This window comes from Lolium perenne, chromosome 3, assembly GCF_019359855.2.
Source record: "Lolium perenne isolate Kyuss_39 chromosome 3, Kyuss_2.0, whole genome shotgun sequence".
Classification (NCBI taxonomy): domain Eukaryota; kingdom Viridiplantae; phylum Streptophyta; class Magnoliopsida; order Poales; family Poaceae; genus Lolium; species Lolium perenne.
This window is the reverse complement of record NC_067246.2, coordinates 15,916,644-16,060,822: the sequence shown is the minus strand read 5'-3', so window position 1 is coordinate 16,060,822 and position 144,179 is coordinate 15,916,644. Positions and strand designations below refer to the sequence as shown.

General features: G+C 44.4%; 1 protein-coding gene, 2 long non-coding RNA genes and 1 pseudogene across 3 annotated transcripts; 2 read left to right on the top strand and 2 right to left on the bottom strand.

Annotated features, from left to right (window-relative positions):
* The first annotated feature begins 59,495 nt into the window (after nucleotides 1-59,495).
* Nucleotides 59,496-113,772, top strand: LOC127341118 (LEAF RUST 10 DISEASE-RESISTANCE LOCUS RECEPTOR-LIKE PROTEIN KINASE-like 2.1; annotated as a pseudogene).
* Nucleotides 61,457-63,045, top strand: LOC139838678 (uncharacterized). The gene has a single exon (XM_071828793.1). The coding sequence runs from the start codon at nucleotides 61,457-61,459 to the stop codon at nucleotides 62,951-62,953; it is 1,497 nt and encodes a 498-aa protein (XP_071684894.1). The 3' UTR covers nucleotides 62,954-63,045.
* Nucleotides 69,381-71,497, bottom strand: LOC127341121 (uncharacterized). The gene is made up of 3 exons (XR_007875300.2): nucleotides 71,210-71,497; nucleotides 70,008-71,108; nucleotides 69,381-69,902 (listed from the first exon to the last, which is right to left on the bottom strand). It is a non-coding gene; the product is annotated as an uncharacterized lncRNA (long non-coding RNA).
* Nucleotides 109,404-111,301, bottom strand: LOC127341122 (uncharacterized). The gene is made up of 3 exons (XR_007875301.2): nucleotides 111,014-111,301; nucleotides 109,813-110,912; nucleotides 109,404-109,707 (listed from the first exon to the last, which is right to left on the bottom strand). It is a non-coding gene; the product is annotated as an uncharacterized lncRNA (long non-coding RNA).
* Nucleotides 113,773-144,179: the final 30,407 nt, after the last annotated feature.

Genomic DNA, 144,179 nt, shown 5'->3' with positions numbered 1-144,179 from the left:
AACGAAGTGAAAGCAAAACATGTATAAATTGGTGGAGCATCAAAAATTATAGATACGTTTGCAACGTATGAGCCGCCTGCCCAGCTAGTACTCTATGTTGGGCCGCAATGGTCACACGATACCTGCACCTCCGCCTCGGAGCCTGAGCCGGAGCCCGAGCCTGCAATGGCTTTTGTGTAGCCTGCAGTGATCAGCACATAGGCCATGCATTAATTAGATAGTGTAGTCTGCAGTGACCAGCACATAGGCTATACAGTAACTAGATAGGAGAGAGATCAGTAGGCCACAAGGACATGTAGACTGCGTCTACATAGATGCAAACCTAACCCATATTTGGTCTGCCGTTTGCATTCCCACAGACAGCTCAATTATTTTGTATCGGACCGTTAGGCTGGATCCATTTTTCGATCGGACGCAGAAAATCGCTTTGCGTTCAATTATATCAGGCCGTTGGACATGTGCTTAATCTCTGCTGCGTGGCCAGCCAGGTTTCCTCTGGTACGCTATTTGTTCATCGGCAGCCATTCGCGTTGGGTGGTTTTGGTTCCAGGTGGTTTGGTTTCCTTTTAAATTCTTCTTGTTTCTTATTTTTCTATTCCTTTTCACTTTTCTTTCATTTCCTTTTTTTAATAGTAAAAGTTGTTCACACGGCTTTGAAAGTACAATAGGTATAAATATATTCATGTATTCTCGAAATAGGTTCACGTATTTAAAAAATCATGAGGTTCAAACAATTGTTCACGGGATGAAAAAAAACACATTCAAGGAGTCAAAATGTTTCTTCCATATTTAATTATTTCCATGTTGAAAAATCTTAACGAGGTTCACAAGATTGTTCATAGGTTGAAAAGAATAGGATCACGGAATTAAAAATGATAATGATTTCCAAAAAAAAAATGTTCACTAAGTTCACAAGTTGTTCATGGGTTCAAAATCATACAATCGGAGAATTAAAAATAAATGTTTAGGGATTCCAAAAAATTATTCACTGATTAGAAAAATATTCATGAGGGGCAAAAATATATAGTGAGTTCAAAAAATGTTCATGGGGTTCGCAAAGATTGTTCACTGAGTTGTTTGGAAAAAAATATTTATATGGTTTAAAAAAATATTCACAATTTTAGAAAATGTTTGTGTATATTCTTAGGATGCAAAAAAATACCTCGTGGATTCAAATAAATGTTCACGTGGTCCAAAGAATTGTTCATGGGAGAAAAAAATTACAGATTCAAAAATCTTTCTTTCAATTTTTTCATGTAGTTTCAGAAAATATTTATGGATTCCACAAAGGTTTGTGGATTAAAAAAATGTCCACGAGGTTCAAAACATTTTTCAGTGATATATTCAAAAAGAAATATGCTCACTTTTTCGATAAATATTCACGTTTTTTAGAAAATATGTTCATGTATGCGGAAAAATATTCACAGTTCAAAACATATGTCCATATTCACGTGTCTATTTATTTTTACACTTTTATGTTTCTTTTCATATGAAAAATCTCATCCTTTTTGAAAATATATTCATGGCTTCCAATAATAGGCCATCGATTCCAAAAGAAATGTTGACACTTTTTAAAATTTTGTTCACGGATTCAAAAATATGTTAACAGATTAAAAAAGGTTTACGAGGTTCAAAAAATATGTCATGGATTAAAAAATTGTTAATTGATACTTTGGAAGTTGTTTGTGTTGTTTGAAAAAATGTTCATCCGTGCAAATAAATAAGTTCACCGATTCATAAAATATTTACGAGTTCATAAAAATGTTGTTGAAAATTTTATTCATGTGTTGAAAGAAATACTCCCTCCATACAAAAATGGGTGTCTCAACTTTTTCAAAATATGCATGTATCTAGCCGTGTTTAGGCGTGTAGATACATGCAAATTTAGAAAAAGCTGAGACATTCTTTTGTGGGCGGAAGTAGTATGTTATGTATTTTAAAAATGTTTCTTTCATATTTAAAAGTTGTTCACATAATTTTTATTTCTTTCATAATGTTTAAATAAATGTTCATGGCTTCAAAAAAGCACGTTGATGGATTTTAAAAAAATATCACGTGTTTCAAAGACAATATTCATGGTTCTAAAAAAAAATATGTTCGTATATTCAGAAAAAATTGTAGGTTAAAATAATGTTTTAAAAAACACTAAAAGTAAATATGTTCAATGTGGTTTAAAATAATCGGGTTTGAAAAAAGTATTTACGTATTGAAAAAAATGTTGGAGAAATGTTCACTGGATTCAAAATAATGTTAACCGGTTTTACAAAAAATGTTTCCACGGATAGAGAAATATGCCGATTCGAAAAAAAAGAGATAACAATGGCTCAAAAAATATATTCTGGTTGTTAAAAAATTAATTTCACTCGATTGAAAAAAAATCTTTACCGATTCAAAAAAAAAGTTTGTTGATGTTTCTTTAGCTGGTGAGCGTGGGATATTGGGTAGAGCTTGCGCCATCCTTGGCGACACGCTCTCACACGACCAGCTCTCCGCCGCCACGACACGACTGGCTGCGACCACGACGCCACAAGATGGAGAAGGGTGCAGAATTGGTCATCAAATTGGTCCACAATTGGTCATAAAAGCCTCACACATGTTTAGACTGAAACTGTTTTAGAAAACAAATTAATTGAATGTCCACTATTGGTGAGGCTAGTTTCCGGGAATATGGCCTCAGGCGAGAGTGGTTTGATTCTGAATTTAGATTATGATAAAAGCATACGATAGAGTTAACTGCAACTTCTTAGAGTAATGTGCTAAGTTTGAGGGGTTTTGGACAAATATAGATTAGCTGAGATTGATCTGCTATGTACAATGGATCTATTTGTGACAGGCTGAATGATGAGTGTCGCCGTTCTTCCTTTACTGCTGAAAAATGGTTGGAACTACTATTTGTGTCCCTTTACTTGGGAGTAATTTATTTTTTGCGGGGTACTTGGGAGTAGTTACTTTGAAAGAAATTATTTCATGCAAAAAAGAATGTTTTTTTGTTACATTGTCCTATGCTCTTCTTTCTTGCTCAGTGAAGATTCGGCCCGCGATATAAATTCAGAAAGTGCAAGTCCTACCAGTCCTGGCAAAGCACAAGTTCTTTGTAGAGTGCTACAGGTTGAGAATTAGAAGATAATCTTTGTGAATTCAAAAATCCTAACACAAATTGCAAACTCTCTGCAGTATATTCTCAAATTAAACAAGTGCAAGTGTTTTGTCAAAAAACCTACTCACATGCATGCGCGGCCAGGTGTGAACGATTGAAGATGGCCATAACTTAGGATGACTGACGAAGTGTTGGGAGGAGAAATTTGGGACTGGAATGAAGAAAGAGACTGGGAAGTGGAATAGTAGACTGATATTGCTCTTGCTGGATTCAACTAATGATAAAATGGCCACCTTATACAGTACCAATTCCAACCACTCAGTCAATCTCTAATTTATATTATACCCAGCTACTTTCTACACTAACTCAATCCCACAAAGATCATCATAAAATCCAACTGTACTTAAATATAAAATATGTGCGAGCTCCCCTGCTAGTCCCAGGGCTTATGCCCATGACTTGAAACTAGCATCTACTTTGCAAGTTAGCATTGATATGTCAGCATTCGGCAGGCTGAAGTTTTGTTCGGGTGATGAAGAATAGAAAAGAGACACTGATGTACTGATCCATTAACTTCTTCTCTTGGGATGTGATACCTTTGTGTGCATCATGGATACGTTACTTGCTATGCCGACTATTGCATCCCTGGTCCATGGCCGCCAATGCCAAGATCAAAGACATTGCTATTTAGTTCTGTAAAACGAAAATGTTAGCATTAGTTCCATGTTGAAGTATTATGGCAACAAGCCCCCCCAAAAAATATGGAAACAGCTTATACTGACACTTGAAGTTTGCAACATGATTACAAGATTACAACTTGTGTCACACGGAGAACATGATTACCATGGTTACCCCATTACATGGTTACTGGGTTAACACACTTGGAAAGTTTAAAGACTGTCTCCCAGGACATGTGGACGAGGATAGCCCAGCACTGTGCCAACTAGGCGCAGTATGCTCTGTCACTTCTCCAAGATCACCACAGCAACCAATTTCAAATCCTACACTGCTGGTTCTTGATTTTCACCTTTGCCCTGGTGCCATACTGATGCTTGCCGTGAGGCGGCTGAGGAGAAAGAGGAAGTCTGCCCGGTCATGTGTTGCAGCAACCTCAGCATCTACGGCCCATTTCTCCATTTCTACGGAGCTCATTTCCAAGATTTGCACTTCTGTAACAATTTATATATCATGTGAAGACACTTGAAGATGGCTCTGAAAGCTGAGGGAAATATAGGACAGGAACATACCATGGTGCTACGGTCAGTGAGGGCATACGTATGAATCAACGAGGACCGTTAGATTAGAGGGAGATCGAGCGGCCGTGGTTCGTCTCCTTCCTCGACAGAAGGGGACGGGCACGAACCCTACCGACGACGGCGAGGGTCGTCGGCGGCGTACCTGGGCTCAGGCAGGACTCGGCGAGGCGGGCGATCGAACGAGGAGAAGATGGCGAGGCAGAGGGTGGTCGCGGCAGCTCCTGAGATGGACGAAATCGACGGCGTCGTCGAGCTACTGCTGCGGCGGACTCCGGCGAAATTGGAGCTACTCTGGCTAAATTGGGGAGGGGGAAGTGGTCAGGGAGTCTCAGGAGGAGGAGGTGAGCTCGTTGGTGTGGAGAATGAAGGCGAGAGCGTGCTCTATTTATAGGGGCACGAGGTGCTGCGGAGGTGCGGCTAGGTCGAGCATGGCGACGATGTTTGGGACGGTGAAGGGGCAAGGTGAGGTGGGCGTCGGCTTCCTGGCATCATGGCGGTCCTGGGGAGCGTCTCTGGGCAGCGAATGGAGCACGAGGGCGTGCAGGCGACGTAGGCGTCCTCGCAGTACCGTGGCGGCAGACTTTGATGAGGATGACGGCGACAGTGCTATCACGGGCAGGTGAGAGTGCCTAGGATGTAGCTGACGTCGAGGCGAGCACGCGTGCGCAAGGAGAGATGGAGGGGAGGACGACAGCGACGAGGCTCGGCCGTGTACTGGCGCGTCCAGGGACGTGCCAGTGCACGCTCTGGCGCGCCTGGTCGTGGTGATCACGTCGCGTCCAGGGCATTGTCGTGTTCCTCTTGACTTGGGATGATGTCTAGCATGCTCAGCAGTGGTAGGAGAGGCTAGATGACATGGTCAGAGAGAGAGGAGAGGACTAGGGGCAAGTGATGACATGGTGGTGCTCAATTGGATGGCATGGTGTGGCATTGGGGGTTCAGGGCTTCTCCTGAGGTCAACTCTGGCATGGTTGTGCTTGGTGAGGTGTGTCAAGTCCAAATGACAAGGTGAGGGTGACCAGAGAGGGAGGAGGACAAGGGTTGGCATGGTGATGTCATTTGCAATGGCATGGGCTTTGCATGGTCCTTTGTGCAATATTTCTTTTGGTCTATGAGTGCTGCAAGCTTGAGTGTGGTGAGGTGAGTCTATTTGACAAGGTGGGCATGGTTGGAGAGGGCTAGGGTGTGCACATTTGATTAAATTTCAAAAGTGTATGTGGCACATGCAATGATGGTGGCATGCTTGGGCATGGTGATCATGGCAAGGTTGGGTCATCTCATGAGGCACTTTAGGGTACAAGGTGTACTAGAGAAGAGGACACAAGAGAGAGAAGGTAAAAAGTGAAAAGTGGTTGGAAAAAGGGGTTGTACTTTTATTCTACACTATGTGTACTTCATATGTCTCATGCTATGGTCTCTCTTGTGTTTAATTTTGGCCAAATTCTTCATAGGAGTGATCTAAACAATGTTTGGCAACCATTTGTGGTCTTGGTTTGGGTTTTGGAAGTGGTTTGTGAAAATTCCAAAATTTGGGGCAATCTAGAATCTGTTTCAACATTGCCACTTTGCATCCTTATAATAATCAATAGAAAAGTAACTAGTCAAAGTGGTCAACATCAAAAGTGTTCATCTTGATGAGGTCTTGGATGAGGTGCAAAGAGTTGGGAGAGTTTGGTTTAAGAATCTCTTAATCCAGGGGCTCAAAGTGGGTAAGATGTTAAAATTGTCACATGTGACCATTATCACATGTCACTTGATTTTGATTTTTCTTTGATTTTATTTTGGTTTCTTTGATGCAAAAGGGATTCTTTTGAGTTTAGATGAGTTTCCAAACCATTGGCACAATTTAAAATGGCCTAGGTTGAAGATTTACAAAAATGGCCATAGCCTCATATGTGTTGTTATTTTTATTTTTCTTTTCTTTTTCTTTATTCTTCTTTGATCCAAAAGTTCATGGTTTTGGGTTCCTTTGATGTTGGTTGGGTTGATGGAGGGTTTCACCATTTGGGGTAAAGTAAATAGGGCATAGGCCATTATTAGAGAAATGGCCATAAGCCCACATATGCCTCACCTTGGATTTTATTTTCTTTTTAAAAGTTCCCCTTATTTTTTTTGAGAAGGGTAGGGTTTAGGGTTTAGAAACATTTCAAAATACTTCAAACAAAAATGTAGGTTAAAAACCCCACACACATGTATGCACATTATACATATAAGAGAAAGTAATCAAAAAAAATTGTTGGCTCCAATTTTTGAAATAAGTGAAAGTCCTTTTCTTCTTTGTTTTTTAAAATTTGAGATGTTACAAGACTCCTCACATAATATTTTATATGATTTTAGAGAGGGAGTCTCCCACCGTCAAGAAACGGTGAAGACTTCCAAACTCGAAAACGCAATAGAAGATGCATGCGGATTCCGTTTTCGATGAACTTGGGCTTGTTGTAAAGCTAGCAACAAGCTCAAGAACCTCACACAGAGAAACACCAAGAAGCAATAGGGATATGCAAAGTATGCAAACGATTGAGCTCCCTAAGACGATGTGATCAAGTTACCCAACCGAAAGCCCCTCTTGATAGTGCGGCTATCTATCCTATAATCCGGTCTCCCAACAACCACCTTGAGACCGGTAAAAGGAAAACCGAGCAAGGCCATACCTTTGCCTTGCGCATCCCGCTTGATCTTGATGATAACTCTTCAAGGTTCACTCAAGCCGGAATGCCACACTTGATCATCGTTACTTCGTGAAGACTCATAAATGATCCCCCATACACTATGATGGGAAAGCTCCATTGATGTACATCTTCACATGTCCATTATACTATCTTGATCGATGATCTTGATGCCAATACTCAAGGTATATCTTTATCTTCATGGCATCCATACTTGAATCCAACACATGGACTACAAGTAGTACCTATGGAATATTCCTTCATATAAACTCAATGAAAACATTAGTCCATAGGGGTTGTCATTAATTACCAAAACCACACATAGGGGCAATATACCCTTACAATCTCCCCCATTTTGGTAATTGATGACAATCACAATAAGAGGGTTTATATAATGAATATTAGAAACAAGTATGCAACTTATCCGAGAATAAGTTGTATACAAGAGGTTGTATTTGATATGGTCAAGTAACACGAAGCTACTCGTCCATATCAAAACCAACTCTACTCACACAACTACAACTAATGCAAGGGATGTGAGTAGAACCAACATATATAGAGCAAACTCCCCCACAATGTATGCACGTGTGATGAACATGAATTCATTGCATACATTGTCAAGAATAAACTTTGGGACAGTTTCCACTATATATATACAACCATGCAAGACATATAAATATGGAATGCATGAGAGGTAAAACACTTAAGCACAAACTAAACTTAAGTATAAACCATTTCCCTTAAACCCTCTAAACTTCTCCCCCATTGGCAACAAGTGCCAAAATGGGTTAAAAAAAATTAGAAAGCCAATATAATATAAGTTCCTCCCCAAGGTGTGCATTTCTCATAATTTGAGTGAAATCAAATGCACATATCCAATGACGAATACTTGAAGGAAGTCAAACTATATTGAGGACCAAAGATTGCAAAAAGATAAAATGGTGAAGTAAGCTTCAACAAATAAAGCAAGCAATCAAAGATCCAATTGGACAAACAAAGATATCATGATAAGAGAGATATAGTGCTCTAAATAAAATAAGGAAGCTCCCCAAGGTTCGTGCATAATTTATAATGTTTGCATTTGAATACAATATGCACAAACATGGAATCCGCACTCCCTCTATATCATTTAGAACACAACCAAGATAAAGAGAATATGCTTATCAAGAACAACTTGTGTCCAACAATTACGAGATATGAGTGCATGAAGAAAAACAAATAAACCAAGCACTCATAAATCTTCTTTACCAACACCACTAAAGTCAAAAGGATAAAAAGGTGGTCGGCAAAGAACAAGTATATCAAGGTGATGGATTAACGCTCTCATGTATATAAGTTTCTAAAGTGGACAAAGTGATCCACAAAGGAACATGCACACACAAGAGGTTAATAAAATAAATAAGACAAGATATCCAAGATGAAGTCATAAAATATACCAAAGGATGTTTGCTTAATAAAGCATATATAGCCTATGGCTCCAATTTTTACTTATGGTATATGAATGAGCCTCAACCAAGAAAATCTCAAAAACATCACAACTAACAATAAGGGAAGTAAAGCTAGTTGGAATGTTTTGAGAAAGGCAACAAGTATCACAAATAGAATTTATTTCGTAATTTCATCAATATTGCACATAAGAGTTCTTTGAGGAATTGATATGCAATAAATTGCTAGAGGGCATATTTGGGATAGGTGAATCATAAACATGATTTATATATATTCCCATCATATGCATCTTCTCAAATTACTCAAATGTACAATAAGAAGTTTTATTTAAAAGGATTTTTCAATAACCGCAATATTTTCAAAATAAAGAATTTCATATCAAGATGCAACCTACAAGAGGTTGGATGCTATATGAGAATGCATGAATAAGATACTTGTTACCGAGATAGCAATGGCATGATGTAGTAGATAAGAGTTCATCGATCATCCTAGCTTGACTCCAATTCTCATATGGTGACAACACCTTCCTTATAGATGAGACAAGCCTCCATTGCATCTCCAATGTACCTAAGACAACATTCAAGTACATCTTGGCCCCCAAACTTATTGGGTCCAACATGGTTAGACTAACCACAATATATATAGGACACATTCCATATAAATACGTGCATATTTAGATGAAATTTGAATTTCATGCACATCTTAGCCATTTAGGATTTGATGGAGTATATCCTCTATAATGGATCAAAGAAAGCAAGCATGCTACAAATATAAACAAATTACATATAAGCACGCATAAAGACTTTAAAGATCCAAGAAAGACATACTTTGGACAAAACACCAAATGAATTCAAGAAGGCATAAAGGTGTGACCAAACAAATTTGTTGTCCAAATTATATCAAAGAAGCAAATCACAAAAGATTTGTTCAACAAAGTTCAACAAATGAACTAAGAAGAAACCATTGAGCGTAAAGGATGAAATAAAGCAAACATGCTCAAAGATTTATCTCATTCAAACAAATAAAACATGTAAGAAGGAATGAGACAACACACTCCCAAAAGAGCAAGGTTCCAACAAATAAACCAAACCCTCTACACTTTTCACAATGGCACAATGTGCCGTAAAGAAAAGGTTTGTCTTCCAAACCAAACATTTGATATGAATTAAACGAATTTATCAAAAGATTTTTCAAAGGGACAAGGAAGACACATGGGAGCAACAAAGATTTCTTGGAAATAAAATAAGGCAATAAGAAGCAATCCAAAGTGAAGGTGATCCATAGATTCAACCACATACAAGGTTATCAATTGTCAAGGACAATAAGTATATTGGAAATAATTTCCGGTGGTGTATTGACAATGATAGTAAGGATCATCTTCACAATAAAAAGCATAGGATTAATATATATAGGATTAAGCACTATGCACAAATGAAGATTCTTGATAGCTTCAACTAGTCAAACAATCACACACGGCAATGATTAGAATAGCTTGAAGCAAACGGTATCCCAAATAGGATATAGAGATATGTATTTGAGGAAAACCGTACCAAGAATTTCTTACTCAAACAAGAATCCACAAGATGAGCAATAAAAGATTTTTAATAAAAGTGTAAGCTTGTTTGAGCAACCATGCCACTTAGGAAAAAGATAATTAAGAGTATCAACTCTAAGTGGCATAACCTCATATGTTCACATTTTCTAGGTTTGTGATATGTACAAAACATATTACTCCCCCATAATGTGATAAAGTATTTCTTCTAATCAAGAGGCATTTAAAATCGACTAGAGATGATTAATGGACATTTAGAATTTGAATTTCTCATGAGTATGACACACCACATAGTGACTAGATAATCTTGCAATATTAATACTAAGTGGTAGTACCCATGTACACACATTTTAAGGAAGAGAGATGCACAAGGCATATCACCCCCCCCCCCCCAAAAAATGGGATGTTCCATTAATCACTCAAAGAGAGCCAAATAAGATGTCATCAAGATGCATTAGGCTCAAAACAATACACAAGTAGATGATGAGTCAAACAAACATACTTGAATAGACAAGATAGGTAAGTAAGACACAACACCTACAAACACATATTTGTTACAAAACCAAACATGCAAAGGGGCAAGTAACTTACAATAAATATGATGAGTTGAAGTATAAGTTACCGCAAGGAGGAACATTGGATATAAGATATATATATATGTAATCCTTATGACTTGGCTTGATAAAGATATAATATATGAAGATCCCTTAAATCTTCATGAAGTAGCCAAGTCTCCAATGCCCTCCACCTACACCTATTGATCAAGTTTGAGCTTGTTGGTCCCCAACCAAGTTGGGTCCTAAGAGGTTAGTCACAATAGGCTTGGCAGCCCAACTGGTTCTTTTCTTGAAACCACTTTGAGTTCCAACAAACTTGGCAAACACATTTCCATCCTTATCCTTCCCTAGAGAATAATCATCATCAACAATTATAGGGTTAGATAAGGTACCACTTAAACATGAAGAAGCAAGGTGCCCCTTCTCACGGCATAAGTAGCAAGTGTTCCCCTTTCTCTTCTTTATTGATTTCTTCTCTTGGGGAACAATATCTTGATTCTTCTTGGGAAGTGGCCTATCTTCAACTTGAGGTCGAGCTTGAGCTTGACCTTGACCTTGTGGCCGTTTCCCTTGTTGCTTCTCACTCAAGTGCTTCTTCTTCTTCAATGGGCATGATCTAACATGGTGCCCTTCAACCTTGCACTTGAAGCAAACCAACTTGGCCGGATCCTTGACTTTGTCTTGGCCCTTCTTCTTGTTGCTCTTGCTCTTGGACTTCTTCTTGTTATTGGAGTTGAATCCAAGTCCACTCTTATCATTGGGGGATTGTTGCACACTTAACATCTTGTCAAGTGCGGATTTCCCTTCATGACGCTTTTCCAAGTGTTTCTTCAAAGAAAGAACTTGGGCCTTGAGCTCTTCGATCTCCTCTACATGGTTAGTAGAAATACAAGTACTAGAGGAAGTAGAAGCTTCATTGTTAGAGCAACAAGGCAAAGCAAGTAATCCAACACAAGGTGTATCACTAGTTTGACTAGATGGATTACTAGGACTAGCACATGGCAATATAGCATTTTGAGTTGAGATTGTGCTAATGTACAAATGAGGCTCACAAGATATTACTTTAGTGATACTTGCCTCATGAGCTAACTTTAGCCCATCATAGGAGATTAGAAGATCATCATGAGAGCCCGAGAGCTTTTATGACGTTCTTCCAATTCCCTATAATTGCTAGTTAGCAACTCAAGTTGAGCCCTTAGCTCAACATTCTCCTATAAGGTAGAAGCTTCACAAGAAGTAGAGTTAGTAGCACAAGCATCATCAATAGATTTTTCATTTTCAAGCTTATAGGATTCAATTTTTTGTGTGAGCATAAAATTAGTATGCTTCTCATCTTTTAGCTCTTGCTTGAGGAGATTGAATCTCATTCTCCCATTTTCAACATGGGACTCCAACTCCACTATGGTTTCCTTGTATTTATTCAAGATTTCCATAGAGTGTTCGAGACTAGCACGAGCTTCTTTGTTACCACGAAGAGAAGCATATACAAGTGCCATATCATGCAACAAAGTATTATATTCTTCATCATTATCATCATCATCACTCTCCTCATTAGAGGAGGTGTTAGGAGTCAAAGTAGGAGATACCTTTGATCCATTTGCCATAAGGCACATGTGCATACCGAAGGATGAAGATGAGGATATTCTTGAATCCCTATTTGAAATCGTGTCTTGATCCATAGAGTGTTCGGTTTCCTCTACATTGTTAGTCAACAAACAACTAGAGGAAATAGAAGCATTTTGATTATGGCAACAAGACAAGGCAAGCATATCATCATGGGATTTATGTAGGGAGTTTATACATGATATGCAAGGACTATCAACACTAGCATGTAAGACATTTTTGGTGCTAGATGTGTCTAGGTCCAAAGATGAAACATTGCATTGGGATAGAGATGAAGGATCACAAATAGTGAGCACAATATTAACATTACAATTTCCATCACCACTCACCATGTCATTACCTTGTGTCTTGCAACACGTTGGTGAAGTGGAAGAAGATGATAAAATATCACGGCCGGAGGTGGAAGCAACTTGGAGCTCTTCATGATGTGAAGGAGAAGAGAGCTCCTCGGAGACACCACCGACCATATGAGAAATGGATCCACCAAATATTTCCTTAAGCTTGATCTACATCTCATGAGACGACTTTCGCTTTATATATATCAAGAACCTACGAAAATCTGGTCTCAAGGATAATAAAAGCTCATTAGATACTTGAGCTTCAAGATGTAAGTTTTTCTCATCCTCTAAAGATAGATTTTGAGGATCCATCGGAGGAGAAAAACCTACATCTAGAAATTGCTCTATATTTGGACACAAGGTCCGAAGATTACAAAGCAAGCAATTTCTCCACAAAACATAATTTGTGCCATCAAGGATAATTGTGTCATTGTGCACTATATTACTAGCCGACATCTTTACTCTCAAGGCGGTGAAGCCTAAAACAAGGAGATACCTTGCTCTGATACCAATTGAAAGATCGAGATGTCGCCTAGAGGGGGGGTGAATAGGCAATTAAAAACTCTTACGGATTTGTCTTGTAAGCCACAAAACATAATTTGTGCCATCAAGGATAATTGTGTCATTGTGCACTATATTACTAGCCGACATCTTTACTCTCAAGGCGGTGAAGCCTAAAACAAGGAGAGACCTTGCTCTGATACCAATTGAAAGATCGAGATGTCGCCTAGAGGGGGGGGGGTGAATAGGCAATTAAAAACTCTTACGAATTTGTCTTGTAAGCCACAAAACATAATTTGTGCCATCAAGGATAATTGTGTCATTGTGCACTATATTACTAGCCGACATCTTTACTCTCAAGGCGGTGAAGCCTAAAACAAGGAGAGACCTTGCTCTGATACCAATTGAAAGATCGAGATGTCGCCTAGAGGGGGGGGGGAGGGGGTGAATAGGCAATTAAAAACTCTTACAGATTTGTCTTGTAAGAATGCGGAATTAAACTAACGTTTAGATTACAAGCACAAACCCTAAATATGCTAAGCTCAACTAAGTGTAACAATAGCAACTAGAGCTAAGCAAGATAGGCACATGATATATGTAGCACAAGTGATAGCAAGATATATGTACTTCAAGCACGATGGCTATCACAAGGAAAGAGAGCTCGGGTATAGAAATAACCGAGGCACGCGGAGACGAGGATGTATTCCCGTGTTCCCTTCCTTTGCAAGAAGGTACGTCACGTTTGGAGGAGTGGAGGTCCCACGAAGGATTCCCCAACGCCACGAAGGCTCACCCTATTCTCCGTGCCACACCCACGAAGGATAATGGCCCTTTCCTTATGGTTAGCTTTTCCTCCACTCCAGAGATGGCAAGCTCCACAACCACTTCACAAGCTCCACGAAGGAGAAGCCCAGGCCCCTTCACAATCTTCCACGAAGAGATCACCGGGACACCAACCAAGCCAACTAGGAGGTCTCCCTCCAAGAGTAACAAGCTCACGGTCTCTCACTCGAACTAATCGTGGTGGAGAGCTCAACACTATGCAATGATGCAAAGCAAGAACACCAAAGGTGTTCAAGTCCTTCACACTCAAATCCCACCCAAACAACGAATGCTAGGATGAGATTAGAGAGGGAGAACAATGGGGAAAGTCAACAAAAGACTCCAAGATCTAGATCCAAAGGGTTCCCCTCACTTAGAGGAGAAATTGATTGGTGGGGATTGTAGATCTAGATCTCCTCTCTCAAATCCTCAAGAATGGGCAAGAATCATGGGAGGAATCAAGAGGGGAAGCAAGTTCTTCAAATAGCAACAATGGAGGTGAAGAAGGGGAAGAACTCACTTAGCCCAAGGTGGAAGAAGGGCTATTTATAGCTAAAGGGAGAAAATAACCGTTGGGGAGGGCAAAGCTTCGAGGAATCAGGTTGACCGGATCTGGGACCGGGCGGTCCGGTCGAGAGCCCGGTCAGACTGGGCCTGTGACCGGAACCGCCGGTCCAAACCAGGCGCCTGACCGGGCGGCGACCGGGCGACAGGGAAAGTCCCCTGGATAGCGCCCGGATTGCACCGGACCAGGGCCCGATCGGCGCCGGGCGCATCTGGTCCAGAACCCGGTTGGCCGGGCTCCTGACCGGACCACCCGGTTGCATGGCCGGTTGACCGGGCCACAGACCGGATAAAACATGTTTATAAAAACTGTGATAACTTTTGTGTCCGGACCCCGATTGACATGAAACCAATTTTGTTGGAAAGATAACGACGAATAGAACCCCAACAAAAATGACGAATGGAGACTCCTCACAGAATATTTATATGATTTTAGAGAGGGAGTCTCCCACCGTCAAGAAACGGTGAAGACGTCCAAACTCGAAAACGCAATAGAAGATGCATGCGGATTCCGTTTTCGATGAACTTGGGCTTGTTGTAAAGCTAGCAACAAGCTCAAGAACCTCACACAGAGAAACACCAAGAAGCAATAGGGATATGCAAAGTATGCAAAGGATTGAGCTCCCTAAGATGATGTGATCAAGTTACCCAACCGAAAGCCCCTCTTGATAGTGCGGCTATCTATCCTATAATCCGGTCTCCCAACAACCACCTTGAGACCGGTAAAAGGAAAACCGAGCAAGGCCATACCTTTGCCTTGCGCATCCCGCTTGATCTTGATGATAACTCTTCAAGCTTCACTCAAGCCGGAATGCCACACTTGATCATCGTTACTTCGTGAAGACTCACAAATGCTCCCCCATACACTATGATGGGAAAGCTCCATTGATGTACATCTTCACATGTCCATTATACTATCTTGATCGATGATCTTGATGCCAATACTCAAGGTATATCTTTATCTTCATGGCATCCATACTTGAATCCAACACATGGACTACAAGTAGTACCTATGGAATATTCCTTCATATAAACTCAATGAAAACATTAGTCCATAGGGGTTGTCATTAATTACCAAAACCACACATAGGGGCAATATACCCTTACATCGATCCAGCTAGTCTTCCAAGGTTACAGAAGGATGTGGTGTAATGTCTTGTTAGTTTTGAGTTGGTGTTTCCACCATCTTTCTTCAATATTATGACGCATCTCCTGGTTCACCTTGTTGAAGAGATTGCCATCCTCGGTCAAGTATTTCTACACAATATGTTCCCCTTCGAGAGGTTCATGGGAGTCTTAAAGAAATATGTTCATAACCATGCTAGGCCAGAAGGAAGCATCTCCAAGGGCTATGGAACAGAGGAGGTCATTGAGTTCTGTGTTGACTTTATTCCTGACCTTAAGTCGATTGGTGTTCCTGAATCGCGGCATGAGGGGAGACTAAGTGGAAAAGGCACGCTAGGAAGGAAATCAATGATATGTAGGGACAGGATTTCTTTCACTCAAGCACACTACACAGTTCTACAAAGTTCTACCTTGGTGGCCCCGTATATCACTGAACACGAGAATATTGTACGCTCCCAACACCCGGGGCAGTCAGAAGACTGGATTACACATAAACATATGCAGACATTCGGTGGTTGGCTCCGAATACATCTCATTAATAACAACGATATTGGAGATCAGTTGTACTTGTTGGCCGGGTCACCATCTTCGACTGTAGTGACTTTCCAGGGGTACGAGATAAATGGAAATACCTTCTACACGATCGCCCAAGATAAAAAGAGCACCAACCAAAACAGTGGTGTCCGCATTGATGCAACAAACACTAACAGTGGGGAAAAGGACACATATTATGGTTACATAGAGGAGATATGGGAACTTGACTATGGACCTTCTTTTAAGATCCCTTTGTTTCGGTGCAAATGGTTCAAGCTGGATGGAAAAGGGGTAAAGGTAGACCAGCTGTACGGAATAACAACAGTGGATCTCAACAATCTTGGTTACAGAGACGAACCATTCGTCCTAGCCAATGATGTGGCTCAGGTTTTCTATGTGAAGGACATGTCCTCCAGACCGAAGAAAAGAAAACATAAGGAAACAAGCTCATCCGATGAGCCAAAGCGTCACATAGTTCTTTCAGGGAAAAGAACCATCGTGGGAGTCGAGGACAAGACATACATGTCAGAAGATTATAATAAGTTTGCTGAAATTCCGCCCTTCATAGTGAACATTGACCCAAGCATCAAGTTAAATGATGAAGATGCTCCATGGTTACGGCCGAAGAAGGTTAAATGATGAAGATGCTCCATCATCAAGTTAATTGAAGAATGTTCATGGCACAAATGAGTATCTCAACATGGCATCACATTTATTTTTGTGTAATCATGTAACTATATGTAAGATATTAAAAGTGGAGATGGTTGGCTTTTTGTACCATATTTATAGAGTCGTTCACGGGCTTCCGAAGATGCCGTAGGGCGTGTGCACCAACGACATCTTCGAGAAGCTGCGTCACAGGAGATTTCCCAACCCTTTCCCCAATACTGTTAGAGGAGATGTTGTTGGGTGTATACTAGCAGCTTCCGAGCGGGACCCTCCTAGCTTGCTTGCGGGAAGAGTTACTCGGGCGAAGCTTCCGAAGATGTCTAAGACAGCCGGCCATCTAAGACATCTTCAAGAAACTTCGCCGGAGAGGCTCTTTCCTTCTTGGTCGTTGCCTCTCCTCTCTCTGCTCTTGGGCTGCTCCCTCTACTCTCCCCGGAGGGGCTATATATAGGAATGTGCCTCCAGATAATCCCCCCCAGATGAGGCCACCCCAGATAAGGCAAACACCAGATAAGCCTCCCCCAGATTTAGCCCCCCCACCCCATCTTTAGCACCGGTTCCAGCTAGGAACCAGGATAAAAGGGGTATATAAACTAATCCACCATCTTTAGCACCGGTTCCAGCCAGGAACCGGGATAAAAGGGGTATATAAACTAATCCACCATCTTTAGCACCGGTTCAAGCCAGGAACCGGAATAAAATGGGTATATAAACTAACGACAATGACTTCATTGAAATTTAACAAGATACATTAACTAAACTTAAACTAAAACAACGACAATGACTTTATTGAAATTTAACATTAACTAAATTTAAACTAAAATAACAACTTCTACTAGTTCTTCCGCGCATCCGCTGCTGCCCTCCTGGCTGCCGCCTCCTGCCGCAGCTCCTCCTCACGATGACGCTTATGCATCTCCTCACTATTCAGATCCGCCACACGCGGCCGCTTATGCAGCTCCTGGAGACTCTGCCTCTCAAATGCTTCTATGGTAGCCGCTAGCGCCGCCTCCTCCCACTCCTCTATCTCTGCGAGCTGCGGGTCCACCTCATCCGCTGCTGCCCTCCTGGCTGGTGCCTCCTGCCGCAGCTGCTACTGCAGCTCCTCCCACTCCTCTATCTCCGCGAGCTGTGGGTCCACCTCCACCGGTGGCGGGTGCAGCTTTGGGGGCATTGTGAAATGGGCTAGGGTTCGGTGATGAGTGAAGTGGGAGAGACGGGGGCGTACTATTTATAGAGGGCGTGTAGGCAGGAAATCTCCGCGCTGCGCGTCCTGGCGGGAAAATATCTCGCACGGCGTCGCGTGGCGGGAAATATCCCGCGCGGCGGGAAAATATCCCGCTGTTGACTGCCAAAACCCACCGGCGGGCAGCGGCTGTCAACACGGTAGAGCCGGGAAGAGCCTAGAGCTGCGGCTGGCTGAGACCCCTCCGAGCGACGGCCCGCAATGCTCTTCTGGTCACACGTCCGATGCGAAGTGCAAGGGCGTGCCACCTGACCTATACCTGGTCAGGAAGGTGATGGGGATGCCTCGCTTAGTTTCCTGCATGGCATACACGTAAACATTAAATACGAGCCTCGATCGGCTCTCAGGTTATCCTGTGAATCGGCTCAAAGAGCCGATCCACCCATGATTCGTGCGGGGTGCACGAATATATGGTGATCCTGCTTGATCAAGATAAAGCTAATTAGATCTACGACGATTTAGGGTTTTCACCGCATAATCGGATCATCCTACTCCAGGTTGGGCCTCGCGACCACGCACGGTGATCGTAAGCCGATCCTAAACAAGGCCTAAAAACCAACATGAAGTTGATCCTCGGAACATCCTGTTTAGGGCTTGCGAACGCCACCCTACGTGCCGCTGGATCCTCCCCCCCTTTGTAAGGCCTAACTATTGCAGATATTAAACTAATCCTTGCAGAACAAGGAGCAATCGTAACGGATCAGATCTACTAAATAAAGATCAAGCGGGGTGCCGCCCCCACACCTGAGATAGGTGTGAGGGCGGCTAGACATGCAAGGGTTGCACTACGTAAGCATGTTATACGAAGAACTATGCTAACCCTAACATATCTATGATAACTACATTGCTCGCCATCAAAGACGCTTCAGTACGAGCAACGCATGAACAACGTGGGGCTTGTGCTGCCTAGATCGCAAGATGCGATCTAGGCAGCATGTCGCTTACCTGATAGAAACCCTCGAGATGAAGGAGTTGGCGATGCGCCGAGATTGATTTGTTTTGGGTTGAACGTGAGTTGTTGTTTATTCCATAAACCCTAGATACATATTTATAGTCCAGGGGACTTTCTAACGTGGGAATATCCCACCGTGTGCGATACAAACTCTAAATCTTGATCTAAGATATAATCTACTATAATTAAAGATACATGGGCAAACTAGCCCAAATTCTCCGTGCAAGGCCGCTTCAGAGATCTTCCACGTGTAGTCTTCCAAGCCCATCTCTCTTACGGCCCACCTCTGGATTTGTCCAAAATCTGGTGATAACACATGCCCCCCTGGTTTTGGAAATAATTTTTCCAAAATCATTATGCCTTCCTTCGTCGGGTCATGTCGTGGCAGAACAGAAGCATTGCGATATCCGTTATCATTATGCCCTGTCTTCTCAGCTTCTCTGCAAAATTCGATAGCTCTGGCGTCATCTCCTTGGAAACTGTAATGACATTAAATTTCCACCAGGCTCCTCATTATTTAACTGTGCCGATCGATTAGCTTTCTTCATCCCCTTCCTTTGTTCCAGCCATCGGCACCCAAAAAACCCTCTTCTCCCTCAGCCATGTCTTCCTCTTCCTCCTCCTTCTCAAACCTCTTTCCCCAATTCTCGCCGAAGAAGAAGAACGAGGACAAGTCTCATTCCGAGGTGAACCCCCTCTCCTCCGATAATGAGAAGAAAGAAGGAGAAGTAGCGAAGGCCAAGACCTCCCCCTCCACCAAGCTCCCGCCGAAGAAGCGCTCGCGTATGTGGGCGGACAGCGAGGACGAAGATGACGAGGAAGAAGGAGAAGAGGAGGAGGAAGATGAATCTTCCTCTTCCGCCGGGTACCCGCCAACCAAGCGCTTCCGCTTCTGGGCGGACAGCGAGGATGATGATGATGAGGAAGAGGCTCCGGCCACGGGCTGGGGCAGCAGCGACGAGGAGCTCCCTGGGAGCAGCGCCGACGACATCGACGGCGGTGATGACGAGGACAGCGACGACTAGTAGAATAGGACTAGTAGTAGCAGTGCACTAGGCACTAGATCCCTCTTTTGAGAGCCATCGGCTCTTTCTTGTAAAGCCGCTCCTCTGAATTAATGAAATCGGTCTTTTGATTCAGCCTTCAATTATTCCAATTTCATTCCTTCACTTTGTCATGCCAAGACCGATAGCAGCGTATCGGATTTCTCTTCTTTTGGACGCCCATGAAGCCGGACCCCATGTCAGTTAGCTCGTAGGCCAAGAACTTCTCAATTTCAGGCTGCGATTTGGTATCCGACCACAATTTTTCGCAATCCCTTAGCCGATGACTACTCATCGGCTATTTTGAGAATCTAGTCCCTTTCTTCCTTTTGCAGCGACAGGACGATCCAACTTGCAAAAAACCGACGGCCTCCTATCCCGATCCAGAGGAGATCACAATGCAGGGCCAGTCGATGCGACTTCAATCGGCTCTCCAAAACAGAGCAGCCACCAAGCCAGCTGCCCCCCGAGTCTCAGTCAAGGCAGGAACGGTAATGGATCAGCCGAATGTGCCGCCTATGCAGAGTTAGCCGATTTCAACAAAATCGGCTCCCCAAAACAGAGAACCTTCAGGGTGAGCTGCCCCCCGAGCTTCTTCAGTCTACTTTTCGCGCCTTGCAGGCCAGGTCGGCTCCTTCCCTGCACTGACCGTTGATGTCGATGTGAACTTTGAGCATATAACCAGCCGGTCTTGGTCTTGTGTGACTGTACTAGTCGATGGCTGCGCATCGGCTTCGCTTCGTGCGAAATTTTTTTTTTTATTTGGCCGATTTTTCCTTAATCGGCCCCCAATGTTCCACTGCACGCACGTTTGCACATGTTTATCTGCACATGTTCATCTGACTATATGCCCCCCGAGCCGAATCTGCCAAATGACTGCAGATATCGGCTTTCATGGTTAGTCAGGGCACTGCTCTTGCACGTCGGCTTCGCAAAGATTCATGCTGACTTTCATCTGCCGACGTGGCCGCCGCCCAGTGGACCGTTGCTGAACACAAGCAGAATATGTGCAGAGGATAATTTTGGCCGATTGCTGGAATCGGCCTCCACATTGCTTGTTCGATGAAGGTTTTGTAATGTTCCTCCATAAAATTTTTTGGGGCCGATCACAAGGATCAGCCTCGCACGGTTTGCTCATTGGTTTAATCTTGCTACTCGGTCAGGCTGGATAAAACCAACCCAACCTCTGACTTGATGCGCCTGCTGTCGTCCACCTTGAGTGCATCGTAGACTCGTGGAGCGCTAAGCTCTGTCGGCAAGACGAGCACCATGTTTGTGCCAGCCGATGTTTCATCATCGGCTTTCTTTTGCTTGGGACGCCACTCCATTCTCCGTGGACGACCCTCTTCATCCAGGGCTCGCTGAACCTTTGCAGCCAGATCAGGCCGTGCCTTTCTTAGCGTATGCAGGTATAACCTTTCGGCTTCCTCCAGGCCGCGCAACCGCTGAACCCTGCGCTTCTGTGAACGGCTAAGTCCGTCAGGGCACCACCTTGGACGGTGGTACCTGTCTTCATCATCTTCTAGTCCCTCGTCTTCAGAATCCTCAAGATCTGCCCAACGAGGTGACTCAGCACGTTTGCTTTGTGGCGGGAGAGGCCCTAAGCGCTCGAACACAGACACGTTGGCTGCCTCCTTCTTCTTCTTGTTGCATTCTGGGCAATTGCCGATTGTGGGCAATCGGCTCATTCCTGAATCCCAGCAGTGTCTGAAGAAAGGGCAGTCCCAGTGTCTGGCGTTGTCATCTTGCTCCCTTGATGTGTCCGTGGCACGTTGCTCGTGCTCTTCCTCATCGCGATCCTGCCGACGATGTCTTCTGGCTTCTCTAGCCAGACGATCTCCTTCATCATCATAATTGGACCGTCGGCGTTGGTCATACTGACTCACATATTTGTTGAGGAGGTGATCAGAGAGAGGTCGTTGATATCTTATATTCTTCACCTCTCCCTCTGTGACGTAGCGCTTGCCATCATGATGGAGCCGATCGCGTGGAGCGGCCTCCTTTGTGTCCTTGCTATGAGAGCAGCTGCCCTCATCTCCATCTTTGCCAGAGTGGTTTCCAGGTCCTACCATGTTGATACTGAACGAGGGACCTGGCTGGCAACCCTCAGGGTAGGTGACTTCCACCATGTTAACGGCGGGGAAGGGTTGGGTGTCGACCTTCATGGCGTACTGGTTGAAAATTAAACGCCCCTTCTCTATCGCCGCTTGGATGTGCTGACGCCACACCCTGCAGTCGTTGGTGGCATGGGAGAGCGAGTTGTGGAATTTGCAGTACGGCTTTCCGTTTAGCTCTTGCGCCGTGGGGAACTTGAGACCTTCAGGAATCGTCAACTGTTTCTCCTTGAGCAGGAGGTCGAAGATTTGTTCAGTCTTGGTCACGTCAAAATCAAATCCCACAGGCGGCCCTGGTGGCTTTACCCATTTGCAGGACACGGGGGTTCCTCCCCGAGTCCACTCAGCCACTGCTACTTCTTGGTCTCCCGCAGGAACTTCGTCTTCCTCTGCATCGACCAGGACTACTGCACGCTTGAACTTGTCTTGGTACAGGTCCGGGTGGCGCTGTTCATATGCTGATAGCTTCTGAACCATGTGCGCCAGCGAGGGATAATCTGCTTGGGAGGCCATGTCCTTGAGCTGCGTTGCAAGGCCAGCTACTGCCAACTCGACTGCTTCCTTTTCAGTTATACGAACCGAATAACATCGGTTCCTAAGATTCCTGAAGCGCTGGATGTACTCTGTCACCGTTTCTCCGCGCTTCTGACGTAGTTGTGCTAGATCGGCAATGCTAGACTCGGAAGCTTCTGAATGGTATTGCGTATGGAATTGTTCTTCCAATTGCTTCCAAGACTGGATGGAGTTTGCTGGCAAAGAGGTGTACCATCCAAAAGCCGATCCCGTGAGGGACTGTGAAAAGAGCCTCACGCGTAGCTGATCCGACACTGAAGCCGGTCCTAGTTACGCCAAATATCGGCCGACGTGCTCGATGGAGCTGGAGCCATCTGATCCACTGAATTTGGAGAAGTCAGGGAGCCGATATTTAGGTGGCAGCGGGATCATCTCGTACTCGTCAGGGTGCGGCTTGGAATAGCCGATTGCCCTTCTTTTCGGCACCATGCCGAACTGGTCTCTCAGTATGGTACTGATCTGATCCCATTGTCTTGGCTGTAGGAGTTGCACTCTGAAGATTCGCCGGGGTGGCATACTTAGCCAGCCATGTTTGCTTTTCCAGCTCTGAGCCAACTGCAGGAGCTGGGCTCTGGAGTTTCGTCGGGGTGGCGTACTTAGTTAGCCACGTCTGCTTCTCAAGCTCTGTTGCTGACGTTCCTCCTGTTTTCGCCGGAGTCCCTGATGTTGTGGCCTGGTTTGAGAGTGCCCAGTTGCCACAATCTGGCACATACGTGCACGCGTATCCTTGAGGGATCTCTTTAGGCGCCTCAGCCAAGAACTGGTAGTCACTAGGGTCACCACCGATCTTGTAGACGACGAATGCCGGTGTAGCCGGCACTTCAGCTGGTGCTGCCAACGCATATGGCAGCGGTGGACGGGACTGGAGTGGCAACTCTCCTTGATGCGTCCCGAGAGCTGGTCCTGACGGCGAGTACTGGTGGCTCATGATCTCCTGGATCACGCGCAGAGCGAGACGCTCCAACACGTTGACCAAGTTTTCAGAGTGGCGGTGTAGCGAGTGAGCCACCAAGTAGTTGATCTCCTGCCGCAGGCCCCTGGTGTGTTCCTCCGACGAGGCAGAGAGGTCTATCCCATCGAGTGCACCTTGCGGTGAGAATCCCTTCCATCTGATGCCATGGGAACGGGTTCTCTGAAAAGAGCCGATGAGGTCGGCTTCGAGGGTGACCTTGATCTCGTCGTATCTCTTCTTGAGCTCGTCAGGCAGCTCCTCGTAGGTGACTGGCGTGCCGTCCGCCATCTCAGATGTAGATGGCGATGTGGTTGATGTAGACGATGGTCCCACCGGGCGTGCCAGAATGTGTTGACTGCCAAAACCCACCGGCGGGCAGCGACTGTCAACACGGTAGAGCCGGGAAGAGCCTAGAGCTGCGGCTGGCTGAGACCCCTCCGAGCGACGGCCCGCAATGCTCTTCTGGTCACACGTCCGATGCGAAGTGCAAGGGCGTGCCACCTGACCTATACCTGGTCAGGAAGGTGATGGGGATGCCTCGCTTAGTTTCCTGCATGGCATACACGTAAACATTAAATACGAGCCTCGATCGGCTCTCAGGTTATCCTGTGAATCGGCTCAAAGAGCCGATCCACCCATGATTCGTACGGGGTGCACGAATATATGGTGATCCTGCTTGATCAAGATAAAGCTAATTAGATCTACGACGATTTAGGGTTTTCACCGCATAATCGGATCATCCTACTCCAGGTTGGGCCTCGCGGCCACGCACGGTGATCGTAAGCCGATCCTAAACAAGGCCTAAAAACCAACATGAAGTTGATCCTCGGAACATCCTATTTAGGGCTTGCGAACGCCACCCTACGTGCCGCTGGATCCTCCCCCCCTTTGTAAGGCCTAACTATTGCAGATATTAAACTAATCCTTGCAGAACAAGGAGCAATCGTAACGGATCAGATCTACTAAATAAAGATCAAGCGGGGTGCCGCCCCCACACCTGAGATAGGTGTGAGGGCGGCTAGACATGCAAGGGTTGCACTACGTAAGCATGTTATACGAAGAACTATGCTAACCCTAACACATCTATGATAACTACGTTGCTCGCCATCAAAGACGCTTCAGTACGAGCAACGCATGAACAACGTGGGGCTTGTGCTGCCTAGATCGCAAGATGCGATCTAGGCAGCATGTCGCTTACCTGATAGAAACCCTCGAGATGAAGGAGTTGGCGATGCGCCGAGATTGGTTTGTTTTGGGTTGAACGTGAGTTGTTGTTTATTCCATAAACCCTAGATACATATTTATAGTCCAGGGGACTTTCTAACGTGGGAATATCCCACCGTGTGCGATACAAACTCTAAATCTTGATCTAAGATATAATCTACTATAATTAAAGATACATGGGCAAACTAGCCCAAATTCTCCGTGCAAGGCCGCTTCAGAGATCTTCCACGTGTAGTCTTCCAAGCCCATCTCTCTTACGGCCCACCTCTGGATTTGTCCAAAATCTGGTGATAACACCCGCGCGGCGTCGTGGTGGGAAAATGTCCCGCGCGGTGTCGTGGCGGGAACCTATCCCGCGCGGCATCGTGGCGGGAACCTATCCCGCGCGAAACACAAAAAAAAGGCGGGAAGAACCAAAGGGGCAGCCGAAATTTGGGTCTTTTGCACCGGTTCGTGGCTGGAACCGGTGCAAAAGGGTCTTTTGCACCGGTTTCGGCCACGAACCAGTGTAAAAGACCTCATCTATTTAAACTGCCGCCCCCTCCTCCTTCTTCCCCAATTCGCGCGAGGAAAAAGAGGATGCCGGCAGGCTGCCCGATTTCCGCATGCCGCCGCCGTCCTCCTCCTCCCGCGCCCTCCGGCCGCGCCGCCCGCCCTCGCCGCCTGCCCGTGCCGCCACCTCCTCCTCCGCCCGTGCCGCCGCCTCCCGGCTCCCTCTCGCCCGCGCCGCCTGCCTCCTTCTCACGTCCGCGCGCCACCGGCCGCCGCCCAACCCCTTCTCCGCCCGCGCCGCCGGCCACCTCGCCTCCTCCCGCGCCGCCGCCGCCGGTGCCCGGCCCCCTCCACCGCCCGCGCCGCCAGCCAACCTGCCCGGCCGGCAGAGAGGTGAGGCGCCACCCCCCCCCCCCGGCCGCGTTTTTTTGTTTTAATTAGTTTATATTTAGGTTTATTTTAGTTAGGTTTTGTGCAGCTAATTAGAAAATTAGTTATATTTTAATTAGAAAATTAGTTAGATTTTAATTAGATAATTAGTTAGATTTTAATTAGGAAATTTTAGTTAGAAAATTTAGTTAGGTTTTATGTAGTTAGGTTTATTTAGATGGAAAATTTAGTTAGGAAAATTTAGTTAGAAAATTTAGTTAGGTTTATTTAGTTAGAAAAAAGTAGTAAGTACTTTATTAGTATGTGTTAGAAAAAAGTAGTAAGTACTTTATTAGTATGTGTTAGAAAAAATTTAGTTACTTTTATTCATATTCATAAGTACTTTATTAGTATGTGTTAGAAAAAAGTAGTAATATTTGTTACTAATATATTTTTATAAGTACTTTATTCAAACTTCAATATTATATTTGTTAGTTTGCATACGATGCCGCGCCCACCGCGTCCTGGAGTTAGGACAATTTTAGAGCAGATGCAGCTGATGGGGGAGGTTCGGGACTGGGCTCCGCCGGGGTGGCACTGGTGTAACATCCCAATTTGTCCAATAAAGAAAAGAAGGAGTTTCCAATATTCAAAAAGTGAGAACCAACAAAAACTTTTGTTAACACATGTGCTATGCATAATACCCATGTTTAATTCTGGTGCTATTGCCATGATGATTGTGTGTGTGCCTAGCAATAATGCTAAAACCCTAACATAAGATCCAATGATCAACAAGAGAGAAGGGAAAAAGAAATAAGACAAATCCAATTCAACACATACATGTGCTTATGGCCATTTTGCAAAACTTTGATCTAGGCCAACTTGGCTTGTGCCATTGTTTGTAGAATGTTACTAAACACTTAATAACACTTTTTGAATCAAAGAAACTCAAATCAAATCAAATTTGAAATCAAATCATGCTCACGTAAGATAATGGTCAAATCTGCCATTTAAAACATGACACCTACTTTGAGCCTCTGTTTTAGGAGATTCTTAAACTAAACCCTCTCAACTCTTTGCACCTCATCCAAGACCTCATCAAGGTGAGCAACTTTGGTAAAGCACACCCCTGCAAATTCTTTCCCAATTTCAAATTATCATCAAGCCAAGTGGCAACATTGAAACAAAAACAAGATCATACACATTTTGAAATTTCACAAACCAACCCAACTTTGCACACCACCACCACCATTGTGTGCCAAATATTATATGAATCAACTCCACCAAATTTCATTTCAAATTTTGAAAGTTTCTCTCTTGCGGCCATTGTGTCAAACACTTGGTGGGCAGAATTCACACAAGACACAAATCACTATTTCAAATAGTGTTCTGGCCAAATTTTGATCTCCATCTGATCCTGCATTGTCCCCCTTGTCCCCTCCAACACAATGCTCCTACTGCCCAACCCTAGACATGGCCAAACATGGCAATGCCATGCCCATGCCGGCCATGTCATGCATGCACCATGCCATCCCTAGCTCCCCTCTCTTCTAGCCTTGCCCACCATGTCCCTCCGCTTCTCCTAGCTCTACTGGACATGCCTATGCTCGACTTGGTCGGAGAGGAGCACCGCAGCGATGGGAACGCGCCGTGCCCACGACGCCCAGTAATGCCAGGGTTGGCATGGACGCCGCCCACGGGCACGCCAGGACACGCGCCCGCCCCGTCGACTCCCTCCTCGCCTGGACCCCCGCGTCTGCCCTCAGCCTCGCCACAGCACCGCGGACACGCCACACAACTCCTTGTCCCCGACCGTAGCCCGCCGTCACCGGAGAAGAAACCGCAACCCGCCACGGCCGCGCAGTACATCGCATGCTCCCGACCGTGTTAGGCACCGCCCAGCCGCGCCATAGCCACCAGGAGAACCGCCAGGACGTGCTGAATAGCACCGCGCCCTTGCCTACCCCTCTCAGCCGCTGTAGCCGCGTCGCCATGGTCGACCCCTCCGCAGCACACGGCCTCGCTCCGCCGCTATAAAAAGCAGACCCTCCCCGCTCAATTCTTCCACACCACCTCACTCCCCTCTTCTCCCTCGTTCTCCTCGACCTCCCTCTGCTCCACATTAGCCACCAGCGCCGCCCAATTGCTTCATCGGAGCCGTAGCACCGCCGCAGATGTCGCCGTCGATTGGAGCCGCCCCAGGAGATGCCGCCGGTGCCAGTAGCTTCGCCGCCATCGACAACGACCTTGCGCACCTCGCCGACTGTCGCCGGAGCTCCGGTGAGCTCTCCGACCCCCCCACCTGCGCCGCCAGTGAGCCACCCTCTCACCGTCGACGACGATGGTCGTGATCCGTTGGATCGTCGCCTAATCGTGTGTCCCAGATTAGGCATACCGTTTCGCGTTTTAAGTGAGACTGACAGGTGGATCCCACCATGTCAGGCAGCCCACGCGTGCGAGACGCGTGGTGGGCTGGCTTTCTCGTGTTTAAACCCTTTCGGCCCATTTAGGTTTCCCGCGCTGGCCCAGTGATTCAAATTTGAATATTCCAATTTAGTACAATTTGCTCACACATGCTTTGTTCAAATTTGAATAGAATCAAATCGGCTAAACCAAATTTGATGAATTTCATATATTTGGAAAGCTTATGAAATTCCCTAAATAACTACACTAGTCTCAATACTAGATTCTTTGTAGAATTAATGTGACAAAAATAACAAGGCAGGGCCTTTTCAAACTTCAAACTTTTATTAAAAATCAACCAAAAATGCTTTTGAGTTGATTCCAACTCTCAAATTTCACATTTCATATTGTCTATCTGAATATGTAAAAATATGACATAGTTACTTTGTATGATCATGGGCTAGAATAAGTAATGTCTCTATGGCTATTTCTAGTCCATTTAAATTTTCCAAAACTATTTATTAAATCTTATGAGAAGTTTTCCCTCATTTAAATCTTGTCTCAAGTAACTCCACATGAGGTAGTGACCATGGTATACATAACCTCATATTGAATTATTTGGTGATATTAAATTATGATTAGGGTAGTGTTAAATTGCATGAGGTACTTTACCTCACTTAAATCTTTTTCCCAAATGATAATGATGAATTGTTGATCTTGGTCAACATGGATTCATTCATTATTTATTTGAGGAGATTAAATCTTAACAAGATTCAATGAGAGGAAATTATTTCTCCAAGAACTAAAGAGAAGCCCTAATCAATAATTGTAATGAGAGGAAATTATTTTCTTAAAAGAAGAAACAAATCCAACCAACATGTTACTTATATTGTGATGCTAGAATAGCTTGTGTAAACCAATTGTGTGCTTAGTCTAGCTCTTAAACCTTGTTTGGTGATTGTTACCTCGTATCCGTTTTTAGACGCTAGTACCGAGGAGTACCAGGAGGAGGAGGTCTACTTCCAGGAAGAAGAAGACCACTTTGATCAGTACACCAACCAAGGCAAGCTAATATTCTTGCAAGTGCAGAGCTCTAATAGAGCAAGGCACCCCCTATTTTCTACTTTATGCTTAATGATCCAATCCCAAGATTTTACCCTTACAAGCTTTTACTTTGTTTCTCAAAGCCTACTTTTATAGTTAACTTTGGTCTAAGTATAGAGTAGTACAAGAGTATCAAACTTAGCCTAGATAGCTAAAACTTAGTTAGCACCTCTCATGACTAGTGGCTAGTGCTAAAACCAAAATTGACTACCCTAGGTGGAGCTTGTGTTTTCAACTGAATTGAAAACCTTGGAATGATGAGTCATTCTATTGAAAAGTTTTGAAGGTGAATATGACCACTGAATGACAAGGTGATTTTGACAAAAAAAAAACTGATGGTTGGGTTTGGATGCGATACCTTTCCAATTATAGAGTACCCCCACAATACCTGATTATGGGTAGGGCTTAACTGGAAGTTTATGCATCTTAGTATGGGTTCCCTCTAAACAAGCATCATAGGGGTTATGCTGAGGCTGCCTCCGTTGAAAGTGAAATGATGTGAAATGAGGTGAATGTCCGGCCCAAGCCCTGTGCAATTCCCAGGCTGACGGTTTGTCTTCACTGGGAGGCCAAGCTCATGGGGAGAGGTGCCTATACTAGGGTATGTAAGTGAAAGGTTATGGTTGATGATCCGCGTACTGAGTTACGAGTATTCAGGGTTATCCCTGATGGATGTAATCAAATGTTGTGGCACAAATGTGCAACCTCTGCAGAGTGTAAACCTATTCGAATAGCCGTGTCCACAGTTACGGATGATTGGAAAAGCCATACTGTTCCGTTGTCAGATGTTTTCTCAGAAAGAAATGATGATTTGAAAGGTGACTTGATTTGAATCACAACTGAGTTGTGGGAATGACACTAATGTTCCCACCTGAGTTAGTTAGCATATGAAGAGTCTTTTATTAAATGCTTGTGAACTAAAATTGGCTTTATGCAAATAAACCTAGAGCTTAGCACCCCATTACTAAAAAAATTAGTACTTACCATAGCATTAGTTTGCGAGTACTTTAAAGTACTCACGGCTGTGTCCCTGGCTATTCAAATGGCCAGACTATGAAGAGGAGCAGCAGTACCAAGACGACGGCCAGCAGGACGTCTACGACAACTAGGAGTATCTTCTGACATCAAGCGTTGGCCTGTGGATTAGATAGTCCACTACAACTACGCTTCCGCTATGTAATATGTTCGTTGATCATTAGATCAACTATTTGTAATATTGGATCATGTGATCTATATTTGTAAGACGACTATGGTTTGTAATGAATGATGACGTATGATATCAACTGTTATGTCTCGCAACAACAATCTTCCTGGGATTGCGATGTATGGCATAATAGGCATCTGGACTTAAAAATCCGGGTGTTGACAACTGGGACGTGTTATCTTCCGGGGCGCGCACATTGGTGCGGAATCCGGGTCCCGTCGTCGACCCGGATATTCTCTGGTGGAGGTCGCGTGGGCCACAGTCGTTTCAGAGGGAGCCGGCGCCGCCGGAGGTGGCAGCTCAGCGTATTAGAGAGGAGGACGAGCACGTTCGCCGTTACCTGTATGCGTTAGAGACCAGGTATATGGGCAGATGGTCTGTTTTGCAGGGATCTTACATTAGCTATGATCCTGTTATTGTACCGTGGCTTTGGGTGTTTAGCCGGCGCGGCTCAGGACCCGGTCGGCGCCGTTGATAGGTTCTAGTGTGATGTATTAGGGACCGATCGAGCTATATGTGTAACTCAGATCTTTGATTATGTATTGAGCATTATCCTTAATTAGTACCTATATATATGTGTAACTCTAATATTTGATCATGTATTGAGCATTATTCTTAATTACTGCTTCGTTGTGTTTATAGCATTAGAATAACTTGTAAGTCTTTGCAGAAACTATGGAACGAGACCTAGAAAAAGAATACCTCGTCGAGGAGATTATCCGTGATGATGACGATATCACCTCTCTTTACCTAAACCAATCCGGCGAGGGAGACGAGCGAACCCGTGGAGATGGCTCCGGTGAGGGAGATGAGCAAGACCACCGTGGAGATCGCTCCAGTGAGGGAGAAGGTGACGACTCCGAGGGAGAAGCTCACGGCGCCGAGGTGTATATATATTAATTAACCAAGCCTCCAGATTTGTGCATATACATATATTAACGTTGTTTCTTCTTTTAGACCTCCCGACCAACAAACTCTACTAGCAGAACTAAACGAGGCGCGGCCAGAAAGATGGAAGACAATGAAAGGTGCACCATCACGGAAATCGCTGTAGATGGCGAACCGATTTCTCCCAAGGCTCACGCAAAAAAGTTTGTAAGTCAATGCGGAGTTATTGTTAGGGACACCATCCCGATCACCACCCAAGAATGGAAGAAACCTGCAAAGGGGGACGAAGGAGTTATTTATGTCGACACGAGATCCAAAAATCTGATGTTTAGGAAGCTCCTGGTAAATTTCATCTTACCGGAGCCAGCTGACTCCGATAGTGAGAATGACAGGCTAGACCCTAAAGATCCCGAGCTGAATAGAGTACAGCGAAGAGTCAAGAAGTGGGCTCTTAAGAAGATGGCAGTACAGTTCAACGACTACAAGAAGAAATTGGACAACTTCTTTGTCAAGAAAAATAAGACTCCGGATTTCAATGGCCCCTATGAGAAGATAAAAGACCACTGGGAGGCATTTGTGAAGTACAAGACATCGGAGAGGGCAAAGAAAAGGTCAGCCACCAACACTCAAAATGCTGCTAATAAGATGTACTTCCATACCATGGGGCGAGGAGGCTACAAGGCTGGCAGGCCTAAGTGGGAGAAATGGGAGAACGACCTAATTGAAAAGGGGATCTAGCCAGAGGTACTGAAATGGAACCAGCGGTCAAGGGATTGGTTTTACGCGCATGGGGGCACGTTGGACGCACAAGGGCACTGTATATATACACCAAGACATCAGGAAAACCCACTTCCCATCGAAGCCTTTAGAAATGTTGCAAAGGAAGTTGAAGATGGGAAGTTCCATCCCGAAAGAGAGAAGGACCAGCTCACACGCGCCCTTGGGAATCCTGAACACCCAGGACGAACACGAACCATACCAGGTGGCAAGCCGTGGTGTATTGGGTTTCCTGCAGAAACGAAGAAATATCCCGATAGAAGCCGTCAGAGGAAAAAGGATGTGGTTCAAGAACGCGTTGCTAAGCTAGAGGAGCAAGTGAGGATGATAATATCAGGCTCAGTCACCCAACCTCAAGCTAATCCGCAGATAGAAGAAGCTGCATTCGATGCTACCGGCCATGAATCTCAGCGGAAAAGCAGTGTGGCTTCCACGGAGCTGCCGGGTGATGATGCAGATGTGGATCCGCAGATGGCTCCTCGCTCCCCTGTGGATCCGCAGATGGCTCCTCGCTACCCTGTGGATTATATCACAGAGTCAACACCTTGTGAGCTACATTTCAAAACGATGGGCTACTTAACGCTCAAGGCGGCGATCGGCTATGTCTTACCGCCAGTACCTGATCAAAGATACCACTTCAAACCGGTTCCACATGGCTACGCTGTTACCGGGGTGGATCAAGTTATGGATGGGTATGGGCCGCTGAGGCTTGACCACCCTGCCGGTGGCGGGGATTTGCTAGAGCTGGGAGAAGCCAAGACCACTACAGTTCTATGGCGAAAGGAATTCATTGTGATTCCGGGTTGGACGGCGCCAACAAGGTCTCCACCGAGCCAGCATTCTCCACCGATGCAGCCGTCTCCAGTGCGTGAGCCTTCTCCGCCGCCGCAGCCCACCACTCAGTCTAAGAGCAAAAAGCGGAGCGTTCCGGCAATGAGTCGTAACCGATCACCGACACGCCGACTAGAGCCCCTCCCAAGACTACCTAAGGTTCCTCCCAAGCGACCTTATGACTGTATGATACGTCTCAAACGTATCTATAATTTCTTATGTTCCATGCTAGTTTTATGACAATACTCACATGTTTTATATACACTTTATATCATTTTTATGCATTTTCCGGCACTAACCTATTAACAAGATGCCGAAGCGCCAGTTCCTGTTTTCTGCTGTTTTTGGTTTCAGAAATCCTACACAGGAAATATTCTCGGAATTGGCCGAAACAAAAGCCCGCGGTCTTATTTTCCACGGAGCCTTCCAGAAGACCGAAGGAGAGACGGAGAGGGGCCACAAGGTGGCGACCCCACCTGGAAGCGCGGCCAAGAGGGGGGGGCGCGCCGCCCTATGGGGTGGGCCCCTCGGGCGCCCCCCGACTCTGCCCCTTCGCCTACTTAAACACTCCGTCGCGAAAACCCTAGTACCGAGAGCCACGATACGAGAAAAGTTACGGAGACGCCGTCGCCGCCAATCCCATCTCGGGGGATTCAGGAGATCACCTCCGGCACCCTACCGGAGAGGGGAATCATCACCGGAGGACTCTACATCACCATGCCCGCCTCCGGACTGATGCGTGAGTAGTTCATCCTTGGACTATGGGTCCATAGCAGTAGCTAGATGGTTGTCTTCTCCTCTTGTGCTATCATGTTTAGATCTTGTGAGCTGCCTATCATGATCAAGATCATCTATTTTTAATGCTACAAGTTGTGTTTGGTGGGATCCGATGAATATGGAATACTATGTCAAGTTGATTATTGATCTATCATATATGTGTTGTTTATGATCTTGCATGCTCTCCGTTGCTAGTAGAGGCTCTGGCCAAGTTGATACTTGTAACTCCAAGAGGGGGTATTTATGCTCAATAGTGGGTTCATGCCTCCATTGAATCTGGGACAGTGACAGAAAGTTCTAAGGTTATGGATGTGCTGTTGCCACTAGGGATAAAACATCAATGCTTTGTCTAAGGATATTTGTATTGTTTACATTACGCACAGTACTTAATGCAATTGTCTGTTGTTTGCGACTTAATACTGGAAAGGGTGCGGATGCTAAACCGAAGGTGGACTTTTTAGGCATAGATGCATGCTGGATAGCGGTCTATGTTCTTTGTCGTAATGCCCTAAGTAAATCTCATATTAGTCATCATGATATGTATGTGCATTGTTATGCCCTCTCTATTTGTCAATTGCCCAACTGTAATTTGTTTACCCAACATGCTATTTATCTTATTGGAGAGACACCACTAGTGAACTGTGGACCCCGGTCCATTCTTTTACATCTGAAATACAACCTACTGCAATCATTGTTCTCTGCTGTTCTTTGCAAACAAACATCATTCTCCACACCATACGTTTAATCCTTTGTTTTCAGCAAGCCGGTGAGATTGACAACCTCACTGTTAAGTTGGGGCAAAGTATCTTGATTGTGTTGTGCAGGTTCCACGTTGGCGCCGGAATCCCTGGTGTTGCGCCGCACTACACTCCTTCACCAACAACCTTCACGTGGCCTTCATCTCCTACTGGTTCGATAAACCTTGGTTTCTTACTGAGGGAAAACTTGCTGCTGTACGCATCACACCTTCCTCTTGGGGTTCCCAACGGACGAGTGCTTTACCGTCACAAGGAAGCTACTTTCTGGCGCCGTTGCAATCCCTGTAGCACGCCAGCAGCTCTTTTTCTGGCGCCGTTGCCGGGGAGATCAAGACACACTGCAAGGGGAGTCTCTCACATCCAATCTCTTTACTTTGTTTATTGTCTTGCTTTACTTTATTTTTTCTGTTTTATTTGCTTTCTTTATATCAAAAACACAAAAAATTAGTTACTTGCATTTACTTTATTTAATTCAGTTTGCTTTACTTATTTTTATTGCTGTTAAAATGAATACTCCTGAGAACACTAAGTTGTGTGATTTCACTAGCACCAATAATAATGATTTTATATGCACTCCTATTGCTCCACCTGCTACTACAGCGGAATTTTATGAAATTAAACCTGCTTTACTAAATCTTGTTATGAGAGAGCAATTTTCTGGTGTTAGTACTGATGATGCTGCTGCCCATCTGAATAATTTTGTTGAACTTTATGAAATGCAAAAGTATAAGGATGTAGATGGGGATATTATAAAACTGAAATTGTTTCCTTTCTCCTTAAGAGGAAGAGCTAAAGATTGGTTGCTATCTTTGCCTAAGAATAGTATTGATTCATGGACTAAATGTAAAGATGCTTTCATTGGTAGATATTATCCTCCTGCTAAAATTATATCTTTGAGACGTAGCATAATGAATTTTAAGCAATTGGATAATGAACATGTTGCCCAAGCATGGGAAAGAATGAAATCTTTGGTAAAGAATTGCCCTACCCATGGACTAACTACTTGGATGATCATCCAAACCTTTATGCAGGATTAAATTTTTCTTCAAGGAACCTATTGGATTCAGCTGCTGGAGGTACTTTTATGTCCATCACTTTGGGTGCTGCAACAAAGCTTCTTGATGATATGATGATCAACTACTCTGAATGGCACACTGAAAGGACTCCACAAGGTAAGAAGGTAAATTCTGTTGAAGAAACCTCCTCCTTGAGTGATAAGATTGATGTTATTATGTCTATGCTTGTTAATGGTAGATCTAATGTTGATCCTAATAATGTTCCTTTAGCTTCATTGGTTGCTCAAGAAGAGCATGTTGATGTGAACTTCATTAAAAGTAATAATTTCAACAACAATGCTTATAGGAATAATTTTGGTAACAACTATAGGCCATATCCTTCTAATAATGGTAATGGTTATGGTAATCCTTATGGTAATTCTTACAACAATAATAGGAGTGTACCCTCTGGTCTTGAAGTCATGCTTAAAGAATTTATTAGTACACAAACTGCTTTCAACAAATCTGTTGAGGAAAAGCTTGGTAAAATTGATGTTCTTGCTTCTAAGGTTGATAGTCTTGCTGCTGATGTTCATCTTTTAAAATTGAAAGTTATGCCTAATGAAGATAAAGATATTAAGTCATTTGCTACAGCAAACGCTATCCAAGTTCGAATTAATGACAATATTAGAATGATGGCTGAATTGCATGCTAGGTGGGAAAGAGAAGAAAAACTAGCTAAAGAGAATAATGTAGCTAAAGTTTGGACTATTACCACCACTAGTAATGTTGATGCTTCACATGTTGCTAAACCTCCTACCATCAATGGTAAAATAATTGGTGTTGGCAATGTTTCTACTCCTAATACAAAGCATGCAAAATTGCCTGAAACTGCTGAAACTGTGTGTGATAAAAGTGCTGAAATTTTTCAGAGTATTGGGGACAATGATCCCATTGCTTTAGATCATAATGGTTTTGATTTTGATAATTGTCATATCTCTGAAGTTATTAAGTTCTTGCAAAAACTTGCTAGAAGTCCTAATGCTAGTGCTATAAACTTGGCCTTTACAAAACATATTACAAATGCTCTCATTAAAGCTAGAGAAGAGAAATTAAAACTTGAAACTTCTATTCCTAGGAAGTTGGAAGATGGTTGGGAGCCCATTATTAAGATGAAGGTCAATGATTTTGATTGTAATGCTTTATGTGATCTTGGTGCAAGTATTTCTGTTATGCCTAAGAAACTCTATGATATGCTTGACTTGCCACCATTGAAATATTGTTATTTGGATGTTAATCTCGCTAATAATTCTATAAAGAAACCTTTGGGGAGGATTGATAATGTTCACATTACGGTTAACAATAACCTTGTCCCCGTTGATTTTGTTGTTTTGGATATTGAATGCAATGCATCTTGTCCTATTGTTTTGGGAAGACCCTTTCTTCGAACTGTTGGTGCTATTATTGATATGAAAGAAGGAAATATTAAATATCAATTCCCTCTTAAGAAAGGTATGGAACACTTCCCTAGAAAGAGAATGAAGTTGCCTTTTGATTCTATTATTAGAACAAATTATGATGTTGATGCTTCTTCTCTTGATGTTACTTGATTTACACTTTCTGCGCCTAGCTGAAAGGCGTTAAAGAAAAGCGCTTATGGGAGACAACCCATTATTTTATTTCTGCAATTTTTGTTTTATATTTGTGTCTTGGAAGTTGTTACTACTGTAGCAACCTCTCCTTATCATTACTTTATTGCATTGTTGTGCCAAGTAAATTCTTTGATAGTAAGGTTGATACTAGATTTGGATTTCTGCGCAGAAACAGATTTTTATCTGTCACGAATCTGATCTGTTCTCTCTGTAGGAGAATCTAAAAATTCTGAAAAAATTCATGAGTAATCCTCAGATATGTACGCAACTTTCATTCAATTTGATCTTCTTCATCTGAGCATGTTAAGTGCCTCGAAAAAATTCATCTTTACGGACTGCTCTGTTTTGACAGATTCTGCCTTTTATTTCACATTGCCTCTTTTACTGTGTTGAATGGATTTCTTTGCTCCATTAACTTTCAATAGCTTTGGGTAATGTCCAGAAGTGTTAGGAATGATTGTGTCCTCTCTGAACATGTGAATTTTTGATTATGCACTAACCCTCTAATGAGATTGTTTTGAGTTTGGTGTGGAGGAAGTTTTGAAGGGTCAAGAGAGGAGGATGATATAATATGATCAAGAAGAGTGAAAAGTCTAAGCTTGGGGATGCCCCCCGTGGTTCATCCCTGCATATTTCAAGAAGACTCAAGCATCTAAGCTTGGGGATGCCCAAGGCATCCCCTTCTTCATCAACAACTTATCAGGTCACCTCTAGTGAAACTATATTTTTATTCCGTCACATCTTATGTGCTTTACTTGGAGCGTCTGTGTGCTTTTATTTTTGTTTTTGTTTGAATAAATTCGGATCCTAGCATTCCTTGTGTGGGATAAAGACACGCTCCGCTGTTTCATATGAACACTGGTGTTCTTAGCTTTACTTTTAATGTTCATGGCGAAGGTTGAAAACCGCTTCGTTTATTGCTATTTGGTTGGAAACAGAAAATGCTTCATGTGGTAATTGGTATATGGTCTTGAATAATTTGATACTTGGCAATTGTTTTGAGCTCTCAAATAGATCATGTTTAAGCTCTTGCATCATGTAGTTTGAACCTATTAGTGGAGAATTACTGTAGAGCTTGTTGAAATTTGGTTTGCATGATTGGTCTCTCTAAAGTCTAGATATTTTCTGGTAAAGGTGTTTGAACAACAAGGAAGACAGTGTAGAGTCTTATAATGCTTGCAATATGTTCTTATGTAAGTTTTGCTGTACCGGTTCATACTTGTGTTTGCTTCAAACAACCTTGCTAGCCAAAGCCTTGTACTGAGAGGGAATGCTTCTCGTGCATCCAAAACCTTGAGCCAAAACTTATGCCATTTGTGTCCACCATAACTACCTACTATGTGGTATTTCTCTGCCATTCCAAAGTAAATTGCTTGCGTGCTACCTTTAAAAATTTCATTCCTTGTCTTTGCAATACATAGCTCATGGGAAAGTAGCCTAAAAACTATTGTGGTAATGAATATGTCGCTTATGTATCTTATCTCTTATAAGTTGCTTGTTGAGCGGTAACCATGTTTCTGGGGACGCCATCAACTATTCTTTTGTTGAATATCATGTGAGTTGCTATGCATGTTCGTCTTGTCTGAAGTAAGGGTGATTTGCCATGAGTTGCATGGTTTGAGTATGCATATTGTTAGAGAAGAACATTGGGCCGCTAACCAAAGCCATGTATCATGGTGGAAGTTTCAGTTTGGACATTAATCCTCAATCTCTTATGAGAATATTATCTGTTGTTGAATGCTTATGCATTAAAGAGGAGTCCATTATCTGTTTTCTATGTTGTCCCGGTATGGAAGTCCTCAAGTTGAGATCTATCAAAAACGAGAAATCAAATGCGATCTATCTCCTTGGACCTTTGTACATGTGACATAGAGGTACCCCTTTGTGACACTTGGTTGAAACATATGTAATGCAATGATAATCCATGGAAATCCGAGCTAATTAGGACAAGGTGCGAGCACTATTGGTATTCGATGCATGAGGCTTGCAACTTATAGGATGTCTTATGCATAACACATATGAATTATTACTACCGTTGACAAAATTGTTTCCATGTTTTCAAAATAAAAAGCTCTAGCACATGAGTAATCCCTGCTTCCCTCTGCGAAGGGCCTTTCTTTTACTTTATGTTGAGTCAGTTTACCTACTTCTTTCCATCTTAGAAGCAAACACTTGTGTCAACTGTGTGCATTGATTCTTACATACTTGCTTATTTGCACTCATTATATTACTTTGTGTTGACAATTATCTATGAGATATACATGTTAAAGTTGAAAGCAACTGCTGAAACTTATATCTTCCTTTGTGTTGTTTCAAAACCTTCTATTAAGAATTTATTGCTTTATGAGTTAACTCTTATGCAAGACTTATTGATGCTTGTCTTGAAAGTACTATTCATGAAAAGTCTTTGCTATATGATTCAGTTGTTTAGTCATTATCTTTACCATTGCTTTGAATCACTTCATTCATCTCATATGCTTTACAATAGTATTGATCAAGATTATGATAGTAGCATGTCACTTCAGAAATTATCCTTGTTATCGTTTACCTACTCGAGGGCGAGTAGGAACTAAGCTTGGGGATGCTTGATACGTAACGTATCTATAATTTCTTATGTTCCATGCTAGTTTTATGACAATACTCACATGTTTTATATACACTTTATATCATTTTTATGCATTTTCCGGCACTAACCTATTAACAAGATGCCGAAGCGCCAGTTCCTGTTTTCTGCTGTTTTTGGTTTCAGAAATCCTACACAGGAAATATTCTCGGAATTGGACGAAACAAAAGCCCACGGTCTTATTTTCCACGGAGCCTTCCAGAAGACCGAAGGAGAGACGGAGAGGGGCCACGAGGTGGCGACCCCACCTGGCGGCGCGGCCAAGAGGGGGGGCGCGCCGCCCTATGGGGTGGGCCCCTCGGGCGCCCCCCGACTCTACCCCTTCGCCTACTTAAACACTCCGTCGCGAAAACCCTAGTACCGAGAGCCACGATACGAGAAAAGTTACGGAGACGCCGTCGCTGCCAATCCCATCTCGGGGGATTCAGGAGATCACCTCCGGCACCCTGCCGGAGAGGGGAATCATCACCGGAGGACTCTACATCACCATGCCCGCCTCCGGACTGATGCGTGAGTAGTTCATCCTTGGATTATGGGTCCATAGCAGTAGCTAGATGGTTGTCTTCTCCTCTTGTGCTATCATGTTTAGATCTTGTGAGTTGCCTATCATGATCAAGATCATCTATTTGTAGTGCTATATGTTGTGTTTGGTGGGATCCGATGAATATGGAATACTATGTCAAGTTGATTATTGATCTATCATATATGTGTTGTTTATGATCTTGCATGCTCTCCGTTGCTAGTAGAGGCTCTGGCCAAGTTGATACTTGTAACTCCAAGAGGGGGTATTTATGCTCGATAGTGGGTTCACGCCTCCATTGAATCTGGGACAGTGACAGAAAGTTTTAAGGTTATGGATGTGTTGTTGCCACTAGGGATAAAACATCAATGCTTTGTCTAAGGATATTTGTATTGTTTACATTACGCACAGTACTTAATGCAATTGTCTGTTGTTTGCAACTTAATACTGGAAGGGGTGCGGATGCTAACCCGAAGGTGGACTTTTTAGGCATAGATGCATGCTGGATAGAGGTCTATGTTCTTTGTCGTAATGCCCTAAGTAAATCTCATATTAGTCATCATGATATGTATGTGCATTGTTATGCCCTCTCTATTTGTCAATTGTCCAACTGTAATTTGTTTACCCAACATGCTATTTATCTTATTGGAGAGACACCACTAGTGAACTGTGGACCCCGGTCCATTCTTTTACATCTGAAATACAACCTACTGCAATCATTGTTCTCTGCTGTTCTTTGCAAACAAACATCATTCTCCACACCATACGTTTAATCCTTTGTTTTCAGCAAGCCGGTGAGATTGACAACCTCACTTTTAAGTTGGGGCAAAGTATCTTGATTGTGTTGTGCAGGTTCCACGTTGGCGCCGGAATCCCTGGTGTTGCGCCGCACTACACTCCTTCACCAACAACCTTCACGTGGCCTTCATCTCCTACTGGTTCGATAAACCTTGGTTGCTTACTGAGGGAAAACTTGCTGCTGTACGCATCACACCTTCCTCTTGGGGTTCCCAACGGACGAGTGCTTTACCATCACGAGGAAGCTACTTTCTGGCGCCGTTGCAATCCCTGTAGCACGCCAGCACTATACAGATGAGGAAAATGACAAGATCGCAAAGGAACATCACATGAAATCCATGTTTGGCAAGAAAAATCCCCAGCCTGAGCCCGAGCCAACTATATCCAAGGAAAAGAAGTTGAAATTGCTGAAGAACCTTCATCAACCTGAGCCAAGTCTTTCATTGAACTATGACCGGTCTATTCGCAAGTCAAATGTGGTAGCAAAAGAGCGGTGGGAAAAGAGTAAGGAAAAAAGGAAAACCAGTTCCCCAGCTTGGAACCCAGAAAAACTCGTGCCCCCCGCTCAATGTGTATCCCGATATCATAGACTGCCTTGATCCAACGCTGGTAGCACTATACAAAGACGAGGCAGATGCGAACAATATGAGTATTCCTGAGTACTTAAGCCGCCTCGAATTCATTCAGACGGATGATGTCCAAATAGCATACCAGTACAAGTACGGGCAATCTCTGGTCAGAGCTAAGAAGTTGCCTAATCTATCAACACAACTGCGAAGACTGCATAATTGGTACTTGGATGCATGCAAGGACGGTCAGAACTGGATCATGGTGGCAATCAAAGATGAGCACTACGGGCGAACTGACGTGATGAACATCGAATTTTGTGAATTATTTCAGTTATTCAATCAAGACGCCCTCGACAAATCTCTGCTGAGTGCCTACTGTCTATAAGTATTATTTATGTAATTAAGCCTCTACCGCGGCTCATCCATTGCATGCATATAACTATACACTCACTATATTATGCAGAATGAAGATCCGTGAATGCCACAAGGGGCAAATCTATGATCTTGGGTTCATTGACCCATATACCATGAATGGGTATACTGTCGACAACTCTTCCAAGGACACGGAGAATAACTTGGTATATGCCTTAAGTAAAAACGCATACAAAAGGGCAATACTATTTCCTTACAACTTCGCGTGAGTGTTACTGTCTTCACACATTAAATATTTTTCGCTTACTCCATGTGTTAAGTGTAATTGATGAGTTATGCATATATATATGTGTCCACAGGTTTCACTATATCCTGCTAGTCATTGAACCCGACACCGGAGTAGTTGAAGTCATGAACTCGAAGAGTAAACCCCTTGAGGCGTGGGGGGACATGGCTGATATCCTCCAGAAGGCTTGGAAACGGTTCGCCAACAAGTCTCCGGGTTTACGGAATAAAGAGCTTCGAATAAAACCTGTACCGGTAAGTACTACTAGCTAGGTCGCGCATCTCTTTGATTCTAGTTTCAATACCATTATTATCATCCTTGATTATTATTTTGATTGAACTTTGTTCTCGTAAAGTGCTTGAGGCAAGAGGACGGGAATAATTTATGCGGGTTCTACGTTTGCGAGTTCATTCGCCAGAATACCCACCATGTGACCAAAATTTTGTAACAACTTGATGCACCACCGTACTTTCTTGAAATTATTAGATCCAACGGTTACGGGACGGTTTTCTAGCAACCGAGCGTGTACGGGCAATTCAAGAAAAACTGGCGGGATTCTTACTTGAGCAAGTCATAGCTCCAGACGGAGAACACTATGTGCCCGGCATCCAATATTGAATAGAAATTATTTTGAAAGTTGATGTAGACATATATATATGCATGAATGTGTGTTACTTCGATCGATATATGTAATAATGGTTTCCTATATATATGTGTCTGCATTATATTATAACGTGTTTCGAATGGAGGCAGAGTCTGCCGCGGCAGCGTTTTAGTGTAAATTTCCTGCCGCGGCAGCGTTTTAGTGCAATTTGCTGCCGCGGCAGGGAAGGGCACCAAAACCCTGCCGTGGCACAACCCTTTTGCACCGGTTCGTAAACGTTCTCCGCCGGGCGCTCCACAGAGGGCCACGTGGTGCCCCCTTTAGCACCGGTTCGTAACTGAACCGGTGCAAAGAGGGGGGGGGGGGGTTTGCACCGGATTATTTACACCGGTTCACAATCCGGTGCATATGGCCCAAATGAATCGGTGCAAAAGGCCTGATTTCCACTAGTGGATGGTGTGTGCCGCACGGACTTCAACATGTCTTCCAGCCTATCCCTCAGCTCATTCAAGATCAGCCCCAGCAACCGGGCCATGTGCTTCCTCTACAACTGCAACCGGGCCACCGCGGGCGAGGGTACATGAACGTCACCGCCGGCTGCGGTAGATCCATCTTGGCTTACCTTGCGGGGAGCTACGACCGGGACAGGCCACCGGCAATACTGGCTGGGAGCTGCACCTACGCGTATTTGCCGGTGCTCAGGTCCGAAGCAGAGACCTTGACAGCAGCAAACTACAGTCGACTCCTGAAGGGCGGGTTTATGCTGGAGTGGTCAGGCACTAGTGTCGGGGACTGCTCCGCTTGCAGCGCAAGCGGCGGGCAGTGCAGGTACATCAACGAGTCTGCGGAGTTCGCGTGCCTCTGCCCCAGTAGCAAAACAAATGGGTCAACGTGCTCTGGTAAGCCTCCAAACTCTCGCACCTGTAAAACTAAAATTTATAAACCTAGTTGAAAACTTGAAATAGATGTAAGAGACCCAAAACGAGTTGTGCACATATAAGAAAATCTACAAACAAAATTACATATGTGCTGATGTGGAAAGAAACAACCTACATTCACTGGGGTATTTATTTTTTCCTCACTGTCCCCCGCATGCAAGTACTCCTACAATTATATGTCCTAAATATACACGAAGCATTGAAATGGCCTAGCGACAAACTGGATACGTTTCTTCATCCATACCAATCAAGTAGAAAGCACTCGCAAATGCATAAACAGCAACAAGACACACTAGTGAGTAGAGACCAATTGACCATTCACGGGCACCTTGTGTCCTTTGAAACTGACTAATATGAGTGAGAATACTCCACTTAGAACAGTAAGGTGGTCTAGAATGGAGGCTCCCCTGGTCGTCCCCCGCGGCGGCCTAAGGGGAGAAAACCCTAGCCCCGCCCTCCCGCTCCCCCTCTCCCCTACCTCCCTGCCGCCGCCAGCGTGTGCCGCCGGGCAAAGCCCGCGCGGTGCCGGCGGCGGCGGGCCTTCCCTTACCCGGCGCGTGGCGGGCCGTGCGGGGCAGCGCTGCTCCATGGCGGCGGTGCATCTCGGCGGAGGTCGGCGGGGCCTGGCGCGGCGGCGGCCGGCGAGCCGCATTAGGGGCGTCCTCTCGCACATGGAGGCGGCAGTGGTGGTCGCTGCAGCTGCGCGGGCCGCGGCTTCGGGGCGTGGTGGCGGCGCGAGGAGCTCTGTCTCCGGCGTGCTGCGTGGGCGCAGCTGCAGTGGTGGTTGGCCGGCAAGGGTGGCTTCCTCCCTCGAGCTCTTGCTGGCCGCCGGTGAGGCCGGTGGTGGCCGGCACTCCTCTTCGGCGATGGTGAGGCCGGTGTGGCTTCTTGCATTTCTGGGGGTGGTCCAAGCCAGCGTCTGCATCTCCGTCCATCGTCTCCAGTTCGCTGCTGGCGGCATCGGGGGTACGGTGAAGGTCCAGGGTGAAAGCCCTGCCCGGTGCTTCCGGTGCGGATCACGGCGACGCCCGAGGGCGCCGCTTCCTTCCTGAAGGCGTGATCTTTGGTCCCAACTGTGCCTTCCCTCTCCTCTGGTGCCAGGGGAAACCCTATGTCCAGTCCATCGGGCAAGGCGGCGGCGGCGCCACGGCGTCGTTCTCTTCTTGAAGACGTTGTCGAGGCTACTTGGGGAGAGGCCGATGTGTAACTGGAGGCTGGGCATTGCGATGCGCTGCCGGTGTTGGCTGCTGGCCAGGGCATGGGGCTTCGAGGCGCTATGTACGATGTGGTGGATGCAACCTAGTCAGCCGCTTCTCCGAGTCCGAAGGATCCTGCCTTCTCCTCGCCGACTCTTCTAGGCTCATGAGGGGAGGTACGTTGGTCCGGGCTGCCTTGGAGTTGCGGTCATGCTATGGTGGTGTCTCGCTTGGTTCGTGACGTGGTTCGGTGGCTCCGTGCTCCATCTCCTCACCTCTTTTGGTAGGATGTTGGGGGCGGGTCGTTCTCATCGGGTCGTTTGTAGCGGGGTGTTGTAAGCCGCTTGGCTATGTATCGTCTTGGGTGTGTGTGGAGTTGTATCGGCCGTCGGCCTCTTCTTCTATGTGATTGATACGTCTTCCAGGACGTATTCTCGAAAAAAAAAATAGTAAGGTACCCGTGCAAATTCTCATGCAATTCCCATTTACTCCGACCGCAGCAAATTCTCACTCGCTCTAGTTTCCACACTTCCATTACTCTGCTGTTCCAGAGCAAGAAGCTGTTTCATGGTCCTGCAGCCGCCATGTTTTGAGCAAACTCAATCAATCAAAGTCCACCATCAGCAATCACATCCGGTCGCACCTCATTGATTCACGTTGTTTCTGGTCCCCTTCTTGGGGCTTTCTATGAACATTTACTATCTTTTCAACATATCGAGACGCAAGCTTTGCGTTTTTCTCGAAAAAAGTTCTGTAAAATAAAAATATTAGCATTAGCACCTTATCAGAGTATTATGGCAACAATCCAAAAGAAAAATGAAAAGGAAATAGCTCACTGAAAATTGAAATTGCGAACATATGGTTACAACTTGTGTCACAGGCCAACAATTTACAGTAAACTGATGCTGCTATTGATGGACACATGACCAGGAAAAGAGCTAGTTTGAGAAATTGTATGTGTGTTACTTCAAATTCCAGTGCCAGAACAATGTTTTTGTGGCTTCAAGAGAGTTTCTGCGCGGCTCAGGTGATCAAATATCATCCCAGTAGATGGATGAACATTATCAGGCCACACGAAGACCTTTCCAACCCTTCATTCATGTTAACTGACCAGTCTCATCCAATGACTAATTTGCTCAGTCTAGACTGAGTAAACAAGACAGCAACCTGTCTTGACCCTCAGTATCAAATTAGAGTAAACGCAAAGCAACCATACAACCAACCTTCTTAGTAACCATCTTGATTCTTCGTCCTTAACTCCTTACTGAAACAAGTTGTCATGTTCCACACCTTTCTGCTTCTATGTGTTAAGGAGCTTAGCATCTTTTTTACAACTCTCAAGAACAAGCATGGCACAAGAAACAACAATGTGCATGTGGCAATCTGACCAACTCGGATCCATTCTGGCTTGTCCAAGATCAAGGAAAAGAGAGGGCATGCGGTTTGATAGATTACAAGGTTTACTGTTACAAAAATAGCCCCTTCCAGAGGAGCACTATGCATGATGCGTTTGGAATCCTCAACATCTTGTACAAGAACCATACCTTATTTTTTCGAGAAAACAAAAGGGGCCTTTGTGCTTCAGTTCATTGGAAAGATAATGCTTTTGCTTACAATCCTGCTAGGAGGTACCGGGTATTTTACAAACAGGAAAAATGAAACTAGTGCACATCACAGGTCGTCGGCAGGACAGGCCTAAGTCCTCTCGAGGATATTAACATGGAGGACCTCAACCGCAGCCAAGTTCCAATCACCAAGACATACTTCAAACGGCTTTCTACCATTCAATATCAGTCATGCCAACCAGGATCTGCTGTTCTATGATTCCACCGATAACTCAATAGTGCCGAAGCTGAAACATGGACTTGTTCTGATGCAAGGTGGCAACAACTCGTTTGTTCGTCTTGGTCAACTGCCCTGCAATGCTTCTCGTAACTGCGCATTGTACTTTATAGATGGTTGAAAGACCACCCTCGTGCCAGTACTGGGGGCATCAGCGCCAACAATGAACGCAAGTGAGTACAAACAATTAATCAGCAATGCGAAGAAACTTCATAAATAAGCCTTAAAAATATCAGGTAAAATATAGGTACAGAGAGATGGCAGTTTTGCGGAACTAAATTTTTTTTATTATATCAAATGTTATGAATGAACTTCGTCATTTTCTAGTTGAATTTCTACGAAACAGTGCATGGCTACTGCTTCAAATATTTGAAATGAAACATCAGAGTAACGGTGTTTCAGTGCAACAATACATCTTCATGTGACTAATATCACCAACCAAACATTATCATGGTCGGCAGTACCTGGTCAGCTTTCAATGGAAGCTATGCTTAGCAGCTATTAGTATATAAAGATATATTTGCTACCATATACATGCAATGCAAAGAAACTTCATAAATAAGCTTTACAAAGTTCAGGTAAATATAGGTACAGAGAGATAGCAGTTTTGTGGAACAAAACGTTTTTTATTATATAAAATGTGATGGATGAACTTCATCTCCTCGGCGCTGGTGACGGCACACCGGTGATGGCTGGCGGAGCTTGGCGGCGGCCAGGTCCTCAATCTGCACTGCTGCATCTCCCCGCCTCCCGCCGGTGCAAGGTGGTGCTCCTGGGCTTCTCCCGCGGCACGAGGTCGCCCGGGGCAGCAGCCCTGGGTTGGATGGCGGAGGCGGCCCTCTTCTTCGCCGGAGATGGTCGGCCTGAGGATGGTGGTGGTGGGTCTTTCGATCTGTCACCAAGTCCCGGTGGCGAGGTGGGGAGGCGTGGAAGCCGGCGATGGCTGAGGAAGACATGAGCATCCTGGTTGTCGCTGGTAGAGGGCCGACCGGCTGCAAGGCGTTGCCCATTCGCTTGGTGTCGCCGCTTTGCCATGGCTGGTCTGGGATGGTCGGCAGCGTCGGGGCCCGACCTGAATAATGGTAGCGATCCTAGGTTCTCTCTTGTGCGAAGGTGAAGACCTGCCTGAGGCTTGTCCGTCTAAATCTGGCCGGAGTGATGCGTTTCGGAAGGCTCCGCCGGCGAATGTAACAGTGCACCTTATGCCTGGAGTTCGCTGGATCGGGTGGTATTCGGTCGTGCGCACCCATGCTTTTTTTCCGACCGTTTGGTGCTGGAGGGAGCGGCGCGAAGCTCTGTTCTGTGTTGCCATCAGATGACATTCTAGTCCATGGTGAATCAGAGGTGGAGAATATCATGAAGGCCGGATTGGGAGGACTAGCAATGGAGGTTCGAGTCTCTGTGTTGTTGAGGGACTTGCTTGGTGTTCTGGGTTGCAGTATGCAAGTGGAGGCGGCAACACATGTGAAGTTCAGAGTCTTACCTTTCAGGGTGAAAATCAAAGATCTGGCCTTAATTGGTTATGCCTGGCAATAACTTTGTTGAAGGCATTGTTTTGAGAGCGGAGACTATCTCCAGGGTGAAAACCTAAGATCTTTTGATCGGGCGACGACGGCGCTTGTGCACTGTTCCCTTCTTGGAGGCGTCGATGGTGGAGAGCCTGGATTTCAGGTGTTGTCTTGGTGGTGGTTGTACTGTTGTTGCTAGGTCTAGAGTACCGTAGCGGGATTTCTTTTTCTTAATTTTTTTTTGGTTGTGTGCATCCGTACTACCATTAGGGTACTGCGTTGTTGCAGAGGTTAGGTGTAATTGGTATCTATCGATATTAATATATTCCCTTTATCGAAAAAAATATGTTTATTTCAGTTGAATTTCTGTAAAACAATTTCTGAAATCAACACATATATGGAGTAGTATTATTTTGGAAGAAAAGGCTCCATTTTCTTGAAATGAAACAGCAGAGTGTTTTTTGACAGGAAATGGTAGGTGATTTGCATTTTCATTATAGTAGGGGGAAAACAATAACAACTTAGAGTATCTCTAGTAGTGCCCGTATAAACACGAAACCGAAAACCCGGAGTTCAGTCTCCCGAATTTTTCGGTTTCGACGATTTTATTCACGGCGCAGAACAGAAACCGAAAACTCGAACTGAAAAACAGAAATCAAACATCGCGGGAAATGAAATGAGGTTCTACTCCGATGAACCATGCGAAATGCAACGAGGTTTTCGTCCGATCGAGCTACAGTCGAACATAATTTACATATACCAAGCAGAATCCTAACTAATCCTAGAACTGCGCGCTAATTTGATCCAATCGATAGTCACCGGGGCTCTACGCTCAGCGGAGGAGGAGGGTTTTTGCGCCGGCGACGCCTATGCGACGACGACTGCGGCGACCTCAAACGGCGCCGCCTCCGCCGAGCTCCCGCAGGTGACGGGAAGAGCCAGCGCGTCTTCGTCGTCGTAGTCGGTGGGCTGCACGAGCCGGCGGGCAGGGCCTCGGCATCCCCTTCGCGCCCCTCGACGCGCTTCGGCCGGTGCGCGAACCTGCGCGGCCACCTACGGGCCGCCCGCTTCCACGCTGCGTCGGAGCGCGCCCGCCTCGCGCGGTCCGCCTCCGAACGCACACCCGGTGGACGCGGCGGCCACCCTCCACCGCCGATTCGGCCCCCTCCCCTACCGGCCCGTCATGCGCGCGCCATTGCGAAGGGAGGGGTGGTCACGGTGGACCGGCTAAGGTGCTGACGGCGAAGGAATGGCTCGCCGGAGCGGCGGCAGCGGCGGCATGGAGTAGGGTTTTGGAACCGCGCGGCGGAGCGGCGACATCGGAGGCGGGTAGTAGGGTTTTGGAACCCAACTCCCCTCCGCGGCCTGTATAAATACGGGGCGGCCGTCGCGTTTCTTGGGCCCCCGAACTGAGTTTACGGGCCAGGCCTCGAGTTCAGGCTCTGTTCTGGGCCACTTTCGGCCTGAACCCGTAAACTCGCCGGAAAAATACGAGTCCGGCCTGTTTTCGGTCTCTGTTAGAGTTGCTCAAGAAGAAGTGGAAAAAAAACCACAGACACTAACAGAAGAATAGTCTCAACATCTAAATCTCCGTTCTCTCTCTAGCCAAGCTGAGCAACTCCAGATCAGCCTTGATTAGGGACTTGCCACTACACAGCTTCGTCCACCAGCATGGCGGTGGTGTCCATCTTCTCCGTCGGAGGTGGTCGGCCGGATTGGGGCTGGTTGTGGCGATCTCCTGATCTCACATCTAGTCCTAGCAGAGAGTTGGGGATGTGCGGCTACCGGTGAAAACCGTGCTCCGACCTTGGTCGTGGCGGGCGATGGCGACATCACGCGCCGTAACCTTCTTGAAGGCATCGTCGTCGCAGTCTGCGTCTACTCACTCGTGCTGCTCCGGGGGAAACCCTAGATCTGGGTCTCCCGGATAGGACGATGGCGGCGCTCTCTGCGTCGTTCTACCTCTTGGGGCATCGTTTTTGGAGCAGCTGCTGGACGGTGGTGGGCTGCGGTGGTGTGGTGTTCATCTACCGCATCGACGATGGTGAGTCTCGGCGGCGTGGCGCAGCGGGGTATCGGTGTTGGATGCGGGATGATGAATGCGCACAGGACTGTGGTGCTGTCAGGCGTCATGGTGGCGTCGATGGCAGGCCTGGCAAGGTCAATGCGGTGATCCCTCTTGGAGATGGGTTCGAGGAAGACGGCGGCAGCGATTTTTGCGGCGTTTGCAATGGCGTGCGCTGAGGGTCTGCTTGACTGATTGTGCTTCTCACCCGCCAATGGGAGGCTTGGGAAGGCATTCGGTTTTAGATGATGTGCGTTGGTGTATTGTCAGGGTACTGGCCCAGTTCATGGTCACCCCCTTCATCGCTCTTGTAGGTATAGCGAGTTGTCGCTAGAAAGGTGGCTTCGAGTTGATCTCTGTATCTCCCTTGTAAGGTTTTGTGAATAATCTAATAAAGAAAAGCTGTGTGCATTCTTTGGATGCAGAGGCTGGGGCTATGCTCCCATTTCGAAAAAAGAAAAAAAGCTTCGCCCACCAGCTACTACTCTGCTGCCCGAGCAAGGTTCCGATGGAGAAAGACAAGATGCATTCATCAACTATGGTAGAACCAGGGATCCTAGGTTAAAGCAGGCATCTCAGTGGTATCATTGACTTCTTTTGCTTGATCACAACTCCAGTCCTTATCTGGACTATATTAAGTTATAGTTATTATAAAATAAAGGTATCCAGATTGCTTTTGTATTAAGTGGATGAACTTGCTTACTGATGTTTGTTCAATAACTTAACAAGCAGTAACCCAGCTGAAAGCGGCCCTAGCCCCTTAATTAATGCATCATACTCCCTCCATCCCAGGAAACTTGTCTGAGGTTTATCAAAATTTGGATGTATCTAGGTTCTATTTAGTGTCTATATACATCCGAATCTAGACAACTTTTGTGGGACGGAGGGAGTAGATCATATGCCATAGAATCAACAAACAAAATAGCACAAAAATCATCCTACTACTGTGAATCATTGAGTGTTTACAGTCAAGATTCGGAATATGAAAATCCTATCATGAATCAATATTTATCGAGTTACATAATTTCAGTGAATAAGAAAAAAAACGTCAGCAGTACTGAAAGTGATATTAATCATTTAATTCCAAGTGTTTAACACAGTAACGTTTCTCTTTTTGGCGGTTTCTTTTCATTATCACAATACTAAATCCTACAATTATCCATATGAGATAAATGCAGGGAGCAGAGGAGGCTATGTTCTTAACGAAGAACACACAACCAGAATTGAGATTTAGCACTCAATATAAGATGCAAATGATGGTACTACGAATCAAATCTACCTATATAGGTACAGAAACAGAGTAGCTAGCTAGCCTAATACCAACAAAATGAACACAAGCATAAATAAAAATAAAAGAGGTGGAGCTAACCAGTCTACTGCCAACTTTAAGATCTGACATAAAATTACCACTCTTTCATCTGAACAATAGCTCGACCCTCCCGCTGCTGCCTCTCGGACGAAGTCTCATGGGAACCTTGATATCTATCGATGGCTAATGCTAGCAAAATCAACACAATCTACCTATATAGGTACAGAAACAAAGTAGTTAGCTAGCCGAATGCCAACAAAATCAACACAAGCATGATAAAAAAAATAGAAGAGGTGGAGCTAGCTAGTCTAATGTCATCTTTAAGATCTGGCCTAAAATTACCACTCTTTCCTCTCAATAATAGCTCGACCCCTCCCGATGCCTGCTTCTCGGCCAAAGTCTCCTGGGAACCTTGATCTCTGTCGATGGCTGCGACCCTATGAATCAGGAGGATTATCCTGCGTCATCACCCTCACGATAATTAAGAGTTGTCACAGACCAATATCGCAGCATGTAAAATTTAGCAAATAAAATTTCAGTAATTGATTTGAGCACCTCACCAAATATACATGGTTTATCTAATCTTTCAGTGGCAAAATGGCTTCCAGATTTATCTTCTTCCTACTCAATCCCAAATGGCAGAGTATCTATATAAACGCAGAACGCTATAGAAAAGGAACAACCAGAAGAGAAAAGGATAATAAGTTTGCCTTGTCATCAAACGCTCACTAACCATAATCCCTGCAATTAGAAATAGTAGATAGACATGATAGAATTAGGGGAAAACTAACACCATGACGAGCAACTTAGAAACAACCTCTACCTTGTAGCTGCCACCCCTGCCATTTCTTTTCCTCCACTGCCACCATCATCTTCACTCCTGATGAACCGCCCGCTCCCAACGGCAGCGTTCAACCTTCCCTGCTGCCGCACAGGTGAGAGGACATGGCAAGAGAAGAGAGGCGGCCCGTCGCCTGCAGCCGCTTCTCGTTGTTCCGCACGGCGAGACATGAGAGAGGAGGAAGGGATAGGGATAGGATGCACTGACCAGCTCTCGTCCTTCTCGGCCGCCGGCTGACCGCTCGCTGCCATGACGAGCTCGCTGCTCGGGGAGCAGCGCGGGAGGTTGTGGTTGTCTTCATCATCAGGGAGGCACGCGCGAGGAGGGCTAGAGCTGCGCGAGCAAGAGGACGCGGCCGATGGCGGCTTGCTGGAGATGGAGTGGATGCATGGGATTGGGGAGGAGCAGTTTGGAAGGGGATTGAGGGAGATGAGTATCACGGGAGAGTGGGGAGAAGGGAGGCCGGTCCAGCGCTGGCGTGAAGGACGGCGGCGCCCTAGCCACCTCGCACGGCGCAGGGCGGCGTGACGGGAGGAGAAGGGAGAGGCGGCGGGCGGCGCGACCGGAGGAGGCGTAGAGGCAGCGACACGCGAGGGACGATAGGGTTTCTATGATTCAGTGCTTTTCCCCACTCCCCTGCGATTTCTTTTGTTTCTTGCTCAGGTTGAACGAATCACGCGCCGCCACGTGGCCCATCCGGTGGAGCAGAAACGAGCCACCGCCCAGCCCTTCCGCGACGCGCGGCTCGCGTGGATAGCCTCTCCATGCTCCATGGGGGTGCCCCTATTATACCTTTAGACGCTATTTGTTCATCGGCAGCCATTCGCGTTGGGTGGTTTTGGTTCCAGGTGGTTTGGTTTCGTTTTAAATTCTTCTTGTTTCTTATTTTTCTATTCCTTTTCACTTTTCTTTCATTTCCTTTTTTTAATAGTAAAAGTTCTTCACACGGCTTTGAAAGTACAATAGGTATAAATATATTCATGTATTCTCAAAATAGGTTCACGTATTTAAAAAATCATGAGGTTCAAACAATTGTTCACGGGATGAAAAAAACACATTCAAGGAATCAAAATCTTTCTTCCATATTTAATTATTTCCATGTTGAAAAATCTTAACGAGGTTCACAAGATTGTTCATAGGTTGAAAAAATAGGATCACGGAATTAAAAATGATAATGATTTCCAAAAAAAAAATGTTCACTAAGTTCACAAGTTGTTCATGGGTTTAAAATCATACAATCGGAGAATTAAAAATAAATGTTTAGGGATTCCAAAAAATTATTCACTGATTAGAAAAATATTCATGAGGGGCAAAAATATATAGTGAGTTCAAAAAATGTTCATGGGGTTCGCAAAGATTGTTCACTGAGTTGTTTGGAAAAAAATGTTTATATGGTTTAAAAAAATATTCACAATTTTAGAAAATGTTTGTGTATATTCTTAGGATGCAAAAAATACCTCGTGGATTCAAATAAATGTTCACGTGGTCCAAAGAATTGTTCATGGGAGAAAAAAATTACAGATTCAAAAATCTTTCTTTCAATTTTGTCATGTAGTTTCAGAAAATATTTATGGATTCCACAAAGGTTTGTGGATTAAAAAAATGTCCACGAGGTTCAAAACATTTTTCAGCGATTCAAAAAGAAATATGCTCACTTTTTCGATAAATATTCACGTTTTTTAGAAAATATGTTCATGTATGCGGAAAAATATTCACAGTTCAAAACATATGTCCATATTCACGTGTCTATTTATTTTTACACTTTTATGTTTCTTTTCATATGAAAAATCTCATACTTCTTGAAAATATATTCATGGCTTCCAATAATAGGCCATCGATTCCAAAAGAAATGTTGACACTTTTTAAAATTTTGTTCACGGATTCAAAAATATGTTAACAGATTAAAAAAGGTTTACGAGGTTCAAAAAATATGTCATGGATTAAAAAATTGTTTATTGATACTTTGGAAGTTGTTTGTGTTGTTTGAAAAAATGTTCATCTGTTCAAATAAATAAGTTCACCGATTCATAAAATATTTACGAGTTCATAAAAATGTTGTTGAAAAATTTATTCATGTGTTGAAAGAAATACTCCCTCCGTACAAAAATGGGTGTCTCAACTTTTTCAAAATATGCATGTATCTAGCCGTGTTTAGGCGTGTAGATACATGCAAATTTAGAAAAAACTGAGACATTCTTTTCTGGGCGGAGGTAGTATGTTATGTATTTTAAAAATGTTTCTTTCATATTTAAAAGTTGTTCACATAATTTTTATTTCTTTCATAATGTTTAAATAAATGTTCATGGCTTCAAAAAAGCACGTTGATGGATTTTAAAAAAATATCACGTGTTTCAAAGACAATATTCATGGTTCTAAAAAAAATATGTTCATATATTCAGAAAAAATTGCAGGTTAAAATAATGTTTTAAAAAACACTAAAAGTAAATATGTTCAATGTGGTTTCAAATAATCGGGTTTGAAAAAAGTATTTACGTATTGAAAAAAATGTTGGAGAAATGTTCACTGGATTCAAAATAATGTTAACCGGTTTTACAAAAAATGTTCCCACGGATAGAGAAATATGCCGATTCGAAAAAAAAGATAACAATGGCTCAAAAAATATATTCTGGTTGTTAAAAAATTAATTTCACTCGATTGAAAAAAAATCTTTACCGATTCAAAAAAGAACTTTGTTGATGTTTCTTTAGCTGGTGAGCGTGGGATATTGGGTAGAGCTTGCGCCATCCCTGGCGACACGCTCTCACACGACCAGCTCTCCGCCGCCACGACACGACTGGCTGCGACCACGACGCCACACGATGGAGAAGGGTGCATAATTGGTCATCAAATTGGTCCACAATTGGTCATAAAAGCCTCACACATGTTTAGACTGAAACTGTTTTAGAAAACAAATTAATTGGATGTCCACTATTGGTGATAGGCTAGTTTCCGGGAATGTGGCCTCAGGCGAGAGTGGTTTGATTCTGAATTTAGATTATGATAAAAGCATACGATAGAGTTAACTGCAACTTCTTAGAGTAATGTGCTAAGTTTGAGGGGTTTTGGACAAATATAGATTAGCTGAGATTGATCTACTATGTACAATGGATCTATTTGTGACAGGCTGAATGATGAGTGTCGCCGTTCTTCCTTTACTGCTGAAAAATGGTTGGAACTACTATTTGTGTCCCTTTACTTGGGAGTAATTTATTTTTTGCGGGGTACTTGGGAGTAGTTACTTTGAAAGAAATTATTTCATGCAAAAAAGAATGTTTTTTTGTTACATTGTCCTATGCTCTTCTTTCTTGCTCAGTGAAGATTCGGCCCGCGATATAAATTCAGAAAGTGCAAGTCCTACCAGTCCTGGCAAAGCACAAGTTCTTTGTAGAGTGCTACATGTTGAGAATTAGAAGATAATCTTTGTGAATTCAAAAATCCTAACACAAATTGCAAACTCTCTGCAAAGGTGGCAGCCTGGCAGGACTGTAGTATATTCTCAAATTAAACAAGTGCAAGTGTTTTGTCAAAAAACCTACTCACATGCATGCGCGGCCAGGTGTGAACGATTGAAGATGGCCATAACTTAGGATGACTGACGGAGTGTTGGGAGGAGAAATTTGGGACTGGAATGATGAAAGAGACTGGGAAGTGGAATAGTAGACTGATATTGCTCTTGCTGGATTCAACTAATGATAAAATGGCCACCTTATACAGTACCAATTCCAACCACTCAATCAATCTCTAATTTATATTATACCCAGCTACTTTCTACACTAACTCAATCCCACAAAGATCATCATAAAATCCAACTGTACTTAAATATAAAATATGTGCGAGCTCCCCTGCTAGTCCCAGGGCTTATGCCCATGACTTGAAACTAGCATCTAGTTTGCAAGTTAGCATTGATATGTCAGCATTTGGCAGGCTGAATTTTTGTTCGGGTGATGAAGAATAGAAAAGAGACACTGATGTACTGATCCATTAACTTCTTCTCTTGGGATGTGATACCTTTGTGTGCATCATGGATACGTTACTTGCTATGCCGACTATTGCATCCCTGGTCCATGGCCGCCAATGCCAAGATCAAAGACATTGCTATTTAGTTCTGTAAAACGAAAATGTTAGCATTAGTTCCATGTTGAAGTATTATGGCAACAACCCCCGCCCCCCCCCCCCCCCCAAAAATATGGAAACAGCTTATACTGACACTTGAAGTTTGCAACATGATTACAAGATTACAACTTGTGTCACACGGAGAACATGATTACCATGGTTACTGGGTTAACACACTTGGAAAGTTTAAAGACTGTCTCCCAGGACATGTGGACGAGGATAGCCCAGCACTGTGCCAACTAGGCGCAGTATGCTCTGTCACTTCTCCAAGATCACCACAGCAACAAATTTCAAATCCTACACTGCTGGTTCTTGATTTTCACCTTTGCCCTGGTGCCATACTGATGCTTGCCGTGAGGCGGCTGAGGAGAAAGAGGAAGTCTGCCCGGTCACGTGTTGCAGCAACCTCAGCATCTACGGCCCATTTCAGGGTTGTAATCTTGTAATTAATTCATGCATATGAAGAAAAATAGACTGTATACCAAGTGTATAAATTTGTGGAGACGTGCCTTTGTAGAAAGAACATTATCCAGCTCTTTGTTGGTAATTCTAAATGTTGAATGCTGTCCCTTTGACATATTAAATGTATTTCCATCTGCCGCCTCCACTTTTCGAATGACAAAACTGATTATAGACTAACTCTGGAGGTGATGAAATGGAAAAACTGAGGAATATTGTAACTGTGCAATGGCAAGATTGAGGTTTCCATTGGTCAAATGGCAAATATGAGATTCACGTTAGTCAGAGTGGCAGGAATGATAAAACCCATATGATAAAAGCATACGATAGAGTTAACTGCAAATTCTTAGAGTAATGTGCTAAGTTTGAGGGGTTTTGGACAAATATAGATTAGCTGAGATTGATCTGCTATGTACAATGAATCTATTTGTGATAGGCTGAATGATGAGTGTGGTTCTTCCTTTACTGCTGAAAAATGGTTGGAACTACTATTTGTGTCCCTTTACTTGGGAGTAGTTACTTTGAAACAAATTATTTCGTGCAAAAAAAATGTTTTTTGTTAATTTGTCCTATGCTCCTCTTTCTTGCTCAGTGAAGATTTGGTTCGCGATATAAATTTAGAAAGTGCAAGTTCTACCAGTCCTGGCAAAGCACAAGTTCTTCGTAGAGTGCTACAGGTTGAGAATGAGAAGATAATCTTTGTGAATTCAAAAATCCGAACACAAACTGCAAACTCTCTGCAAAGGTGGCAGCCTGGCAGGATTGTAAGAGTATATTCTCAAATTAAACAAGTGCAAGTGTTGTGTCAAAAAACCTACCCACATGCATGCGTGGCCAGGTGTGAACGATGGAAGATGGCCAGAACTCAGGATGACTGTTGGAGTGTTGGGAGGAGAAATTTGGGACTGGAATGAAGAAAGAGACTGGGAAGTGGAATAGTAGACTGATATTGCTCTTGCTGGATTCAAGTAATGATAAAATGGCCACCTTATACAGTACCTATTCCAACCACTCAAATCAATCTCTAATTTATATTAGACACAGCTACTTTCTACACTAACTCAATCCCACAAAGATCATCATAAACTCCAACTGTACTTAAATATAAAATATGTGCGAGCTCCCCTGCTAGTCCCAGGGCTTACGCCCATGACAGGTTCCTTTGAAACTAGCATCTAGTTTGCAGGTTAGCATTGATATGTCAGCATTCGGCAGGCTGAATTTTTGTCAGCATTCGGCAGGCTGATATGTCAGCATTAGTTCCATGTTGAACTATTATGGCAACAACCCAAAAAAAATATGGAAACAGCTTATACTGACACTTGAAGTTTGGAACATGATTACATGGTTACAACTTGTGTCACACGGAGAACATGATTACCATGGTTACCCCATTACATGGTTATTACTGGGTTCTGCTGAACACCCTTGAAAAGTTTGAAGACTGTCTCCCAGGACGTGTGGACGAGGATAGCCCAGCACGTACTGTGCCAACTAGGCGCAGTATGCTCTGTCACTTCTATCTCCCCACGCCCCCATGATCACCACAGCAACAAATTTTCAAATCCTACGCTGCTGGTTCTTGATTTTCACCTTTGCCCTGGTGCCATACTGATGCTTCACGTCGAGGCGGCTGAGGAGCAAGAGGAATTCTCCCCGGTCACGTGTTGCAGCAACCTCAGCAACTACGGCCCATTCTGGCTTACTTTGAGGCTGAAAGATCGTGCTCCTCAGACTTCGAGGTCGTTTTACTTACCAACAGTTGTCCAGTTCTAAGGAGCTCATTTCCATCGGCTGGCTTTACATGCACATCTCTGCCAGGAAGGCAGGTTCCGTGTCGCTGATATATGCGAGCTGAACGCCTCCAAGATTTACACTTCTGTAACAATTTATATATCTTGTGAAGACACTTGAAGATGGCTCTGGAAACTGAGGGAAATATAGGACAGGAACATACCATGGTGCTATGGTCTGTGAGGGCATACTCAGCCAATCCTTAGTCCGCTCTCTGCCATCACAGCACATCACCCATGCCTCATTTGTCAAAACTTGTCCCTTGGTTCTGCTGAACAACTGTATTAATTTTCTTTCGAAAAATTCATTGCTCAACCAGTCAATTTTCTTGCCTTCGAATTCACATACCTGTTGAACTCACAAGATAAGACAGCAAAACCAGCGGGCGAACATGCCGGCTCCGGCTCCACGCACCTGCTGGAGCGATCAGTGCCACACTTAATCAAAGAATTTAATACTACGGGCCCTGGCACAAGGGGTCCAGATCATCATCTTGTATGGCAACAACACAAACTTAATATGGATCAGGACATTTGGACGTGGACTCTCTCTAGTGGGTGTGGGAAAAGTTATAGCGTTCATAGAACTAGTCAAACTCATTGCCTAATGCCATTCATATCTCCTCTCTCATCTTCCTCCAGTCACTTGAAAATCCTTTCCGGTTACCAAATCTGTCTCCTCAAATCAGATATTTGGTATGTATCCCAACTCACTGCTCGCCATCTTACTCTTGCTGTTCCTCATCCAGCGCACACGCGCGGACTGCAAGACGGTAGCATGCGGGAACCTCACGGTGAAGTACCCATTCTGGCTCGGCGCGCCCAGCCAACCCCCGCCTGAGGTGTCTTGCGGCCAGCCAGCCTTCGAGCTCTTGTGCACTGGCAACGGCAGCAGCAGCACAGCTTCCTTGAGGGGCTCAGCCATCCGCGTCCTCAGCATCGACTACGCCGCCAGCAGCTTCGTTGCGTCCCACGGCAGGGTCGCAGTTGGCAACGATGGTGTGTGCCGCACGGACTTCAGCATGTCTTCCAGCCTATCCCTCAGCCCATTCAAGATCAGCCCCAGCAACCGGGCCATGTGCTTCCTCTACAACTGCAACGGGACGGAGCCACGCGGGCGAGGGTACATGAACGTCACCGCTGGCTGCGGTAGATCCATCTTCGCTTACCTTGCTGGAAGCTACGACCGGGACAGGCCACCGGCAATACTGGCTGGGAGCTGCACACCTACGCGTATTTGCCGGTGCTCAGGTCCGAAGCAGAGACCTTGACAGCAGCAAACTACAGTCGACTCCTGAAGAGCGGGTTTATCCTGGAGTGGTCAGCCACTAGTGTCGGGGACTGCTCCGCTTGCAGCGCAAGCGGCGGCCAGTGCAGGTACATCAATGAGTACGCGGCGTTCGCGTGCCTCTGCCCCAGTAACAGAAAAAATGGGTCAACGTGCTCTGGTAAGCCTCCAAACTCTCGCACCTGTAAAACTAAAATTTATAAACCTAGTTGAAAACTTGAAATAGATGTAAGAGACCCAAAACGAGTTGTGCACATATAAGAAAATCTACAAACAAAATTACATATGTGCTGATGTGGAAAGAAACAACCTACATTCACTGGGGTATTTATTTTTTCCTCACTGTCCCCCGCACCGCATGCAAGTACTCCTACAAATTATATGTCCTAAATATACACGAAGCATTGAAATGGCCTAGCGACAAACTGGATACGTTTCTTCATCCATACCAATCAAGTAGAAAGCACTGACAAATGCATAAACAGCAACAAGACACACTAGTGAGTAGAGACCAATTGACCATTCACGGGCACCTTGTGTCCTTTGAAACTGACTAATATGTGAGTGAGAATACTCCACTTAGAACAGTAAAGGTACCCGTGCAAATTCTCATGCAATTCCCATTTACTCCGACCGCAGCAAATTCTCACTCGCTCTAGTTTCCACACTTCCATTATGTTAGAGTATATATTAGTATATTATAGTTTCCCCATGTATTAAGGAGTTTTCTGCATATTTGCACCTGTACATGTATTATATATTGTGGCCTTTGGCCCCCTGGTAATACAAGCAGTCTATTACCCTAACATGGTATCGGAGCAAAAATTGGTCCTCTAGGTCCGTACATCTGCCGCGGCTCCCCGGCCGTCGTTGCCGCTCGTCCTGACCGCCGCCTCCTGGCCGCCGTTCCTCCGGCCGCCGCTCGTTCTCCTCCGGTCGCCGCTCCTCCCGGCCGCCGCTCCCCGGCCGGCTGCTCCCAGCCTCCGCCGGCTCTCTCCGGCCACGCCGCCCGTCGCCCGCCCACGTCCGGCCGACGCTCGCGCCGGGCCATCCCCCGTCCGGCCGCTCCACCACCAGCTCTGCGCCGCCCGCCGCCCGTCGCCCCCGTGCTGCCCCTTATCTGGCAGCTCGCCCGCGCCGTCCCCGTGCTGCGTTCTGTTCTGCGTGCTCTCTCTGATTCGATTGGGATTTGACCCGATCTAAGAAAAAAAAAGTGAAAAAAAAAACCATGTCTTCCTCGTCGGGCTATGTTGCGATTCCTCGCTGTCCGGTGGCTTTTGATGGCGCGAATTATCCTAATTTCGCTGCCTTCATGCGCGTCCACATGCGCGGTCTTCGTCTTTGGGGTGTGCTTTCTGGCGAGGTCTCCTGTCCGCCGCGCCCCGTTGCTCCTACGGCGCCTATTGCACCGACGCCCGTTGCCCTTGCCCCCGATGCTACTCAGGCGGTCAAGGATGCAGCCAAGAGTGCTGATGATACTGCTCTGGCTGATTATGACCGGAAGGTCCAGGAGCATTCTACTGCTGTTGCGACGTACCGGCTGGATCTGACTGACTACACTCAGTGGATAGATGAGGATGCTCTTGCTGTTGTTGTTCTCACTTCCAGTGTTCTGCCTCAGTATGCTGCTGAGTTCATGGGTCTTCCCACTGCTGCTGCTCCGTGGGCTTTTCTTCATCAGCTCTATCAGCCGTCTGGGGATGCTCTTTACCTGTCTGTGGTGCGCCAGGAGCATGCTCTTCAGCATGGTGATTCCACTATTGATGAGTTCTATACTCAGAGTGCTGCTATTTGGCGTCAGCTTGATTCTCTTCGTACAGCTGTGTGTGCCACCTGTCCCTGCTGTCTGACTGTGCGCGCGGATCTGGAGTTTCAGCGCGTATTTGAGTTCTTGTCGCGGCTCCGCAAGGAGTTTGAGCCGCGTCGTGCCCAGCTGCTTGCCCGTGGTCGTGTTCCGCTCTCTGAGGTACTGGCTGAGTTTCGTGCTGAGGAGACTCGTCTTCGTGGTGCTGGTCTTCTTGAGGTTCCCTCTGTACTTGCTGCTCGTGGTCCTCCTGTACCGTCTGCTCGTGGTTCTCCTGTGCCGTCGGCTTCGTTGCGGTCTCCAGTACCGCCGATACTCTCTACTCCTCCGGTCCAGGGCCAGAGTCAGCCTCAGCAGCCTCGTGGTATGACAGCACCTCCTCGTCCTCCCTGCGCCTACTGTGGCAAGTCTGGCCACGATGTCTCTAGCTGCTGGAGGAGGGATCCCAGCTTACGTCAGCAGTACCATGCTCGTAGGCAGGCTGGTTCTTCAGGATCTTCTGCTGTTGCACTGTCTGATCAGGACATTATCCGTGGTCTTCGTGGTCTGCTCGCTGCTACAGGCTCTTCCTCGTCGGGTACTGCTGGTTCTGTGCCTAGCTCTTCTGGCACCGCGCGACCACCACCTTCTACACAGTCAGGTACGTCATCCCCGTGGTATCTGGATTCTGGAGCTTCTTTTCATATGACTTCTGCGTCTTCTATTCTTTCTGCTCTTCACTCTCTTATTTCTCCTGTCCGTCTTATCACGGCTGATGGTACCTCTCTTTCTGTTTCCAATCGAGGCACCCTTTCTACTTCCTCTTTTTCTGTTCCTGATGTTTCTCATGTTCCTAGTCTTAAGATGAACCTGTTTTCTGCTAGTCAGCTTACTGATTCTGGTTGTCGCGTCATTCTTGACGCTGATTCTTGTGTTGTTTAGGACCGCCGTACACAGGCCCTGGTTGGAGCTGGCCCTCGCAGCCTTGAGTCTCCGGGGCTATGGGAGTTAGACTGGCTTCGCGTTCCTTCCGCTGACACTTCATCTGCCAGTTCTCCTGCGGTTCTTTGCTTCTGTCACTGGCTCTTTTCAGCAGTGGCATCATCGGCTGGGTCACCTTTGTGGCTCCCGTTTATCGTCATTAGTTCGTCGTGGTCTTCTGGGGTCTGTCTCAAGAGATGTGTCTTTACATTCGTGTTAGGGTTGTAGGTTAGGCAAACAGATTCAGCTTCCTTATCCTACTAGTGTGTCTGTATCTCAGCGACCTTTTGATTTAGTTCATTCAGATGTTTGGGGTCCGGCTCCCTTTCCTTCAAAAGGGGGCCATCGATACTATATTTTGTTTATTGATGATTTTTCACGGTACACCTGGTTGTTTTTTATGCGCTCTCGCATTGAGGTGCTCTCTATTTATCAGCGCTTTACGGCAATAGTTCGTACTCAGTATTCCACGCCTATTCGTGTGTTTCGTGCTGATTCTACAGGCGAGTATATCTCCCAGCGCCTGCGTGGTGTCCTTACTGAGCAGGGCACCCTCGCTCAGTTCTCGTGTCCCGACGCCTATGCTCAAAATGGTGTCGCCGAGCGTAAGCATCGTCATATTCTTGAGACTACCCGTGCTATGATGATTGCTTCCTCTCGTCCGCCGCATTTCTGGGCTGAGGCTGTCGCTACGTCGACTTACCTCATTAACATTCAGCCTTCAGCTGCCCTTCAAGGTGGCATTCCTCTCGAGCGTCTCTCTGGTAGCTCTCCAGACTACTCGACTCTTCGTTTATTTGGTTGCGTTTGCTATGTCCTTCTACCTCCTCGCGAACGCACCAAACTGACCGCTCAGTCTGTTGAGTGTGTTTTTCTCGGATACAGTGATGAGCATAAGGGCTATCGCTGTTGGGACCCCGTTGGTCGTCGGATGCGCATCTCTCGTGATGTCACGTTTGATGAGACGTGTCCCTTCTATCCTCGCTCCACCTCTGGTACTTACCCGGTGGATGATATCTCTTTTCTTATTTTTCCTGATGCACCTCTCGCTGTCCCTTCTCCTACACCTCTTAGTTCTGATGCGCCTCCTTACCCTAACACATTACTCTGCTGTTCCAGAGCAAGAAGCTGTTTCATGGTCCTGCAGCCGCCATGTTTTGAGCAAACTCAATCAATCAAAGTCCACCATCAGCAATCACATCCGGTCACACCTCATTGATTCACGTTGTTTCTGGTCCCCTTCTTGGGGCTTTCTATGAACATTTACTATCTTTTCAACATATCGAGACGCAAGCTTTGCGTTTTTCTCGAAAAAAGTTCTGTAAAATAAAAATATTAGCATTAGCACCTTATCAGAGTATTATGGCAACAATCCAAAAGAAAAATGAAAAGGAAATAGCTCACTGAAAATTGAAATTGCGAACATATGTTACAACTTGTGTCACAGGCCAACAATTTACAGTAAACTGATGCTGCTATTGGTGGACACATGACCAGGAAAAGAGCTAGTTTGAGAAATTGTATGTGTGTTACTTCAAATTCCAGTGCCAGAACAATGTTTTTGTGGCTTCAAGAGAGTTTCTGCGCGGATCAGGTCATCAAATATCATCCCAGTAGATGGATGAACATTATCAGGCCACACGAAGACCTTTCCAACCCTTCATTCATGTTAACTGACCAGTCTCATCCAATGACTAAATTGCTCAGTCTAGACTGAGTAAACAAGACAGCAACCTGTCTTGACCCTCAGTATCAAATTAGAGTAAACGCAAAGCAACCATACAACCAACCTTCTTAGTAACCATCTTGATTCTTCGTCCTTAACTCCTTACTGAAACAAGTTGTCATGTTCCACACCTTTCTGCTTCTATGTGTTAAGTAGCTTAGCATCTTTTTTACAACTCTCAAGAACAAGCATGGCACAAGAAACAACAATGTGCATGTGGCAATCTGACCAACTCGGATCCATTCTGGCTTGTCCAAGATGAAGGAAAAGAGAGGGCATGCGGTTTGATAGATTACAAGGTTTACTGTTACAAAAATAGCCCCTTCCAGAGGAGCACTATGCATGATGCGTTTGGAATCCTCAACATCTTGTACAAGAACCATACCTTATTTTTTCGAGAAAACAAAAGGGGCCTTTGTGCTTCAGTTCATTGGAAAGATAATGCTTTTGCTTACAATCCTGCTAGGAGGTACCGGGTATTTTACAAACAGGAAAAATGAAACTAGTGCACATCACAGGTCGTCGGCAGGACAGGCCTAAGTCCTCTCGAGGATATTAACATGGAGGACCTCAACCGCAGCCAAGTTCCAATCACCAAGACATACTTCAAACGGCTTTCTACCATTCAATATCAGTCATGCCAACCAGGATCTGCTGTTCTATGATTCCACCGATAACTCAATAGTGCCGCAGCTGAAACATGGACTTGTTCTGATGCAAGGTGTCAACAACTCGTTTGTTCGTCTTGGTCAAGTGCCCTGCAATGCTTCTCGTAACTGCGCATTGTACTTTATAGATGGTTGCAAGACCACCCTCGTGCCAGTACTGGCAGTGGCGGAGGCAGGAATAAATTTGAGGTGTGGCGAAGTCAATAAATGAGAAAATGCAAGATTCGACTAGATAATATTACGTTGCTTTCAACGGGTAAAATCTAATTTCAAAATGTTAAAATAAAGTATTGCACCTCAAAATACCTCACTGAATAAATGACATGAATAACAGATCAACAGTTTAACTAGTTGAACAAATGAATGATCTGCATTAATAGAGAAACGATAGAAAAAGCATAAATCAGTAACTATCAGTATCATATTAGGGGACGAGGCATGTTACTAAGTGAAGATAAGATGCATACCTTGTACTGGAGCTTATTTGAGTAAAAAAGCGAGATCAAAGACAATGTAGTTCCGCAATCAAATACCTTGCAATGTACTTATTTTCTTCTACGGCGCCATGTCCTTAATCTTCTACTCGCCCTCGCGGCCTTGCCTGTCGCGGCCTAGTTCATCGCCAGCAGCCGCGGTTCTTGTTCCCGCTGCGCGGTTGCGTCCTGCCGTGGTGTGTTGGTGCTGGCTCTGCTATGCACGATCGCGACTTCGCGAGGGTTTTCCTTACTTCATTGAGAACAGCCAAACAGGAAGTTTACTCATTAGGCAGGCCTAATATTGAGCAGGCCCAACACGGGACTGCTTCTTACCGATTCGTTAGTTTCAGTCCATAAACAGAAGCGATTTCCAATTCTCCATCGATGACAGGCAGCGTGAGACAAACCTGAACAAGAACTGAACCTAACTCATATGTATACTGCTATAAGAGCCAAATTTTAGGTATGGCGGCTGCCAAACCTTGCCATATTGCTAGCTCCACCCTGAGTACTGGGGGCATCAGCGCCAACAATGAACGCAAGTGAGTACAAACAATTAATCAGCAATGCGAAGAAACTTCATAAATAAGCCTTAAAAATATCAGGTAAAATATAGGTACAGAGAGATGGCAGTTTTGTGGAACTAAATTTTTTTTATTATATCAAATGTTATGAATGAACTTCGTAATTTTCTAGTTGAATTTATACGAAATAGTGCATGGCTACTGCTTCAAATATTTGAAATGAAACATCAGAGTAACGGTGTTTCAGTGCAACAATACATCTTCATGTGACTAATATCACCAACCAAACATTATCATGGTCGGCAGTACCTGGTCAGCTTTCAATGGAAGGTATGCTTAGCAGCTATTAGTATATAAAGATATATTTGATACCATATACATGCAATGCAAAGAAACTTCATAAATAAGCTTTACAAAGTTCAGGTAAATATAGGTACAGAGAGATAGCAGTTTTGTGGAACAAAACGTTTTTTATTATATAAAATGTGATGGATGAACTTCATCTCCTCGGCGCTGGTGACGGCACACCGGTGATGGCTGGCAGAGCTTGGCGGCGGCCAGGTCCTCAATCTGCACTGCTGCATCTCCCCGCCTCCCGCCGGTGCAAGGTGGTGCTCCTGGGCTTCTCCCGCGGCACGAGGTCGCCCGGGACAGCAGCCCTGGGTTGGATGGCGGAGGTGGCCCTCTTCTTCGCCGGAGATGGTCGGCCTGAGGATGGTGGTGGTGGGTCTTTCGATCTGTCACCGAGTCCCGGTGGCGAGGTGGGGAGGCGTGGAAGCCGGCGATGGCTGAGGAAGACATGAGCATCCTGGTTGTCGCTGGTAGAGGGCCGACCGGCTGCAAGGCGTTGCCCATTCGCTTGGTGTCGCCGCTTTGCCATGGCTGGTCTGGGATGGTCGGCAGCATCGGGGCCCGACCTGAATAATGGTAGCGGTCCTAGGTTCTCTCTTGTGCGAAGATGAAGACCTGCCTGAGGCTTGTCCGTCTAAATCTGGCCGGAGTGTTGCGTTCCGGAAGGCTCTGCCGGCGAATGTAATAGTGCACCTTATGCCTGGAGTTCGCTGGATCGGGCGTTATTCGGTCGTGCGCACCCATGCTTTTTTTTCCGACCGATTGGTGCTGGAGGGAGCGGCGCGAAGCTCTGTTCTGTGTTGCCATCAGATGACATTCTAGTCCATGGTGAATCAGAGGTGGGAATATCGTGAAGGCCGGATTGGGAGGACTAGCAATGGAGGTTCGAGTCTCTGTCTTGTTGGGGGACTTGCTTGGTGTTCTGGGTTGCAGTATGCAAGTGGAGGCGGCAACACATGTGAAGTTCAGAGTCTTACCTTTCAGGGTGAAAATTAAAGGTCTGGCCTTAATTGGTTGTGCCTGGCAATGACTTTGTTGAAGGCATTGTTTTGAGGGCGGAGACTATCTCCAGGTTGAAAACCTAAGATCTTTTGATCGGGCGACGACGGCGCTTGTGCACTGTTCCCTTCTTGGAGGCGTCGATGGTGGAGAGTCTGGATTTCAGGTGTTGTCTTGGTGGACCGTAGCGGGACTTCTTTTTCTTAATTTTCTTTTTCTTTTTTTTGGTTGTGTGCATCCGTACTACAATTAGGGTACTGCGTTGTTGCAGAGGTTGGGTGTAATTGGTATCTATTGATATTAATATATTCCCTTTATCGGAAAAAATATGTTTATTTCAGTTGAATTTCTGCAAAACAATTTCTGAAATCAACACATATATGGAGTAGTATTATTTTGGAAGAAAATGCTCCATTTTCTTGAAATGAAACAGCAGAGTGTTTTTTGACAGGAAATGGTAGGTGATTTGCCTTTTCATTATAGTAGGGGGAAAACAATAACAACTTAGAGCATCTCTAGTAGTGCCCGTATAAACACGAACCGAAAACCCGGAGTTCAGTCTCCCGAATTTTTCGGTTTCGACGATTTTAGTCACGGCACAGAACAGAAACCGAAAACTCGAACTGAAAAACAGAAATCAAACATCGTGGGAAATGAAAGGAGGTTCTACTCCGATGAACCATGCGAAAGGCAACGAGGTTTTCGTCCGATCGAGCTACAGTCAAACCTAATTTACATATACCAAGAAGAATCCTAAATAATCCTACAACTGCGCGCTAATTTGATCCAAAATTGGCCCCGGGATAGTCACCGGGGATCTACGCTCGGCGGAGGAGGAGGGTTTTTGCGCCGGCGACCTCGAACGGCGCCGCCTCCGCCGAGCTCCCGCAGGTGACGGGAAGAGCCGGCGCGTCTTCATCGTCGTTGTCGGTGTTGCCGCGCGGCGGAACCGCCGGCAGCGGCGGAACCGCTGGCAGCGGCGGGCTGCACGTGCCGGCGGGCTGCACGTGCCGGCGGGCTACACGTGCCGGCGGGCAGGGCCTCGGCTTCCCCTTCGCGCCCCTCGACGCGCTTCGGCCGGCGCGCGAACCTGCGCGGCCACCTACGGGCCGCCCGCTTCGGCGCTGCGTCGGAGCGCGCCCGCCTCGTGCGGTCCGCCTCCAACCGCACACCCGGCGGACGCGGCGGCGACCCTCCGCCGCCAATTCTGCCCCCTCCCCTACCGGCCCGTCGTGCGCGCGCCATTGCGAAGGGAGGGGTTGTCGCGGCGGACCGGCTAAGGTGACGACGGCGAAGGTATGGCTCGCCGGAGCGGCGGCAGCGGCGGCGGGGAGTAGGGTTTTGGAACCGCGCGGCGGAGCGGCGGCATCGGCGGCGGGGAGTAGGGTTTTGGAACCCAACTCCCCTCCGCGGCCTGTATAAATACGGGGCGGCCGTCGCGTTTCTCGGGCCCCCGAACTGAGTTTACGGGCCAGGCCTCGAGTTCAGGCTCTGTTCTGGGCCACTTTCGGCCCGAACCCGTAAACTCGCCGGAAATATACGAGTCCGGCATTTTTTTGGTCTCTATTAGAGTTGCTTTTACAGAGTGAGACTCAAGAAGAACTGGAAAAAAAAAAACCACAGACGCTAACAGAAGAATAGTCTCAACATCTAAATCTCCATTCTCTCTCTAGCCAAGCTGAGCAACTCCAGATCAGCCTTGATTAGGGAGGCCAGTCCCGCAGCAGGCATCAAAAGGTTCTGAAAAAATATGACGCCGACGCTCCTTCCAAATATGCCAGAAAGTGTATACCGAGAAGGCGATATTGCTCTTTTGCAGCTCACATTTCTTGCCACTACCCAGCTTCGCCCACCAGCCAGTGGCGGAGCGTGAACAAAATAGAAGAGGGGGCAAATTCTATTAAAAACATCAAACAAGCCTAAAAAATGGTGCAAATTATGGAACATATGTAAGACAATACTAGATGGCAATGCCATGATGCTATACACGCATCTTGTTCGCCTTGCCTCCGATTTTCTGTCCATCTTCATCTTCCATTTAATTTACATATTCCACAATAGTCATAGCATCAGGAAGGGATGTATGTTCAAGTTCAATAACTTCATCATCTCTTTTTCTTTTACGTATTAAAAAAAGAATATCTTCTGATGTTTCCCCATTGCTATCTAAATATAAAATGCATCAATTGAGCAATCTAGTGGATTAATGGGATTGAAAATTACCAGTGCATCCCAATTGTCAAGGAAAAATCGGAATTCAGAAACGCATACCTAACCTGGGCGCTGGCGTCTCACGGCTGGCCGGGTGGCGTGCAGGCAGTGGGGCGTTGTGCGCAGGGGGCGGGCGGAGCAGCAGCCGCCCACGGTACTGGATCGTGGCGGAGCGGCGCCAGGAGGGGGATCAAGGGCAGAGGGGTGAGGAGGGGGATCGACGGGAAACAGGGGCCGGCCCTGGCATTCCAGGGCCCCGGTGCAAGCCAAAAAAAAAGGCCCCCGGTACATAAGCAATAGAGATGATTTTTGATATTTAATTTAATACAAACTTAATCATTTAACATAATTCTTCCTATCTTCTCAAGGAAATACTCATGATCTTATGGGTGACAGTGTTCAACTCACAAAACATCTACTCATGATCTTATCACATTTCAGCTCAAACTTGTGCTTGCTCTCCACGTCCTGCATTCCAGGTCTCTAGCCCGCTCTCCAGATTGTACTTGGATCTTGTATTGACATGCAAAATAAACAAGTGCACTAACTATGTGAAGCATTTTTTTCTAAAATTTGTTGATGCAAAGTCATTGATAATATTATCAACATTAATCTAATCCAATAGGAAAAACAAGGTCTTCTTCTCTTATAGGTCCCTTCTCCACTAAAATATCCCTTAATGTTTCATCTAAATTATCCCAATTTGCAGGATCATAAATATATGTGGTAAAAGATTGTTGTTCTGGTTCATTATCACTCACATTATTATTACCCCCATCTAAATTTTCATGCTCACTAGCATTGCTATTGTTTGCATATAGATTTTCATTGGGCTGTTCCACAATTGCTAGAGCTAGTTCTTGAGAATCACTAGCAGAACTTGCAGTTTTGCTAATAAATTTGTCTAAGGCACCCTTTTGGGATTGTATGAACTCATCTACTTGTTTTCTCTTCTGTCGCTTTTCATGACTAGAGGATTTTCTAGATGACATCTTGGCACACAGGATGAATTAGGCATGCAAGTAAAAGTTGAAACGAATGAACCTGGAGCTAGGATGCTGCTTGACTCCTTGTTGTCGGCTTGCTGCTGACCGCCGCCCGTCGGTACCCGCTGCTTCCTCTACTCCTCTTCCCCCTTTCTTCAGTATTTTATCCCTGAACCTGATTGAGGAATGAGGAATGAAGAAGTGGAGAAACAGAACCGAATCAGATGAACAAGAATAGACTAATCTTGAAGAATATGTAGGAGAGGATAAACTAACCGTTCCAAATTCGGGAGGAATTTCTTGGAAATTAATGAATCATGGTCTCCTCCTCCATTAATCCCTTCAAAACGGCTAGAAATCTCAAGGCGAGAGAGCCCTATCGTCGCCACTTCCGCTGTGATTGGGGATTTAGGGTTGGGGAACAGCGGAACAGAAAAACGAGGAGGCAGAGGAGAAGACGATGCGGCTGACGCTAGACGGATCAATGCGGCCGGTTATTTTCCTATTGATACGTGAGTCCAGATACATCGATGCCTCCATATGGGCTGATTTTGACTGGATCGTTTTTTTTCCAAACGAGCTAGCTACCGTGCCGCTGCATGCCTTGTATCTGTATACTGTAACATACGTAGATGAGGGCCCCTGGCGCTTGGAGGCCCCGTGCGGCCGCACCGGCTGCACCGGTTCAGGGCCGCTCGCCATGGAGGTCGGCGGACCTGATGGTCTCTCTTTGCAGTTCGTCCGTTTGTTCGCTTCTGTGGTGGGAATGAGAAGCGAAATTGGGCTGGTTGGCTTGGTCTGCTGATGGACTGGGTTTACTCATGGGCTGAGTGAGTACCTAGTAAAAGTAGATTGCGTTTTGGAAAGGGGGGGGCAGCAGCCCACTTTCGCCTCCACGACGCTCCGCCCGTGCCACCAGCTACTACTCTGCTGCCCGAGCAAGGTTCCGATGGAGAAAGACAAGAGGCATTCATCAACTATGGTAGAACCAGGGATCCTAGGTTAAAGCAGGCATCTCAGTGGTATCATTGACTTCTTTTGCTTGATCACAACTCCAGTCCTTATCTGGACTATATTCAGTTATAGTTATTATAAAATAAAGGTATCCAGATTGCTTTTGTATTAAGTGGATGAACTTGCTTACTGATGTTTGTTCAATAACTTAATAAGCAGTAACCCAGCTGAAAGCGGCCCCTAGCCCCTTAATTAATACATCATACTCCCTCCATCCCAGGAAACTTGTCTGAGGTTTATCAAAATTTGGATGTATCTAGGTTCTATTTAGTGTCTATATACATCCGAATCTAGACAACTTTCGTGCGACGGAGGGAGTAGATCATATGCCATAGAATCAACAAACAAAATAGCACAAAAATCATCCTACTACTGTGAATCATTGAGTGTTTACAGTCAAGATTCGGAATATGAAAATCCTATCATGAATCAATATTTATCGAGTTACATAATTTCAGTGAATAAGAAAAAAAACGTCAGCAGTACTGAAAGTGATATTAATCATTTAATTCCAAGTGTTTAACACAGTAACGTTTCTCTTTTTGGCGGTTTCTTTTCATTATCACAATACTAAATCCTACAATTATCCATATGAGATAAATGCAGGGAGCAGAGGAGGCTATGTTCTTAACGAAGAACACACAACCAGAATTGAGATTTAGCACTCAATATAAGATGCAAATGATGGTACTACGAATCAAATCTACCTATATAGGTACAGAAACAGAGTAGCTAGCTAGCCTAATACCAACAAAATGAACACAAGCATAAATAAAAATAAAAGAGGTGGAGCTAACCAGTCTACTGCCAACTTTAAGATCTGACATAAAATTACCACTCTTTCATCTGAACAATAGCTCGACCCTCCCGCTGCTGCCTCTCGGACGAAGTCTCATGGGAACCTTGATATCTATCGATGGCTAATGCTAGCAAAATCAACACAATCTACCTATATAGGTACAGAAACAAAGTAGTTAGCTAGCCGAATGCCAACAAAATCAACACAAGCATGATAAAAAAAATAGAAGAGGTGGAGCTAGCTAGTCTAATGTCATCTTTAAGATCTGGCCTAAAATTACCACTCTTTCCTCTCAATAATAGCTCGACCCCTCCCGATGCCTGCTTCTCGGCCAAAGTCTCCTGGGAACCTTGATCTCTGTCGATGGCTGCGACCCTATGAATCAGGAGGATTATCCTGCGTCATCACCCTCACGATAATTAAGAGTTGTCACAGACCAATATCGCAGCATGTAAAATTTAGCAAATAAAATTTCAGTAATTGATTTGAGCACCTCACCAAATATACATGGTTTATCTAATCTTTCAGTGGCAAAATGGCTTCCAGATTTATCTTCTTCCTACTCAATCCCAAATGGCAGAGTATCTATATAAACGCAGAACGCTATAGAAAAGGAACAACCAGAAGAGAAAAGGATAATAAGTTTGCCTTGTCATCAAAGGCTCACTAACCATAATCCCTGCAATTAGAAATAGTAGATAGACATGATAGAATTATGGGAAAACTAACACCATGACGAGCAACTTAGAAACAACCTCTACCTTGTAGCTGCCACCCCTGCCATTTCTTTTCCTCCACTGCCACCATCATCTTCACTCCTGATGAACCGCCCGCTCCCAACGGCAGCGTTCAACCTTCCCTGCTGCCGCACAGGTGAGAGGACATGGCAAGAGAAGAGAGGTGGCCCGTCGCCTGCAGCCGTGATGTCTACGTTCCCCCTCCTTTCCTGTAGACAGTGTTGGGCCTCCAAGAGCAGAGGTTTGTAGAACAGCAGCAAGTTTTCCCTTAAGTGGATCATCCAAGGTTTATCGAACTCAGGGAGGAAGAGGTCAAAGATATCCCTCTCATGCAACCCTGCAACCACAAAGCAAGAAGTCTCTTGTGTCCCCAACACACCTAATAGGTGCACTAGTTCGGCGAAGAGATAGTGAAATACAGGTGGTATGAATAAGTATGAGCAGTAGCAACGGTGCCAGAAAATAGCTTGCTGGCGTGTAGTTGATGGTGGTAGTATTGCAGCAGTAGTAACACAAGAAACAAGAAACAAGCAGCGATAGCAGTATTTAGGAACAAGGCCTAGGGATTACACTTTCACTAGTGGACACTCTCAACATTGATCACATAACAGAATAGATAAATGCATACTCTACACTCTTGTTGGATGATGAACACATTGCGTAGGATTACACGAACCCTCAATGCCGGAGTTAACAAGCTCCACAATAATGCTCATATTTTAGTAACCTTTAGTGTAAGATAGATCAAAAGACTAAACCAAGTACTAGCATAGCATGCACACTGTCACCTTCATGCATATGTAGGAGGAATAGATCACATCAATATTATCATAGCAATAGTTAACTTCGCAATCTACAAGAGATCATGATCATAGCATAAACCAAGTACTAACACGGTGCACACACTGTCACCTTTACACACGTGCAGGAGGAATAGAACTACTTTAATAACTTTGCTAGAGTAGCACATAGATAGTAGTGATACAAAACTCATATGAATCTCAATCATGTAAAGCAGCTCATGAGATCATTGTATTGAGGTACATAGGAGAGAGATTAACCACATAGCTACCGGTACAGCCCCGAGCCTCGATGGAGAACTACTCCCTCCTCATGGGAGCAGCAGCGGTGATGAAGATGGCGGTGGAGATGGCAGCGGTGTCGATGGAGAAGCCTTCCGGGGGCACTTCCCCGCTCCGGCAGGGTGCCGGAACAGAGACTCCTGTCCCCCAGATCTTGGCGTCGCGATGGCGGCGGCTCTGGAAGGTTTCTGTGGTTTTCGTCGAACGTATCAGGGTTTTCGATCCAGGGGCTTTATATAGGCGAAGAGGCGGTGCAGGAGGGTCGAAGGGGTGACGACACCATAGGGCGGCGCGGCCAGGGCCTGGGCCGCGCCGGCCTATGGTCTGGGGGCCCAGTGCCCCCCCTCTGGTCCTTCCCGGGTGTTCTGGATGCTTCTGGTGAAAATAGGAACCTGGGCGTTGATTTCGTCCGATTCCGAGAATATTTCGTTACTAGGATTTCTGAAACCAAAAACAGCAGAAAACAGGAACTGGCACTTCGGCATCTTGTTAATAGGTTAGTTCCAGAAAATGCACGAATATGACATAAAGTGTGCATAAAACATGTAGATAACATCAATAATGTGGCATGGAACATAAGAAATTATCGATACGTTGGAGACGTATCAGCATCCCCAAGCTTAGTTCTGCTCGTCCCGAGCAGGTAAAACGATAACAAAGATAATTTCTGGAGTGACATGCCATCATAACCTTGATCATACTATTTGTAAAGCATATGTAGTGAATGCAGCGATCAAAACAATGTATGTGACATGAGTAAACAAGTGAATCATAAAGCAAAGACTTTTCATGAATAGCACTTCAAGACAAGCATCAATAAGTCTTGCATAAGAGTTAACTCATAAAGCAATAATTCAAAGTAAAGGCACAAAAGAAGATTAAGTTTCAGCGGTTGCTTTCAACTTATAACATGTATATCTCATTGATATTGTCAACATAGAGTAATATAATAAGTGCAATAAGCAAGTATGTAGGAATCAATGCACAGTTCACACAAGTGTTTGCTTCTTGAGGTAGAGAGAAATAGGTGAACTGACTCAACATTGAAAGTAAAAGAATGGTCCTTCAAAGAGGAAAGCATCGATTGCTATATTTGTGCTAGAGCTTTAGTTTTGAAAACATAAAGAGAGCATAAAAATAAAGTTTTGAGAGGTGTATGTTGTTGTCAACGAATGGTAGCGGGTACTCTAACCCCCTTGCCAGACAAACCTTCAAAGAGCGGCTCCCATTTTATTTTATTTTTGGATGGCACTCCTTCCATCCTTTCTTTCACAAACCATGGCTAACCGAATCCTCGGGTGCCTGCCAACAATCTCATACCATGAAGGAGTGCCTTTTTATTTTAGTTTTATTATGATGACACTCCTCCCAACCTTTGCTTACACAAGCCATGGCTAACCGAATCCTTCGGGTGCCGTCCAACAATCACATACCATGGAGGAGTGTCTATTTTTGTTAATTAATTTGGGACTGGGAATCCCATTGCCAGCTCTTTTTGCAAAATTATTGGATAAGCGGATGAAGCCACTAGTCCATTGGTGAAAGTTGCCCAACAAGATTGAAAGATAAACACCACATACTTCCTCATGAGCTATAAAACATTGACACAAATCAGAGGTGATAAATTTTGAATTGTTTAAAGGTAGCACTCAAGCAATTTACTTTGGAATGGCAGGAAATACCATGTAGTAGGTAGGTATGGTGGACACAAATGGCATAGTGTTGTTTGGCTCAAGGATTTGGATGCATGAGAAGTATTCCCTCTCGATACAAGTTTTAGGCTAGCAAGGTTATTTGAAACAAACACAAGGATGAACCGGTGCAGCAAAACTCACATAAAAGACATATTGAAAACATTATAAGACTCTACACCGTCTTCCTTGTTGTTCAAACTCAATACTAGAAATTATCTAGACTTTAGAGAAACCAAATATGCAAACCAAATTATAGCATGCTCTATGTATTTCTTCATTAATGGGTGCAAAGCATATGATGCAAGAGCTTAAACATGAGCACAACAATTGCCAAGTATCACATTACCCAAGACATTTATAGCAATTACTACATGTATCATTTTCCAATTCCAACCATATAACAATTTAACGAAGAAGAAACTTCGCCATGAATATTATGAGCTAAGAACACATGTGTTCATACGAACCAGCGGAGCGTGTCTCTCTCCCACACAAGCATGATGTAATCCAATTTATTCAAACACAAACAAAAATAAAAGCATACAGACGCTCCAAGTAAAGTACATAAGATGTGATGGAATAAAAATATAGTTTCAGGGGAGGAACCTGATAATGTTGTCGATGAAGAAGGGGATGCCTTGGGCATCCCCAAGCTTAGACGCTTGAGTCTTCTTAATATATACAGGGGTGAACCACCGGGGCATCCCCAAGCTTAGAGCTTTCACTCTCCTTGATCATGTTGCATCATACTCCTCTCTTGATCCTTGAAAACTTCCTCCACACCAAACTCGAAACAACTCATTAGAGGGTTAGTGCACAATAAAAATTAACATATTCAGAGGTGACACAATCATTCTTAACACTTCTGGACATTGCATAATGCTACTGGACATTAGTGGATCAAAGAAATTCATCCAACATAGCAAAAGAGGCAATGCGAAATAAAAGGCAGAATCTGTCAAAACAGAACAGTTCGTATTGACGAATTTTAAAATGGCACCAGACTTGCTCAAATGAAAATGCCCAAATTGAATGAAAGTTGCATACATATCTGAGGATCATGCACGTAAATTGGCTTAATTTTCTGAGCTACCTACAGGGAGGTGGACCCAGATTCGTGACAGCAAAGAAATCTGGAACTGCGCAGTAATCCAAATCTAGTACTTACTTTTCTATCAACGGCTTAACTTGGCACAACAAAACACAAAACTAAGATAAGGAGAGGTTGCTACAGTAGTAAACAACTTCCAAGACACAAATATAAAACAAAGTACTGTAGCAAAATAACACATGGGTTATCTCCCAAGAAGTTCTTTTCTTTATAGCCATTAAGATGGGCTCAGCAGTTTTAATGATGCACTCATAAGAAATAGTATTTGGAGCAAAAGAGAGCATCAAGAGGCAAATACAAAACACATTTAAGTCTAACATGCTTCCTATGCATAGGGATCTTGTAAATAAACAAGTTCATGAAGAGCAAAGTAACAAGCATAGGAAGATAAAACAAGTGTAGCTTGAAAAATTTCAGCACATAGAGAGGTATTTTAGTAACATGAAAATTTCTACAACCATATTTTCCTCTCTCATAATAACTTTTAGTAGCATCATGAGCAAACTTAACAATATAACTATCAAATGAAACATTCTTATCATGAGTCTCATGCATAAAATTATTACTACTCCCAACATAAGCATAGTCAATTTTATTAGTTGTAGTGGGAGCAAATTCAACAAAGTAGCTATCATTATTATTCTCATCATCAAATATAGGAGGCATATTGTAATCATAATCAAATTTACTCTCCATAGTAGGTGGTACCAAAAGGCTACTATCATTATAATCATCATAAATAGGAGGCAAAGTATCATCAAAGTAAATTTTCTCCTCAATTCTTGGGGGGCTAAAAATATCATGCTCATCAAAGCCAGCTTCCCCAAGCTTAGAATTTTCCATATCATTAGCAACAATGGTGTTCAAAGCGTTCATACTAATATCATTGCTACTAGCATGCAAATAAGATTCCATAGGTTTTTTAATTTTCGCATTAAACCATTCATGTCTTGACTCAGGAAATAGAATAAAAAGCTCACAGATGTTTTCCATTATGCCTTACTAGTGTAAAACAAGAAACAAAAAGATGCAATTGCAGGATCTAAAGGAAATAGCTTTGAGTACTTACGGCGCCGGGAAATAGCTTAGTAGCCGAGATCCGGAGTGTGAGTACCTTTTACCTTTCCTCCCCGGCAACGGCGCCAGAAAATAGCTTGATGTCTACGTTCCCCCTCCTTTCCTGTAGACAGTGTTGGGCCTCCAAGAGCAGAGGTTTGTAGAACAGCAGCAAGTTTTCCCTTAAGTGGATCACCCAAGGTTTATCGAACTCAGGGAGGAAGAGGTCAAAGATATCCCTCTCATGCAACCCTGCAACCACAAAGCAAGAAGTCTCTTGTGTCCCCAACACACCTAATAGGTGCACTAGTTCGGCGAAGAGATAGTGAAATACAGGTGGTATGAATAAGTATGAGCAGTAGCAACGGTGCCAGAAAATAGCTTGCTGGCGTGTAGTTGATGGTGGTAGTATTGCAGCAGTAGTAACACAAGAAACAAAGAAACAAGCAGCGATAGCAGTATTTAGGAACAAGGCCTAGGGATTACACTTTCACTAGTGGACACTCTCAACATTGATCACATAACAGAATAGATAAATGCATACTCTACACTCTTGTTGGATGATGAACACATTGCGTAGGATTACACGAACCCTCAATGCCGGAGTTAACAAGCTCCACAATAGTGCTCATATTTTAGTAACCTTTAGTGTAAGATAGATCAAAAGACTAAACCAAGTACTAGCATAGCATGCACACTATCACCTTCATGCATATGTAGGAGGAATAGATCACATCAATATTATCATAGCAATAGTTAACTTCGCAATCTACAAGAGATCATGATCATAGCATAAACCAAGTACTAACACGGTGCACATACTGTCACCTTTACACACGTGCAGGAGGAATAGAACTACTTTAATAACTTTGCTAGAGTAGCACATAGATAGTAGTGATACAAAACTCATATGAATCTCAATCATGTAAAGCAGCTCATGAGATCATTGTATTGAGGTACATAGGAGAGAGATTAACCACATAGCTATCGGTACAGCCCCGAGCCTCGATGGAGAACTACTCCCTCCTCATGGGAGCAGCAGCGGTGATGAAGATGGCGGTGGAGATGGCAGCGGTGTCGATGGAGAAGCCTTCCGGGGGCACTTCCCCGCTCCGGCAGGGTGCCGGAACAGAGACTCCTGTCCCCCAGATCTTGGCGTCACGATGGCGGCGGCTCTGGAAGGTTTCTGTGGTTTTCGTCGAACGTATCAGGGTTTTCGATCCAGGGGCTTTATATAGGCGAAGATGCGGCGCAGGAGGGTCGAAGGGGTGACGACACCATAGGGCGGCGCGGCCAGGGCCTGGGCCGCGCCGGCCTATGGTCTGGGGGCCCAGTGCCCCCCCTCTGGTCCTTCCCGGGTATTCTGGATGCTTCTGGTGAAAATAGGAACCTGGGCGTTGATTTCGTCCGATTCCGAGAATATTTCGTTACTAGGATTTCTGAAACCAAAAACAGCAGAAAACAGGAACTGGCACTTCGGCATCTTGTTAATAGGTTAGTTCCAGAAAATGCACGAATATGACATAAAGTGTGCATAAAACATGTAGATAACATCAATAATGTGGCATGGAACATAAGAAATTATCGATACGTTGGAGACGTATCAAGCCGCTTCTCGTTGTTCCGCACGGCGAGACATGAGAGAGGAGGAAGGGATCGGGATAGGATGCACTGACCAGCTCTCGTCCTTCTCGGCCGCCGGCTGACCGCTCGCTGCCATGACGAGCTCGCTGCTCGGGGAGCAGCGCGGGAGGTTGTGGTTGTCTTCATCATCAGGGAGGCACGCGCGAGGAGGGCTAGAGCTGCGCGAGCAAGAGGACGCGGCCGATGGCGGCTTGCTGGAGATGGAGTGGATGCAGGGGATTGGGGAGGAGCAGTTTGGAAGGGGATTGAGGGAGATGAGTATCACGGGAGAGTGGGGAGAAGGGAGGCCGGTCCAGCGCTGGCGTGAAGGACGGCGGCGCCCTAGCCACCTCGCACGGCGCAGGGCGGCGTGACGGGAGGAGAAGGGAGAGGCGGCGGGCGGCGCGACCGGAGGAGGCGTAGAGGCAGCGACACGCGAGGGACGATAGGGTTTCTATGATTCAGTGCTTTTCCCCACTCCCCTGCGATTTCTTTTGTTTCTTGCTCAGGTTGAACGAATCACGCGCCGCCACGTGGCCCATCCGGTGGAGCAGAAACGAGCCACCGCCCAGCCCTTCCGCGACGCGCGGCTCGCGTGGATAGCCTCTCCATGCTCCATGGGGGTGCCCCTATTATACCTTTAGACGCTATTTGTTCATCGGCAGCCATTCGCGTTGGGTGGTTTTGGTTCCAGGTGGTTTGGTTTCGTTTTAAATTCTTCTTGTTTCTTATTTTTCTATTCCTTTTCACTTTTCTTTCATTTCCTTTTTTTAATAGTAAAAGTTGTTCACACGGCTTTGAAAGTACAATAGGTATAAATATATTCATGTATTCTCAAAATAGGTTCACATATTTAAAAAATCATGAGGTTCAAACAATTGTTCACGGGATGAAAAAAACACATTCAAGGAATCAAAATCTTTCTTCCATATTTAATTATTTCCATGTTGAAAAATCTTAACGAGGTTCACAAGATTGTTCATAGGTTGAAAAAAATAGGATCACGGAATTAAAAATGATAATGATTTCCAAAAAAAAAAAAGTTCACTAAGTTCACAAGTTGTTCATGGGTTTAAAATCATACAATCGGAGAATTAAAAATAAATGTTTAGGGATTCCAAAAAATTATTCACTGATTAGAAAAATATTCATGAGGGGCAAAAATATATAGTGAGTTCAAAAAATGTTCATGGGGTTCGCAAAGATTGTTCACTGAGTTGTTTGGAAAAAAATGTTTATATGGTTTAAAAAAATATTCACAATTTTAGAAAATGTTTGTGTATATTCTTAGGATGCAAAAAATACCTCGTGGATTCAAATAAATGTTCACGTGGTCCAAAGAATTGTTCATGGGAGAAAAAAATTACAGATTCAAAAATCTTTCTTTCAATTTTGTCATGTAGTTTCAGAAAATATTTATGGATTCCACAAAGGTTTGTGGATTAAAAAAATGTCCACGAGGTTCAAAACATTTTTCAGCGATTCAAAAAGAAATATGCTCACTTTTTCGATAAATATTCACGTTTTTTAGAAAATATGTTCATGTATGCGGAAAAATATTCACAGTTCAAAACATATGTCCATATTCACGTGTCTATTTATTTTTACACTTTTATGTTTCTTTTCATATGAAAAATCTCATACTTTTTGAAAATATATTCATGGCTTCCAATAATAGGCCATCGATTCCAAAAGAAATGTTGACACTTTTTAAAATTTTGTTCACGGATTCAAAAATATGTTAACAGATTAAAAAAGGTTTACGAGGTTCAAAATATATGTCATGGATTAAAAAATTGTTTATTGATACTTTGGAAGTTGTTTGTGTTGTTTGAAAAAATGTTCATCTGTTCAAATAAATAAGTTCACCGATTCATAAAATATTTACGAGTTCATAAAAATGTTGTTGAAAAATTTATTCATGTGTTGAAAGAAATACTCCCTCCGTACAAAAATGGGTGTCTCAACTTTTTCAAAATATGCATGTATCTAGCCGTGTTTAGGCGTGTAGATACATGCAAATTTAGAAAAAACTGAGACATTCTTTTCTGGGCGGAGGTAGTATGTTATGTATTTTAAAAATGTTTCTTTCATATTTAAAAGTTGTTCACATAATTTTTTATTTCTTTCATAATGTTTAAATAAATGTTCGTGGCTTCAAAAAAGCACGTTGATGGATTTTAAAAAAATATCACGTGTTTCAAAGACAATATTCATGGTTCTAAAAAAAATATGTTCGTATATTCAGAAAAAATTGCAGGTTAAAATAATGTTTTAAAAAACACTAAAAGTAAATATGTTCAATGTGGTTTCAAATAATCGGGTTTGAAAAAAGTATTTACGTATTGAAAAAAATCTTGGAGAAATGTTCACTGGATTCAAAATAATGTTAACCGGTTTTACAAAAAATGTTCCCACGGATAGAGAAATATGCCAATTCGAAAAAAAAGATAACAATGGCTCAAAAAATATATTCTGGTTGTTAAAAAATTAATTTCACTCGATTGAAAAAAAATCTTTACCGATTCAAAAAAGAAGTTTGTTGATGTTTCTTTAGTTGGTGAGCGTGGGATATTGGGTAGAGCTTGCGCCATCCCTGGCGACACGCTCTCACACGACCAGCTCTCCGCCGCCACGACACGACTGGCTGCGACCACGACGCCACACGATGGAGAAGGGTGCATAATTGGTCATCAAATTGGTCCACAATTGGTCATAAAAGCCTCACACATGTTTAGACTGAAACTGTTTTAGAAAACAAATTAATTGGATGTCCACTATTGGTGATAGGCTAGTTTCCGGGAATGTGGCCTCAGGCGAGAGTGGTTTGATTCTGAATTTAGATTATGATAAAAGCATACGATAGAGTTAACTGCAACTTCTTAGAGTAATGTGCTAAGTTTGAGGGGTTTTGGACAAATATAGATTAGCTGAGATTGATCTACTATGTACAATGGATCTATTTGTGACAGGCTGAATGATGAGTGTCGCCGTTCTTCCTTTACTGCTGAAAAATGGTTGGAACTACTATTTGTGTCCCTTTACTTGGGAGTAATTTATTTTTTGCGGGGTACTTGGGAGTAGTTACTTTGAAAGAAATTATTTCATGCAAAAAAGAATGTTTTTTTGTTACATTGTCCTATGCTCTTCTTTCTTGCTCAGTGAAGATTCGGCCCGCGATATAAATTCAGAAAGTGCAAGTCCTACCAGTCCTGGCAAAGCACAAGTTCTTTGTAGAGTGCTACATGTTGAGAATTAGAAGATAATCTTTGTGAATTCAAAAATCCTAACACAAATTGCAAACTCTCTGCAAAGGTGGCAGCCTGGCAGGACTGTAGTATATTCTCAAATTAAACAAGTGCAAGTGTTTTGTCAAAAAACCTACTCACATGCATGCGCGGCCAGGTGTGAACGATTGAAGATGGCCATAACTTAGGATGACTGACGGAGTGTTGGGAGGAGAAATTTGGGACTGGAATGATGAAAGAGACTGGGAAGTGGAATAGTAGACTGATATTGCTCTTGCTGGATTCAACTAATGATAAAATGGCCACCTTATACAGTACCAATTCCAACCACTCAATCAATCTCTAATTTATATTATACCCAGCTACTTTCTACACTAACTCAATCCCACAAAGATCATCATAAAATCCAACTGTACTTAAATATAAAATATGTGCGAGCTCCCCTGCTAGTCCCAGGGCTTATGCCCATGACTTGAAACTAGCATCTAGTTTGCAAGTTAGCATTGATATGTCAGCATTCGGCAGGCTGAATTTTTGTTCGGGTGATGAAGAATAGAAAAGAGACACTGATGTACTGATCCATTAACTTCTTCTCTTGGGATGTGATACCTTTGTGTGCATCATGGATACGTTACTTGCTATGCTGACTATTGCATCCCTGGTCCATGGCCGCCAATGCCAAGATCAAAGACATTGCTATTTAGTTCTGTAAAACGAAAATGTTAGCATTACTTCCATGTTGAAGTATTATGGCAACAACCCCCCGCCCCCCCCCCCCCCCCAAAAAAAATATGGAAACAGCTTATACTGACACTTGAAGTTTGCAACATGATTACAAGATTACAACTTGTGTCACACGGAGAACATGATTACCATGGTTACTGGGTTAACACACTTGGAAAGTTTAAAGACTGTCTCCCAGGACATGTGGACGAGGATAGCCCAGCACTGTGCCAACTAGGCGCAGTATGCTCTGTCACTTCTCCAAGATCACCACAGCAACAAATTTCAAATCCTACACTGCTGGTTCTTGATTTTCACCTTTGCCCTGGTGCCATACTGATGCTTGCCGTGAGGCGGCTGAGGAGAAAGAGGAAGTCTGCCCGGTCACGTGTTGCAGCAACCTCAGCATCTACGGCCCATTTCAGGGTTGTAATCTTGTAATTAATTCATGCATATGAAGAAAAATAGACTGTATACCAAGTGTATAAATTTGTGGAGACGTGCCTTTGTAGAAAGAACATTATCCAGCTCTTTGTTGGTAATTCTAAATGTTGAATGCTTTCCCTTTGACATATTAAATGTATTTCCATCTGCCGCCTCCACTTTTCGAATGACAAAACTGATTATAGACTAACTCTGGAGGTGATGAAATGGAAAAACTGAGGAATATTGTAACTGTGCAATGGCAAGATTGAGGTTTCCATTGGTCAAATGGCAAATATGAGATTCACGTTAGTCAGAGTGGCAGGAATGATAAAACCCATATGATAAAAGCATACGATAGAGTTAACTGCAAATTCTTAGAGTAATGTGCTAAGTTTGAGGGGTTTTGGACAAATATAGATTAGCTGAGATTGATCTGCTATGTACAATGAATCTATTTGTGATAGGCTGAATGATGAGTGTGGTTCTTCCTTTACTGCTGAAAAATGGTTGGAACTACTATTTGTGTCCCTTTACTTGGGAGTAGTTACTTTGAAACAAATTATTTCGTGCAAAAAAAAATGTTTTTTGTTAATTTGTCCTATGCTCCTCTTTCTTGCTCAGTGAAGATTTGGTTCGCGATATAAATTTAGAAAGTGCAAGTTCTACCAGTCCTGGCAAAGCACAAGTTCTTCGTAGAGTGCTACAGGTTGAGAATGAGAAGATAATCTTTGTGAATTCAAAAATCCGAACACAAACTGCAAACTCTCTGCAAAGGTGGCAGCCTGGCAGGATTGTAAGAGTATATTCTCAAATTAAACAAGTGCAAGTGTTGTGTCAAAAAACCTACCCACATGCATGCGTGGCCAGGTGTGAACGATGGAAGATGGCCAGAACTCAGGATGACTGTTGGAGTGTTGGGAGGAGAAATTTGGGACTGGAATGAAGAAAGAGACTGGGAAGTGGAATAGTAGACTGATATTGCTCTTGCTGGATTCAACTAATGATAAAATGGCCACCTTATACAGTACCTATTCCAACCACTCAAATCAATCTCTAATTTATATTAGACACAGCTACTTTCTACACTAACTCAATCCCACAAAGATCATCATAAACTCCAACTGTACTTAAATATAAAATATGTGCGAGCTCCCCTGCTAGTCCCAGGGCTTACGCCCATGACAGGTTCCTTTGAAACTAGCATCTAGTTTGCAGGTTAGCATTGATATGTCAGCATTCGGCAGGCTGAATTTTTGTCAGCATTCGGCAGGCTGATATGTCAGCATTAGTTCCATGTTGAACTATTATGGCAACAACCCAAAAAAAATATGGAAACAGCTTATACTGACACTTGAAGTTTGGAACATGATTACATGGTTACAACTTGTGTCACACGGAGAACATGATTACCACGGTTATCCCATTACATGGTTATTACTGGGTTCTGCTGAACACCCTTGAAAAGTTTGAAGACTGTCTCCCAGGACGTGTGGACGAGGATAGCCCAGCACTGTGCCAACTAGGCGCAGTATGCTCTGTCACTTCTATCTCCCCACGCCCCCATGATCACCACAGCAACAAATTTTCAAATCCTACGCTGCTGGTTCTTGATTTTCACCTTTGCCCTGGTGCCATACTGATGCTTCACGTCGAGGCGGCTGAGGAGCAAGAGGAATTCTCCCCGGTCACGTGTTGCAGCAACCTCAGCAACTACGGCCCATTCTGGCTTACTTTGAGGCTGAAAGATCGTGCTCCTCAGACTTCGAGGTCGTTTTACTTACCAACAGTTGTCCAGTTCTACGGACCTCATTTCCATCGGCTGGCTTTACATGCACATCTCTGCCAGGAAGGCAGGTTCCGTGTCGCTGATATATGCGAGCTGAACGCCTCCAAGATTTGCACTTCTGTAACAATTTATATATCTTGTGAAGACACTTGAAGATGGCTCTGGAAACTGAGGGAAATATAGGACAGGAACATACCATGGTGCTATGGTCTGTGAGGGCATACTCAGCCAATCCTTAGTCCGCTCTCTGCCATCACAGCACATCACCCATGCCTCATTTGTCAAAACTTGTCCCTTGGTTCTGCTGAACAACTGTATTAATTTTCTTTCGAAATATTCATTGCTCAACCAGTCAATTTTCTTGCCTTCGAATTCACATACCTGTTGAACTCACAAGATAAGACAGCAAAACCAGCGGGCGAACATGCCGGCTCCGGCTCCACGCACCTGCTGGAGCGATCAGTGCCACACTTAATCAAAGAATTTAATACTACGGGCCCTGGCACAAGGGGTCCAGATCATCATCTTGTATGGCAACAACACAAACTTAATATGGATCAGGACATTTGGACGTGGACTCTCTCTAGTGGGTGTGGGAAAAGTTATAGCGTTCATAGAACTAGTCAAACTCATTGCCTGATGCCATTCATATCTCCTCCCTCATCTTCCTCCAGTCACTTGAAAATCCTTTCCGGTTACCAAATCTGTCTCCTCAAATCAGATATTTGGTATGTATCCCAACTCATTGCTCGCCATCTTGCTCTTGTTGTTCCTCATCCAGCGCACACGCGCGGACTGCAAGACGGTAGCATGCGGGAACCTCACAGTGAAGTACCCATTCTGGCTCGGCGCGCCCAGCCAACCCCCGCCTGAGGTGTCTTGCGGCCAGCCAGCCTTCGAGCTCTTGTGCACTGGCAACGGCACCAGCAGCACAGCTTCCTTGAGGGGCTCAGCCATCCGCGTCCTCAGCATCAACTACGCCGCCAGCAGCTTCATTGCGTCCCACGGCAGGGTCGCAGTGGGCAACGATGGTGTGTGCCGCACAGACTTCAACATGTCTTCCAGCCTATCCCTCAGCCCATTCAAGATCAGCCCCAGCAACCGGGCCATGTGCTTCCTCTACAACTGCAACGGGACGGAGCCACGCGGGCGAGGGTACATGAACATCACCGCCGGCTGCGGTAGATCCATCTTGGCTTACCTTGCGGGGAGCTACGACCGGGACAGGCCACCGGCAATACTGGCTGGGAGCTGCACCTACGCGTATTTGCCGGTGCTCAGGTCCGAAGCAGAGACCTTGACAGCAGCAAACTACAGTCGACTCCTGAAGGGCGGGTTTATGCTGGAGTGGTCAGGCACTAGTGTCGGGGACTGCTCCGCTTGCAGCGCAAGCGGCGGGCAGTGCAGGTACATCAACGAGTCTGCGGAGTTCGCGTGCCTCTGCCCCAGTAGCAAAACAAATGGGTCAACGTGCTCTGGTAAGCCTCCAAACTCTCGCACCTGTAAAACTAAAATTTATAAACCTAGTTGAAAACTTGAAATAGATGTAAGAGACCCAAAACGAGTTGTGCACATATAAGAAAATCTACAAACAAAATTACATATGTGCTGATGTGGAAAGAAACAACCTACATTCACTGGGGTATTTATTTTTTCCTCACTGTCCCCCGCACCGCATGCAAGTACTCCTACAAATTATATGTCCTAAATATACACGAAGCATTGAAATGGCCTAGCGACAAACTGGATACGTTTCTTCATCCATACCAATCAAGTAGAAAGCACTGACAAATGCATAAACAGCAACAAGACACACTAGTGAGTAGAGACCAATTGACCATTCACGGGCACCTTGTGTCCTTTGAAACTGACTAATATGTGAGTGAGAATACTCCACTTAGAACAGTAAAGGTACCCGTGCAAATTCTCATGCAATTCCCATTTACTCCGACCGCAGCAAATTCTCACTCGCTCTAGTTTCCACACTTCCATTATGTTAGAGTATATATTAGTATATTATAGTTTCCCCATGTATTAAGGAGTTTTCTGCATATTTGCACCTGTACATGTATTATATATTGTGGCCTTTGGCCCCCTGGTAATACAAGCAGTCTATTACCCTAACATGGTATCGGAGCAAAAATTGGTCCTCTAGGTCCGTACATCTGCCGCGGCTCCCCGGCCGTCGTTGCCGCTCGTCCTGACCGCCGCCTCCTGGCCGCCGTTCCTCCGGCCGCCGCTCGTTCTCCTCCGGTCGCCGCTCCTCCCGGCCGCAGCTCCCCGGCCGGCTTCTCCCCAGCCTCCGCCAGCTCTCTCCGGCCACGCCGCCCGTCGCCCGCCCACGTCCGGCCGACGCTCGCGCCGGGCCATCCCCCGTCCGGCCGCTCCACCACCAGCTCTGCGCCGCCCGCCGCCCGTCGCCCCCGTGCTGCCCCTTATCTGGCAGCTCGCCCGCGCCGTCCCCGTGCTGCGTTCTGTTCCGCGTGCTCTCTCTGATTCGATTGGGATTTGACCCGATCTAAGAAAAAAAAAGTGAAAAAAAAAACCATGTCTTCCTCGTCGGGCTATGTTGCGATTCCTCGCTGTCCGGTGGCTTTTGATGGCGCGAATTATCCTAATTTCGCTGCCTTCATGCGCGTCCACATGCGCGGTCTTCGTCTTTGGGGTGTGCTTTCTGGCGAGGTCTCCTGTCCGCCGCGCCTCGTTGCTCCTACGGCGCCTATTGCACCGACGCCCGTTGCCCTTGCCCCCGATGCTACTCAGGCGGTCAAGGATGCAGCCAAGAGTGCTGATGATACTGCTCTGGCTGATTATGACCGGAAGGTCCAGGAGCATTCTACTGCTGTTGCGACGTACCGGCTGGATCTGACTGACTACACTCAGTGGATAGATGAGGATGCTCTTGCTGTTGTTGTTCTCACTTCCAGTGTTCTGCCTCATATGCTGCTGAGTTCATGGGTCTTCCCACTGCTGCTGCTCAGTGGGCTTTTCTTCGTCAGCTCTATCAGCCGTCTGGGGATGCTCTTTACCTGTCTGTGGTGCGCCAGGAGCATGCTCTTCAGCATGGTGATTCCACTATTGATGAGTTCTATACTCAGAGTGCTGCTATTTGGCGTCAGCTTGATTCTCTTCGCATGCCTGTGTGTGCCACCTGTCCCTGCTGTCTGACTGTGCGCGCGGATCTGGAGTTTCAGCGCGTATTTGAGTTCTTGTCGCGGCTCCGCAAGGAGTTTGAGCCGCGTCGTGCCTAGCTGCTTGCCCGTGGTCGTGTTCCGCTCTCTGAGGTACTGGCTGAGTTTCGTGCTGAGGAGACTCGTCTTCGTGGTGCTGGTCTTCTTGAGGTTCCCTCTGTACTTGCTGCTCGTGGTCCTCCTGTACCGTCTGCTCGTGGTTCTCCTGTGCCGTCGGCTTCGTTGCGGTCTCCAGTACCGCCGATACTCTCTACTCCTCCGGTCCAGGGCCAGAGTCAGCCTCAGCAGCCTCGTGGTATGACAGCACCTCCTCGTCCTCCCTGCGCCTACTGTGGCAAGTCTGGCCACGATGTCTCTAGCTGCTGGAGGAGGGATCCCAGCTTACGTCAGCAGTACCATGCTCGTAGGCAGGCTGGTTCTTCAGGATCTTCTGCTGTTGCACTGTCTGATCAGGACATTATCCGTGGTCTTCGTGGTCTGCTCGCTGCTACAGGCTCTTCCTCGTCGGGTACTGCTGGTTCTGTGCCTAGCTCTTCTGGCACCGCGCGACCACCACCTTCTACACAGTCAGGTACGTCATCCCCGTGGTATCTGGATTCTGGAGCTTCTTTTCATATGACTTCTGCGTCTTCTATTCTTTCTGCTCTTCACTCTCTTATTTCTCCTGTCCGTCTTATCACGGCTGATGGTACCTCTCTTTCTGTTTCCAATCGAGGCACCCTTTCTACTTCCTCTTTTTCTGTTCCTGATGTTTCTCATGTTCCTAGTCTTAAGATGAACCTGTTTTCTGCTAGTCAGCTTACTGATTCTGGTTGTCGCGTCATTCTTGACGCTGATTCTTGTGTTGTTTAGGACCGCCGTACACAGGCCCTGGTTGGAGCTGGCCCTCACAGCCTTGAGTCTCCGGGGCTATGGGAGTTAGACTGGCTTCGCGTTCCTTCCGCTGACACTTCATCTGCCAGTTCTCCTGCGGTTGCTGCTTCTGTCACTGGCTCTTTTCAGCAGTGGCATCATCGGCTGGGTCACCTTTGTGGCTCCCGTTTATCGTCATTAGTTCGTCGTGGTCTTCTGGGGTCTGTCTCAGGAGATGTGTCTTTACATTCGTGTTAGGGTTGTAGGTTAGGCAAACAGATTCAGCTTCCTTATCCTACTAGTGTGTCTGTATCTCAGCGACCTTTTGATTTAGTTCATTCAGATGTTTGGGGTCCGGCTCCCTTTCCTTCAAAAGGGGGCCATCGATACTATATTTTGTTTATTGATGATTTTTCACGGTACACCTGGTTGTTTTTTATGCGCTCTCGCATTGAGGTGCTCTCTATTTATCAGCGCTTTACGGCAATAGTTCGTACTCAGTATTCCACGCCTATTCGTGTGTTTCGTGCTGATTCTACAGGCGAGTATATCTCCCAGCGCCTGCGTGGTGTCCTTACTGAGCAGGGCACCCTCGCTCAGTTCTCGTGTCCCGACGCCTATGCTCAAAATGGTGTTGCCGAGCGTAAGCATCGTCATATTCTTGAGACTACCCGTGCTATGATGATTGCTTCCTCTCGTCCGCCGCATTTCTGGGCTGAGGCTGTCGCTACGTCGACTTACCTCATTAACATTCAGCCTTCAGCTGCCCTTCAAGGTGGCATTCCTCTCGAGCGTCTCTCTGGTAGCTCTCCAGACTACTCGACTCTTCGTTTATTTGGTTGCGTTTGCTATGTCCTTCTACCTCCTCGCGAACGCACCAAACTGACCGCTCAGTCTGTTGAGTGTGTTTTTCTCGGATACAGTGATGAGCATAAGGGCTATCGCTGTTGGGACCCCGTTGGTCGTCGGATGCGCATCTCTCGTGATGTCACGTTTGATGAGACGTGTCCCTTCTATCCTCGCTCCACCTCTGGTACTTACCCGGTGGATGATATCTCTTTTCTTATTTTTCCTGATGCACCTCCCGCTGTCCCTTCTCCTACACCTCTTAGTTCTGATGCGCCTCCTTACCCTAACACATTACTCTGCTGTTCCAGAGCAAGAAGCTGTTTCATGGTCCTGCAGCCGCCATGTTTTGAGCAAACTCAATCAATCAAAGTCCACCATCAGCAATCACATCCGGTCGCACCTCATTGATTCACGTTGTTTCTGGTCCCCTTCTTGGGGCTTTCTATGAACATTTACTATCTTTTCAACATATCGAGACGCAAGCTTTGCGTTTTTCTCGAAAAAAGTTCTGTAAAATAAAAATATTAGCATTAGCACCTTATCAGAGTATTATGGCAACAATCCAAAAGAAAAATGAAAAGGAAATAGCTCACTGAAAATTGAAATTGCGAACATATGTTACAACTTGTGTCACAGGCCAACAATTTACAGTAAACTGATGCTGCTATTGGTGGACACATGACCAGGAAAAGAGCTAGTTTGAGAAATTGTATGTGTGTTACTTCAAATTCCAGTGCCAGAACAATGTTTTTGTGGCTTCAAGAGAGTTTCTGCGCGGATCAGGTCATCAAATATCATCCCAGTAGATGGATGAACATTATCAGGCCACACGAAGACCTTTCCAACCCTTCATTCATGTTAACTGACCAGTCTCATCCAATGACTAAATTGCTCAGTCTAGACTGAGTAAACAAGACAGCAACCTGTCTTGACCCTCAGTATCAAATTAGAGTAAACGCAAAGCAACCATACAACCAACCTTCTTAGTAACCATCTTGATTCTTCGTCCTTAACTCCTTACTGAAACAAGTTGTCATGTTCCACACCTTTCTGCTTCTATGTGTTAAGTAGCTTAGCATCTTTTTTACAACTCTCAAGAACAAGCATGGCACAAGAAACAACAATGTGCATGTGGCAATCTGACCAACTCGGATCCATTCTGGCTTGTCCAAGATGAAGGAAAAGAGAGGGCATGCGGTTTGATAGATTACAAGGTTTACTGTTACAAAAATAGCCCCTTCCAGAGGAGCACTATGCATGATGCGTTTGGAATCCTCAACATCTTGTACAAGAACCATACCTTATTTTTTCGAGAAAACAAAAGGGGCCTTTGTGCTTCAGTTCATTGGAAAGATAATGCTTTTGCTTACAATCCTGCTAGGAGGTACCGGGTATTTTACAAACAGGAAAAATGAAACTAGTGCACATCACAGGTCGTCGGCAGGACAGGCCTAAGTCCTCTCGAGGATATTAACATGGAGGACCTCAACCGCAGCCAAGTTCCAATCACCAAGACATACTTCAAACGGCTTTCTACCATTCAATATCAGTCATGCCAACCAGGATCTGCTGTTCTATGATTCCACCGATAACTCAATAGTGCCGCAGCTGAAACATGGACTTGTTCTGATGCAAGGTGTCAACAACTCGTTTGTTCGTCTTGGTCAAGTGCCCTGCAATGCTTCTCGTAACTGCGCATTGTACTTTATAGATGGTTGCAAGACCACCCTCGTGCCAGTACTGGTAGTGGCGGAGGCAGGAATAAATTTGAGGTGTGGCGAAGTCAATAAATGAGAAAATGCAAGATTCGACTAGATAATATTACGTTGCTTTCAACGGGTAAAATCTAATTTCAAAATGTTAAAATAAAGTATTGCACCTCAAAATACCTCACTGAATAAATGACATGAATAACAGATCAACAGTTTAACTAGTTGAACAAATGAATGATCTGCATTAATAGAGAAACGATAGAAAAAGCATAAATCAGTAACTAACAGTATCATATTAGGGGACGAGGCATGTTACTAAGTGAAGATAAGATGCATACCTTGTACTGGAGCTTATTTGAGTAAAAAAGCGAGATCAAAGACAATGTAGTTCCGTAATCAAATACCTTGCAATGTACTTATTTTCTTCTACGGCGCCATGTCCTTAATCTTCTACTCGCCCTCGCGGCCTTGCCTGTCGCGGCCTAGTTCATCGCCAGCAGCCGCGGTTCTTGTTCCCGCTGCGCGGTTCCGTCCTGCCGTGGTGTGTTGGTGCTGGCTCTGCTATGCACGATCGCGACTTCGCGAGGGTTTTCCTTACTTCATTGAGAACAGCCAAACAGGAAGTTGTGGATGGTAGGATTGTGCGATCCTTTCTGACTCTCGCTGCCGCTGAACTCACATTCACAGCCCAAATAATTCAATGGTTTACTCATTAGGCAGGCCTAATATTGAGCAGGCCCAACACGGGACTGCTTCTTACCGATTCGTTAGTTTCAGTCCATAAACAGAAGCGATTTCCAATTCTCCATCGATGACAGGCAGCGTGAGACAAACCTGAACAAGAACTGAACCTAACTCATATGTATACTGCTATAAGAGCCAAATTTTAGGTATGGCGGCTGCCAAACCTTGCCATATTGCTAGCTCCACCCTGAGTACTGGGGGCATCAGCGCCAACAATGAACGCAAGTGAGTACAAACAATTAATCAGCAATGCGAAGAAACTTCATAAATAAGCCTTAAAAATATCAGGTAAAATATAGGTACAGAGAGATGGCAGTTTTGTGGAACTAAATTTTTTTTATTATATCAAATGTTATGAATGAACTTCGTAATTTTCTAGTTGAATTTATACGAAATAGTGCATGGCTACTGCTTCAAATATTTGAAATGAAACATCAGAGTAACGGTGTTTCAGTGCAACAATACATCTTCATGTGACTAATATCACCAACCAAACATTATCATGGTCGGCAGTACCTGGTCAGCTTTCAATGGAAGGTATGCTTAGCAGCTATTAGTATATAAAGATATATTTGATACCATATACATGCAATGCAAAGAAACTTCATAAATAAGCTTTACAAAGTTCAGGTAAATATAGGTACAGAGAGATAGCAGTTTTGTGGAACAAAACGTTTTTTATTATATAAAATGTGATGGATGAACTTCATCTCCTCGGCGCTGGTGACGGCACACCGGTGATGGCTGGCGGAGCTTGGCGGCGGCCAGGTCCTCAATCTGCACTGCTGCATCTCCCCGCCTCCCGCCGGTGCAAGGTGGTGCTCCTGGGCTTCTCCCGCGGCACGAGGTCGCCCGGGGCAGCAGCCCTGGGTTGGATGGCGGAGGTGGCCCTCTTCTTCGCCGGAGATGGTCGGCCTGAGGATGGTGGTGGTGGGTCTTTCGATCTGTCACCGAGTCCCGGTGGCGAGGTGGGGAGGCGTGGAAGCCGGCAATGGCTGAGGAAGACATGAGCATCCTGGTTGTCGCTGGTAGAGGGCCGACCGGCTGCAAGGCGTTGCCCATTCGCTTGGTGTCGCCGCTTTGCCATGGCTGGTCTGGGATGGTCGGCAGCATCGGGGCCCGACCTGAATAATGGTAGCGGTCCTAGGTTCTCTCTTGTGCGAAGATGAAGACCTGCCTGAGGCTTGTCCGTCTAAATCTGGCCGGAGTGTTGCGTTCCGGAAGGCTCTGCCGGCGAATGTAATAGTGCACCTTATGCCTGGAGTTCGCTGGATCGGGCGTTATTCGGTCGTGCGCACCCATGCTTTTTTTTCCGACCGTTTGGTGCTGGAGGGAGCGGCGCGAAGCTCTGTTCTGTGTTGCCATCAGATGACATTCTAGTCCATGGTGAATCAGAGGTGGGGAATATCGTGAAGGCCGGATTGGGAGGACTAGCAATGGAGGTTCGAGCCTCTGTCTTGTTGGGGGACTTGCTTGGTGTTCTGGGTTGCAGTATGCAAGTGGAGGCGGCAACACATGTGAAGTTCAGAGTCTTACCTTTTAGGGTGAAAATTAAAGGTCTGGCCTTAATTGGTTGTGCCTGGCAATGACTTTGTTGAAGGCATTGTTTTGAGGGCGGAGACTATCTCCAGGTTGAAAACCTAAGATCTTTTGATCGGGCGACGACGGCGCTTGTGCACTGTTCCCTTCTTGGAGGCGTCGATGGTGGAGAGTCTGGATTTCAGGTGTTGTCTTGGTGGTGGTTGTACTGTTGTTGCTAGGTCTGGAGTACCGTAGCGGGACTTCTTTTTCTTAATTTTCTTTTTCTTTTTTTTGGTTGTGTGCATCCGTACTACAATTAGGGTACTGCGTTGTTGCAGAGGTTGGGTGTAATTGGTATCTATTGATATTAATATATTCCCTTTATCGAAAAAAATATGTTTATTTCAGTTGAATTTCTGCAAAACAATTTCTGAAATCAACACATATATGGAGTAGTATTATTTTGGAAGAAAATGCTCCATTTTCTTGAAATGAAACAGCAGAGTGTTTTTTGACAGGAAATGGTAGGTGATTTGCCTTTTCATTATAGTAGGGGGAAAACAATAACAACTTAGAGCATCTCTAGTAGTGCCCGTATAAACACGAACCGAAAACCCGGAGTTCAGTCTCCCGAATTTTTCGGTTTCGACGATTTTAGTCACGGCGCAGAACAGAAACCGAAAACTCGAACTGAAAAACAGAAATCAAACATCGTGGGAAATGAAAGGAGGTTCTACTCCGATGAACCATGCGAAAGGCAACGAGGTTTTCGTCCGATCGAGCTACAGTCAAACCTAATTTACATATACCAAGAAGAATCCTAAATAATCCTACAACTGCGCGCTAATTTGATCCAAAATTGGCCCCGGGATAGTCACCGGGGATCTACGCTCGGCGGAGGAGGAGGGTTTTTGCGCCGGCGACCTCGAACGGTGCCGCCTCCGCCGAGCTCCCGCAGGTGACGGGAAGAGCCGGCGCGTCTTCATCGTCGTCGTCGGTGTTGCCGCGCGGCGGAACCGCCGGCAGCGGCGGAACCGCCGGCAGCGGCGGGCTGCACGTGCCGGCGGGCTGCACGTGCCGGCGGGCTGCACGTGCCGGCGGGCTACACGTGCCGGCGGGCAGGGCCTCGGCTTCCCCTTCGCGCCCTCGACGCGCCGGCCGGCGCGCGAACCTGCGCGGCCACCTACGGGCCGCCCGCCGGGCGCTGCGTCGGAGCGCGCCCGCCTCGTGCGGTCCGCCTCCAACCGCACACCCGGCGGACGCGGCGGCGACCCTCCGCCACCAATTCAGCCCCCTCCCCTACCGGCCCGTCGTGCGCGCGCCATTGCGAAGGGAGGGGTTGTCGCGGCGGACCGGCTAAGGTGACGACGGCGAAGGTATGGCTCGCCGGAGCGGCGGCAGCGGCGGCGGGGAGTAGGGTTTTGGAACCGCGCGGCGGAGCGGCGGCATCGGTGGCAGGGAGTAGGGTTTTGGAACCCAACTCCCCTCCGCGGCCTGTATAAATACGGGGCGGCCGTCGCGTTTCTCGGGCCCCCGAACTGAGTTTACGGGCCAGGCCTCGAGTTCAGGCTCTGTTCTGGGCCACTTTCGGCCCGAACCCGTAAACTCGCCGGAAATATACGAGTCCGGCATGTTTTTTGGTCTCTATTAGAGTTGCTTTTACAGAGTGAGACTCAAGACACTAGTAGAAAAACGGTCATCTATACCGGTTCCAGAGGGCCATTCGTACCGGTTTTGCAACCGGTACAAATTATTCGGCACTAAAGCCCCCCCCCCTTTCGTACCGGTTGCTTACGAACCGGTATAAAACGGGCCTCCACGTGGGCCACCAGGAGAGCTCAGGGCTGAGGATCTTTGGTACCGGTTGGTAATACGAACCGGTACCAAAGGTTCCCCCCGCGGCAGGGAATTTTCCCAAATCTCTGCCGCGGCAGAGAATTGGCTTTTTAGGGTTTTGGAGAGGTTTAGGGATATCGGTTTGATTCATATCGCGTCGATGCACCAGAAACGCGTTTGGGTTTAGGTAGTACATGAAGATCAAGATGATGCATAGCAAGTTGGTGCATATAATATAACACACATGTTATTGCATGAGATCGCAAATTAAGTAGCACTATGCATGAAGATCGATCTTCATGCATAGTGGTGCTCTCCGAGGCGTACTCTATATATGTCTATTACATGTAGCATAGTGGTACTCTTCGAGTCAACGATATATGTAACATGTACATCTTCATTCATTGTGGTGCTCTGCGAGTGGTGGTATGACGTCCCGAAGGAAAAATCCCGCCAATTCCTCGCCTATTGCTATGAAGCGGTCATCGATTGAGAGCTTGTTCCGCTTTCTTGCCAACTATAAAAGAATAAGATACAAATGAATACATGAAACAACTATTACTGAAACTCGGCACAACTTATGATAACAAAACAAATTTGTGAAGATTGTTTTTGTACCTCTTTATTTCTCTCATTATTCGTTCTCTCGTTGACAATTCTGCGGATGAACTCGCAAACGAAGAATCCACAGAGATCGGTCCCCGGAGGTTGTTGCGGGCATTTCTTTACAAGAATATAATTCAATCAAACAATAGTCAAGTATGATAATTGAAAGGTGTGTGGACCTAGGTAGTACTACTTACTTTCGCACGCCATCGCAGCTTCGGTGGCCATTCACGGGACGTATCTTCCTTGATGAAAGTTTGCCATACGCTGCTCGACAAAAGAAAATGCATAAAAGAGTCATCAATTAGTTCAAAGCAGGAAATTAACGAAACAAACCGATAAGAATTCAAATTACCTTCCGAGCATTAAAAAACAAGACACGTATAGATCCTTTTCTTTGGTTAGTGAGTCCAAGACTTCAACTTCTCCAATTTCCAAATTGATGACGAGAAGAATAAAGTGAAACCTACGCACGTTTCAATATGTAGTCATTAGTTAAAATTTTGACATACGGTGAGCAAAATATAATGTGTTATAAGACAAGTAAGACTCACTCGGTTGTAAGGCCAAAGTATTAGCTTTTTGTCACGTTGTCGCTTCAAAAACCTTAGCAAAGTCTGCGGTGTATCCTTGTTATAGAGGGGATCATCTATGGTTTTGACATGCATTGTGTTCGGGTCAATGAACCCAATGTCTGTGATATCGTCCCTTTTGCATTCGAGCATCTTCGATCTGCATAATATAGCGCACAAAAGATTATAATCTGCAGACAATGAACGACTTCTCAAATTAAATAAATAAATCACTTACAGACAATAGCAACTGATGATTGATTTGTCGAGGGCCCGGAGATTGTATAACTGAAAGAGTTCGGCGAAGTCAACGTTCACACAAGATTTCCCGGAAGTAGTGCTCTTCCCTAACTCGCACCATGATAGTCTCGATCCCTTCCTTTGAGGCCTTAAGGTACCACGAATGCAAGTTACGCATACATGTTGGTACCTTCCTGAGATTCTCGACCAAATCTTTCCCTTGAACAAACTGATATGCTCGTTCAGCTAAGGCGTAATTCAGTTGCGTCTTTGTCGAGAACTTTGAACGGTCTTCCCGTCAAACACCTTGAGAGGGGCGACCGATTGAACGGGTTGTTGTCCGAGCTGGTAGACACCGTGTATCCCTTTCTCTCCCTGATACCCGATTTAACGGGTTTTGTCGCCTCGATCATCTTGTCATACGACCTTTCAATAGAACGCGCATAGTCAGATGGCGGCGATGGTACAGGGTCATATAGATTGTCAACGGTACGCACAACTTTCTCCCGATCTAGTGTCTTCTCGAAAGGTATCTCTGGCACTTTCGGTGCAAAAAATTTCTTCACCTCGGCCTGAACGGCCTCCGCGTTTTCCTCTGGAGTTTTTTCCCAAGGTAACTTCTCAGAGGCGGCAGTTGTTTCTCCTTTCTAGCTTTCTTCCTAGGCGGCGTATCGTTCCGCTTAATGGACGCTGTCTTACGCGGAGGATCTCGAGATGGTGGACTCACGCTGGGGTCCCTCTCGTGTAGGTGTGGACTTGGCTGCTCACCAGGACTGCCACCAGGAGGAGTCGATGGCATTTGCTGCTCATGTGTAGGAGTCGGTGGCCTTTGCAAAAGGACGACGTACTTCTTCGGCCCTAGGGCGAAACCGTGCTTGACATCGGCCGTTGTCCTCTCATCTTCACCTCTAGGAATATCAAGCTCCACTTTTTCAAAACCCGAAACAACTTCATCCACCCCGACACGAACACAACCAGGTGGAATGGGCATATGATGGTGCATTGCTCCATCTTCACTTGGGTACACATAGCCGACCGCCACCTTACCACACGCGGTCCAGAATAACATATGTAGCTCGCAATCTGTCTTCTCCGTGACATAATCCACGGGGTAGCTTCCTCCACATCCGTCAAGATGCGAGGAACCGACACTGCTTCTTCGCTGAGATGGGGCAGCATCGGCTTGTGGATCCTGTAGAAACACCGGCTGATCAGGTGCCCTCTGATTTCTCTCAAGAGCCTCCACCCTAGATAACAACTCCGTTACAATGTCGGCGTCCTTCTTCTTCTTTCGCGAACGGCTTCTATAAGTGTCGCCGTTGTCCGGCCACGCTTCCTTCATGGTGAGACCTGGGCGAGCTCGCACTCCGTCCAACATGTTCGTGGTTCCCGTAGCGAGTGTCACTCGTCATTCTCTCGATCGGGAATGTACTCTCCCTTTCCGACCTTTTCAATTGCATCTACAAGCTTCGGTACAATTGCCTCAATTTTTTCCTTCCATTTTCCCTTCGCAACGATCAACCCCTGTCTTTGGGTCCAACCCTGCCCCATGAGCGAACAACCAGAACTTGGACCGTTCGGGCCAGTCCCATGTCTCGTGGAGTGATTCCATGATCCATCGGGGCTTTATTCTCAAACGCTGTCCACTTCGGAATGGCACTCTTGTAGCCACCTGACCCCAAATGATGCGGAAGTTTCTTCTTTGCAGCATTTTCGGTATTTTTCTTCGATCGGGACACAAAAGTAGACGATTTCTTATACTCCTTAAATGCGGCCCAGTGATCTTTTAGCTTCACTAGATTATCATCGAATACTGGATCTTCATTCTTATATTTGTCCCATAAATTTTTCTTGAAGCTCTGGAATTGTATGGCCATCTTCTTCCATGTCCATTCCTTGACTTTATTCTTCTGGCCTTCCGTCATGTCTTCCGGTAGGCTGAACTTTGTCATGAGCGTGTCCCAAAGAAATTTTTTCATCGCGTCGTTGACATAACTAGCACCACTCTCCGGGTTCTTCGGCTTATGCCACTCTTGAATGCTGATCGGTACATGGTCCCTAACAATAACTCCGGATTGACTTGTAAATTTGCGGCAAAACTCCTTGGGCTCCACTGGTTCACCATTATCCTTGAATGCCGTGAGGGCTAACTCTGCCCTCGCACTTTAGCACCCGCGTCGGGCCTCGTTTTGATCTAACAGACTTGCTCGATGATCCATAAGGCTAAAAGAAAAAAATATTCGTTAATAAGTGCAATACAAATAAATGAATGCATCTAGGGATGAACATATAGACTAATTGATACATAGATATACACCTCGCCGGAGTTTGTGATGGACACTTCGTTGTCTCTTCTAACTTGTTCAGACTCAAGTCCCTCGCCAAAATCATTCAGAAAGTCTTGGAAATCGTTGTCATCTCCATCGTCGGGTTCCGGACCACGGGCACTCTCATAGATCAATTGCTGCACCGCTTCTTCCCCCTCCTCATCTCGGACGAAGGTGCCGTCCTCCATACCTCAATGTCACTGCAAAATTAAGAAAGCAATTGTATTTCATTCATCATGTCATGATCATATAACAGATTGCTAGATGGATAACAATTGAAATGAAGAAAGCAAAAAAACCCTAACGGACCGCCACGGCCACGGACACGGTGTTCCCCCTCCTCCTCTCGCTCTTCTCTCTTTTTCTCGACCCTAACCCTAACACTCGGCGCTCCTCCTCTCGCTCTTCTCTCTATGTCGCGGCGGCACCGCCACGGACTCGGCACCGCTACTGCACCCTAACCCTAACACTCGGCGCTCCTCCTCTCGCTCTTCTCTCTATGCCGCGGCGGCAATTGGTGGTCTTGGATTGCAATTTGGAGTTGGTTTGTGAATATTCCAAAATTTGGGGCAATCTAAAATTTGTTTCAAAGTTGCCACTTTGCATGCTTATATTAAGAGTTTGACTTTGAATCAGCAAGGTTGACTTTGACCAAGTTGTTCACTTTTATGAGTACTATTGATCTGGGCAAAAAGATTAGCAAGTTTAGTTTAGAAATAGTTAACCAAAGGGGCTCAAAGTAGGCATCATATTATTTTTGGCAGATTTGACCATTAGCATGTCACTTAGGTTTTTTCACTTTCTTCCCTTTTTCTTTGATTTTCTTTGACCCAAATGGTGTTGTCTTGTGTTGAAATGGTATAGGGTTGTGTTTTAAGAATTCAAACCAAGAAAGTATGGCCTTATTTGAAGGTTCTGGTCGAGTCCATGAGGTAAACGAAAAGTACTTCGTACTAGTCTTATAGAGTTCCGATCACACATTTATAAAGTCATGTGGGTTCTCAAGGACTAGCGCAACAAGTCATACTGTGTTTACACCGTCTACACAAGATTCGCTTCCTAAACTAAACAAATTCAACCTTATTTGTAAATTCTGTGTGCAAAATTCTCAGGAAATGAACGGGAAACTAAATCCTGCTGCAAAATTAGACACCAAAGTATTTTGATCAACTTCAAGGAATTACATAACCGAAAAAATAGCGTCTCCGGGGAGACTCGGGTCGCCGTCGCCAGTGCCATAAACGGCGCTCGACGGCCGTTCTCGCGGGCCAGGGGAGGAGCAGGAGTGGTGGCGCGGCTCGTGGGGGAAGGAGTGGCTGGGGTCCGTGGCGGCGGAACGTGGCCGCAGGGTCGTGGTAGAGCGGCAGTAGGCGAGGGGAGCGGCTGCCGGCGAGGCACCGCGGCAGCGGCAGCGTGGGCAGCGGCAGGCGCACCGCGGCAGGGGCAGGCGCACCGCGGCAGCGGCAGCGCACAGCCGGCAGGCGCACCGCGGCAGGGGCAGGCGCGCTAGCTGGTGGCGGCGCGGCGCGGCTTTTCCTCGAACACCCCGCGGGCGTGCGTGAGGGGAGGCCGGCGGCGACCGTGGCGCGGCAGCCGACGCGCGCGCGGGCTCCTCCCGGCGAGGCGCGCCGGCCAGGGAGGCGAGGGAGGCGAGGGAGGCGAGGAGGGAGAGGAGGGGCCGGGTGCTCACCTCGGTGAGGGCGACGGCGGCGGGGAGAGGTGGAGCGGCGCGGGCGACGCGGCGACGACGGCGGCGGCTTCAGTGAGGGCGACGGCGGCGGCTACGGCGAGGGCGACGGCGAGGGCGGCCGCTACGGCGACGGCGACGCGGCGACGGCGGCGGCTACGGCTACGGCGAGGGCGAGGGCGACGGAGCTCGCGAGGTTGGCGCGCGCGGAAGAAGAAAGTTGCGAATTTTTGCCCGCGGCTAAGTCCTTACTAGGGAAATACCTTTGGTACCGGTTGGTACCACCAACCGGTACGAAAGGTCTTTCGTACCGGTTGGTGGTACCAACCGGTACCAAAGGTTTTTTTTTGTTTTTCTTTTGCTGTTTCTTTTGTTTTTCTTTTTCTTTTCTTTCCTGTTTCTTTTGCTGTTTCTGTTTCTTTTCTTTTTATTTTCTGTTTCTTTTCTTTTGCTTTTCGATTTCTTTTTCTATTGCTTTTTTTTTCTGTTTCTTTTCTATTCCTGTTTCTTTTTCTTTATTTTCTATTTATTTTTTCTATTTATTTTTTCTATTTATTTTTTCTATTACTTTTCTTTTTTCCTTTCTTTTCTATTTCTTTTCTATTTATTTTTTCTATTGCTTTTGTTTTTCTTTTCTATTTCTTTTCTCTATTCTATTTCTTTTCTTTACTCTCGCCATGACGCCGTCCGCACAGGAAACTTTCCCGTCCCGACGTCGCGCGGGAAACTTTCCGGCCACGACGCCGCGCGGGAAAAGAAAGGGCGGGAATGAAATTTTATTACGATTGAACTCGAATTAAAAGTACATAGCTTAACTGAAAATTAAAGATACATGACCAAATTCTACTGGGGAGTCATTCAGTCATACTCCTGCCTAGCCCTGTAGTACTCGCCACTGTAGTCGTCGTAGTCGCCGTCATCATCGTCGCTGGCATCGGGGTCGCGGTACTCGAACGTCGGCGGGTGAGCACGCGTGGGCTGGGACTGAGGGTAGCGCAGGCGGGGGCCACGGTAGGCCATGACGCCCTGGAGAGTCCGGCCGCGCCACCACAGCCGACGGCCGGCCTCGTTGAAGTTCGGAGGAGGCGGGCCGCCCTCCTCGTGCCTGGCAAGCGCCCTCTCACGCCGATTGATGAAGAAGCTTTCCCAAGTCGGGCTGTAGTCGGGATGCCACTGGGGATTCCTCCGCTGCTCGCGTGAGCTCGAAGTAGTAGTGGTTCGTGATGGCCTTCTCGCGCGCCACCTCTAGAGGGACCGGAGGGACCGGGACGCCTCCGTCGCTTAGCAACCAGCCGGTCGGGACGCGGTAGCCCGGCGGGCAGGGGTAGTTCGAGGCGCAGCGCCTCCGCCTCCCGGGGGTTAGAGATGCGATGGAAGCCATGGGAGAGAATGATGAGGTTTGCGGATATGAGTCTAGATGTGATATGTAAATGGTGGCCAAGCCTACATATATATAGTGAAAAAATGGCGGGAAGACAGAGGCGGGAACCGGTGGAAAGCGCGGGAAGAAAATAGGCGGGAAGACAGATCGAGGCAAACCTTTAGTACCGGTTGGTGGGTGCAACCGGTACTAAAGCTGTCGGCGGGATAAGGACGCCCTGCTCGATGAGATAAAGTATGTAGCGCACGACGCCTGTCGGTGGGATAAGGACGCGTGGGTAACCTTTAGTACCGGTTGGTGGGTGCAACCGGTACTAAAGCTGTCGGCAGGATAAGGACGCGTGGGTAACCTTTAGTACCGGTTGGTGGGTGCAACCGGTACTAAAGCTGTCGGCAGGATAAGGACGCCCTGCTCGATGAGATAAAGTATGTAGCGCACGACGCTACGTCGGTGGGATAAGGACGCGTGGGTAACCTTTAGTACCGGTTCGTGTCTACAACCGGTACTAAAGCTGTCGGCAGGATAAGGACGCTCTGCCTATAAAAGGAGCATCGATACACCATGGGAAGCAGCTCAACAAGCCAACATGGATGGAGAGTTTCATCACCATGGATGGAGGAAAGGGTTGGGAAATCTCCCGTGGCGGAACTTGTCGAAGATGCCCTTGGTGCACACGCCCTATGTCATCTTAGGAAGTTCCGACTCGGAAAAATTTCCCGCAAGCCCGTGGAAGACTCCATCTCCTCTAACAAATGTTGGGGAAAGGGTTGGGAAATCTCCCGTGGCGGAACTTGTCGAAGATGCCCTTGGTGCACACGCCCTATGGCATCTTCGGAAGTTCCGCCGCGGAATTTTTTTCCTGCAAGCCCGTGGAAGACTCCATCTCCTCTAACAATGTTGCGGAAAGGGTTGGGAAATCTCCCGTGGCGGAACTTCTCGAATATGCCCTTGGTGCACATGCCCTATATATGGCATATTCGGAAGTTCCGCCTCGGAAATTTTTTCCTGCAAGCCCGTGGAAGACACCAACTCCACTAACAATGTTGCGGAAAGGGTTGGGAAATCTCCCGTGGCGGAACTTCTCGAATATGCCCTTGGTGCACATGCCCTATATATGGCATATTCGGAAGTTCCGCCTCGGAAAAATTTCCCTGCAAGCCCGCGTGACTTAACTAGTAAAACAAGCCAACCATCTCCATTGTTAATATCTTACATACAGTAACATCATTACACAAAAGTGATTTCCATATTGAGATACACAAGTTATGATCCCTATATGTAGCTAGCTAGTCTTCTGAGTTTTCTTCGCTCGTTTCCCTTTCTTCTTACTGCGACGCAACCATGGACAATCTTCATTGTTTAAGATGATGCTTGGGTCAATTTTTACCTTGAAGGGTGGAATATCGTCAAACTTATTATAATCTTCTGACATGTCTGTCTTGTCCTCTACTCCCACGATGTTTCTTTTTCCTGAAAGAACTATGTGCCGCTTTGGCTCATCGTATGATGTGTCCTCTTGCCTTTCTTTCCTTTTTTTCGGTTTGCTAGACATATCCTTCACATAAAAACCTGAGCCACTTCACCGGCTAGGACGAATGGTTCGGTGTCGTACCCAAGATTCTTGAAATCCACCGTAGTCATTCCGCATCGCGGGTCTACCTGTACCCCGTCTTTCAGGTTGAACCATTTACACCGGAACAAAGGGACCTTGAAATTAGGTCCATAGTCAAGTTCCCATATCTCCTCTATGTACCCATAATATGTGACCTTGTTCCCATTGCCATCTTCTCGCATCAAAGCGGACACCACTGTTTTGGTTGGTGCTCTTTTTGTCTTGGGCGAAAGTGTAAAATGTGTTCCCATTAATCTCGTACCCTTGAAAAGTCGATATAGTAGAAGATGGTTGCTTGGCCAACAAGTACAGCTGCTCGTCATCGGTGACATTCATGAGACGTGTTTGCAACCAACCGCCGAAAGTCTTCATGTGTTCTCCATCAATCCAATCTTCACGTTGCTCCGGGTATTTAGAGCGTAAGATCTCCTTGTGTTCCTCTTTGTACGGAGCCACCAAGATGGAATTAAGTAGAACTGTGTAGTGTGCTTGAGTGAAAGAATGTCCGTCCATACACGTTGCTGATTTCTTTCCTAGCGTGCCTTTTCCACGCAGTCTCCCCTCATAGCGCGATTCGGGAACACCGATCGGCTTAAGGTCGAGAATAAAGTCAACACAAAACTCAATGACCTCCTCTGTTCCATAGCCCTTGGAGATGCTTCCTTACGGCCTAGCACGGTTATGAACGTACTTCTTTAAGACTCCCATGAATCTCTCAAAGGGGAACATGTTGTGTAGAAATACAGACCGAGAACGCCAATCTCTTCGACCAGGTGAACTAGGAGATGTGTCATAATATTGAAGAAGGATGGTGGGAACACCAACTCGAAGCTGACTAGACATTGGACCACATCCTTCTCAGAATTTTGTAGAGTAAGTGGATTGATCACCTTCTGAGAAATTGCATTGAGGAACGCACATAGCTTCACAATGGGTACTCGAACATTTTCCGTACAGCCCCCTCAATGCAACCGGAAGTAATTGTGTCATAATCACGTGGCAGTCATGAGACTTTAGGTTTTGAAACTTTTTCTCCGACATGTTTATTATTCCCTTTATATTCGACGAGAAGCCGACGGGACCTTGATGCTACTCAGACTTCAAAAAGATCTCCTTCTCCTCTTTGGTAAGAGCATAGCTGGCAGGACCTTGATACTTCTCTGGATTCAGGTTGTTTCCTTCGTGGATACTTTGCTGGTCCTGCCGTGCATCCGGTGTATCTTTTGTCTTCCCATACACGCCCAAGAAGTTTAGCAGGTTCACGCAAAGATTTTTCGTCACGTGCATCACGTCGATTGCAGAGTGAACCTCTAAGAATTTCCAGTAGGGTAGCTCCCAAAATATCGACTTCTTCTTCCACATGGGTACGTGTCCGTCAACATCATGCGGAACAGATTGTCCGCCGGACCCTTTCCAAAGATCACTTCTAAATCCTTGACCATATCATATATAACTTCCCCATTAGGGCGGGTAGGCTTGGTTCGGTTATCTGCCTCACCTCCGAAATGCTTTCCTCTCTTTCTTACGTGATGTTGTTTTGGAAGAAATCGACGATGCCCTGTGTACACATTCTTGTTTCCCAAATAAATACTATCAGTCTCACCTAAACAAAGGTGTGCATGCATTGTATCCCTTGTTTGACTGCCCTGAAATGTTACCAAGAGCAGGCCAATCATTGATGGTTACAAATAACAACGCTCGTAGGTTAAATTCCTTTTGTTCGTGCTCATCCCACACAGGTACACCTTCGTCACGCCACAACTCTAAAAGTTCTTCAACCAATGGCCTCAGGTACACATCAATGTCGTTGCCGGGTTGCTTCGGGCCCTGGATGAGCACTGGCATCATAATGAACTTCCGCTTCATGCACAACCAAGGAGGAAGGTTATAGATACATAGAGTCACTGGCCATGTGCTATGACTGGAGCTCTGCTCCCCGAAAGGATTAAAGCCATCTCAGACTTAGACCAAATCTTAAGTTCCTTGCGTCATCTGAAAATGACTTGAACTCTCTGTCGATTTTTCTCCACTGCGACCCGTCGGCGGGGTGTCTCAAGATCACATCTTTCTTACGGTCCTCTTTGTGCCATCGCAACAACTTGGCATGCTCTTTGTTCTGGAACAAACGTTTCAACCGTGGTATTATAGGAGCATACCACATCACCTTCGCAGAACCCTCTTCCCGGGGGTGGACTCACCCTCAACATCGCCGGGGTCATCTCGCCCGATCTTATACCTCAATGCACTACATACCGGGCATGCATTCAAATTCTCGTACTCCCGCGGTAGAGGATGCAATCATTGATGCATGCATGTATCTTTTGCCCCTCTAATCCTAGAGGGCAGACAACCGTGTTTGCTTCGTACGTGCTCGAGGGCAACACGTTCTCCCCTGGAAGCATCTTCTTTATTATTTTCAGCAACTTTTCAAATCCCTTGTCAGAAGTACCATTCTCTGCCTTCCACTGCAGCAATTCCAGCGTGGTACCCAGCTTTTTCTGACCATTTTCGCAATTTGGGTACAACAGTTTGTTGTGATCCTCTAACATTTTCTCCAACTTCAACCTCTCCTTTTCATTTCCGCAGTTCATCTTCGCATCAAGAATGGCCCGACCCAAATCGTCATCCGGGTCATCAAAAATCGGCTCATCGAAAATGAGCTCTTCTTCAGCTTCATCTTCCCCCATTCTACTACCACCGTCTTCATTGAATAAGCTGGGATAGTTGTCACTATCCTCTTCTTCTTCGTTGTCTTCCAATATAACTCCTCTTTCTCCGTGCTTGGTCCAACAATTATAGCTGGGCATGAAACCATTCTCCAGCAGTGGACGTGAAGGGTCTTCGAGGTAGAGTAATCCTTCATATTCTTACAGGAACTACATGGACAATACATGAAACCATTCGACTGCCTGTTTGCCTCAGCCACGTTGAGAAAATAATGCATGCCAGTAATGAACTCGGGATGGCACCGGTCACCGTACATCCATTGTCGACTCATCTGCATTTTATATGTATATCAAAAATCATTAAGTACACAACATCATGGATATATGAGTGACCAACTTAATTAATATTCAAGTTCATCACATAAAACTAAGTTATTTTTATAAAAAAGAAGAGGGGCTCACCGAGGTGGTACCGTGCCGGCTAGGGGACGACGCTAGCGATCGACGGCGGTGAGGACGGGGATGATACTAATTAAAACCTACAAAACATACCATAATTTCAGCTCAAATTGCATATAAAAAAATAAAATCACTAACTTAGGCATTTCATCGAACACCTTGATTGCACTACAAAAATAGTACGAGTTAAAACTACCAAAGAACTGAGCTAAATTAGGAACGCCGGAAGGAAGGATGATATTGCTAACCCTTGGATAGATGTATGCCGTTAATCTTGTTAAAATGGTGGAGAAAAATAAAGATTATTGGAGTGTGAGAGGTGGAGAATATTTGGAAATGTGAGAGGAGAAGTGAGAATGAGATATATGCAGGGAGCTGGGCGCTGCCGCGCGATCATATAGGCACGGACCCTTTAGTACCGGTTCCTTACACGAACCGGTACTAAAGGTGCAACCCTGGCCCCACCACCGCCTGGAAATCGGGCCCAAACCCTTTAATACCGGTTCCTGTTACGAACCGGTATTAAAGGTCCATAACGAACCGGTATTGATGTCCCACGCACGGAACCGGTATTAATGCCCCCTTTAGTACCGGTTCGTAAGGGAACCGGTACTAAAGGCTTAGATGGATGAGAGGTTTTCTACTAGTGAGAAGAACTGGAAAAAAAAAAACCACAGACGCTAACAGAAGAATAGTCTCAACATCTAAATCTCCATTCTCTCTCTAGCCAAGCTGAGCAACTCCAGATCAGCCTTGATTAGGGAGGCCAGTCCCGCAGCAGGCATCAAAAGGTTCTGAAAAAATATGACGCCGACGCTCCTTCCAAATATGCCAGAAAGTGTATACCGAGAAGGCGATATTGCTCTTTTGCAGCTCACATTTCTTGCCACTACCCAGCTTTGCCCACCAGCCAGTGGCGGAGCGTGAACAAAATAGAAGAGGGGGCAAATTCTATTAAAAACATCAAACAAGCCTAAAAAATGGTGCAAATTATGGAACATATGTAAGACAATACTAGATGGCAATGCCATGATGCTATACACGCATCTTGTTCGCCTTGCCTCCGATTTTCTGTCCATCTTCATCTTCCATTTAATTTACATATTCCACAATAGTCATAGCATCAGGAAGGGATGTATGTTCAAGTTCAATAACTTCATCATCTCTTTTTCTTTTACGTATTAAAAAAAGAATATCTTCTGATGTTTCCCCATTGCTATCTAAATATAAAATGCATCAATTGAGCAATCTAGTGGATTAATGGGATTGAAAATTACCAGTGCATCCCAATTGTCAAGGAAAAATCGGAATTCAGAAACGCATACCTAACCTGGGCGCTGGCGTCTCACGGCTGGCCGGGTGGCGTGCAGGCAGTGGGGCGTTGTGCGCAGGGGGCGGGCGGAGCAGCAGCCGCCCACGGTACTGGATCGTGGCGGAGCGGCGCCAGGAGGGGGATCAAGGGCAGAGGGGTGAGGAGGGGGATCGACGGGAAACAGGGGCCGGCCCTGGCATTCCAGGGCCCCGGTGCAAGCCAAAAAAAAAGGCCCCCGGTACATAAGCAATAGAGATGATTTTTGATATTTAATTTAATACAAACTTAATCATTTAACATAATTCTTCCTATCTTCTCAAGGAAATACTCATGATCTTATGGGTGACAGTGTTCAACTCACAAAACATCTACTCATGATCTTATCACATTTCAGCTCAAACTTGTGCTTGCTCTCCACGTCCTGCATTCCAGGTCTCTAGCCCGCTCTCCAGATTGTACTTGGATCTTGTATTGACATGCAAAATAAACAAGTGCACTAACTATGTGAAGCATTTTTTCTAAAATTTGTTGATGCAAAGTCATTGATAATATTATCAACATTAATCTAATCCAATAGGAAAAACAAGGTCTTCTTCTCTTATAGGTCCCTTCTCCACTAAAATATCCCTTAATGTTTCATCTAAATTATCCCAATTTGCAGGATCATAAATATATGTGGTAAAAGATTGTTGTTCTGGTTCATTATCACTCACATTATTATTACCCCCATCTAAATTTTCATGCTCACTAGCATTGCTATTGTTTGCATATAGATTTTCATTGGGCTGTTCCACAATTGCTAGAGCTAGTTCTTGAGAATCACTAGCAGAACTTGCAGTTTTGCTAATAAATTTGTCTAAGGCACCCTTTTGGGATTGTATGAACTCATCTACTTGTTTTCTCTTCTGTCGCTTTTCATGACTAGAGGATTTTCTAGATGACATCTTGGCACACAGGATGAATTAGGCATGCAAGTAAAAGTTGAAACGAATGAACCTGGAGCTAGGATGCTGCTTGACTCCTTGTTGTCGGCTTGCTGCTGACCGCCGCCCGTCGGTACCCGCTGCTTCCTCTACTCCTCTTCCCCCTTTCTTCAGTATTTTATCCCTGAACCTGATTGAGGAATGAGGAATGAAGAAGTGGAGAAACAGAACCGAATCAGATGAACAAGAATAGACTAATCTTGAAGAATATGTAGGAGAGGATAAACTAACCGTTCCAAATTCGGGAGGAATTTCTTGGAAATTAATGAATCATGGTCTCCTCCTCCATTAATCCCTTCAAAACGGCTAGAAATCTCAAGGCGAGAGAGCCCTATCGTCGCCACTTCCGCTGTGATTGGGGATTTAGGGTTGGGGAACAGCGGAACAGAAAAACGAGGAGGCAGAGGAGAAGACGATGCGGCTGACGCTAGACGGATCAATGCGGCCGGTTATTTTCCTATTGATACGTGAGTCCAGATACATCGATGCCTCCATATGGGCTGATTTTGACTGGATCGTTTTTTTTCCAAACGAGCTAGCTACCGTGCCGCTGCATGCCTTGTATCTGTATACTGTAACATACGTAGATGAGGGCCCCTGGCGCTTGGAGGCCCCGTGCGGCCGCACCGGCTGCACCGGTTCAGGGCCGCTCGCCATGGAGGTCGGCGGACCTGATGGTCTCTCTTTGCAGTTCGTCCGTTTGTTCGCTTCTGTGGTGGGAATGAGAAGCGAAATTGGGCTGGTTGGCTTGGTCTGCTGATGGACTGGGTTTACTCATGGGCTGAGTGAGTACCTAGTAAAAGTAGATTGCGTTTTGGAAAGGGGGGGGCAGCAGCCCACTTTCGCCTCCACGACGCTCCGCCCGTGCCACCAGCTACTACTCTGCTGCCCGAGCAAGGTTCCGATGGAGAAAGACAAGAGGCATTCATCAACTATGGTAGAACCAGGGATCCTAGGTTAAAGCAGGCATCTCAGTGGTATCATTGACTTCTTTTGCTTGATCACAACTCCAGTCCTTATCTGGACTATATTCAGTTATAGTTATTATAAAATAAAGGTATCCAGATTGCTTTTGTATTAAGTGGATGAACTTGCTTACTGATGTTTGTTCAATAACTTAATAAGCAGTAACCCAGCTGAAAGCGGCCCCTAGCCCCTTAATTAATACATCATACTCCCTCCATCCCAGGAAACTTGTCTGAGGTTTATCAAAATTTGGATGTATCTAGGTTCTATTTAGTGTCTATATACATCCGAATCTAGACAACTTTCGTGCGACGGAGGGAGTAGATCATATGCCATAGAATCAACAAACAAAATAGCACAAAAATCATCCTACTACTGTGAATCATTGACTGTTTACAGTCAAGATTCGGAATATGAAAATCCTATCATGAATCAATATTTATCGAGTTACATAATTTCAGTGAATAAGAAAAAAACGTCAGCAGTACTGAAAGTGATATTAATCATTTAATTCCAAGTGTTTAACACAGTAACGTTTCTCTTTTTGGCGGTTTCTTTTCATTATCATTATCATAATTTGACTGCAGATGGTAGACACAACAAGAAACAGATTTTGATAGGTATGTTTATTGTTGTCTCTTCTCAGAAAATACATGATGTTTCAAAAAGGGATAGCTTATGCAGTATCAAAATTACTAATATGCTTCTCATTTTTCTTTGTTTGCAGCTTCTCTTTCTGTTACAATCAGCGTAATCTTTGCATTTCTTGTTTGGGGGATGTACCGCCAGAAGCAAAAGCTAAGTCTATTCATCTTTCCAAAGAAGACAAGTAACAAATCAAGCATGGAAGAAATGTTAAGAAGATATGGACCTTTGGCTCCGAAAAGGTACAGGTACTCAGATCTGAAAAAAATGACTAGCTCTTTCAAGAACAAACTTGGAGAAGGTGGATATGGCACAGTATACAGAGGTAGCCTACGAGATGGTTGTGAGGTTGCTGTCAAGCTCCTGCAAGGTTCTAAAGGCAACTTAGAAGAGTTTCTGAACGAGGTAATAAGCATCTGTAGGACATCACATGTTAACATTGTCAGCCTACTCGGTTTTTGTTTAGAAGGACCAAAGCGAGCCCTTGTTTACGAGTACATGGCCAATGGCTCATTGGACAAGTATATTTAATTGGAGAATTCAGATCTAGTTGTTGGATGGGAAAAGTTACAGCAAATAGCAGTTGGAATTGCACAAGGATTGGAATATTTGCATCAAGGATGTAGCACTCGGATCATCCATTTTGATATCAAGCCTCAAAATATCCTTATCGATGAAGACTTTTGTCCCAAAATTGCAGATTTTGGTTTAGCAAAACTGTGTGACCTCAAGGATAGCATCCTCTCTATCGCCGAAGCAAGGGGTACCATTGGATTCATAGCTCCAGAAGTATTCTCTAGAGGCTTTGGTGTTGTTTCGACAAAGTCAGATGTTTATAGCTATGGAATGCTGCTCCTAGAAATGGTAGAAGGAAGGACCAATAGAGAAAAAAAGAATACCGAGAACTCAAGTGATGCGTATTTTCCAAACTGGATCTATGACAATATAGTGGAGCAGGTACAAAGTTGTGAAGTCCTGTGTGACCATGAAGAGGCCAAGAGAAAGATGACCTTAGTTGGCCTATGGTGCATACAAACTAACCCTAGGCACCGTCCTTCGATGAGCAAGGTGATCGATATGTTGGAAAAGGACATCAACGAATTGGAGATGCCACCGAAGCCGTTCCTTTCATGTCCATCAATCCCGTCAAGTTTGTCGCCTCATACAAGTTCTGATTCTTCATAAGATTCTATGTGTTCCCTACTCTGTTACCAATGTACCGTAGCCCCAAAGGAGCATGTAGCGGAAAATGTGAATTCGAGTTGTTGCTGCATTTACCATTATGATATTATAGTGAATGACCAGTGTGTAAGAGAAATATGAATTTCCAAATGTTACATCTTTTCACTGAGAATGACCAAGGCAATTTTAAATCAAAAGTCCAGAACAGAACAACTGGGTAGGAGTTGTTTGGGTGGTTGATGAATCTGGTGTTCTTTGACGAATCATTCCAAAAAACCGTGGAAGCTACAAATCTGTAAGTAGATTACTAAAGGTTAACACCCAATACTGAATACACGCTAGTTCTTAGAGATGTATAAATTGTTTGATCAGTCTAATCATGCAACAACACAATAAATACCTTTGTAGATCTGTAGACTTTCGATGCAATGGTCGATGTATAGGAGTTCCCAACGTTCATTGGTTTCAGAGGTGTTAGTATGTCCAAGAAAGGTGATGAGGATTCTAATAATGAGAGAGAGAGATCCTGGCCAGCTGCCAATATTTGAGAAGCAACCTCCCTAGAGTCAGGTTATGACTAGAAGGCCAAGAGAAATCCCCCTCTCACTATTAGAATCTTTCTCACCTTCTTTGGACATCAATGATTGTTGCCAACTCATACACCGACCATTGCATTGAAAGTCTACACATCTAGAGAGGTATTCAGTGTGTCGATGACTGATTTGACTAAACTAATCTATACATGTCTAGAAACTAGCGTGTATTGAGTGTTGAGTTCTAACCTTAATCAATTTTCTTAGAGATTGGTAGGTTCCGTGAGTTTTTGGATGAGGCGTCAAAGAACCATCGAAAGACGCCGAATTTGATTGTGAGAGGAAGACGGCTACCAAGAGTGATCCAACATATAAGCAATAACTAGGGTTGAAAACTAAATTCATCCACAACTCGATGAAACGTGCTCTAAACACATCCCTACAAAACTCAGAAATCCGGATGCATCATTATCAGGTGTATCCAACTATGTGACAAATATCTGCTAAGATTCAAGTATACCTTATCCCTGAACCTGTCATACGAATATCAAAATTGGTATACAAAGGCAGTAACCACCAAAATTGCTATACATAAGAGCAAGCAAATTAACCGTGGGAGCATACTTACATGGCCCATTGCTGCTCTTCGCAACAACTCAAACAACAACCGCGCTGCCGACTACTTCCCCGGCCACAGATCACCCCTCTGCAGGCCTGCATTTCTCGACCTAACCGCCTCCGCCGAGGCAAGCCATTGCTGGGCCATTTATCCCCTTGGGCGCAGCATATCATGTGTTCACGCGGCGGGAGGACCTAGCGACTCTTCCTTGCCCGGGTCATGGCGGCGACTGCAGGATGCAGCGGCGCCGGCAAGTCGAACTTTCGAAGCATACCAGCCGACCATGGAGGAAGGCTTGGCCACATCTCCAGGTCTCTGTGTCTGCTGCAGATGGGCGCTAGCGAGATGGAGTCACGCAGGCCCAGTGGAATGGAGCTGCTGGCTGATCGTCGATGCCACTCCTCCCGGCGAAGATCTTCCTGGCAAGTTGGCGCCGCTCCGGCAAGGTGGAACGGCTAGGGGTAACGGAAAGAGAGATTAAAGGGAGGTGGGATCAAAAAATCGTGTAAAACTCGGCTGGCCTGTAATTGTTTCTAACGGCGCGTATGATGGGCTAAATTCGCGTATGGGATGGGCAGTGTTGAGTTGGGCTTGCCAGATGAATACGAGAACTGGGCCAACATTTGTATTCCGTTTGTTAGGATATGGAGCATGTGGTAGATCGAAATGGCAGCCCGTATGGTTTTCTAGGTTTCCCTTCGCTGAAACTTGGCTTTGCCCTCCTTTGTTTGGTTGCCTCTCTGTGCACACACTAGCATGATACACTCACCATTTTTGAATTGGATGAGGATACCATGTCTTGTAATGAACACACAGGCTACCAGATATGAGCAGCATGTACAGATGTATACTGTGAACACAAGATAAATATGCATACTATAAACACAGAAGCAACATACTACGAGGACAAGCAAAAAAATGCATATTACCAGACATTATACTAGCATATGTAGCAACCTCAGGGATATGCACCCCTGGGTTCAAAAGGACTCGTTCTTCGCATCGAGATCACAAATATAGAGGTTCTTGACATCATAACAATAGTTGTAGTACTGCCAACTATATATAATAACATGCCATAAGACAATGGCGAGCTCAGTCATGGATCGGCTCCCCAAGCTGTGTGCGGGTGATTTCTTCGCCATGACCCTCCTCCCTTTGAAGAAGAAGAGCTCGCCCTCGACCAGATGCATCTGCACACCGTACTCGCAGGAGCGGTTACACTTCAGCGGCAAGGTGACCACTGCACTCTGTATTTGTGGGCTCCTCGCTAGGATCGGCTTCATCCTTGGAGGGACCTGCAGTGCAAGGAGGTCGGAGGCCATGATCTGCACGTAGAAGCGGTGAGGCTCGTCCCCCACGGGATGGTGGCTAGTCCTCGGAGCATGGCCGACGGTGGGCTTGGTCTCCACTCTCGTCGACAAGCTACTGCAGACGCGGAACCACCAGCCTAATTAAGGACCACCTCCATCTGATGGATGTAGTCGACGAAGCCCTCTTCTGGGATGATGGACCTCCTGCACAATGTGGACCAATCCACCTTCTTCGAGTCCTTTGCGATCAAAAATTGTACATGTCCTAGATGTTGAACTAATAGTACTGGTTAACTCGTAGCAGAACAATGTCATGCATGACAACAAGGATGTGTCCTACTGGTAGATCAAGTTCAATGTGATGCAAATTTGAAGTCGCAAAAAGTATTCATGTACAGATCTGAACATCTCTGAATAACCGCAACTCCAAAGAAGAAGAGGAAAAACGCCATACCTAGGATGGGGCCGCAGGGGTTAACGTAGAAGCCACCGCCAACGATCCAGACAATGAGGGCGAAGCTCCATAAGAAGCAGCAGCTTCAAATCCCGGCGGCGTGCGCTTGGAAGAGGAAGCACCAGGTTCACCAAATCCCGGTGGCGCCGACGTGGAAGCACTACAACATACTCGGGTTTCGCTGACGATTTTACTTCGTCAGCTAAGATCAAAAAACGACACAGAGACGTGATGCTGACGGTTTGGAATTCCGTGGGAAACCTCGTGTCACGGATGGCCAGGCTGACGGTTTAGGCATCCAGTCATGGATCCGTGACGACCAACCCCAAACCCAAAATCCACCCGGCCCAACTCGTTGTGACGGACTAAAGTCGTCATGTGGGCGGTCCACCGTGTGGCCGACCGCCCTGTCACCTTTGTCCGGCCAATGATTGCATTATCACTATTGTCGATTTAAAAGCCTTTTGTCGTCTATCATGACGACATCCGCGTCGTGGGGTGTCACGCTACTTCCACGATGAGCCATCCCAGAATGACACGTCGCGACCTTTAGGAGTATTGTTGACCATTTATCCTCTGACACCTAGCCTTTCCGTGGAAGGACACGTGGCATTCTTTTTCCATTATAGTCGAGCCTTGCCTAGGCGGCACGTGTCGCCAATACAGGATGACCACAGAGGAGAAACACGTGGCCCTGTATACACGTGGCCAGATGCACTTTCGACATGTGGCAAGTATGGACTATTTCCATGATGCCCTTTTTATTTCGACCGGCTTGGCAGGCCCATTTTTAATGGCCTGGTTGGCCCATTCATAACGGCCCATTGGGCAAGCTATATTGCGTGGACCTTATTGGGTTATATACAGACTCGACCTTATACAATAGGTTGGAGCCCACCAATTGATGGGCTGGGATTTACGTGGCGGACTACCTATCCCACAAGCCCATTGGGTTAATATTGTGCAACTATTGAAGTTATGGGTTTCGGCATGTTACTGATTTGTCGTTTGACCCACGCGAGAATTCCAGATGATCGAATGTATACACATAATAAGTAAAGTTTGAATTACAGGCATATAAGACATTAAGTACTCTTAGCATTGTATCTCCAATGACGTACGATCCGAGTTCGTGGTGTACAATCGCACCACCAAATAAAATTTCAATACGACAAGTGAGCAAAATTAATAGTTCAACATCGCAGCATCAGACCAACAGTTCACCATGTGATCTGGATTCGAATTTCTACCTTTCCTAGGAAATCGTCCTAGTCAACAAGTACAACCTTGCCTCCATGTTATTATGGTACTGCTTTGATGTTTGTTCCATCGGTTGGCTGAGATACCAAAATTCACTTTTTTTGCTGCAGATTGTTCAATATGCCAATTAGTGGACATATATTTGCAATCATATTGTTGCAATTAGTGTTATTGGCCTGGCAAGTAAATCCCAAAATAGATCAATCAGTCGACCATGAAAACAATTTGTTTGCACTCGCAGTGAAACAACACACCATATATACATAGGCACAACATGATGGAAGAACTAGCACCTTAGTTGTTGTGAGAGCAGGGGAGGTCTGAGGTACCTTATGATACAGGACATCAATATATGAATCTCCTTCGGTCCGCTGAGATGGCATAATGCCCTTTTTGCTGCGGCTTCTTCGGTATTCCAACTGGTGTGGGTATCTTTGAAAACCTCTTGTTCCAATTGCCTTCCATGGCCTAGTAAGTAAAAGCAGAACATATATAAATCACGCGAGCATCGTAACAATTACTAAGGCACCATCAATAAACACACCCTATATTGTAAGGCAGACTCTTCTAGAAGTTGATCAAGAGCCGATTTTCTCCAGTTTGGCTGCATCTTCTTCAGTATTACAATTGGTCGAGGTATTGTTGGAGGTGTCATGTTACAATTGTTATTTCTGGCATGGTAAGTAAAAGCACAATATTGACAAATCAAGCGATCATGGTGACAATTAATAGGGTGCAATCATATTAATAGGGCGCAATCATACAACACACCATATATACTAAAGCACAATTTTTTAGAAGGTGCTGAAGTGGCGATATATAGACAAATCAAGCGAGCATGATAACAATTAGTTTGCGCTTGAAATAACACAACACATACCTTATCTGTTGAGAGAGCAGGGGAGGTTTGAGGTTGCTTATGACACAAGATATCAATATCTGAATCTACTTTGGTTGCCAGAGATGACAAAACCCCAATTTCTTGCTACGGCTTCTTCAATATTTCAGCTGGTGGAGGGTATCTTTGAAAGCCTTTTGTTGCAATTGCCTTCCCTGGCAGGGTAAGTGAAAACACAACACAGATAAATCACGCGGGCATGATAAGAATTGTTAAGGCAGTAGGTTGCAATCAAACAACACAACCTATATAGGCAGACTCAGGTATAAGTTGATCAAGAGCCGATGTTCTTCAGTTTGGTTGTGGCTTGTTCAATATTCCAACTGGTTGAGGTAACTTTGGAGACGTCATGTTACAATTGTTGTCTCTCCTTGGTATGTAAAAGCATAACAGAGACAAATCACAAATAAAGCAAGTATGATAATAATTAAAGGGACAAAATGAAACAACACACCATATAAGGCACAATAATCTAGAAGGTGTTACAGTGGTTATGTAGATCAATCCAAGCGAAAATGATAAAAAGTAGTTTGCGCTCGCAATGAAAAAAAAACACCCACCTTAGCTGTTGAGAGAGCAGGGGAGGTGTGAGGTTGTGTATGAGACAAGACAACAATATCTGAATATCCTTTGGTTGGCTGAGATGCCAAAATGCCCCTTTTTGGCTGCGGCTTCTAAGTATTTTAGATGGTGGATGTATCTTTCCATGTGCCATGTTACAATTGTTGTCTTTGCCCTGGTAAGTCAAAGCAAAACATAGACAAATCAACCGAGCATGGTAACAAATAATAGGGTGCAATCAAACAACACAACATATATACTGAGGCACAATCTTGTAGAAGGTGCAGAAGTGGCGATATATAGACAAATAAAGCGAGCATTGTAACAAATAATAGGGCACAATCAAACAACACATGATATACACCGAGGCACAATCTTCTAGAAGGTGCAGAAGTGGCAATATAGATCAATCAAGCAAGCATGATAACAATTAGTTTGCACCCACAATCGAACAACACATACCTTAGCTGTTGAGAGAGCAGGGGAGGTCTGAGGTTGCTTATCATATGACATCAATATCTGAATCTCCTTTGGTTGGCAGAGATGCCAAAATACCATTTTTTGATGCGGCTTTTTACATTATTTCAACTGCTGGAGGCATCTTTCAAAGCTTCTTGTTGCAATTGCTTTCCCTGGCCTGGTAAGTAAAAGCACAACATAGATAAATCAAGAGAGCATCAAAACAATTGCTAAGGCGCAATCAAGCATCACACCCTATATTGCAGGGCACAATCTTGTATAAATTGACCGAGAGCCAATTTTTAACAATTAGTTTGCTTTCGCAATCAAACAACATTCTCTACGGTAAGGCGTGACACAGGATAGAGGAACTAGCACCTCAGTTGTCGAGAGAGCAGTGTCCACTGGAGGTGGGAATGAAAGAAGAGATTAGAATCTAAATCTGCTTCTAGTGGGTGACATGTGTAATTCCTCATGATTTTCTCTGGCTTCTTGAGTATTCCAGGTGGTAGAGGTAGCATTACAGGTCAGCATCTTCTCCTAATTAGTGTTGGTGGGCTGGCAAGTGGAAAAGCACAACATGGATCGATCGCGCAAATATGAAAACAATTGTTTTGGCACGCGGAATAAGACCAACACATCTTTTCGATGTAAGATGCAATGGGATGGATGAACTAGCTACATAGTTCTTGAGAGAGCAGAGTCGGGTGACGATATGAGAGCTAGATCTGAATCTCATTCGGTTGGCTCAGGTGATGATTTGCTCTTTTTTCTCCTACTCTAATATATATTCAAAACCATTACAGCAGTATCTCGTAAGATAATATGCAAGGTCATGAAACTTAGCTTACGATGTGTGTCTATCTGTGCGTGATGAACAAAAGGAAGAAAGGAGGCAGAAGCACTCGTGTAATGAAACACAAACCAACAAAATGAAGATCCTTCGATGCGAGCCCTCGGGGTCTGGTCCGTGCATCGTCGATGGTGTGCTGCCAGCAAAGGGTTAGTGTGGTACGGCAAGCGGAGGCGATGAGGTGTGGACGGAAAGCGGGGACGATGTGTTATGTTGGCTATGGAGAGATAATTACTGGCGAGCGGTCGCTAGATCTAGGGTTCATCAAATTGGTAAAAACTGGGTGTCAGGCTCAGCCATGTGTGACTTGGCAATGAAATTTACGGCACAATTGGGCTGTAGTCACTTTAACACCCATGACCTTACACAATGTTCATGCGAAACCACGTTGTGATCCTCATGGGTAGAAGAGGCATTTAAATAGTTGCATGCAAGGTGATCCCCATGGCTCCTCTGCCTTCCCTTGGACATTGGAAAGTTTCCTACCATGAGGCTATCAAAGATGGTAAGGATCGGTTCCTCTCTGTATTGTTGGTGCTATGGCCAAAGAATTGGGTTGCCCTGACTAATCTCAAAGGGCATCCTTTGGTTGGTAAATTCCTTCAAAATGGGGAGGTTTTTTCTTTGGGTTCTTCCGTGAGGTTCCGTCAAAATGGTATCTTGTTGAATCTTGCATCATCTTACCACCTGGTTTCAATTCCTTACCTGAAGCTCCTCCAGTCAGATGGAAAGTTGTTTGCTCCTCATTGATTTCAAAAGAAAAGGTATCTCTCCAAGCTTTTCTCATCCTTAGGCCGCAGGACAAAAGATTGGCGCTTCTTGATTTATCCGAATAAGTCCTAGATGCTAGATTTCTTCTCGAGCATGAACAAGTTGGACCAGTCATGTCTCTAGACCTTAAAGTTTATTATGTGATTGTTAGGGACCGCCTTGTGTCTGATTCTATAGAACAACGTTTAAAGACAATCAACAAGGATTTGTCTTCTGTATTGCTTGCTCCTTTAAGCCTAAACTTTGATCTTCGATTTATTTTAAAAGAGCTATTACACCAAGTTCGGTCATCCGGTCAACTTCAAATTTGCTCCCTACAGAAGGGGACTCTTCTTGGTGGTATCGTTTGGAAGACCTCGTTTTTTTGGACATTCATAGTGTTGGCATTGTTATCAAAGCTTATTTTGGTGGCTCTGCATCTCTTTACAAAGTAAAACTTCTAAGAGACCGTTCCTTCAGATTTTCGGTTGCATCCATGGCAGTTGGCTTTGAGATCTATAACTTGGAAAAGTTCTCAGATAATTTTTTTGAGTTTCATGTCAATCTTTGGGGAAATGGTGGAGCCAATTGGCTTGCAGAAGAAAAGAAGTATTATCTTGAACAAGGCTCTTCTTGGCACAGAGTAGAAAGAAAGAAAAGATCAGGTTCGGTTTTTGACAGATTAAATTATGTTGATCAATCTGATCAAATTCAGTCGTGAATTCGGTTTTCAATCGTCTGCAATTCCCTCCAAATAGCAGGAATCCCAATGCAATTCGACAAACTTTTAAGAGATTTAATGAAGGCAATAAAACCCTTTCCAATGTGCAAGCTATTTTCAAAAATGTTAAGTCTCCTAGTCAATGCTTAGAGACATATGTCAAGGCAAAATCATCGGGCGGTAATCTTTTTTTCAAATACCCATCCTTTCCTATGATCAATTGGCCCAACTTGGATTTGCTAATTTGGTTTAAGGCCCATGGGCCGACCCCTGAATTAAAGGAGGCTTCCTCTTTTAGAGAATTGGGTGCCTTCTTGTTTCAACAAAAAATAGAAAAAACCTCGGACCTTGTCTCCTCGCATTCGTCGCCCTCGCCTCCTCTACAAACCCATGCGCCACCCTACCCGCTCTCCTCAGGTGAGTCCCGGTGACTTCCTCCGAACCAATGGCAAACATTTCAATCGACCCACGCCCTTTCATCCCGCACGTATTCCAGATTCAGCACATTGTGCGGGAAGAACAACCGTAAAGAGGGTGGTGGTAGCTCATAGACCTCGGCAACATGAATAGTATGCAATCACCATGTTTGATCCAATGCCCCCAGGTTTGATTCCTTTTGAAAATATTTGCAAGGTTTTAGAAGAGTTCCTCACTGATGTCCAGCAAGTCGCTTTTCGAAGCCTGCAGCAGTGCCCTTTTGGGGCTGCATATGTTCAGTTTGAGAATGTGTGCGACACGGATAGGCCAATTGAGGCTAGTCCAATTCACTTTGGGGATGTGGACGTCAGATTCACCAAGCACGTCGAGGGAGTGAACTAGAGAGCCGTCACCTTCAATAGAAATGTCTGGGTCCTGATGGTTGTCCTCCACTCGACCACATGGTCACTGAAGACCTAAATGATTGTTTTAATGATATTGGGACTTTGCTGCTGTGGGAGAGGGACCCCAACAAGAAAGGGAGGGTGCTTGCTAGGGTCAGGGTCACAGACCTGGCCAACATTCCTCGCAGCATCAGATTCACTAAACGAAACATGCCAGATGTAGAGTCATGGACTTTTTTGGTTGAGGTGTTGGGACTTATTCTTCTTTGAGGGGTCCACCTGATGAGGACCACTACCTGCTGATGGGGTGGACCCACATCGTTGACCTAACCATGCTTTGCCAGCTCCTTTTCCTCCACCAGTTCCTGCACAAGCTGAGGATAATCATAATCAAGAGGATGGGTGGGGGCTTTGGGCCATGAGAGTTGAAGAGGAACAATTATAGCCAGTTGATCCAATGGATGCAGATGAGCCAGTTCAAGAGGATATTGCTGATCAAGAAATTATGGGAGGTGATCAGGGTCCTCCAAATGAAGACAACGGTAACATAACTTATTCATCCATGGCAAGCTCTGATGGTAATGCTTCATTTAATAATGATGGTCTACAACTGGAGATGGAGTTTCTTGCTAATGATGATGAGGTTAATCAGCTTGGGGAACTTCCACAACCACTGGGTGAAGGGCTGTTAAATATTTTTCAAGCTTATCATGAAGAAGAAGATTTAGTTCAACCAGCTGTTATTCCTCCTGAGAATGGTCATGTCCTCCTCATTGATAATGTCAATGACAATGATTTACTTCAAGATGTTGATATGGTTCCACCTGACGAAGCACACATGCAGATCCATCTTGCAAGGGTGCAAACCTTCTTCTACCCTGTACCTGCTGAGCATGATCTAACTTCAAGATTTTCTGAGCAAGGTCTGCAGCTCTGGGAAAGACACTTTGCTCCTCATTTCAATAGAGATCCAAGGGACCACTGTTCAAATATTTTTGAGATCCCTGTAAGTTGATTTAATTTCATAACCTTGATGCTCATGACACTTGAAAATTTTGATTGGACCAAAGTTTTTCTGTCCTCACAATTATGGGATATTATTAGATAACCAATTGAAGCTGAACATAAAATTTCCTTCTTAATTCTTGATAAATGTGCTGCCACTCAGGCTCCTACATGCAAGCTTGCTGATGTGGAGTCTTCTCCTTCTATGGACATGTTCACCACTCCTAAAAGAAAAATGAGAGATGTGAAGATACCTCTAGTAAAGATTGAGGTAAGAAGAAGTCCTAGACTGATTCAGTTAAATGATGGCTACAAAAACCATGTGAATTGCAAGGATAAATATTGTCTATCATGCAATGTTGCTCCTCCGATTATGAATACTAAAATTGTAAAGAGTTTCGCCACTTCCCTTTGTAAGGTGGATGAGGAGGGAATGGACAAGAAGCTGATGAAAAAAGGAAAAGTTGCTGGTGAAATCATGAAGGCTCCAGGACCAGTGAAGATAGCAACACCCAAAGAGGGAGCAGTCAGGAAAGGCGCTATAGCAACTTCTGTTGTTGGTCAGAAGAGCACAAAAAAGCCTGCTGAGATGGATCAACAAGCAAAGAATAAACCTTCAAAATAGGTGTCTTAATGTTATACACCAACAATACTTTTGCCATCCTTATGTTGCAATGCAACATTTCTCTAGTTGTACAATGCAGTTTGCTGGCTATCAATTGTACTAAATCTTTTCATACCTGATACATGCATTTTACATCATCAATATAGCAACTCATATGATTAGTTTTGAATGATATTTGCAATGATCCATCATTATTTTTGCATTTTTATTTGATTGATGGGACTTTCCTACAAAGTCCCTTTCATTGGTATTTAACTTCTAGGAGGCAGAAAACCACCTTTTTCGTATTTTGCTATTTCAGGGACCTTCTGGACACCTAAAAATCAAAGGAAAAATACATGATCAATTTTTCACAGAGAGAAGGACTGTGGGCCAAAGAAGCATGTGAGGGGAGCCACGGGGGTATAACAAGCCAAGGTGGTGCGCCCTACTTGGCTGGGCGCGCAACCCATGCCCGTTTGGGCCTCAAGCATCGCCTCAGCTCCTCCTTTTTACAGACGCCACCGTCTCGCCAAAAAATATAAACCATATTTTTCCCAATATTTATTAAGGCGGTGGCAGAGGCGAAAGTCCTCTCCTACTCCGGGAGAGGGCAGATCCTGCCGCACCGGAGCCTCCGGTGAAGGGGAAATCGACGCCATCATCATCACCACTCCTCCTTGACATAGGGGGGTCATCTCCATCAACATCTCCATCAGCACCATCATCACCACCATCACCATCTTCGAGATCAACTCCATTCCCCTCATAGTTTGTGATAGATCGAACCCTGGATATTGTTTAAAGTGCTATTGCATGATTGTGACTGGCATCTTGTCTTTATTTGGTGGAGAGATTATATTTTCAGATTGTGTTGTAATCATTATGCTTCTGATCCACACCATGTTTGGCACTTGTGAGTAGTTCCCCATGTTCCCGAGGGAATAAGATGATATGGCTATGATTCTATATGATGTGCAATGAGTATTTGGTCACGTTTTATCTTTTATGTTGTTCTATGATGGTTTTATGCGAACGTTTGATGGCTCCCAAGTGCAGGAGATCAATTGTAGTACTTTTCAATAACAAAGGTTGTCGAACCCACGAGGAGCTGAAAGTATTGGTTAGCAAAATCGACAAGAAAGCAGAAATAATAAAGTAGCAGTTTTGGTGTTTTTGGTTGCATAGTTTGCGATAAAAATAAAGTGCATAAAGTAAATAGCAAATAAGTAAAAGCTCTCAATGAGAGAAAAGCCCAATCCTCTATGCAGCAAGAGGACAAGCTTTTGTGTATGTGCTATATGAGACTAAAGTTCCCGAGGGCGGCATGGATTTACTAGCATCTGAGTTCTACACAACATGGTAAATATTTTGTCAAGCTTTATTCAATTAGGGGCGGAGCCTAAATTAGGTGCAGCCATAGATATGTGCAAACACACCCCTTATGATGGGTCCTAGAGCCATTTTCATGTGCAAGTATAGGAATTATTAAGACATAAATGTCCCACCATAGCAATAAGATCATTGGCCCCCACATAAACCCCTCTGATGCAACACATAGTATTGGAAACGGTTTTTGTTAGTCCGTCCCTTCCAACACTAATGCATTACATTAAAGTGCAGCCCTATGAGGCCAAATAGGTGAAGTAATATGCAATCGACGTTCGCATAAAACCATCATAGAACAAGATAAAAGATAGAAAACTTGACCAAATACTCATTGCACATCATATAGAATCATAGCCAGATCATCCTATGCCCTCGGGAACTTGGGGAATTACTCACAAGTGTCAAACATGATATGGACCAGAGGCATAATGATTAAAACACAATCTGAATATATAATATCCCCACCAAACATGAAACAACACTAGAAAACAATATCTGGGGTTCGATTCAACACAAACTATGAGGGGGATGACGTCGATCTCGTAGATGGAGATGGTGGTGATGATGGTGCTGATGGAGATGAATCCTCCCAAGCCAAGGTGGAGTGGGGATGTCCATGGCGTCGACTTCCCCTTCACTGGAGGCACCGGTGCTGCAGGATCTGCCATCTCCTGGAGTAGGAGAGGACTTTCGCCTCCGCCGCTGCCTCAGTAAATCTCGGGAAAAATATGGCTTAGGTTTTTGGGCGAAACGGGGGCTCTGGAATAAAAGGAGGGCCAAGCTGACGCTCGAGGCGCGAACGAGCATGGGTGGCGTGCCCAGCCAGGTAAGGCGCGCCACCTGGGCTCGTTTGGCCTTCGTGGCTCCTCTCGGGTGGTTCTTTCGCTCACGGTCCTTCTCCAGGTGAAAAACTGGTCAGGTATTTTTTTTCCTCGATTTTTAGCGATCCAGAAAGTCCTGAAACAAATAAAATATGAAAAGGAGGTTTTCTGCCTCCCATGAATTAAGTACCAATGAAGGGGACTTTTTAAGAAAGTCCCGGGAATCGACTAAAAATGCATAAATAAAGGTGCATGATGACAAATAACAATGAAAACTAAACATATATGTAGCAATAATGATGATGCAAAATGCACGTATCAACGTCGACTGCATATTACTTCATCTATATGGGCTCGTAGGGTTGTACTTTAATGTAATGATGAGGGTTTAAAGGGACGGAATGATAGAAACCGTTTTCCAATACTTTGAGTTTCATTAGAGGGGTTTATGTCTGGGACCCATGAACTAACTGAAGGGATTCGTAGCATAGAAAACAAAAAAATTCCTACCGCAAGAATGAATAACAAGCCAAGATCTAATCTAGTAGATGGCAGCAACGAGATAAGATCAACATACCCTCGAAGATCGCTAAGCGTTAACGAGATAAATCTCATGGATGATGTAGTCGATCACTTGATGCTCTCAGGAGCGAGATGAAGATCTTGACGGTGCCGCAATCGGGTAGCACCTCCGCACTCGGTCACATGTACGGTGTTGATGAAGACGTCCTTCTCCCTGTTCCAGCGGGCAGCGAAGTAGTAGATCCTCCTCGGTATCCCGCCAGCACGACGGCATTGTGACGGTGCTGGTGGAGATCTCCTGCAGGGCTTCACCATCGCCGTGCGGAAGATAGATGGAGGAGGGGTGGTGCTAGGGTTTGAGAGAGGGGGTGCTAGGGTGCCGACCTTGGTGCCCTTGGGTGGTGCGGCCAATGTGGTGGTCGGCCCCCTCCCCTCTCCTCCTCTTTATATAGGTGGAAAACCCTAGGGTCCAATCCTACTCAACATGGGAGTCCAATTGAAAACCTACCATATGGGGAAACCTAGTCAAGGTGGGATTCCCCCCTTTCCTTGTGGTGTGCCGGCCATGGAGGTGGAGTCCACCATGGACTCCACCTTCCCACTTGGTGGGTCGGCTAGGGCTGGTGGAGTCCCACCTTCCTTAGTGAAATGTTCTGGATGATTCTAGAACCTTCCATAAATTCACCGGACCATTCCCAAACTTGGAATATGACTTCCCATATATGAATCTTATTCTCCGGACCATTCCGGAACTCCTCGTGATGTCATGGATCCCATCGAGACTCCGAACAATATTCGAACTCCATTCCATATTCCATATCTACTTAAAACGACATCAAAACCTTAAGTGTGTCACCATACGGTTCGTGAACTATGCAGACATGATCGAGACACTTCTCTGATCAGTAACTAATAGCGGGACCTGGAGATCCATAATAGCTCCCACATATTAAACGATGACTTCATGATCGAAAGAACCATTAACATACGATACCGATTCCCTTTGTCGCGCGATACTTTACTTATCCGAGGTTTGATCGTCGGTATCTCTATACCTAGTTCAACCTCGTTACCGATAAGTACTCTTTACTTGTACCGTGATATGACATACCTTGTGACCTAGTCACATGCTTGCAAGCTAATTGGATGGCATTCCACCGAGAGGGCCCAGAGTATATCTATCCGTCATTTGGATGGACAAATCCTACTATCGATCCACGTGTTTCAACCTATACTTTCCGAATACTCAATGCCACTTTTATAACTACCCATTTACGAAGTAGTGTTTGATGTCATCAAAGCATCCATCCAGTGTAGGTGATTAACATGATCTCATGGTCGAAGGATTAGGTTACTATGTATCTTAAAGCTTGTAGCAAAACGAACTAAATGACTTGATCATATGCTATGCTTACTATGGGTGTGTGTCCATCACATCATTCACCTAATGATATGATCTTGTTATTAATAACATCCAATGTTCATGATCAGGAAACCATGATCATCTATTAATCAACAAGCTAGTTTAATAAGAGGCTTACTAGGGACTTCTTTTATGTTTACACAACACACAAGTATTATTGTTTGCGGTTAATAAAATTATAGCAAGGGATTTAAACACTTATCATAAACACAAAGATATGATAATAACCACTTTATTATTTCCTCTTGGGCATATCTCCAACAGTCTCCCACTTGCTCTAGAGTCAATAATCTAGTTTAACATTTGGCAAAGATCCAACACCCATGGCCTTTTGGTGATGATCATGTAACATCAGATCTGTATGTATTTGCTAACCACTTGCATCTCTACGTAACACTCATTTCAAATGAGCTAGTATGGCATTGTATAAGTTTGGTCTTTTGGTGAGACCTCAATTCCGAAGTGTGAAGAACATGTTGCCAACATTGCTATAGAATGTAGCTTTATAGTTCAGACACATTTGGAATTGCACCAAGTTTCATTAAAGAACTATTTGACTCAAACACCTTCCAAAGGTTGTTTATCAAAATAACAATATACTTCGCCTTTCATTTGTAGTATCCATCACAATGTTCAAACTTTAGAATTCATCTAAATCCAGCATGGAACACTCTACCATATTGTGCCACCCTTTAATAAAACACTTAGCCTAATTGAGATTGAAATTTTATTTGTATATGTGACAACAGTAATATCGATGTAACACATTACAATGATTCTATTTTGTCACTCTCTTATACAATACATATCCTTAGTTCTTCAAAAGATACTCAAGGATTTCCTTACTGTTGTCTAGTGATTATCACATGAATCACTCTGGTATATGCTCATAACACTTTAGAGCATCAGACATCTTGCTATGTACATATTATGGTGTTTCATGATCTAAATCAATTATGTGTTTTAGTCATCAAATGTCAAACATGCTTAAGTCTTACTAAACTCCATACAACAAGAACTCTTTCTTGATATTTCCATATTGAAATATTTCAATATTTATTTTATGTACTTTTAACTGAACCTTATTAGGTGTCTTAATTTATCTTCATAAATTTTGATACTTAACAAAGTTTCTGTCCAAATCCTTTCACTTGAAAACTAATTTTTTAATGAAAATCTTAATTGTGTCTAGTAAAGGTACATCACTTCTAATTAACTATATGTCATCCACATAAGTATTACAAAAATGTCTTAGCGCTCCCACTTAATTTCTTGCAAATGCAAGTGTCTCTTCTTTTCCTGATGAAATCAAAACTCTTTGACTATTTCATCCACTGAAGATTCCAACTCCTTGATGCTTATTTCTTCTATCGAAATTTGCATACCAATCTAGCAATCTTGGATTTGACAAAATTCGTGGTTGTATCTTGCATACACCCTCGATTTATGCTCTTATAGTTTTGCTATCCAATTTCCATATCTAAAATATGCAGCGAATGCTAGAATAATCCATATAGACTTTGAGCATCGCTATGGAAGATCTTAATCTTATCATAGTCAACTTCTTGAACATTTGTTGAAAACAATTTTTCAACTAGTCGATTCAAATCTATTTTCTTATAGGTCCATTTATGTCCAAAAGATTTTATCCTTTCAGACAATCTACCAAGTTCAAACCTTGATTTCATATATAGACACTTTCTTGGATTTCATGGCTTCAAGCCATTCAATGGAGTCAGGGCCCATTATTGCTTCTTTGTTTGTGGTCGGTTCATCATTTGTTCAACAACAATTCTTTGTCCTCAAATCTTTCATTTGATTACATATTTAACCAAACCTACGAGGTCCAATAGATACTTCGGTCTCAGGGGCTACAACACTTTGTAGGCACAAGAGATATGAGGGTCGTGGCCATCTCTAGAAGGACTTCTGGTGCTGCGCTACTCTGCTCATATTGTTTAGGTTCGACCCAATGCCATAACTCATATGGACGTCATTTCAAACGGATCATGATGGCTCTCTAGTTAGTGTAAAGCGGTAGTCTCTAAAGCATAGTTCTACAAAATTATAATGGCAGATTATATAATTTACATCATTGATCTCACCATGTCTAAACATGTTTGATCATGTCTCTTGAACACTCCATACTCTTATGGTGTTTCGTGAGGCATAAGTTTTGGAACCAATTTCGCAATACTTAGATGTTTGCTAATCTTGTAACTCAAATATTGTCCTCTATGATCCTAATCATAGATTCTTAATTTTCTTGTTACATATGATTTCCACATCATGATGAAACTCTTTGAACTTATTCAAATATTTCAAACTTCTTTCTCATCAAGTGGATACATCTGTATGCATCTACTTAGATTTATCGATATAAGTTTTACGAAGTGAAAGAATCTTCTGCACACAATTTCACTTGATGGATCACATATATCAATATATGTAATTTCCAGCAATTCAATCGTTCGTTCAATGTTTTGGCCTATGAATGGATTTAAGTCATTTTTTCCTTTTAGCAAAGGTTTGCAAGCGTCAAATGATTCAAAATCAAATAACTTCAAAAGTCCATTTTCATGAAGTTTCTTCATGCGTTATTTCTAACATGACCTAAATGGCGGTTCCACACATAAGTGGAATTCAAATCATTTAGCCTTGCGGCGCTTTAGGATCAGTGTTATGAATATATTTCACCAACTACTTTATCTTCTTATGAAAACAACCACTTGATTTCATTTAGATCAGAACAAAACAACACTTTATTAAGTTCCTTAGTACAAATCTTGAAGGCTAGGTGGAGCCGATGATGAACATAATAACACTGTATTCAGTTCTTCGACGCGCATCACACCACATTCTTTTCTAGTCACTTAGGCCATTGTATTCTTGTATTGCGTTGACTTGTATGGCATTTCATACCAACCAATATGGTACAACTACCCAAGAATTACATTTGTGTGACCAAACAAAGAATTGTATTCATTACATGTATATCTCTATATACCCCTGAGCTAGACTTTCTAGTCTTTTCATTTTGCCAAATACTTTTGCAGTTCCTCTTTCAGTTTCCTCTTTCTTCATGAGAATTTCTCGACTTTAAAACATGGTGCCAACACTTTTGGCACATATTCCTAGTCGTGTTTAGTCAAGTACTAGCAGACTTGGAATTGTATTTTTTAAGTTGATCATCATATGACATATTCTCTTTCAGATTTCACTAATAGAAATCCTTTAGTGTGATTAACAAATCACTCACATATGTTACCCATTTTATCATGAAAACTTCATGACGAAGCTATGATAACCTAATCGAATTAGATATGTGAGTTTTATTAGTGTCCTACTTTCTGGAGGATCGAGACAACTAGTGTCTTTCAACCTTCATACAGACTCATACAATTATGAGTTTATGTAGTCTCACTAATTTATATACCATCGTTTTATAACAAAACAAAGTCTTTAGATATCATACATATCTTATACCTTGCTTAGTTATTGAAAACAAACTTTTCAACTCCTCACATCACAATGTTTCTCAAACAAATTTGAAAAACATAGGATTAAAGGAGAGAATTATGGTATTAGATGCTAATTGAAATTATTGCTCTTTAGATTTCTAATCTCGTGGAGCAGTTTGAGGTATGCGAAAGTTTTGCAATAGAACTTTTATATTTTCTAGACTTTTCTTTTCACAACACGGTACTAGTCCGTAATGTGATTATTAGTTTTAACATTTTTTCAATCTCAACTAACAAGCCTAGTGCATAGGTAGTCTAATGGATGCCATCACTACAATGATTCACACAAATACAACCAAGACTATGTTCATGATAGATTGAGTTCTAGTTAATTAAAAATTACTATGTGAACTCCCACTCAAAAAAACATCCCTCACATTGTTTTAGTGATTACACGAACCAAATCCACTACACCAAGTCCGATCATCACGATAGATGATGTAGCTTCAATGGTGAATATCGACATGTTCATTATATCATCTATATGACTCATGCTTTACCTTTTGGTTTGCCGTGTTCTGAGGCCATGTATGTACATGCTAGGCTTGTCAAGTTAAACCTTAGTTTCCGCGTGTGCAAATTTGGCTTGCACCCGTTGTATGCACACGTTGAATCTATCACACCCGATCATCACGTGATGCTTCGAAACAACGAGTCTTAGCAATGGTGCTAACTAAGGACGAACACTTCATTATCTTGAGTTTTAGTGAGAGGGATCATCTTATAATGCTACCATCGCGATCTAAGCAATATAAGATGCATAAAAAGGATTAACATCACATGCAATTCATAATGTGATATGATATGGCCCTTTTACTTCACGCCTTGGAACTTCATCTCCAAAGCACGGGCATGATCTCCATCATCAATAGGCATGATCTCCATCATCGTCAGCGGGGCGTCAAGGTCAATGGTGTCGTCTTCATGGTTGTCCACCACTTGTAGCAACTATTACAACTACTACAACATGATGTGTCGAAACGAAATTAAAGACAACCATAAGGCTCCTGTCGGTTACCACTTTACAATAAGGATCATCTCATACATCAAATATAATCATAATCACATCATGGCCATATCACATCACCAACCCCTGCAAAAACAAGTTAGACGCCTCTAATTTTGTTTGCATATTTTACGTGGCTTGGGGTTTCGAGTAAGATCTGATCTACCTACGAACAAGAACCACAACGTTGATACAATTGTTGTCAAGCCACCAATGTAAATTGAATCTTAACTATGGTGAGAGAGACAGACACCCGCAAAGGCACTTGTGCAATACGAGTTGCACGTCAAGCATGGAGCAAATCTCATGAACGTGGTCATGTAAAGTTAGCCCGGGCCGCTTCATCCCAACATGCCGCAAGATGCAAAGTACACAAGAGGCGCAAGATGCAAAGTACACAAGAGGTGATAACAAAAGCATCAACGCCCACAAACCATTGTGTTCTACTCGTACAACCAATATATGCATAGACACGGCTCTGATACCACTGAAGGGATTCATAGCATAGAAAACAAAAAAATTCCTACCGCAAGAATGAATAACAAGCCAAGATCTAATCTAGTAGATGGTAGCAACGAAATAAGATCAACATACCCTCGAAGATCGCTAAGCGTTAACGAGATAAATCTCGTGGATGATGTAGTCGATCACTTGCCGCTCTCAGGAGCGAGATGAAGATCTTGACGGTGCCGCAATCGGGCAGCACCTCCGCACTCGGTAACACGTACGGTGTTGATGAAGACATCCTTCTCCCCGTTCCAGCGGGCAGCGGAAGTAGTAGGTCCTCCTCAGAATCCCGCCAGCACGACGGCATGGTGACGGTGGTGGTGGAGATCTCCTGCAGGGCTTCGCCGTCGCCGTGCGGGAGATAGATGGAGGAGGGGTGGTGCTAGGGTTTGGGAGAGGGGGTGCTAGGGCGCCTGCCTTCGTGCCCTTGGTGGTGCAGCCAATGTGGTGGTCGGCCTCCTCCCCTCTCCTCCTCTTTATATAGGTGGAAAACCCTAGGGTCCAATCCTACTCCACACGGGAGTCCAATTGAAAACCTACCATATGGGGAAACCTAGTGAAGGTGGGATTCCCCCCTTTCCTTGTGGTGTGGGCGGCCATGGAGATGGAGTCCACCATGGACTCCACCTTCCCACTTGGTGGGTCGGCTAGGGCTGGCGGAGTCCCTCCACCTTCCTTAGTGAAATATTCCGGATGATTCTAGACCCTTCTAGAACCTTCCATAAATTCACTGGACCATTCCCAAACTTGGAATACGAATTCCCATATATGAATCTTATTCTCCGGACCATTCTGGAACTCCTCGTGATGTCCTGGATCCCATCCGAGGCTCCGAACAATATTCGAACTCCATTCCATATTCCATATCTACTTAAAACGACATCAAAACCTTGTGTCACCCTACTGTTCGTGAACTATGCAGACATGATCGAGACACTTCTCCGATCAATAACTAATAGCGAGACCTGGAGATCCATAATAGCTCCCACATATTCAATGATGACTTCGTGATCGAAAGAACCAATAACATACGATACCGATTCCCTTTGTCGCGCGATACTTTACTTATCTGAGGTTTGATCGTCGGTATCTCTATACCTAGTTCAACCTCGTTACCGATAAGTACTCTTTACTCTTACCGTGATATGAAATCCCTTGTGACCTAGTCACATGCTTGCAAGCTAATTGGATGGCATTCCACCGAGAGGGCCCAGATTATATCTATCTGTCATTTGGATGTACAAATCCCACTATCGATCCATGTGTTTCAACCTATACTTTACGAATACTTAATGCCACTTTTATAACTACTCATTTACAAAGTAGTGTTTGATGTCATCAAGGCATCCATCCGGTGTAGGTGATTAACATGATCTCATGGTTGAAGGATTAGGTTACTATGTATCTTAAAGCTTGTAGCAAAATGAACTAAATGACTTGATCATATGTTATGCTTACTATGGGTGTGTGTCCATCACATCATTCACCTAATGATATGATCTTGTTATTAATAACATCCAATGTTCATGACCAGGAAACCATGATCATCTATTAATCAACAAGCTAGTTTAATAAGAGGCTTACTAGGGACTTCTTTTATGTTTACAAAACAAACAAGTATTAATATTTCCGATTAATACAATTATAGCATGGGATGTAAACACTTATCATAAACACAAAGATATGATAATAACCACTTTATTATTGCCTCTTGGGCATATCTCCAACACTAACTTCTATGATGGAACATTTATGTCTTAATGATTCCTATACTTGCTCATGAAAAATCTCTAGGACCCATCATAAGGGGGGTATCTGCTCATATATATGGTTGCACCTAATTTAGGCTCCACCCCTAAGGGAATGAAACTTGACAATATATTCACCATATTGTGTACAAATCTAAATGCTAGTGAATACATGCCGCCCTCGGGAACACTTTTCACATATAAGTTCACAAACATAGACTTGACCTTGTCCTCTTGCTGCATAGAGGATTGCACTTTCTCTCATTGAGAGCATTTACTTATTTCTATTTACTTTCAGTACTTTATTTCATTGCAAACTATACACTAAAAACATGAAAACTAATGCATCCTTTTTATTGTTTACTTGTCAAACTTGCTAACCAATACCTTCAGCTTCTCGTGGGTTCGACAACCTTTGTTATTGAAAAGTACTACAATTGATCTCTTGCACTTGGGAGCCAACAAGACACTTTTTTGGCATCGTTCCCGAGGAGCGTAGTGCTATTGGTAAGAGGTTAGGTAAGGAAGCTTTTATTGTTTTAACTTTTTTACTATTTATCACATCATGGATCTCTCAAGCCGTGAAGGTATGAGTTGAACTCTATATGAATATGTCCGGTCTGTTAAAGATAAGGTTGAACCCCCCCCCCCCCCCCCGAACTAAAAGTGGCGTATCAAATTCCTATTGGTATTGCCAAAAGAGCTATGAAACTAACTTTTTCAGGGGATAAAAGCCAAACTGCTATGGGACATTTACACACTATTGAAGACCTATGCTCTTTATTCAAACTATCTGGTATTCATCATGATGAAGGGAAGAGGAAATTATTATATCAGTATCTTTCTGATAATGCTATCGCATATGGTTTTGATCTCTGGATGATAAATACCGTCTTGATTGGGAATGTCTGAGGAAGGCTTTCTATCTTAAGTATTATACTCCTAAAGAAGCTTATGATGACCGCTGTCATATTTATATTTTTTGGCCTCATGTCGGATAAAGTATTGCTCAAGCTTGGGGGATGCTTAATGAACTTATCCGTAAGAATCCTTGTCATGGTATTTCTGAGAGTATTATATTGATTAATTTCTATGTGAGGCTATCCCAGCATCATAAGGACTTTCTAGATAATTCTTCCGAAGGGAGTTTTACTAATAGAACTAAAAAATAAGCAAGGGACTTATTGGATACTATTGCTAATAATTTTAATGCTTGGGATCTTGATAAACAAAACCCGTTTTGAATATGATTATTCATGTGTAGAGAACGTCTCTACTACTATATTGTTTGAAGAGCTAAGTAATAGGTTTGACCTTGATCCTCATGTGTTGGTAGAAGTTACAAAATCTTTTGCTAACCATTTGAATGTCCCTAAATAGGATTTGATGGTTATGTTAAAACTCTTAAAAATTCGGCATATGTTTCTAGAGTTGAGAAACAAGTTAATCAACTATCATCTGTCATAATAGAAGAACATGTTGAAACTCCTCCATATCCAAGAAGGGTGAAGGAAAATTTACTCACTACTGTTGCAAACAAGAGTGCTAGTTGAGTTAAAGCACCAAATTTCGGCCATAAAGGAATTAAATGAAGAAACTCCTTGTGATGTCTATTTATGTGAAGATTCCACCAAAGTAATTCAAGGTAATACCACCAAAGTTGGTAAACCCATTATATCATGAGCTATTGGAAATTCATGCTATCATGGTCTTTGTGATATTAGACAAATTATAAGTGTGATACCATATTCTCTATATTTTGAAATTAAGCCAGACATTGATCCCATACATATGGAAGTGACATGTATAACTATTCAACTTCCTAATAGAGAGTATATTTGTCCTCTAGGTATGGTTAGAGATGTTGAAGTATTAGTAGAAAATATTAAATACCCGGCATATTTCATTGTACTTGGTTTCTCCTATCATATTTGGTAGACCATTTTTACATACTATGGGCACTTAAATTAGTTTACCAAAAGAAAAGGTATTCATTAAATGTTCTGGTGTAAGATTAGAGTTTAACTTTTCAAAGTTTACTAATAAGCATTTAGAAAAAGAAAAAAATTAAAAAATATATAGTGGAAACTCTTGCTTCTGTGGCAGTCGCTTCAACGAACACGGTGGAACAATATGTACTTAATTAGGAGGAGCCATTTAGTAATGAGGAAAGAGAAGCATTAGAACAAATACTATCTCAAAAACCACCACAATTATAGTTGCATATTCCACCTGATAATCTAGGAGAATTACCCCTACCAAAAGAGCATCCTAGTTCTGAACAAAAACCTTTGCCTCAAGATATGAAATATGCATTCCTTTATGAGAAGAAAATATATCATGTTATTATTAGTGCGAACCTTTCAGGAGACGAAGAAAGAAAATTACTTGAAGTGAAAAGTGCTCATAGGCCAGCTATTGGCTATTCACTTGATGATTTGAAAGGTATAAGTCCCGCTTTATGCATGCATAAAATTAACTTGGAAGAAGATGCAAAGCCCATTGGTGATTAACAACGCCGTCTTCATCCAAAAATCAAATAATTGGTAAGGAAAGAGGTAATTAAACTCATTGAGGCAGGTATTATTTATCCCATAGCTGACAGTGACTAGGTAAGTCTTGTTCATTGTGTACCTAAGAAGGGTGGAATCACTATGGTTCCAAATGATGAAAATGAACTTGTATCTCAGTGTAATGTTGCTGGTTATAGAATGTGCATTTATTTTAGAAATTTAAACAAAGCTAATCATAAAGATCATTATATTTTGCCATTCATTGATCAAATGCTAGAGAGATTATCTAAACACTCCCATTTTTGCTATCTAGATGGTTATTCTGGTTTCTCTCAAATTCCAGTGCACAAAGGTGATCAAGAAAATACTAATTTTAGTTGTCTCTTTGGTACTTTTTCTTATAGAAGAATGCCATTTGGTTTATGTAATGGTCCTGCTACTTTTCAAAGATGCATGCATAATATATTTAATGACTATATTGAGAAAATTATGGAAGTATTCATGGATGATTTTTCTGTGTATGGTACCTCTTTCAATAATTTCCTATTCAATCTTAACATAGTTCTGCAGTGGTGTGAGGACCAACACTTAGTCCTAAATTGGGAAAAGTGCCATTGTATGGTAACAGAAGGTGTAGTCCTTGGACACCGAGTTTTAGGAAGAGACGGTGAAGTGGACCGCGCAAAGATAGAAGCCACAGAGAAGCTACCTTACCCGTTGGATATTAAAGGTATAGGAAGATTCCTTGGGCATGATGGTTTTTATAGAAGATGTATCAAAGACTTCTCAAAAATATCAAAGCCTCTAACTAATATTTTGCAAGAGGATGTTCCATTCTCTTTTAATGATTATTGTGTAGAGTCTTTTAATGTCTTAAAGAATGTTTTGATAAATGCTCCTATAATTCAACCCCTAATTGGAATTTACCATTTGAAATTATGTGTGATGCTAGTGATTATGTTGTAGGTGTTGTATTAGGCTAAATGGTTGATAAGAAACTAAATGTTATATATTATGCTAGTAAAACTCTTGATGGCTCCCAAAGAAATTATGCCACTAATGAAAAAGAATTCTTAGCCGTGATCTTCGCATGCGATAAGTTTAGACCTTACATTGTAGACTCTATGGTCCTAGTGCACTCTAATCATTATGCTATTAAATACCTTATGAACAATAAATATGCTAAGCCTAGACTTGTTAGATGGGTTCTCTTGCTTCAAGAATTTGATTTACACATTGTTGATAGAAAAGGTGAGGACAATTCGGTAGCTGATCATTTATCTAGAATAGAAAACATTCTGATAGATCCCACTCCTATTTATGATAGCTTTGCTAATGAACAACTTGCAAACATTAATGTATCTAGTGCGAGAATAACTTCCCCATAGTTTGTTGATTATGCTAATCTCATTGTTGGAAAAGTTATAACACCTCACTTCACTTATCAACAAAGAAAGAAATTCTTCTATGATCTTAGACACTATTTCTGGGATGATCCGTTTCTTTAGAATAAAAGTGTAGCTGATATTATTAGACGTTGTGTACCTGAGTTTGAGAAACAGAGTATTATAAAGGATTGTCATTATAGTCCCTATGGACGACACCACGCAGGATATCGCAGCCGCAAATCTATTGCAATCTGGTTTTTTATTGGCCTACTTTATTTAAGGATTGTGCTAACTATGTTAAAACTTGTGATAAATGTCAACGCGTGGAAAACATATGTAAGAGAAATGAAATTCCTATGACTATTCACTGCCTCTTGAACCATTTGATCTATGTGGATTTGACTTTATGGGACCATTCCCGTCCTCAACAACAAAACACACTCATATTTTGGTTGCAGTGGACTATGTCACAAAGTGGGTAGAAGCAATCCCCACAAAGAGTGCCGACCATGATATATCAACAAAAATACTTAAGGACATCATCTTTCCTAGGTTTGGAGTACCTAGATTTTTAATTACTGATGGTGTTTCTCATTTTCTGCATGGAGTCTTTAGGAAAAGTTTAGCTAAGTATGGTGTTAATCATAGAAAAGACAGTTAATAGAGCCAGGTCTGATTGGCCAACTAAAATCAATGATGCTTTATGGGATTATAGAACCGCTTATAAAAACCCTATGGGTATGTCTCCTTATAAAATGGTTTATGGAAAATCATGTCATCTCCCCGTAGATCTAAAACATAAAGCTAGATGGGTAGTTAAACAACTCAACTTTGATTTCAAGATTGCAGGAGAGAAAAGAATTCTAGACTTAAACTTGTTAGATGAATGGAGAAATGAAGCTTATGAAAGTGCTAGATTATGCAAAGAGAAAGTTAAAATCTGACATGATAATGAGATAAAGAGAAAGGAATTTAAAGTTGGAGACCAAGTAATATTGTTCAACTCTCATTTCAAATTCTCTGCAGGAAAACTAGCATCAAGGTGGCAAGGGCCATTAGTTGTGCAGGGGGGTGTATCGTTCTGGAGCAGTCCGTCTTCATGGAGATCACAAAGGTAAAACACATGTTGTTAATGGACAATGTATTAAGCATTATATTGCAGGTGAGAAGTTCATTGGAAAGGTGCAGGAGTTAAATCTCCAGAGTTTGGAAGCCCTAATTGCAAAAGAATATCCCCTGCCAGACATCAGAAACCAATAAAAGTCGAGATCAGGTACGTAACGATTTCGGAATATCTTCATATTTTAGGAAAGTTATTATTTCAGAAAATAAGAGCGTGCCGTGAAAGATTTGGACGAAACGGTGTCCCGGAGGGCAAAAGAGGCTAGGTGGCGCACCCTACCTTGTTGGGCGCGCCACTAGGTGTCTTTCGCAGCTCCGACGTCCGTTTCACCTCCGTTTCATCTCCAACACTTCGTTTTGACCTTAAAACTGTCAGTATATACCCCTCTCTGTCGATCTAATCTCACATAGAGTCTATTCGAGCGGACATTGTTTTCTGCACCTTCTTTCAGATCCCTCTCCACGAAAAACCTTCACCATGTCCTCGGGAGATTTCTACCAATGCTCCTCCATGCAAGATGATGATGATGATGAGATTGATGGACTCAGCCCCACATCTGTGTGGAGGAGGAGGAAGAGGAAGGACTACTCTGATGCAGCAGAAGAAGAGGAAGAGAAAGAGGAGGAAGAACAGGAAGAAGAAGCAGATGATGATGAAGGAGAAGAAGATCACAAGCACATCACCAACGCTGAATACAAGGGGAAGTCTCACCCTCCTTCTATACCTCTGGTTGTAGGGAGGGTGGTGTCGCCCCCTAATAAGATAAGGCGAACTGCTTGCATGAGCACTGGGAGAAGAGTTCCTAGAAACTATCTTGCTTCTAGAAATCATGTTGTTAATCTTTGTCGTAGGGAATATACGAAGGTTCCGGTAAAGGATCTACCAGAAGAGTGGGATCATATTCTCCCTAAGAAGAAGGAGAGAGTATCAACCCCGGAGTGGAAACCTAGCAAGGAGAAGGTTGAAGGGAAGCTTTGGGAAAATCTTGCCAAGTATATTGAGTAATTTTGACAAGCCTATGACCTCATGATGAGTGTACTTCAAGATCTTCAGATCCATCATGATCCAAAAAAGCAAGAGAAGGAGAAGAAGAAATAAGATCTACATCCACACTAAAGCTTGGAGGAGTTTATCCGGTCTTTTATGCTTTTTTAGTTTATCATATTGCTCTTAGTCATTATCTTTAGTTCGGTTTTGCTTTCATCCAATAGGTATCGATTTTCTCATAGTTTGGAAAGCTCTTAGAGCGTTATCATTTATCTTTGGTCAAGTGATTTTGAATGAAATATAAAGTACGTGTCATCCATGATTCTTTTGTTTGAAGATTTATGGGTAACACTCATGCAAATGTGTGTCTCGTATCTAGAAGTTTCAATTACATCTTGTCTTGAACTAGATTAACTTGAGTATGTTGGACAAGAATAGAACTTTTTAAGTTAAACTTGCTGCATATTGGAACAACTTCAATTAATACTTACGTTAGAACAACAAAATGCCACTCTATGGCAATCATGGGGTTTATGGAAATGCAATGCATTATGCATTCCAACTCTATTTTAAATGATGATCATGTCTTAGGATTTAACTTCGGTACCTTTAATATGTCATGTCATTATCCTTTTATTGGCATTCCATTATTCCATGTACTGATTTTTGTTTTACCTCTCCGGTGTTTGCTTCTTCGTGATCGATAGAGCACGTGCGCGAGACGTTGAAGATCAAAAATATCGAAGATTGATACTTGTCCATCGACAAACAAGTCAAGTACAAGATCTTCGAAGATCAATATTTGTTTATTAATGACAAGGAAAGGATAACCTTGTTCACATGGTTTGAAAGCATTTCAACTTCTGGTTACTACATATTGCATACGATTCCAATGTCTTTAGCGATAGATAGATTTATCTTACCTGTTGCATGTTCCATCCTTGTAGCCTAAATTTCCTGATCTGGTGCTCCCAACAAGACTAGGTTTGAGCTTGTGTTCATCGCTAGAGCCGCTATATCTGATATGCTTAGCCATGCTTAGTTGATGAATTCTGATCCATATGGTTGATGAATCAAAGTTGTGACTGGACCTAGTATGATAGGATGACGTGGTATGATCAATGGTGATATTAAACATCCTTGAAGGCTTGTATGGGCCACCACATGGGGATGTGGTTATTTGACTCGTTCTCACCGGTCGACACTAGGACCCGAGGTTCTCACCTCTTGAACCAAGACCGAGCATACATCCACATGAGGCCCATGGGAACCCCTTGACCCGAACTTGCCTAGTCTATTCGTGAGTCCATAGTTTTCGAGTTCATTTAGCATATGCATGGTGAAGGTGTTGAAAAGGTTTTCAAGGGTGCATCACACAGGACGTGGTCGGGGTAAAGGGTGTCGGAGGCACTAAAGTAGATCCCCTTCACACGACAAGCGGGACCGCCTCGGAGAATGGCTACCTAGAATGATGGACCTACCCAATTAGAGTAACTCATGAATTAGGCGAAGCAATGGAAAGATTTTGGTCGACCACCCTCTGCCGGTAACCACGGAAGTGTGCTAATGTTCTGGCACTAAGAGTCAGTCGGTGCGTGTGGGTAAAGTTGTACAACCCTGCATAGTTAAATCTTTTCGAAAAGCCATGTCCACGATTATGGAAGACTTGGGAACGGATGTGTTGATCATAGAGAACTTTAACCTATTCATAAACCTTGGAATCAATGTGTGCATAGGAAGCTTCCTCTGGGTTGATGGAGGAGGTGATCCTAGTTGATAAATTCAGTTGATGATTATGATTCGGCAGATGCAATATGATGATCAGTATAGCTAGTGATATCGCTATCTTATCCCCTTTTTAAATGATCTGAGTAGATGAGCTTCTTCTCCCTCTTGTTTTACAAAGGAAAACTGGCTTTATGCAAAATATCTCCACAGAAAGCCCGCAAAACACGCATTGCTAAAAGGTTGTATTAAGTCTTTGCTGAGTCCCTGTACTTAGCTTGTTACATTTCTTCTGCAGACGAAGTCTCTTCGACAGATGATGGTATCTAGGTTGACATCGAAGAGTAGCTTGGGGTTCCCATGTGTCAACCTGGAAACTATGGGGTGGGACATCGTTGTTATGCTCTTGGCCTCTTAGGCCATTTGCTATCTTGCTAAGTGTAATAGAATAATTAACTTCATGTTCATTGATTGATGTAATGTCAGGTCAGTGACCTCATCTTGCAATACTTTGGTTCTTTCCTCTGTTAAGAGCTTGTATTACTTCTTTGAGTCGTAGAGTCACTGTTGTGTTACTGATTCTCCCACTGTTGGCTCTCGAGCTCTAGGTTAGGCTTATGTCAGATGGAGATCTAGATTTGTCAAGCCCCGATCCCGGGGGACCCCACATGTTTTGGTGTCAGAGCAGTACTGCATGTAGGAAACCCTTTATATTGATCGATGGTGTGTCTGATGTTTGTGAAAACTATTTGAAAGCTAAAGGTATTTGTGAAAATCTGAATAGGATTCTTTTTACTCCTTATCTGGTATCACTCTAATTCAGAGTCACCTTACCTTGTGTTGATTTGAAAATGTTTTACCATCTCTTCTAGTCTTTCAAAGCTTAGATGTCTCAAGAGAAGGTTGTTTCTTAACCAGTTGAGCTAGTATTGAGTTTTCTAGAGTCTTGTATGTTTTTTGTTTTCCCTTTGTTTTCTTTCATGGGTGAGATCTCCTTCCATCATGATCTCTCTATTTTGTGGGTTACACATAATTATGTTCTAGGCTTCGAGGTTTCTATTCACCTCGGATGTATCCTTT

Excerpts from the sequence above, each read along its gene's own strand:
- LOC139838678 (XM_071828793.1), top strand. The coding sequence starts at position 61,457 with ATGTCTTCCTCGTCGGGCTATGTTGCGATTCCTCGCTGTCCGGTGGCT.